The sequence below is a fragment of the Pempheris klunzingeri genome, chromosome 16, assembly GCF_042242105.1.
Source record: "Pempheris klunzingeri isolate RE-2024b chromosome 16, fPemKlu1.hap1, whole genome shotgun sequence".
Taxonomy (NCBI): domain Eukaryota; kingdom Metazoa; phylum Chordata; class Actinopteri; order Acropomatiformes; family Pempheridae; genus Pempheris; species Pempheris klunzingeri.
In genome coordinates, this window is record NC_092027.1 from 19520732 (window position 1) to 19653889 (window position 133158).

General features: G+C 41.0%; 1 protein-coding gene across 4 annotated transcripts; it reads left to right on the plus strand.

Annotated features, from left to right (window-relative positions):
• The first annotated feature begins 25220 nt into the window (after positions 1-25220).
• On the plus strand, positions 25221-114072 carry phf14 (PHD finger protein 14). 4 transcript variants are annotated; one of them, XM_070845936.1, is made up of 18 exons: positions 25221-25296; positions 27392-27502; positions 28525-29294; positions 30953-31085; positions 47682-47841; positions 48669-48780; positions 49417-49554; positions 50250-50396; positions 51143-51413; positions 52605-52711; positions 55279-55374; positions 64136-64242; positions 64590-64721; positions 69335-69497; positions 74272-74334; positions 74756-74877; positions 96057-96174; positions 113248-114072. In XM_070845936.1, coding segments are annotated over exons 1-18 (2826 nt in total). In that variant the 5' UTR covers positions 25221-25295; the 3' UTR covers positions 113323-114072. The 4 variants fall into 4 exon arrangements, with proteins under 4 accessions (XP_070702037.1, XP_070702039.1, XP_070702040.1 ...); XM_070845938.1 differs by having other exon boundaries at positions 69335-69485; XM_070845937.1 differs by lacking the exon at positions 25221-25296 and adding an exon at positions 25476-25544.
• Positions 114073-133158: the final 19086 nt, after the last annotated feature.

Below are 133158 nucleotides of genomic sequence, written 5' to 3' on the forward strand. Positions count from 1 at the left end.
TCAGGCTGTTAATGGGACAACTCCTAATGTATGTATATCCCCCCTCAGATTCATTCTGTATGCTGAAAACATATGCAAATAACGTCTTGGTGTCCGTGAGGCATGAGTCGTCAAAGTCAGCCACAAATTTAAAATTAAGATATTTTAAGCGGGATGGGGTTTTTTTTTTTTGTTTTTTTTTTGCACTGCTCTCACACTCAAACTACCAAGAAGGAGAGGAAAAATATGTACTGTCTGACTTTTCTGTAAATGCTAAAATTAATGACAGTGCTATCACCTTTTGAAAAAACACATTTATTTTAAACCTTTTACACATTTTCATTTGATTAACTTTATATTTCTCTCGACCAATGTCAGGTGGGATTGCCTTCAGCTCCCCTGCAACCCTTAAGGAGACAATGGATATATTTTGGATATACACTTTATATGGATATATACTTTATATCTCACAAGAGAGGGAAGGCCTCCGTAACAGTATTAAGTGTATTTTCACTATACTATGAAATTTAAGCACCATTATTATCCTAAATAATCAAATGCAATCAAGTATGAAATAATAACTTAATCACAAATAATAGCTAGTGGCCAGCACAAACGAATAAAGGCAAAGGCCAGACAAAAATATTGTGGAAGGTTACCATAATGAAATTCATCCAGGATAACTTAATGATATTCAAAAGCCTACCAAGAGGGAATAAGATCTTTGAGTGGCTGGAGGGCTTTTAACCAAAATGCTGTGCAGAATGTGTTTTACTACAGTAACTCAGGGTGATAACAAAAAACATATTATAAAGTTATATGTTACGTCAAAACCAGATACGCCCATGCCCTGATTATTTTCTTATTCTTCAATAAATGAAAATATTTATTCAAGTTTGTGTGATGCACCTGCTTTTATTGCCAATAAAACCAGTGATTATTGCCAATTGCTAATAAAATTGCCAATGTTTTTTGTCAATTAAACTTCAAAAACAGAAAGCAAAATGTTTTTCCTCCATTTTTTACTTATTAATGCTGCTTTTTGTGTCTAATCTTTCTTTTTGTCTCTAAGTCAGCAGACCAATCGCCATTTTCATGGATGTAGCCTGGTAGCTTCCTAGTTTATATAGAAACATGTCGCCCCCATTCATCAGCCAGCAAACAGAGCTCTCTGACTGGACGACTGGGATAAACAGCCGTCAATGTTCAGAAGACTTATTTGAAGGTTGCTCAGGTCTGGGCTCAGGACATTATAATTCAACTCAATTCAATTACAAAAAACTACAGATTCCATCAATACATTATCTTAACTGTTGGTTGTCTATTCTCTTCCAAGGCCATCTTTCCATTTTTTTTTCTTTCACAAGTGGCATCTTCTGTCTAAATAAAGCATCCGACCTCCTTCCTGCTCCTTCAGACTTTGTCTTCTTTTATACTACGTGAGCAGACTGCCATTGCCTATTGCATGATGTTGTTTGAACCAGTGACTTGGTGAATCCTAATTGACCCTTCGCTGACCCCTTACTAAAAACATCCACTGTCTAATCCTGTGTTAGAAACTCCAACTAGACGGTTTTAACATACTATCGTTTTAACCATTTACTCTAGTGCTGTCTTTACCGGAGTCTGTAAAAGGATCAGCGGTGATTTCATGTTGTTCTCTGTCGGCTGGATATGTACTCAAAGTGATAATCACACTGCTCAGAACATCACTATCCTTTACGTATACATATGGATGGATATGAATACGAATGACCTGCATGATAATGCTGATGGTTTTCATCCTCTGTAACAGAAACAGGAAGCTCCAGCCTCACTTCGGCTGTCTGTATTGACCCAATACATTAAAAAGAAAGGTGCGGTTTAGCTGGTATGCGCACGTCTCATTTTGTTATTTAGAAATTTCCTCACCAATAAATCCATGCCGAACATTCACTGCTGTGATCTCACAGGTCACTCACTCACCGTTAAGTGCTTTGACATTTCAATTTGCCTCTTACCTGAAATGGGGGTCTTCGACCAAATGTACTACTTTTGATCTTCTCAGATGTCTCTACAGTTAAGTGTGATGTACGAGCATTGTGGCTCCCACACTGCTCATTTAGACACGGGGTAGTTACTAGTCGCCACATGAGCCGAGCTTCTTTCAGTCAGACTTCACCGCTAACCATGATGAGAAAATGTAAGAAATCAAAAGCGGATTGTTAAGGACATAATGTTCATATTCAGAGATGATGGAACATCTTTGCTGAGCATGACTTCATGACAAAATGAAAGCTTGTCAGAAGAAAGATCCACCCATTAAAGTTATTTTCTATGGAGGTACATTACGTGCATAGCAATGAAAGTAAGAAGACAGTTCCTTGCTATTTTTTTCTCTAATTGGACTGAAATTAAGTGGAAGAAATTGCAAGACAATTAACTGTGCTTTTTTTATCAGGGTTGCACAGTCTGAAGGAGGTTCAGTGGTGGCCCGCCTGCGCTGCCAGCCACAATCTTTCCCTCTGCTTTTCACAGCCTTTGTTTATCTCATTTTTCAATTAACCTCCACGATTTAACTCCCTTCATAGAGCTGGGGCGCATGTTTGCTCCAAAGAACAAATAAAATGGGCTCTTTCTCTCTCCCTCCCTCTCTCACACACGCTATCTTTTCTTTTTCTGTTTCCCTCTGACTCCCCTCTCTCTTGGCTGTGGTGTTCTTTCAGCCCAGGATGCTGAGCTTCACAGCGCCTTGCAGGGTTTTAGCAGGCATGAGGCTGTATGTGTCAGATTAAAGAGGGGAAATCTGTGGCGTGCAGGGAGAGCTTTGTAGATATGGCAATTTAGTGATAACTTCCTCTTCTCTGCACTCTCCCTCCTGCCTCCTCCTCTCCACCACCCTCCTACCCCATGTCTTCCATTTGGAAGAGACCACTGGTGGGCGGGAGGGGAGGAGGGAGGGCTGCTGTCGTTGCTGTTGGAAAGCCTGGACAATCTTTTTCCCAGATCAGGTCCGCCTTGCCAGTTATCAGAGGGACTGGAATACATGTTTATTTTATTCCGACTGTTTCTGAATTGGCTTTCTAACTCAGCTGATCTTGTAGTTTGAATTTTAATTAAAACTTGCCTCAGCCAGTCTGTCGGCAGAAAATGATTCTGAGCTAAATTAGAATCATGTTTCACCTTCACACCTGAAAAAATCCGTCAATGTCTTTAATCTAGCCTATTGATTTTAAACACTGCAAAAATGTGACACCTAACCCGGGAGAGGAGAGATCGCTCTGTGCTGTGTCACATTGCTCTAGCGCTGGTTAGAAGTGAGACCAAATCCCAGGACACAAGTAGGCCACTCCGTGATTAATCATTACTAATGAGAAAGGAGGCCAGGAAATACACAGCAAATCAAAATGAATTAATTGCCTGAAGAACATAGAGTTGTAGAGTAATTGCATTACTTGTTTTCAGTGTCACAGGGGTGCCATTCCCTTACGCAATCAAAGGCCAGTTTGAAAATCAAATACAATACCATCTGGGGCTGCGCCGCTTCTGACAAGGCTGATTGAATGAATGTATTACCCAGTGCCCAGAAACGCACATTGTTTGCCAAAGCCCCCCCCCCCCCCCCCTTTTTTTTTTTTCCTCCACTGTAAGAGGAATGTTTATCAGTGCCGCAGTTCCATGGTTATGGATGATCCCGGCACGTTGCAGCGAAGGTTGTCCCACCCCGAGGAGCCAGAGCGCTGCTTATTTCAGCAGAAAGCTTCAGTGGAGAGCGGGCGTTTAGCAAGCATAAGCACAGGACATGGTGGATGTGATGTCAACAGAGGGCGTCTAATAGATCAATCTGACCCTCCCAGATAAATCTGGGGTTTTATGATCTTGAACAGTGTACTGGTCCTGCTCCCACTCAGCAAGTCAGAGATTCCACAGGAAACTGCATCCCGAATTAAATGCGAAGTGACTGGCAAACCTCAGCGTGCCATGATTTGAACCATCAATTACTCTCAGCGTGTTCATCATCTTGCTTATTCAAATGAATATTTTAACTAATTCAAGCTATAGCGAGCTATAAAACCTTTCAGATTTATTGGTTGTCTTCTACCTTTTACTTGTATTTACTTCATGTTTTCACAAGAAAAACACCAGATTTTTAGTTTCAAGCCAAAATATTGGCTTCATAGGTCATTTCTGTCTATCATGCGACAGTGATGCATGGAAACATTATACTGACATACTGACATACTGACATGTCAGCAGTGCTAACATATTTAATGTGTATTCTACGTTAATAGCTCATGTTTAATAGTTTACCATTTTAGTTTAGCAGACTTAATATGTTCTAATCAGCACTAAACAGAAAGTACAAGTGAGGATGATGGGAATATCATTAGTTTTGCCATTATTTGCTATTTGACAAATAAAAATTGTGATGTTGATACTGCATGAAAAGTTAGAGAATCACAAAAGGTGTATTATGGGAACAACGTTAGTGAAGGGATCACCAAAGTCATTAGGATTCATCCTCTTAGGACCATGAATCTGTACAAAATGTCAATCTATTCAATAGTTGTTGAGGTGTTACAGCCTGGACCGAAGTGGTGGACAGACCGACGCAGAGCAACATAAGTCATGTTTCTAGTGTAGCAAAAAACACAAACCTTGTTTTGGTCTTTATGGAGAGGGCTTTAAAATAGCTTCATGGTGTACAATAAAATGCGAACATTTATTTTACAGGTATGTCATTTCCTAATAAGTTCCTAGCAAGCTTTTTGGAAATGTCTATGCAATCCGGTAGTAATTATAACGCAAAGAGAGACTAAGTTCTGAGATTTTAGTTGTAGTTCATTTAGTTTAGCTAATTTCAGTTACTTGTGCTGAATTCATGAGCAGTTTGATTTTCACAGACAAAAATGCACCACATAATTGCAACTTGCAGAAAATATGAGCTAATCTAACAAAAAGAAATCCAGAATAATTCCCATAAAACATCTTGAGTGGATGCATAGACTGACTTCATGTGTTTTAGGCCTGGCTGCTAGCAGGCTGTGTGTCAATAACTATCATTACTGGAGTCAAATAGGCTATCATCAAGACAACTGGCTCTCTGGTCTTGGTCCATGTTCATTTTAGCTTTCCTGTTTTTGACATTGTTTTCTGTCCTCATAAGCTTTTGGGTAACTACAAATTACGCAGTATTATCAGTATCACCTCAAAGCTGAAGTTGCTGGGTAAAGGTGTGTGGTTCCATGTCCCAGTGACTGTAGTGTTTAAAGCCATCACCGTCCCTCCCCTGTGTTCACAGGGATTCTGTTCACGCACAACCAGTGAAGAAGAAAAAAACAGCAGCTACAGACAAATTACCACTCCGGCATAATCCCTTTTCTCTGATCTCCCCCGATTTTGGTTTAATATATATATAACAGGAAGGAATTATTCAAATAAACCTGCTCAGTGAAAGTCTGTTCTGTACCTGCGGGCATTTGGAGGGAGGCAGGGGAGGAGAGACGAGGGAGATAAATTGGAGGAAAGTATTGAAATGGCCTCCAAGGTTTCTCTCCCTGATATTTTCCCTCTCGCTCTCTTCTCTTACTTTCTCTCCTGCCTTCTCTCTCTCTCTCAGTCTTTCTTTGTCCCATGTGTTGGTGGAATTCTTAGCTACTTTAGCTCATATCCTAGCTAAGCCTGGTAATTGACTCTGGGCTGTTTGGGTTGATCTCCTAAATCAGACACTAGAGCAGAGGCCTTCAGCCTGCTTGAGCTCCCATCCCAGCTTTGAAGTAATAACTGATAGGCTGCTGATAGTCGGTCAGTGCAGTTAGTATTCATTTGGAAGAGCATCAGAGCAACATCAACATGGTTCAGGACCCAGGCACGTCAACAGAGATAAAGAGCTGCTGCCAAATGTGGAGGTGTGCAGGGAATCTGCTCAGAATGGGAAAGGTATTACGTTGTTGTGTTAACCTCTAATATATAGGCCTACACCATGTAAGATGAATATAATCCAACCAAATCCTCATACATCTTAGCCTATAGATCTATAGAGTGGCCACGTCCTGCCCCCTTTCATTGGGCCCCATGGGACCGTATTTTGGAAAAGGTATGTACAGCAGTCAATGGCGATGTTACCTGATGTGTTTTATCCAGTGACTCCTACTCCTGTCATCAGCTGGGAAGCAAAGGACCGAGCAGATCCCTCTACCTGCTCCAGCTATAGCAGCGCTGGGTAGCTCGGTGCCACTTAAATAATTTTTTTCCAGCCATGTTAACTCTGAAGAGGGCTCCAGGGCAAAAATATTACACATGCCCCTCGTTTCCTCCACTCTCTGTGCATTTTGCATTCCGTAGAAGTATTCCTCAATAATAAATAGTTCGTTTTTGGTAACTTGAATCAAATTATAAAAGTCTCAAGATTGTACACTTGTACACAAAATGATTCAACTTCCCAATTTCAAATGAGGTCAAATGAGGTCAAACTTTGAGCTGTGTTCAATGAACAACTGAAATAGCTCTACACAACTATTACAAGTTTGTCCTATTTCAACACAAAATGCCACTTTGAATGACTACTGCAGTCTCTAAAGTATTCAACCCCTTCTTGATTTTGCTGTTATGACCTGCTGCAAACATGATGCATGGACAGACACTGGGTTCCTGAGGACTCTTAGCCCATTCCTCATGGGCAACAGCCTCCAGCTCTCTAATATTCTTGGGTTTGTGGGCTGCAACTGGCTTCTTCAAATCCAATCAGACATTTTCTATGGTATTCAAGTCAGGCAACTGTGACGGCCACTAGAGTATGTTCTAGGACTTTTTTCTGAAGCCAAGCCTTGGTGGACTTTGAGGATCATTGTCCTGTTGGAAGGTCCAATGACGCCCAAGCTTCAGCTTCCTCACAGACGTTTTCTCCTAGGATTTCCTGATACTTGATTGAATCCATCTTGCCCTCCAAACGCTGCAGGTGCAGCATTGTGCAGCTTGATTTCCTTTTCTAACATGTAACCACTGTGAACAAACGCCTCGCTAGTCCACATATTTCATGTGTTCTATCTCAAGCACACCTCATGCAACTAATGAGGCCCTTGATTAGTTGCATCAGCTGTGCTTGAGACAACACCTGATTTGCAAATGAGTGCTCTTATGAGGAGTTCTATACTGGGGGTTGAATCATTTTTAGACTGCAGTAATAATAATAATAATAATACATTTTATTTTTAGGGCACTTTTCAAGGCTCACAAGGTCGCCGTACAGAATACAAATAAAACATACAATATAATAGATAAAACAGGTGTAAAACAGGTATAAAAACAAGCAATAAAATACAGTAGTAGTCATTAAACTTGGCATATTGTGTTGAATTTGGAGAAGCCACCTGTGCTATTAGTTGTGTTGAGCTATTTCAGTTGTCTTAGCATGTCTGAGTTGTTGTTTGTACATTTTGCCTAAACACCTCATTTGCAATGGGGTCTGAATAATTTTAGGTGCAACTGTATAACATTGCAGGTCTTACCATATAAAGGGGGGTCTCACTAATCTTTCTCATAAAGTTCAGTTAATTTGTTGTATTGAGCACTGCTCAGTCTGTAAAATAGCTCTGAATGTCTTCTGTGACTCTGGAGGAGCTTTAAAGTTTGACAAATTCACCTTGAGCTTTTTAACAGAGAGCCGTGTTTTACAAAAGGGAGGTGAGAGGATCCAGCATTTTTGGAACTTGACCTAGCCTGATACTAAACGTCAAATATCTTAGCCTATAAAGCACATTTGTTTTCTTTTTGAGTGTTTTGTGAGACTTTATAGTCAATTCAGCTGCAGTCTGTTAATGCAGCTGTGTGAACTCGGTGGAATGCTGCTGCTGGGTGCGTGGCGTATGCTGGCAGTCAGGTACAGCAATGGTACAACTGGATAGTCCTGCATAATCCCTCAGTGTGAAAAGCCCTGCCACTGGCAGCTCATTTTGTTTCTGTGGTATCAGTTTGTGCTACAGACTCTCTCCTCAAATCACAAACTGTCCCTCCAAAGCTGTTTATACAGTTAAAGCAAGTGACAATAAATCCCAACCTGGCCAGGAATAATGCAGTCGAGCTAACGGCATGTATGTGCTGTGATCGTTTGATTCTGTTTTTATTCCTTTTTTTTTTTCATGGTGTTTAACCAAAAAGTGACAAGAAGTATCCAAGAGGTGAGCAGGCGATGTGCTGTATCAGCATGTAATCCATGAAGAGAGTGTGAATTTTATTTATGATTGTATGTATGGTTAATTATGGGATTGTATTTGGAATAACACACCATACCATAAAGCCCCCGGGTTGAGAACTTTAACATTTCTGACTTTGATGTCCCCCAAGTGGTCACAAATGTCTCTTCTGATCCACATATACCCTGTGCTGTTTTTATTAGTTGCTATGGTGATAGAAATGGGGTAGAGGAGCGGTGGTCGTGTCTGGACTCAATCGGGAGACATTTCATGCAAGAAATGTGAGCGCAAGCAAAGACAACACTCAGATGAACTCCTAGTGAGCACATCTGTCTAATAATCCCACATTGTGCAGGAAAGCTTTAACGATGCTCTCCACATGGGACTTTTCACGGACGTGCTGTAACAAGGAAAACAGTGTTTCATCATAGAGAATAGGTTTGATTTAGGGAGGGGTATTATCAATAGTCAGTATTGTTTTAGCAGCCGATGTTAAAATGGCACGGCTTAATCAAAATCTTTCCATTATTGATTTGATTAGCTGTAGCTTTGATTATGGTCACAATTTTTAACTCCACACCACCATGTCAACCTAATCTCAACTCCAGATAACTGTTCATTCAGGGTGCTAATTACACTGGTTATTAATAACACTGCCAGGCACTATCTAGAGGCAAGTGGCAACAATGACAATAATCCCCATCACTGCCTTTTATCGCAAAAGGGGAGTTCTTCCTGCCACTGTTGCCTAATTTAATATCTGGTGCTGCTCATGTGGGGATTCTTGAATCCTTAATGTTGAATTCCTGAATCGTTGGGTCTCTCTCTTAATTAAAGAGTTTGGTCAAGACCTGCTCTTTATGGAAAGAGTCTTGAGATAACGCTGTTATGAATTGGCGCTCTATAAATAAAGATCGATCGATTGATTGAAAAGACATGAATGGAGCATGCTGTTGTCTGTACTCATTCTATCTCACCGGGGAAAAGATCTCTACCTTCGTTTAAAATGTATTTTTCATCAGTTTTTGTCTTGTCAAAGTGAATCAGGAAGGATCACAGTGGGCTCCCAGGCATTTGCCTCCATGAGTAGAGTGCTGAGAAAGGGAATCAACTTCCTTGGGAAGAGCTGTCTTGCAGTCAACAGATAGAGAGAAAAAACTAGGTGTGTGTGAACGCGCTGCCAGCAATCCGCTTTACTCCTGCCAATTAACTCAGAACGGACAAGTGATTGGCAGCAGCTGGCAACGCAACCCCTTCCACCTTTTCCATGTTATATATGCAAATACATGAAAGTAATCAAATTCAACTCCATTTTATACACATTTGCCTTTTGTATTTTGGGGCATGCACTGAAGCTGCTATTCTTATCCAGGTCAACTGAAATGTCCAACAATAGAGGCCATTAATCATCAAGATACAAGCACCTGATGAGTGTGCATACCAAAGGACAGTGTTTGTCTCTACACTATGCTGTGACACACAGCAAACATCATCAGTGACTCCTCACACCCCCACCATGGACTGTTTTCCCTGCTGGAAAGAGGTTCCAAGTTCTGCACTTGAGTTTCTCGTGAAGTATGAAATGTCCTGGCTAGAACGAACTTTGTTCTTGGTCTTGCCACCACGAGAAAATGAACAAATGTCTCTGTTCTTGCGGAGTATGTACAGACCTTTAAACGGACATTATAGTCACTCTTACTAACTCAGTTTTGCACTACTGTTGTATATTTATAATTACTGCTGTACATTGCTGTATATTTTAACTATTGTTGTATATTTCATTTCTTGCTGTATACATATATATATATATATATATATACACTGTTGCCCATAAAGTTGGAATCAAATGTTTTTTTTACCTCTTCTCATGAAATGATTGTGACAATGTGATTTATTCTTGATAAATAAAGTGTATATCTTCTCAACTTTATTGATCAAACTCCTCCAAACAGATCACAGTTAACCTTTGTAAACTGTGTATTCAGGCTTTAACAAAATTGGGGGTATTGAACAATTATTCCAACTTTATGAGCAACAGTGTGTATATATATATATATATATATATATATATATATATATCACTTGCGTTTTTAATTATATTTGCTGAGCCAACACAACGAAATTTCGTTCCATATACACTTATTGCATACCTGAATGACAATAAAGTCTATCTAAGTCTAAGCTTAAGTCTAACAAGTGTTTCCAGATGTAGACAGAAAGGCAATGTAAATGTAAATGTTGTTTAGTTTGTATCAAGACCACACGCACGAGGGCCCACATGAACGTTCAGTAATATGGTTGATACAACAGACACTCATGACACACACACACACACACACACACACACACACCAGAGAACTGGTGGTAGTAACATGTCAAGAAACACAGCAAAATAGCAGACACATTCTGGCTGGTGAACATGAATGTAAAAAATTCAGGTTTCAAATGTTTCTAAAGGTTGGCTCCACCAATGATGTGTTAGGATGGAAACACATTAGTTAAGCTCTGAGGGTGTTTTGGTGAAAATCACTGAATGGAGTCACGACTGTGTTTGATCACAGGAAAGCTCCACAGGGTGCCTTCAGGAATTTATTTCAACGTGCAGTTACTGGTATTATTGACCATTCAGGGGCAGCAGACCAAGGTTAACACACGTCATCTGTTACATTCTCACCTCATTATTTATATCTTGTTATTGTTAGCACATTGAGTTATACATTCAGCACACAGCGGGTAGCATCAGCATTCATTTGTCATGTTTGTGTCGCCTGATGACGATAAGTCTAATATTCACTCTCCTTTTTATCTTTCCTTTGGTCTCTATCAACTTCTGAGATAAATATCTGGTTATTTAGCTGCTTAACGCACCACTGTGTTTAACTGCAATGTGTTGCTGACTGGTGTTGCAGTTTGCCACTACGAGCAACTGTGTGTGTGTGTGTGTGTGTGTGTGTTAATTGTGTCCTGACATTCAACATTCAAGCAGTGTTTATCTTTCAGTATCACTTCAGATTTCATTAAACATCACTAAACAGCAATTATAAAGGTCCTCATATTCTGCTTTTTCTCCTCGACACTAAGTATTCATGACTAAATAAGTAGCTGTGTGTTTAAAAAAACCATCTTGACTGGTACATTGAAGTATACCTGATATTTCTGTTGTTTAACTGAGCCCCACCTTCTTAAAACCAGTGAAAGGAGCAAATAGAAAAAAAAGAAATCTCCAATTTGAAAGAACCAAATCAAGTTTTTACTTTGGCAAAATATACAGGATCTCATTACTTATACAAAGAAGCAGATCGAGAACGTGTTGTATGTTCTCAGGACCTTTAAGGAGTGTGGGCATCAAATAAGTCCTGTTTATGGAACTGAAAAGATTTGATAGCAGACAAATGAAAATGACAAAAGTGCGTGAGAAGGTAATTGGGGCCACAGATGACAGGGAGAGAGACACAATGAGGATATCACATGATATAACAAGCACATGTGTACTGTACATGTACATCCTCTGTGGGGATTTGTAGCTGGATGACAGATTAAATACTTTGCATTAGCATTTGATGAGACACTGCCGATCCTCTCAGTGGCATAGATTAACAAGCCAATCAATAGTAGTACTGTAGACTCATACATAACCACCCAGTACACTGTTCCCTCTCTTAGTTAGTCATATTCAAAGTTCCGCACAGAGCCACGACAATTAATCACACAATGCAACATAAAACACCCTGCGTGGTGCACCTTGGGCCTCTAAATGGGGTAAATAACCCCAGCACTCGCCATGCAGGGAGACATTTTGTCAAACAAATATGATCAAAACAAAACTAATGACGTGTAAATTGTTTATGATGTATTCTGAAATGAGCGGGCCCAGCGCACTCTCTGGGAGTAATCACAGACACGGGAAAGACATAATCAGGAGGAAATGAATATGAACATAGCCGGAGCGCACTTTGACACTCGGCGCTGCTGGAGTGGTCTGAAGGTGTGTGATACAAATGTGGCATGTCTGGCAGCAGAGAAACATGCGGTCTCTGCCATTTGTGCTCGGTGAGAAAAATGCTGTCTGAAGAGTGAATGACTGGCACAGATATGGAAAGTGTTCCTCCATTTCATAAAAGAGCAATCACAATACTGAATGAAGTGTTATTTGTAAGAGAGGGGAGCTCCATTGAATTTCCTGAACAGGCGGCTATTGAACAGTGATTCAATAAATGAACTCCAAGGGCACCATTACACTATATTTGAATTAGCCAGCACACTCTGGTAACAGAGAAAGACAAAGGCTGTTATAATTGCACAAATTTACATATTATAGTTATGGGCATGTGCTGCAGTCATGTATGGCCGGAAACAATAACTGTATATTAAAAATGATGTGTTTATTAAACAATATGATAATAAGAATTGTTAAATGGTAAATGGTCTGTATTTGTATAGCTCCTTATTAGTTATTTCAACTACTCAAAGCGCTTTACATCACATCCTCATTCACCCATTCACACATCATTCATACAGGAGGGATCTAATTTGGAGGAGACTATTCTTTCATACTCATTCACACAGGTTGGGGTTCAGTGTCTTGCCCAAGGACACTTTGACATGTTGACCCATAGGAGCTGGGGATCAAGCCCCTGATCTTCTGATTGAGGGACGACCCACTCTACCACTGAGCCACAGCCGCCCCTCAGCAACAGCAGTAACAGTAGTAACAGTAACAAAGATACTATAGATCACCATAATCTAATAATGTACATGCCGGTTTACATATTCTTAAATGTGAAACTAAAGCATGAACACAGTTTTAGCTTTTTGCATTTGCTTTGATAAAACAGCTCTGAATCGCAGTTTGAATAGAATCAAAAGTCAAAAGCAACTAGAATGGCAGTCTTGGTCCGTTTCAGTGGAAGTACTCATTAATGAGTCTAAAAGCCCACAGTCCCCAACCAATCCTTACAAAACAAAAATGTGTGCCTAGTCGCCCCAAAAAGAAACATTCTAAACATTGTTTGGATTATTTTAACCATTAGAATATATTTTCTGTACATTCCAAACTATCCCCACAATGTCAGAATATAATTTGGGAGGAGAATGCTGTAAAAAAATCAAATTGATTGTTTGTTTTTTTTAGATTCTGAAATTTTTAGATTCTGAAATTTGAAATTAAAATTTGAAAATGCATTTTATTCTATTTCTGGACCCTCATCCCGAGTACAGTTTATAGAATGTAGACGCATCTCATTAAAAGTCCTTGAAACATGTCTCCTCAGTGTCCTGATAGTAGTAATCATAGTTTTAGTGTTATTTGCCTTGAACTGTGACCAGCTTCTACCTCCACTGTGGGCCCCCTCCCACAACTAAAGCAGTGTGGCACTGCAGCCGCTGTGCGACATGTGCAAACCAAAGCCAACCCCTGCCAAGGCAGTGAATTACCAGTGCTAATCCCACAGGCTGAAGCTGAGGATCTTACATTGGAGAACAAAAGCTCTATTTCCACAGTCTAACAGAGGCGTAGACAGCAGAGGTTTAGCGGAGTCCTCGGGGTGCTGCCCACGAGGGTTTAGGGACTGGATGGAGGTACAGGCACACAATGTTTTTGAGAGAGATGATAAGAAAACAATGTGGACAAAGAAAGCAAAACAAAATGGTAGTAGAGTATTAAGTGAAGTGAGGTTTATATATTACAGCCCTTTCAAGGAGCCACATTATGAAGCAATAAATGACAACAAGCCTCCCCACATGCCCTTGGGGGTAATATAAACTCCTATGACAGGTGAAAAAAAATGGGAAGACTGGAAGAAACAATCTAATGTAAAGAAGATGTGCTTTACCTAGTTTAATCTAAAAGCAGGGGGAACTGCCAGCGTTTATCAAAACTACAATAATACACATATAGTAAATCACTCAAACAGTTTCTACAACAATGTCAACAGATGCTATAACTAAGCAAGATAAAATATGTAAATATGACAACTTTCCAGTCACTGGAAAATATATTTTCCCTCTTTAATTGAGCCATTCTTACATTTTTCCTCGACTTCCTGTGTTTTGCTAGGCTGGGCTGCTGTTGCTGTAGAGGATGCTGAGTAATGGAAATAGTATAAATCTTTTCATATGACTCTGGGTATGAATATATTTCTCAATATTTGCATTCATTGCAAGGGTGAGATAAGAAGATCAATGTCAACGTTTAAAATACCCCTACTAATATCGATTAACACGTATCTTTTTCTGTTCTGCCCCCGCCGAAAGAGAAATGTTCTAACAACCATAGCTTTGTTTCCATCGAACGCTGAGCAAAGTTTAAGCAAATGTCAAAGCAAAGAAGAAGAAATAGAAAATGTAAATTGGGCCTGTGTACGTCGACTGTCGCTTGGATCGGTGAGGCACACGGTGCCCTCTAGTCTACTGCACCCTGAAACACACAGGGGGCTGCTACAGAGGCTGACAGGGCCAGGTGAATGGCAAAAAAGTGCGAGCTATATGTTATATGCCAGTTTTATAATACGAGTTACATGTTCGCTACATCGGAGCCCATTTGACAAAGTATGAAAGTGTGTATCCATCTTCCATTTCACGGGTGAAGAAGCACATCAAGTGTGAAAAGAAATTAGGTTCTTTTTTCATTATTATTTATTATTTGTTGTTTCTATCAACCTTTTCCAAAACAGTACTTAAAAATGCTCATACGAACATGTCTGGTGTTTGGTTTAAGGGAGCGTCACATGCTGGAAGTGTGAGAGTCTGTGAGAGTAGCCAGCAAATACGAATGGAAAGTAGCTACGGCCTGCTCGTGTTTCAAACTGCATGATAACGTATATAAGTATGGTGTCAAAGTGAGTACACACTGTGGTCCGACTGCAGAGTATGTGGATTTTGTTTACGTGAGAAATGTAGATGTATGTTAGCGAGCATTACTCAGGACCCTGGATTTTAAGGTAGAGGTAAGAGGAAAAACTTATATATATACACTGTTGCCCATAAAGTAGGAATAATTGTTCAATACCCCCAATTTAGTTAAAGCCTGAATACACAGTTTGCAAAGGTTCACTGTGCTTTAAGTTTCACTGTGATATGTTTGGAAGAGTTTGATCAATAAAGTTGAGACGATATAAACTTTATTTATCAAGAATAAATCACATTGTCACAATCATTTCATGAGAAGAGGTAAAAAACATTTCATTCCAACTTTATGGGCAATAGTGTATGTATAATGTACAGAAGGGAATTACTTCACACGAAAATATTTAATAGTTTTAATTTGCCTAAAAATAATTCTTGGAAATATTACCTTGAGTGGAAAAGGTGATTTACATTTGCGATAAACAGTTTTCATTGAACGGCGGCTTGATCAGGGTGATGCTGGTGATGGCATACTGAATGGTTCCCTGAGTGAGCAGTATGAAGTACATACAGGTCGAGTACATGCGTCAGTGACTGGTTTTTAGGTACACACATTTGCAGCTGATTCACGTTTCTGCCTGACTGAACCGATTGGTCGACTGAATGTGCCGCTGCCACAGTGAACACATTCAGTCAAGAAAGCAGCCACAGTCACATGAGGGTACGCCCACCGTGGAATATTGCCGACTCAATTCAAGGGAACTGAGTTAAGGGCTGCCAAAAAAGTTGTTGGGCGCTTTAGTAAAAGATGTCTTAAAAAAAAAAAAGCTCCAAACGAGCGTGACTGGACTGTGTGCAGCCTCACGAGCGCTTGTATTTGCAGTGAGGTTGCCAGGTTTGGTACCTGCGCCAAAGATTGTGTGTCTGGGTGTCCTTTCCCTGAAATGTCAATGCCCCCAAAATCCTCCACATGTTATCTCTTCATTCTCGTCTGTGCTGATTCGCAGCATATCCTCACAAAGGTGTGAGAGGCCCGTGGCAGAGCAGCACCGTGCTGCTGAGCAGTTCTCAGAAAACAAGTGCTGTAACCAAACACAACAGCTCTCTATTAAATCATATTTGTTGGTGGAACCCAATGTTTCCTTTCGTTTTTTTTTTCAAAGGAAACGTATCACGTGCAGCATTGCCAGAAGTTAATTTCACCATGGTGCAGATATCCTGGCGCGGCTCTACCTGTTTTGATGTCGATGTAAATGGCTGTGTTGGAGGGCTTGAGGAAACATGATTTCTCCATACAATCTCTGGGCGCAACAGATGGATTTTCCCCTCCAGGAGCTGAATGAAGGAAAAGAACATTCAATATGTAATTACCTTCCGTAGACATTGTCACGGTGTTGTCAGGAATTCAATATGCACCCATGACACTGGCAGTGTAATGCGAAGGAAATAAATGCTTGTTTGGCTTTGTGGAGGAGGGTGAGAACCACCTCGGCAGTTCATCATGGGAGGCAGGTCGAACCCCCATCTGATAGTGAGAGATGTCTCACCATGCCAGCCAGTTCCTGTCGAAGCACACACACACACACACACACACACACACTCCAGCCACCAGCCACGTCTCTATGTGGTATTTGTAATGGTTGTGTGAGACTCTGTCGCAATATATTTTTTATTCTTATTAACTGCATGGGTGCAATTTATTTTCCTCTCAGGCGATGGAGGTGGTTGGGAGTGAGGGCAACTCTGGTCGGAGCTGATAAGCCGCTGCTCACACGCAGGCCTGCTGGAGGGACCAGATTTACCAGGAAGACAATGTTCACGAGGTCAGGTGCTCACATGCAAAACCCACGCGCACAGACACATACACACTCATTTGTATAACTATTCTTGTTAGGACAGCGGCCGCGTTTCTACAACCTCTAACCTTTCGGTTAGATAAAGTATTCCTGTGTCTTTCAAACTGGGTCTCCGATAAGAAACAAACATTTGAGTCAGCAGCTGCAGTGCAGAGAGCCTAGAGATAAAGTCTTGATTATTTATGTTTGTAGATTGTGAAATGGGACAAATGAGGAAAATGACTGAGAGAAACATGAAGTGTGTGTAAAGGCCATACGTTTGGCCACACAGAGTTTTCTTTTATGAAGAATTCTTTTTATTTCTATTACTTATGTCCCCCAGTCAGACATGATTGGGGTGACGGACTAAAAGAACACTATAAGCCATTTAGCTGTGCAGGAACTTCACAGCCTTTGGCTTCCCTTAACCTGGACTTTTAAGCTCCTTATAAGGCTGTGGTACAAGCCTCTTCCTTGTGTTTCAGCTGTTTCGAACCCTGGGTATTTTGGATAATTGCCATTAAAACACTGACAGAAGGACCAACTGTATTATGTCACGTAACTGTGTTATTGTTATGTCCTAAGACGAATGGCAGCATCAGGCTGTTCAGCAAAAATGCCTTTAGAGTGTGTTTAAAGGCGTTAATTAAAGTAACCATGACAACAAAGATGTCTGAACCTTAACCAAGTACTTTTTTTTTTTTTACCAAAACCATGATCTGATCTTTCCTGAAGCCTAACCTGAACCTAATCCAAACCTAACCATCGTGCTGTCACATAAAAGTACTTTAGTGACAGTTTTGGAAGGCACAGAACAATGAGGTCATCCAGCGAATCGATCAGATCAGCCTCCGATTAGAAAGTTTGGTTCTCGAGGGCATAGTCAGAGGACATACACTTTAGTTTCATGTGGAGGACTTGCTTTTATATAAACTGCCAGCATTGTTGAAATTCTCACATTCTATAGTACGCCGATGGTCACTGTGGGGAAAGATCATGTTACCAGGAAATACAAAGGTGCACATTAAACGCAGGTCTGTGATGGGACAAGGACGTTGGCTGGACTGGCTACATGCCCATTCTCCACCCCTGACGTCCAACAGTCTGCTTCTTACATTAGCATAGCACACTGCTTCCTGCATTGGCAGTAAGGTGGGGAGTCCAAAATGGAATCCTGAGGTCAAATTAAAAAAAGTATAAGATACATTTTCCCAACAACTGTTTCTGTCATTTTTGGTCGTTCTTATCAAGAGTTCAATTTTGAAAGTTTAGGTTAGTTAGTAATTTGATGCTATAAACGGGTGTGATGTCATGATTGGCAGCTGTGATTGAAAAACAGTTGTGGAGGCATCAGGCTCCTCTTTGGTAAAGGTATACGCTGAGTAGGAACATCAAGAGGAGGTGTAACTTTAACGTTCCACAACCACGACAACACTGACATAAAGGGGTTGTCCTGTAGTGCTCCTGACTGAATCAGGCGGATGCACGGGCACAACCTTGATGTTGCAGCTCCACTGCCTGATCTCTACTACATCGAATCTGGCAGCAAATACCATCACCGGTGCAAGACGATGGGAAGAAGTGGAGATGCGTGGTCCATCTTTATATACAGTCTATACGGCCAGGACATTGGGGGTGGGCCAATGTGGTGCAATCTGCTGTATTTGGTTTGTTTTCCCAGTATTTCACAGTATTGGTCCCTGATTCAGATATAAACACAACTCTAACTTTAACCCTTTCATGCATAGAGGTCACTGCAGTTTTGATGGCATAGTTGCACATCTGCCACTACAGTGGATGCTACTGCATCATCTCATACACTGCTACCCAGTGGGAAGCCATTACAAGTGAAAATAAAGAGTGAAACCAAGATTGCCGACAGACAGCCAGAAACACCAAGTTGCTCATTTTTGTCTGTTCAAACCTGCAAGGGTGCAGGAAATAAAAATATGGTGACATCAAGTAACATCTAAGGAGTCAGGCAATTGATACATTTTCCAAGTATTGATTTTATATTGGGAGGAAATTATGATCAATCACATGTCCACTGAATTGTACATCATGCATCACTAGCTAGATTTCAACTACTGGACATGTAAATATATCTTCATAAAATATGGGTTGAAAAAAAAAAGTTCAAACCTTGAACTTGAATGCCTAAAGATGAATAAAAACACTTGGTTACACTGAGGTTATCATAATTCATGCATGAAAGGGTTAACCTTACACCCAGATCCTCTTCCCAAGCTTATCCTTTAAAGACATCTACACCATATAGTTTCCAGTTTACTGCTCATAACTGTGGAAATAAAGATGGCATACTTCTTAATTAATTAACATTTCTGATGAGGTAGCAAGCGATGATGATTACCTTACATGGCATATGAGCTTCATTGTCGGAGTTAAACCCTCACAAAATCATGATCATTCAGTTGTGCGGCTTGTTTGTTTACACGAGGAGACAGGAAATAGCAGTGTAACGATAAGGGAGAAAAACTACAGCTTGCTATGCACAGTCAGGAGCACAGAGATGTCTATGAAGTGAAAGAAGCACTGCACTGTTGGAATTTGACAGCCAATCCATCAGAGAAATGAAGGCTGTGTCTAAAGCGCCAAGGAGAGAGTGCCTGGAAGTTTTATAAATAGTTGTGCCTTTTAAAGGAAATTGGAAGTTGGCTGACACATGCCATCTGCATTTTTTGAGACTATCTCCAATAGAGGCACCCTTTAAACATGACTGAAACATCATAACACACAAAGTGGCACAGCTGAAAGCCTATCTGGAAACGATTGGATCTCCTGCTGCAGTGAGAGGAGTCTATTCGCGGCCCAGTAACACAGTGTCAAGGTGCCAGGGCTAATGAATTGAGTTTCCATGACATCTATTAACCTTGCTTATTCTTGTGCTGTGTATGTGTTTATGTGGCAGTGTGTGTGTGTGTGTGTGTGTGTGTTTGGTGAACATCTATTCTTATGAGGACAGCTGACAACAATCCTCTGAAAGCTCTGATTCTGGTTCTGCAAAGGGGGCCAGTTTAAGGTTGGGATCTCAAGACGTAGTGTGTAGGGTCAAAGAATTGCAAGCTTTCGGTAAATTGGCATTAGAATCACTGAAAAGTTATAAATCTCAAGAAAATGTGGACACAAAATTAAAAAATAAATTGGGAAGGGTGAGGGGGGTGGCCATCCCCCCTCACAGAAATCCTTTTTTTCACACTTTCAGGTTGATATTCCTACTTAAGTCTCTCTTAAAAAAAAGATGGCGGCACACATGAGTGCAGCGGCTCTTTGCTCTCCAGCTTGGTGCCTTCATTTTCTAGTGTTTTTAGTGTTTCTGCCTACGATTTTTGCTATATGTCAGAGTAGCTTTGTTTACAGTCGCCAGGACCTAATTGACCTTCAATATTTATTCTCCTTATTTCATTGTACTGCAATGACAATAAAGGCTATTCTGTTCTATTCTATTCTAAAAGTGCCTTCAGACTATCCAGCTGCCACAGTCTGGACCCTTGTGTCCTCAGCACACCCTGTCCCATCTTTTGTGGCTGGATAAAACGTACTAGCAAAGTATTTTGGATTTTAAAAATATATTTAAATGAAGGAATATTTTCATTTACAGTTAATATTAAATAAATGATAAATACAAAAAAATAGCAGGTAACAGTTCCAGTTACAAAAATACAGGGCACTGCAGACAATAACAGACAGTAACACAGGGAACGGCCTATGACCCAGTCAGTGTTATACATTCATCGGACTGGGTGACATGGACTCATCAAGGTATATGAATGTTGTTGCTATATTACATGAGGCATTTTTACTGTGAAAAGCAACAACAACGTTTGTGATAAAACACGTGAAGAAGATACATCGTGTGAATACGTAGCACATAATTAGGTCCCCTCAGTGCAACATTGCCTCATCACCACCACCAGTCTCAGATAGCAATCACAACTGCTGTGAAATTAATTCCGAAGACACTCAAAGTCTTTTTCATCTCCTTGAAAGTGATACTGGTGCATAAAGGCCATCGGTAGGCTCTCCAACTGCTACTTTTCTCAAACTGCTACAATTATCACTTCTATGTCCTTCACAAGATTTGATACCTGACATAATTAGTTCATTAATTTCACTTTAGTGTTACATTTTTTACTGTTGTTTGGCAAAGCGCGCATGTGTGTGTGTGTGTGTGTGTGGGTGTGGGTGTATGCATGTTTATGCCATTTAAAGTGAGACTTTTGATGTTTGAAAGGAAAATAAGACATTCCTCCCATAAAAATGCAAAGACAAACACATAAGCAACAAAACAGTTGGCTGAGTTTATTGACTCTACTCAACTTGTGTTATCGTTACGCTACATCATCCCATTTACCATCATTACATAATGGCCACATTAACCACTGGTTAGCAAATAGGCTCGCTTTAGTGCCCTTTTTTATATCTGCGAGAGTAGACAAATGCCGGTTTCAGTCAGGTGTAGATTAATGATTGGATTATGCATTGGTCTGACTTAGTCACTATATTGTGTCTCTGCACAGAGATGAATGCTGTGCATCTTCATGGTCTGATTGTGCATACGCTGAATGTGGACTCATCTGAAGTGAGTTTCAGAGCCAATTAAACTACAGTTAATTGATATGATGCTAATTGATAACCACTGTATTAAATAGTAAAGCATTTTATTCTTTGTTCATCAAATTGCATTATCAGGTTTATTTTTAGTGAGAGCTGAAAATGACACGTCTGTAAATATAATTTGTTCTGCGTGCCTCAGGCGTAATTGGCTACCAGGGAACACTTTATTGCGAGACACCATGGGGCACCGCAAGTGGTGTGATACAATTCACTTTCTCCAGAGGTAGAATGAAATGTAAAAGCAGCCTCATGAAAGATAAATGCTGAACATGGTATCACATGATTTACACCACATGAATGGACAAATATTCCAATTTAAATGCAAAATCTTGAGGTGGAGTGAGGCTGTAGATCAGCGCAGACATTCTGGTACATTTTTTTTCTCAGGATTCATAAATTACACCCAATGCAATTACTTCTCTTCAAATGAGGTTTTAAACCTTACTTGGTCATGGTCCGTTCTTATAGTAATGTTTTTATTTCCTAAACCCTGTGTTATTCTTGCTCTCAATGTAATTGCTTCTGTCCTCTGGCTCATCAGGCTGACTGATATCTGTGGTGGGACACTTTCTCAAGATCTCAGCTCTCTGCACCGCTCCTGCACTGCTGTTCCTATTGCCCCTCTTAAATCAAACTTCACTTAAGTTGCCACCATCTAATTTTATCATCTGCTGCATTTCATTCTACCCCTAAGAGTAATGTGTTGAGGCTAATTTGCATGTCCATGTACCCCATTTGTTCCTTTTAAACGACTCAAGCCTTATATGTGCTTTTGAATCACAAATACACTAAATAAACAGTTAAACCATGTGAGATCATTCAGATTTAAAAACTTGAACATATTAGATTACCTGATAAAAACATTATCACCGTTTACTGTCTGCACAGGCACACCTTCAACTCCCGAGACAACTGCACAACTCTGTTACTTCTATACCAGCAAGTCTGCAGCTTCATGGACGCTGCTTCATTTTCATCTTGTGCCCTTGGTTTTAATATCTTATTGCCACCACTTAAAGACCACATGTATGCCAAATTACCCTCAACCCTTCCAAAATTATAGTTTGGGTTGTGCATTACCACTACAAAGTCACTCAGGGTGAGGATAGCATGCATGGCTTTTGTCCCAGAAAAGATGTTTAGACATTACCAAGTTGTAAAATAAATGCCGTCTGGATTATGTTAACAAAAGATTTTGTCAGTCCAGCTGGTTCGTAGTAGTACTGCCCAGGGGTCAGACTGCAGGGAGGTGCAGGACTTATCGGAGACTGGGGTTCACTTTGGTCAGATTCTGGGAAAATAATAGTGGTTAGCTTAAGGTCAAGAAACGTTTTGGTTTTGATTTGATTATGAAAATGTGTCCCCTGTTGCGGAGCACTTTCATCACATTTGTCCATTTATCACAGTCACATTAAGGACTTACAGCATGTTGCCATGCACATTCAAGTGGCCAAAACATGTGAACTTCTACTGTGTGTCTGCACAGAGTGTGTGGTTAACATAGCCCGTTAATAGGGCAGCTGAATGTGGGTTACCCTCTGTTAATAGTGCTGCTACTGCTTTATGATAATAACAATAATTATAGTTTGGATTTATATAGCGCCTTTCAAGAAACCCAAGGACGCTTTACATAGACTTCAGTCTTTATCAAGCCTTGCTTTACTTTTGTTACTTCCACTATCTGCATTATTCCTCTCTGCACCCGCCGCAACATGCTCATACAGTATTATCCACCCTTCACTCCCTGTGATGTTTACACCAAAGGGATACAAAAGAAGAATGGACCAAACCTGTTATGTCAGTGAGTCCTCTTGACAGAGTGCGCCCTTTGTGTTGCTGAAGAGCTTGCTTCATTCTTCTATGTGCCTTCTTATTATTATTATCATGGGGAAAAAGAAAAACACATATGTTGCAGATATCCTTTCTTTCTCTTTGAGCTGTTATTCTGTCACTGAGTCTGATATTTTTTTGGATTTTGATCTTTTTTTTTTTTTAAACTAAACAGCTTTAGGACACAATTGTTGATATCCACAGGCTCGCTCAGCATGACGCTTGTTCACAAATATTATCCTCAGGATGCCCGGTGGAGCTCAAAAACACATTTGTGTGGAATTGAATCATCTCATCTAATGTTGAGAAGTGTAGCCTTTACTTTATAACCGTATTTCCATTTGTACTGCTCGGGAATCATATAAACTAGGATCCGCTAGGGGGAAAAAAATTGTAATTCCATGAATGTAATTCTGTTACATTTACACTTGGCCTCATTAACATTATCACACTGATCAATGCAATTTCAGACTCACTACTTGTCATATTCCCTCCAACACTATCTGGCTGCATCACAAGCTCTGTGTTGATCAAAGCAGAGCAGGAGTGAAAACGATGAAAATGTTGATAGTGATGATGACAATGATGGCTACTGTGATATCCCCAAAGTGTTTTGATGCAAGCTGATAAAAAACTACCTCTTTCCAGCACAATACAGGGCCATTTGTCATCAAGCAAGGACAGTTGTAATCATCCCTTTTGCTTGCCTGCGCCATCAGTCTTTTCCTTACCATGTATCAGGATCAATCTAGGCTCATTTATTTTAATCACCTCTTATTTGCTAAACTGGCAAAGTCAAAGGAGGACAATAGAAACAGGGCTCATTTTGAGCCAAAGTAGATTTTCATGTAACTGCACCTTTTTAAAGGCAATTTTTTGAATAAATCCAAAACTATGAATACAGTAAATGCATGATTTTTTTTAGGACAAATGCTTTCTAGAAGAACATTTGCAAACAATTACAAACAAAACAGGATGCAAGAGCAGGGTTAGGGTTACTCAAGCTGAACACATTTAGCCATTTTTGGTGGCAAACATTCTAAGATTCTGGATGTTTAAATGCAACCTAGACCTTTTTATGTAGGTTTGTGCGCGTTGCCATTATTTCACATTCATTTCTCAGCTATGACAATAAGTAAATGGTCTGTATCTGTGTAGCACCTTTCTAGTCATTTCGGCCACTCAAAGCGCTTTTCCATCACATCCTCATTCATCCATTCACACATCATTCATCCAGGAGGAATCTAAGGTGGAGGAGACTGTTCTTTCACACACATTCACACACTGAAGCTGCTTCAGGAGCAAGTTGGGGTTCTGTGTCTTACCCAGGGACACTTGGACATGCTGACTCATAAGAGCCGGGGATCGACCACTGACCTTCCGCTTGAGGGACGACCCACGCCCGCACTGAAGCTGTTGCTGCTCAAGGTGGACTAACACCTTACTGACACATTCAAGGTGGCTTCTCTCCTTTCATCTGTGATTTCACTTTTCACGTTTCATTGTCCAGGATACCAGCACCAAACTGAAGTAACACAAGCAGAGAGATGTCTTAACAATTTATTTACTGTTATTTTAGGAAACCAAAATGTTTTCTGTCTTTTTTTCTTCATTGTTTGCAATGGGTTTCTTTTAAATGGTTTCTAATTTGTCTTCATTTGACTTGGTGATGGTCTCTGGGTTCAGCTCTAAGTCTCATACAGTGAGGGCTGTCTGTTTCAATGCCTGTGCTGTACATATTCCCAAAATAAAATGGAAATGATATATGATTACACCATACAAATGCTAATAATATCTACTGTTTAAAATAAAGTGCTTAAACTCAATTGTTCGGTAATACATAGAGTTTCTCTCTCTAATGTAACCATCCCGTACCTCCAAGCTTATCCGTCCCCATGGCAACAACATCCAGTCGTCTGTACGTCACTGCTGTGTTCCATTGTCCATAACATGCTGCTAAACGGAGAGCTGCCTTATTCCTTGTAGTAAATACGAACCACAGAGTGAGTGCCGCCTTCCACCTCCTTATTTTCCTCTCAGATTTAGCACAAAGTCGTTCAGTTGCATTTCCCGGCGCACCGGTTTAATAACGTTATCTGTAGGCTTGCACAGCTGCTAATTAGCAGCTAGCCGGCTAAGCTAGCCCAGCTACGCTTTGTGACCACCACTTGGTGTTGCTAATAATGCTAATGCGCATCTGTTTTAAGTGCGGCTCGGTAGTTTGCTTGGTCTGTTTTCGTCGGCCTAACCAGTATGTTACCCCTCAATGTCTTTCTCATACATGTATCTGTGTGAAGCGGGCCGAAATATTTTCATGACAGTGGCGTAATTTGACGTGAAATGCTACGGCTAATGCTAGCCACACTGAGCTACTTACCTTGATTGGCAGACAAGAATGCGTCGTGCGGACACAATGGCAATAAATGTGAGGTTATTTATCTGGATTGCAGTGTGCACCGACACTCGTTAGGTAACTGGGAGTCTGTGGTTATCTATTGGCCGAAAGAGCAAGATTTCCCGTCAGCGTTGAGGCGCAGCGGTGCTCTTTGTTTGCTAACAGTTAGCTAATAGCAAACGCCATGTGCACGTGAGGAGCGTTCATAAGTGTCACATTTGTCCCAGTGTCAGCATCAGAGTTCACTTTGTGTGATTCAAACCGTCGGGCTAAGTCCGATGAAACTTGTGTCTCGCCTCTCTGCTGTCACTGCTGAATGTAGTCAGACTGCTATGTAGATAGGCACGGTGTAAACAAACATCAGTGGTGGGGTCTGCTTTGTGTTTTCAACATGGACGGAAGTGATTCAAATCCAAGTCCGAAACAAGGACTGATGCAAACGGAGCTGTTCTGGGTTTTACTCAGCACAGCAGTCAGTAACGGATAACCTAACTTACAACAGCTCATGCTACCTATACTGGTGTGTACGATTTAGGTTTACCAGCAGCACACTGAGTTTAGTGTCATTGTAACCTTAAGACTCGGAAAATAGGCGATGTATACATTATATATCACCTAATATATGCATATATGTGTGTGTGTGTATATGTATATATATGATATGATATGTGATATGCCACTCATGTTCATGTGGTATATCTGATCATGTTCATGTGGTATATTTGAATACTTAGTGGTATTTCACTGTTGTCAGCTGTTATTTTATCGGCATACGGCTCTTCCTACTGGCATATACTGATCCTTACCGACGTGTGCCACCACTGATTATAGGATTTTGCTGGTGTGCGACACCTATAAACAGCGTGTCACTTGTGTTCAACTATACTGCTTCCCCTGACACTTACTGATGGCGTGTCACACTTGTTTTAGTGTCATATTCTGACTGTCAGCGGTATAACACTTTGACAAGCGTTCGGCTGCAGTTCTCCTCGCATTGTACAAAATCAGGTTCCAAATACGGTGTTAAATTGGTATCTATTGCCATAATGTTATACTGGAACATGACCACTCCTTGTAAGGAGCTGCAGATAGTTCTATGACTCAGTAATCGTCTTCTTTTCAGTAGAAGATATCTAGCAAAGACCATTTAAGACTATCTACTGCAAAGCATCCGCTCATCATGATCACTGCTTATTGTCATTCTGAGTTAAAACACGAGGATGGCATGGCAACAGTTTTCTTTTTAGTGATGAGCTAAGGCCAAATGGAAGTGTAACTCTAGTTCCATGAGTTTCAGCACAGTCCACAGTCACCTTGTACTCAACAAAGTGAAACAATATCTCTGGGGAATATGATTAAAGTACACTTTTGGTAGGAACTATATGTATGCATAGAAGATGTCAGAATTGATAGTCTTTTGATAAATCTCCTTTTGACAGTGTGTATTTTATGTTGTCAGCAATCTGATATGTTGAGGCTAGATGTTCTTATAATGCCAGTGAGTTGGAGTAATCATTTTTAGGCAACACTGTAATTGCAGGTTTTACATGGTCTCTCTGATTAATTGCTTTGTTTAGGTTTAGATTTGTACTGCTTGCCACTGCTCTCATAAATCCAAATGTGTTATCCTCCTGCATTGACATCACAGATTACACAAACGTAATTTTCTCGTGTTTTTGTTCTCTGCAACTCTCTTTTTTTAGTGGACCGTAGTTTGAAGCGCAGGCAGGTGAAGCCACTTGCTGCCTCTCTTTTAGATGCCTTGGACTATGACAGTTCAGATGACAGTGACTTCGAAGTGGGAGATGCCTCAGGTAAACACAGTCTTTGTAATGTCTTTGAAAATATATGTGCACATCCCAATTAAACACCACCCCCCCCCCCTCCCAACACACACACACACACACATTTTTTGACGTGTGACCACATAAAACAAATCAATGTGTAGTTATAGCCCCTTTTCTTAAGTTATTGCCTCACAGTGGGCATGGATTGTTTGCAGTTGGACTAAAAAGACTTGCATTGTTTCCTTTGAATAATGTGTTTTAGGGCTAAAGCAAAACTAACAAAGAAGCAAAATTTAAAGAAATTATAAATAATATATTTATATGAATTATAATAAAGAAAAGAAACCAAGTTTTGTGTAACAAAATATATATCTTCTTTCTTAAACTTTTAATTAACTTGAGAGCACCTCAGATTTATCTTGGGACTGGATCCTGGATCCTCCATCTAGGTTAGGGAACCACTGCTGTAGCCTCAGAATTCAGATTCAGAATACTTTATTTGTTCCCGAAGGACAATTTAAAAGGGCATGAAAGTAGCTTAAAAACACACATCCAACAATAGACACAAACCAACACTCACAGTGCAGCAGACATTCTCAGATAGGAGCACATGAATCATTTATATTATATAACACAAGGGTTGCAACAAAGAATTATTTCCATTATCGATTAGTTTTCCTATTATTTTTACGATCAATTGATGAAAATTAATCACTGACATGTCTGTAAATAGTTAGAAATGCCCATCACAATTTCCCAAAGTCCAACGTGACATCTTTAAATGTTTGACCATCGGTCCAAAACCTAAAGATATTCATTTATTTATAATGTGAGCAAAATAAATAGCAGCAAGTTCCCACAAATGAGGAGCTTCCCAGTCTTCCCAGTTTTTACTCGAAAAATCTCAAAAATGATGAATCACTTATTAAAAAAAGTCTGTACCCAGGTACAATGTTGCCAAACCTACCAGTCAAAGTTGACCAGGCCTGTCAGTATGAGCTCATTGTTCACACTTTTGATTCTGTTGTCATTGTTTTGTGATCTGATAGGATCAGACGCCACAGGCAACGGCAGTGAGGAGGAAGGGTCTAAAGCGAGCGCTGCAGGTTCAGAAAGTGACTCTGACAATGCTGGTTCTGCAGATGATGGTATAGATGAAGAGGAGGCCAAAAACCTGGCTGCTGAGGACAACTTAACTGAAGATGAAGAGAAGACCAAACAGCAGCCTTTCTCAGACAGCTCCACCAAAGACACCCCGGCTGTCACCTTACTCAAAAGCCGACGCAAGAGCAAGAAGGCGCCCGAGCCTGAGCCTGCTGCAGCTGCTGGTGCTGACTCTACCTCAACATCAGGGTCTGGCAGCGTAAACACAGAAGAGTCTCAGGCTGAGCCCAAGAAGTGGAATTTCCGTAGGAACCGCCCCCTGCTGGACTTCACCACTATGGAAGACCTGAACGAGATGGACGACTACGACAGTGAGGATGATAATGACTGGAGACCCACAGCAGGGAAGAAGAAAGGCAAAGCAGCAGCTCAAAAAGGAGGGACAGAGGAAGAGGAGGGTGGCAGCGCTAGTGACGACGATAACGACGACGATGATGACGACGACGATGACGACGACGACGACGATGATGATGAGGATGATGATGATGGTGAGGATGATGACAAGGAAGATGGTGATGACAACAGCAACAACAACAACAACAGCAGCAGTGATAGTGACAAAGAGCTGAAGAAGCCTAAGAAGAAGGCTAAGAGCTCCAGTGCTTTTGATGAAGAGCTGACGAATGACAGCATGTCACAGGGGAAGAGCAATGAGGTGAGTGCAGCTCCAGTCCGACTGAAATTACATAATAACGCCACATCTGTGCATCAACCAGTCAGACTGCATAGACTCTCAGTCTACATGAACAAAGTCGTTTGAATTTAAATCACTTCTTTTAAACTTAAGACGTATTTATGTAAAGAGTTAGAGTCACAAGTCTACCATTAGCTGCTTTATCATGAGTCAGTCATTTTAGCTACTGTCTCCCTGCCCTTCTGCAGTGATTAGTCACTTAATCAGTAGGGCTGGATATTAGGATACGGGTACCAATACCCGTGTCATTAAAGTGATACCGGTACCAATAGATTACTTCATTTGATATCTTGTTTTCTACTTCCCTCGATACCCTTTATGCAAATGGTGCGTTCAGTAGTCATGCCACCACTCATGTTACTCATATTCCCATCTTTAGCTCAAATGTTCTGTCCTCGTGTTGCCTTCACTTTTATCAGACGTCACTGGTGTGTAGTATTGGCATATTTCCAAATGGTTTGGTGGCATGTTCACCAGACACCACAGACTGTGTGTAAGGTGTACCTCAAGGGCCCATCATCCATCACATGAATTTGAAGAACACTAATGTTGGTTATAATTGGGCAAAAGCATGCAGTTGTTTCTGTCTAAATCTGGGTACAAGAGGGGTCGAGAGCTGGTCTGGCTTGACTGGGGAAGTTTTGATATCACTTGATATTTGGTAATTTAGTATATACCTTGAAGGTATTGACTACCAACACCCAGCCCTAATAACTTGTGTAATGTCAGGAAGCATTGAGGTTTTTTTGCCATCTTTGTAAAATACAACTGCCTTACAGTAATATTAGCTTGTGAGGCAGTGGAGACACAACGGTAATTCTACAGTGAAATATAGAATCCAACTTTGTCCATGGCCTTCAAATTCAATGGAATAAATTGTGTGTTAGTTCACATTTACTAAATGTGGTGGTCGTTATTCTGCACAACTGTCTGTGTTTCTAAACTGTAGATACTAGTACAAGGTTGTATACATTTCATGTGGCTAAAGGAGAATTTCAGATTCACATTTTTTTCTGCCTTTTTAATAATAAAAACATTAACAATACATTTGAAAATCTGAAAATTGAATTTTGATCAACAGTCTCTGTCTGGCTGCTATTTAAGGCCTGGCCCATGCTGCCTGTGAAGTCATTCAGAGCCTGAGAAATTAAGTTCTTCAACAAAATCAGAGCAGCGAACAAACAGACCTTTTGAAGTTGTAAAGGGGTTTAGGAAAGTAGCACTTTGTCTTAATAGTCAAAGGCTCGGTGAGATAACTGTACTACATTATTTAGCTGCTGAGCATTGAAGCAAATGTCATCTTCCACCTTGTCCTAGTTATGTAAACCATTGCAAATGAATTAGGCATTTTGCCTGCACATTGGCTACTTTGTATGGCACTCCATAATACCAAACAACAATATGAGTCACAAAGTCACCATATAATCCAGTGAGAGGTTTAGATGGTATCACAGTGATTCCAGCAGAATTACTGCCTTTTCTGTAATCGACTTAGCACAATGTCCACGAGCATTGTATATGGGATTTACTAACTGCCAGTTACTGGATCTGTGGTCAGATCAGAGGGAGGGGACACTGGATAAGTGGCTTTACTGTGGCTCTGTTTCCTGATTCCCCAGGATGCCTTGCTGGACCGGTCCCAGACCTGGAGCACTCAGCACATCCTCATCTGCTGCGTGTGTCTGGGAGACAACAGCGAGGATGCAGATGAGATCATCCAGTGTGACAACTGTGGGGTGACTGTGCATGAAGGTAAGAGGCACACTTAGTCGAATATATAAGGGTATATAAAGGTAGAATATTTACAAAAACAAACTCCACCACCATTCTCTGTAAGTACATTCATGCTTGAGTCACTTACTTTCCCCCTAAGTTGGCAGTACGCACTCCAAAGCTGTGGCAACAAACTCTACCACATAAAGTTAATTTTGTACTTTATATATATTTGCTGTGATGTCACTACCACTACAAGTTAAAGGTTAAGTTTCAAGGTCTTACATTGTAGTAGTGGTAATAAGACTGTGGGACATTGGACTATTTCAACAATAAACCAACCAAATACTACAGAAAGCAGACATTCTCTCTGTATTGCACACAGAAATAACTCATTGTCCCAGTTCATGCTTGGTTGCCATGGTTCCTCCAGCGCAGGAAACTATGTGAGAGAGACAGACTGCTTCATGGAAGATGTGTTGTTGTAGTACAGTGCAGAAAGTGTCCATTCAACCCACTTTACCCCCATCCCTTCAAGAACACTTTCTGTTTGGCTGTGGACCATTGCCTTAGTTTTAACTAGTCAGTTAGCTCTCAGCATGAATCACAACTATAGGGGATTTTCAGACATTTGTTCTCAGGTACTTACATCTCACTTACTGATACAAGTCTATTTATCTTACTGTTGTTTTTGAGCAAATTGTAGTTATTCTCTTGGAGTGTGGTTTACTCTCTGAGTCCAAGCAGCATGTGAGCTTTTGTAAGTTTGTTTCTTGTTTAATTGTCCAGAAGGAAAACTCTTGATTTTCTTTTAGACAATTTAATGTGATCATTACTCAATACTGATGCTCTGTTGAGGTTTACAGATCTACCTTCAGAAACATTTAGTGAAGACACATCTCCTACCTTCTATTGGCTTGTATAATTGAAACAGACTGATGTATCAAAATTTCTCCAACAATTTACAGTAAGAACCTGACTAAGTTTTGGGACGGTTGTTTCAGCAGCTTCTGATGAGATGTTGAAAATAGGATTTTTGAGAAAATTGAGAGAGAAAAATCACAAAATGTGAGACTTGTAGAAAAGACGACCAGTGAAGCAAAGCTGCAGCTAACTTGAGAGATTAAAATGATGAAAACAATCCACATGCATGAATTGCCACATTCTAGGCAAATAGGGATTGGCCACCCGAGGGGTCAAAACCTGGACCTTTGTCTCTTCAGAGAAGGTGACTCACTGACTGCGTCACTGGGTTGACATGGCTTTCACATACCTTCTCCAAGTTCCTAAGTTAAGGCTACACCACTACACCACATGTGCGAAACTGTCTTTGTGGAGTCATCAATTGACCAATCTGAATACCACTGGAAACGTAATATTTAGTAGGGATGGGTCAAGATTTTTGAAAATTCGAATATTTGTTAAATTAAAAAAAACAAACATTTTCTACGACTATCGTCTTGCTTTAGAAGTATATTTTTCTTTGTTTGTAATGGTGCCCGATAGTTCGCCTGTCGGGGCAGTAGATTGATCCAGGGCGCTGAGATGGAGCCAGGTCTCTGTAAAGATGTGGGAACTATCAGTCTCTTTTTCATTGCTCAGGCAGTCTGAGTCCCTTTTCATCCAGCTGATCTCCCAGCGACTGGACATTTAGCTTGAAGCAGCCTTAGGTGTTAGCCTGGTTAGCTTAGCTCTGATCCCGGCTCGCTCTCCTCTCCTCCTGGGGTGATTCCCCCTCCTGCTGGGGCGTTTGGTCCGGGTGGACGGAAGATGTTGTAATTCTGCCACAAGTAATACGTGTTTGAGCAATAAAAGCGAAAAATTGGCAGATGATAAAAACAACAGCAAAGTGAAGTTTGAAGGAGTTACATCTGTTGCATGTAGCGGCAGCAGTGGCGAGTGTGTGTGTGTGTGTGTGCACGCGTCTGCCGAGGGGTGAAGGGGAGGTGGGGGTGAACTATTTGAATAATTTTTGAATAGTATTTTGGCTTAAAATGCACATCCCTAATATTTAGCACCCAAAGAATATCTGTGTTAATTTTGGTCGCATATGAATGAAGACTTGAGGAGATATATGTTTTAATTGATTTTCCATATTTTGCCAGTTATAAAGTGACAGACTTCTGAATTGATCATAGGTTGCTGTGAGGCAAGCGTTTGTCACACAGAGGTGGGTCTGTTGAAAAATTTCAGCTCGATTCTAAGTTTGGAATGTGAAATGTCCAGAAATTTAGACTTGTTGCACTAAGCTCCACCGGCTTTAATCATTCACAACCAAATTAATGCATCGATTGAGTCATGACCCTAGATCATGCAGACCGAATTTTTTTTCAAAATAATTGTGAAAATGTAGACTTGATTATTGCCGCCAGTGGAATCTGCAATCCACCTGCCAATATTGGTGCTTGTAGGTCTTAAAGTTTTTGCTGCACAAACACTTTTAGTGGATAAAAAATATTAATAATAATTAGAAAAACTCTAGCAGCTAGCTACTTGGACCCCTAAAAGAAAATGCAACCAATGTAAAAAGTGACAGAAAGGTGTTGTATGTTTCACATGAGATCCCACATGCTGGTCATGTGATGCATCCTGTGTAGATACAGTGTTAGCTGAATAACAGCAGAGAGGAACTTGTGTAAATATGAACATTATCTGGTAACATGTAAAGTTAAATTGATTTCCTTCCCAGGCTTATCTTGAAGCATCCTGCAGGATCTTGTGCTTTGGCATTAGAACATCAGGAGCTGTATAACAGAGGTCGAGGAGGGACTGAACTTCCTGTGTCAGCTATATTGACTTTCTATAGTATTATTATTACAGTACAGTGTACCTGCAAGGCAGACATTTCAGACTCATCTCTTAAAACAGCTTACTATACACACCTCATGTTTTACCTGTAACACAAATGTTATAGCACCAAGACCAAGACACCTTTAACAGACCAAGAGAAACTGTGTATTCTAATCACAGTTCAGTAATAAAACACATTGCTTCTCTTGCATGGGCACTAATTCAATCATTCAATCTTTATTTATATAGCGCCAATTCATAACAGTGTTATCTCAAGACGCTTTCCATAAAGAGCAGGTCCAGACCAAACTCTTGTCTAATTAACTAATTCTGAATCTAACTAATTAAGAGAGAGAGACCCAACCATTCAGGAATTAAAAATTAAGGATTTAAGAATCCCCACATGAGCAGCAACAGATATTATATTAGGAAACAGTAGCAGGAAAAACTCCCCTTTAACGAGGGAGGGAGGGAGAGGGGGAGAGAGAGAGAGAGAAAAAGAGAGAGAGAGAGAGAGAGAGAGAGAAAAAACAAACAGCAACCAAAATACTAACAGCAACTATAGTGCTGACAATATGAATATGACTAATAATTAGCAAATAGAAATATGGTATCTTCTCTTGGTTCTCGTCAGAACACGAGCAGCAGCGTTCTGGACCAGCTGGAGAGTCTTTAATAACGAGTTGCAATAGTCCAACCTGGAAGTGACAAATGTATGGACTAATTTTTCCTCGTCATTCATAGAGGATGGGCCTGATTTTAGTAATATTACGTAGATGGAAAAAGGCAGTCCTGGAAATCTGTTTAATGTGGGAGTTAAAGGATAAATCCTGATCAAAGATAGCTGGAGGCCAGAGTAATGTCATCCAGAGCAGCTATATTGTTAGGAAAGCTGTCTCTAAGGTGTTTAGGGCCAAGCACAATAACTTCAGTTTTGTTTAGCAGCAGAAAATTGCTGCTCATCCAGGACTTTATGTTCTTAAGGCAGACTTGGAGTTTAGTCAACTGATTGGATTCATCTGGCTTTATTGATAAATATAATTGGATGTCATCTGTATAACAGTGGAAATTAATGGAGTGTTTCCTGATAATATTACCCAGAGGAAGCATATATAAGGTTAATAATATCGGTCCAAGCACTGAACCTTGTGGAACTCCATGTCTAACTTTAGTGTGGACAGAGGACTCATTGTTAACGTGTACAAACTGAAATCTATCTGATAAATAGGACTTAAACCAGCTTAATGTGGTTCCCTTTATGCCAATGAAGTGCTTCAGTCTCTAATAGGATGTGATGGTCAATGGTATCAAATGCGGCACTCAGATCTAACAAGACGCGTACAGAGAGAAGTCCTCTGCCTGTCTGTCTGATACTTTCTCGAGGATCTTGGAGAGAAAGGGAAGGTTCGATATAGCTCTATAGTTGGCTAATACACCTGAATCAACAGTGAACTCTTTCGGAAGAGTTGCGACACTATGCCCTCCTTTTCCTTCACTCCTCAGTGTTTCCAAGAAAGAAGTAGTCGATAAAACTTTGCTGTCTGTCTCCCTACTGTGGAAAAAAATATGATGCTTCATTAAATCATTAAACATAAATGTATAGGAGCTAGCCCTCTTTGACTGTTGTGTATGTAAAAACACTTCTGGAATATGTCCAGATAGCATCATACACTGTATGTGTGTGTGTGACAACAGTTGCACTTTCATAGAGTTACCATTAATTGTATGTCCCCCTTGACGTAGTTAAAACTACAAGGGTTCTCAGAGAGCTCAGATATCTGTAAGGCTAATAGTTCAGGCTCCCATGATAAAGAAAAAAATGAATAGGTTATTTCTTGGTACATGCTATACCCTTCCACCGAGTTTCATGAAAATCCTGACTAGTTTTTCCGTTTACAAATTTAATAATGAAAAAATAATAATATTGAGCAGTGAAAATAATGACAGTCAACAGACATTCATTGGGTTAGATAATGAGTACAATGGATCTGGCCTGTAATTCCGTATAACATCACACAAACTCAGACTGCACTGACACAGCCCAACATCACTCTGATTGGCTGACCATATCAGAGTTTAGCCTTGAAGCAGCGCACACCTTTGAGGTACAAGCAGGACTTGTTAGATTATGTCACAGTCTAACTCACACTGTCGTATGACACACACACACACACACACACACACACACACACACACTCTGTATTAAAGGATGGGAACCGTTCTAATCACCAATTCTCCATAGGCAGACATGAGATATTAGGAGCAGGTCTTAAATTTATCTTGTTCGTTTGGTTGGTTGATATTTTCTTCCTCTGAGACATGTTTAATCTCCCTGAAAAGACACAGAAGGGAGACTAAGTGGTTTGCAGTCGAGGTTTGAGAGAGAGGAGGCAGTGGCAGCACTTGTGGCCAGTTTCTATCTTTCTCTCCTTCCTCTCAAAGGACATGAATGGTCTTCTTTTTTGGAGGGGCAGTAAAATACTGAACATAATTCTAGCAATATGTTTGGAGTTCCTGTACACTGGCGCTGGAAATGGATAGATCTATTGTGTTATTGGAGTTTTAATTCAACAGCTCAGCTATTCTTTGTCAAGATATATGATGTCATCCTTGAGATTTACAGCACAGCACTATATTTCCCAGGGTTTCTGTTCATATGCCTTAGTGAGGACAGGTCTAATGGTTCATTTGGAAAATAATGTATTCAATTCTCAGTGGTCCTGCAAATTAAATTGCAAGGTTTTTGCCAAATGCCAGAATCATTTCATGTAGTTGGTTTTTAAGAAAAAAAAAGATAAAAATCGTAAATCAGTTGTGGTGTGAATTTTTTTTACCACTTACCTGGTCGGTAAGGTAAATTGCTAGATTTAATTGCCCAACATAGCATTTTACACCAGCTAAACAGATGGGCCTTATTGTTGAACCATCTTAAGTCATGTCAACATGTAGGAATAGATCCAGGAAACGCTACCTTCATTTGGTGAAAGGGGTTTGTGTATCCCCCACAAGCTGGGAGCTGTGTTGTCTGGGCTCCTGGTAGAGTCACCCAAAGGAAATTCCACTTGGTGCTAAGGCTAAGAGCAATTCAGGAGGAACAGGTTCACACCCTGCTGGACCTCAGGTCCATCTCCTTTATGATATTCAGGATTGGCATGTACGACTTTCTTAAACCGCCTGAATTCAATCTAATCCAATAAAATTTAAACCTGTTCTGAATGGCCACAACTGTGAAATGAAAAGCCTTCTCTCATATTGCCTTGGTTGCATCCCACTGCTTCCTAGATCTGTTTCCAAGAACTCAGTTTTTTGTAAGCCTTTTTGTTGACTTGACATAATGAATTGCACAAATCGAGATAATGGTGCACACTTTTGCAATTACATGTCATTTAGCAGCTGTGATGAGCAGTCACAATGGCATATCTGCTAAAAAGTATTCTATGGATAAAATATTACTGATTGAAAAGGGATCTTGTTCCATCCATATTCCTGCCTGTTTCGTAGAGTGTGTTAGTGTCCTGGATGAGGAGCCAAATTCCTGCCAGAGCCCATCCCTTCTAGAATTGTGTAGTTGCTATCCAGTGATTTTTAAGTTTATTTATATAGCCTTTCAAGAGCAAATGCCACAAAGTGAAGTGCAACAGACATCAGACATCAGTTTGAAGTACTGCACTGCCATCTATGATGTTGGTAGCAGTAATAAATTGAGGCCATTCCATGCATTCATTTTGAAGAGAGCTGAACTGGAATCTTGGACCTTGAGATCTAGCATTAGATTATGAAGAACCACTGTGCTGAGGCAGGCTAGTTTGAACTGACACTGAAAGTATGTCCTTTTCTCCCGTAAGCACAATTGTAAAAATCTAAACTCTAAAAAATAATTTTTAGAGCGTGCATCTTATTCAGTGGAATGTTAGGAAAATGCTTGGGTAGGCAGTAATAAACAGTATGTGTGCTGACATACTGGGAGACTGTAGCATCTCCAATAAAAGTACATTCTCTGTTTTAACTAATAATGTTGCAGCATTTCTAGAACACGTTGCTAAGTAGCATTTTTTCTGAATGGTTATCAATCATTCTTAAGCTTCTGTTGTCTGTTGCACCAGGTGAATGTAGGTTTGTTTGTAAATTTTAGTGTTAGACTTAGACTTCTTCTTTTATTGATCCCCCATAGGGGGAAATTTACAAAGAGATAATGAGATAATACTAACTGCCAAGTTAGTTGGACCATCTGAACATACATTCCAGTTACACGGGAGAGCAAGCCGCTACTAAGGAGTTACAGAAAGTAACAAATGAACAAAGAGAAATGTATTTGCAAGCTCCCATACATCATTTAGACACATATCTCATTTCAGTAGTGTTTTACTCCTTTTTATTGAGGTGAAAATAACTTAACCACACAAATATGAGGTAAACAGTCTCTAGACATCCTGCATGTTAAGTTGTCACAAACATGGAATTTTATTTGATGATTAATTGTCATGTAGAGATTTGCTATTAACAATTTGATTATCTCTTTGGGCTCATCTTATGCTGTTGGGTTTGGCTGTGCAACTAGACTTAAATCCATACTCGTGCTGCAAATATGGATTTCTCATAGCTTATAGTAAAACTGTTGTGTCGGCTGACCACAAGTCATTAGGAAGTGGTTCACGACCGTGGACTAATGTAGAAGGATGCTTGATTTTATTTTCAAAAGTTAATATGCAGAGGGAAACACACAGCTATTGTTAAGCGTTTCTACGTAGCACAGAGGGTTGACGTTGATGCTCACTTCAGCGCTACAACGCTTGCCTTTACCCAGAAGTTGGGAACTAAGACGTGTCCTGAGGAGCTGAAGTCTTTAATCAGACAAACAGAAACCTGTCCCAGTGTCTTATTCATTACGCTCAACATCAACGCAATGCAAGAGTTCTTCCACTCCTGCAAATATATGTGTAAAAGCTAATCCACTAACAACAATTTACGTTATGTGATAAACACAAGCAGCTAAACTCTATACAGCCTAAGTATTAATACATTTCTTTTCATAAGTTTACCAGGATTTTCTTTGCTAGTTTACCAGAGGTGCTGTGGCATGCATATGATTTACTGAGCCTTGCTCCAAACACAGCAAGTAAACGAGATTTAGTATGCACTATCATCAAAGGAACAAAAGGAATAGCTAAACATAAGACACATCAAGCAAGAGAGACCCGGAGCGGGCGAGAGACAAGCCATCGCTAAATGCTAAGCTAAAGTAACTAGTAGTATATGTGAGTGTAGCATATAATAGTGTGTAAATTAGTGAGAACTCAAAGAAGGAGGAAGCAGTGAGTACTTGAGTAGAACTAGTGTACGTTTGATTGTACAGCAGGTAATTATCCGCTGTAATGATGAATATAGCTAAATTAACTGGTCTGAGAGCAGCTTGCAACTGGAAATCAAACAAAATACTTACCGCAGCACAGGAGGTAAGTGGTCTATTTATATAGCGTCATTCTAGTCATTTCAACTACTCTAAGCGCTTTTCATTCATCCATTCACACATCATTCATGCAGGAGGAGACTGTTCTTTCTCACACATTCACACACTGAAGCTGCTTCAGGAGCAAGTTGGGGCTCAGTGTCTTACCCAAGGACACTTAAACATGTGGAGTTGGAGGAGCCGGGGATCAAACCACCGATCTGTCGATTGATGGCATCCCACTCTACCTCTGAGTAGAGAAGGTCACAACTTCTCCATGTCAGACTGCTATATTTTAGAGAATTATTTTATGCCGCCTCTGATTGAGATATATTGAATGGTATTGATGTTATTACCTCAGCTAGGCGTAAGTCTGGCAGGGATCATGTATGTAGTTGCGGGTGTGTATGTGTCCGGCTAGTCTTGAAAAACACAGAACGGATTAGTCTAATGTTTTTTACGCACCTTTATGCCTGTATGTTGTATAGCCTCTTGTGGTGATTAAAAAGTGTTGCAAAACCTATTTTACTGGCTGTTTTTTACTATGATTGACTGCTGACACCTGACTTGTGTCAGGTGGCAGGTAGAGACCACAAGTGATCAATGGCTGCTTAAATGTACCTAGTCAGTTGCAGGCTACATTTTGGCTTTTGTTGTGGCTCAAAAACAGACACGTTGAAGGGCTTAGTCTCCTTTTGGACTTGAGCATCGGCAGATTAATTCCATATCTGATAGCTTTCCCTTGAAATTACTCAATTACTTAAAATTACTCAAAGCTACACTACTCTTACACTGTTTCCACCCAGGCGTTGTATGCAAATGATCTAAATAGAAAAGTTTGATGGAAAGTTGCAAAATTCATCAAACCTCTACAATATCACTGAAAAGAGCTCACACCCACTTCAAGAGTTTTTTTTCCCCTTCCTTTCTGATAAATAGGTAATGGAAACGTGTTTGTTGAATGAATGAAGTGACTGATCAGCTGTTGATTCCGACTACATTGCAAAACAATTCTAAACTGGGTTTAAACATACTGAAATGAAGCAATAAAGAATGGTCTGTAAATGATTTCCAGCATAACTTTTTCCAGAGCTGTCAAATGCACTGCTGAACATGTAGGAGAGACTTGATGCTATAAATGATGCTGATATTGGCATCTCTCTGTCATCATCTTGCTTCAGAAAGCAAGAAATGTGCTCTCATGAGCTGAGACAAAAGAATCCTCCCAACAGCAGTAAGGTCTGTTTTTGCCTGCCTTTGGTTCTATGCAGACAGTTTATTTGTCTCAACCCAGCTGATGGCATTCTATTCTAGTTGTAACATTTCTAAAATTGGAGTAGAAACCTCTTGATTGTGCAATGTAACGATTGTGCGGAATGATTGCAGTCACTTCAAACAATCGAGATCAGGGAATCATGTAATTGTGACCGGCATACACAGCTAAGCACTTACAAGTTTCTGTTTTAGGCAACCAAGTGGTGCTGAGGGCAGTTCTCATGTCTGCTGCCACTCATGCTCTTGTTTGTTGTAAATGACAGTGACTGTAAATTTAAATTAGTCTGTCATGAACAATATCGAAGAAACAATCCACCTGACGCATCTGTCATTATTCACTCCCATATCTTAAATATTCTGTGCTGATAAAAGTTAATAAGGAACGATGACACCAGCTTGGGGGAGGTGCACATTTTAAGTAAACCCTTTTTCCTGTTACATTATCTTGTTACAGCGTTATGTATGAAAGTAAATGTAGCTGGTGCAACAGCGTGCTGAACTTTACAAATTTCAAAAGGGTGGAAATGGGAGAAGTTTTACAGACGTACATACTCTTACTGAAAGCTTGTAGCTTAAGTACTTAGTCCATCAACAGAAAACTCTTTCAGTCATTTATCAAGAAAGACATTTGCGAGCTTGAGCTTGTCAAATTTGTTGCTTTTCTGTGCTTCATATTACTGTATACTAAACATTGCTTTGTCCTGATACTGTGCAGTTAAGGGTTACTAATGACTTACTCATGAATGCAGATGTGACATGGGCTCTGTGTTACTAGAATTATGTGCAGCATTTGATATAACTGACCATTAACTTCTTATAGAAAGAGTAAGACCTCAAAGAAAAACATCTTTTTATTAGGTTTGGGTGCCCCTGACATCAATTTTGGGTGCTATTTTATTTTTTATATACTATGTAGAAAATACATATGCAGTACTGTGTATGCTCCCACTGGGCAATATTTTTGTAATGAGTGCAATGGCTTCTCATTTTATTTTTACGCTGACGACATGCAGCTATACCTTCTAATGAAGTCCACTGTTTTGCGCTTACCATGGGAATGTCCATCTGATGTCAGGAAAACAATATATTTGGGTTTTGCACTGTTGTTTAGACAAAACAAGCAATTTAGAGATATAACCTTGGGAGTCGGAAAAATGTAATGGCCATTATTTACTATTTTCTGAAAGTCTGCAAGCTTAATGATTAATGGCTCAACAGAAGAATAATCCTGTCCTACATTAAAGAATTAGTTTAGTGACAGTTGCATTTGCTTATTTGGGTGCTTGTGAGCTGGATAAGTGACAGTCTGGACGCTGGAGAATATTGTGCACATTTGCGAAAAGATTTCCTCATAACATGTTAGCTTGTTTTAGAGATCATAAAGTACCTTGTTCAAGGTTAAGACAAGGTACGACAAGAAAGGACACTGTGGCAGAGAGGAGAGATGATATGTCAGAATGTGGAGCTCATACGAGTCAGTCGCGCTGCTTGACTTGACTTACTCTCTTTGTTCTTGTGTTAACACCACTGTCCAGACACCATCACTGCCTCTCAGACGAGAGAGAGGCTGACATGAAAGGTAGACATACAAGACCCAGGTGAAAGATCAAAAGCTGAAATGGACAGAAGTCCACAAAGCAAGCCTCTGCACAGAACTTATGCAGGAGTCCTCTTTTTACCATCCTGCCTTTTACTGCCAGACTTTCGCCAGTCTTACGGGCTAACATAATTACCATACCACAAGTTCTCCCTTTTATTTGTCTTTGTCTTTGTAAATGCCAAAGACGGAGTCTGTGAGTCTACATCTATTACCATCATTTTATTTTGTTATTGAACGGCAACAGATTTTTTTTCCTTCTCAATGGTAAGGTTATGTTGGTAGGATAATGGTTACTGTAGAAAAGGTAAATGTTAATGATGTATCATTAACATCCCCATCAAGTGCTTAATGCTTCTTCTGGTCAAGTGGTGAAAGTGATGCTGAATGTGAGTGAAATTCTTCCAGATAGTGTAAATGTAATAATTTCCTTTATATGAGCTCATCTCGTTAATTTGTATAGTTCAATATGAAGACAACAATGTGTCTTCCTGACTTCACTAGCCCTTTACTAACACTCACCCTGAAGCCCTGAACATTGTTAAAAAACCTCTTTATTTAGAGTTTCTTTTCTTTCGTAGATTACAGTTACTCAAGTAGGAGGAAACAGTTCATTTGTTGGTGACTATTTTCAGCAATGAATCAACACACTTTGTGCTTTAGTGAGTATATCTAGCAGTAGGTGTTGATGTATGTGAGATTGAGTCAAAATAAACTACCCTGTAAGTTTGTGGTAATGAAGGGACATGTCACCCAGTGCAACAATGTGGCTCACTGATGTTTTTTCAGTTGTTTTTGGACCATGGAGCTAATATTTTTCAAGAGGAGTTTTGACTGTTTGGAGAAAAAAATGAAAAAAAGAACTTTTGGATTGTGCTGCTTTACCTAACCCTGCTGTGATTAGGTTGCAACTAATGATTCTTTTTACTGTTGAATAGTTTGCTGATCTTTTCAATAATTAATGTTTTAATCATATGAAATGTGAGAAAATACTAAAAATGCCCATTTTCAACAAAGCATGCATACATACATGCCAATGCATACAGTATTCAGATTTAAATCATTTTACCATCATGAAAGACTTAAAACAACAGGAAATGTTTACAAGCTCGTACGAGTGAATTTTCAGCATTGTTGCTTAGTTATTACACAGCTTTGTAGAATACTTACTATGGCACTAACATATTGCTGCTGTGGATGCACTTCTGATAGTCATAGCAATAAAATCATTTTGAAATCAATGTTTTATGTTAATTATTGATTGCGGAATTATGTTAAGCAAGCGGATGTCATTTTTTGCAAAAAGAACCCCTTCAGGATGATTCAAGGCCTGCAACACCCTGTTGGAGTTTGCTTTGCAATAATAAACGTCTTGCTGTACATTATCCCTTACTGAAACAGTCAATCAATTAACACAGTTGTTGCTGATCAATGGTCTGTCAATCGACTAATCAGTTCAACTCTGGTGTAAATATGGAGTTACGGATGGGTGCCTAATGAATGATAAACCTAACATGGAGAGTCTTATTAAGGTGTCATTCCACCACAAGCCTCCAGAACAGCTTCAGTGTTGCTTGCTTGTCTTTCCCTCATTTAATATTTTGGTGATGAAGGTAGAATCTCCCATAGGTGTTCAGCAGGGTTTAGATCTGGTGACTATGGAGGCCATACCATACAGTTCACGTCATATTATACTCATTAAAGACCATTCAGTGACCATTGTGTCGTGTGGAAACATCTGTACTCGTCATGATTCCTCATTCGTTTATTCATATTTTACGTGTAGTTTTTCACCCATTTATATTATTGAGCATGTGGATAGCTGTTGGTAGATGATTAGTAGAAGAATGCTGCCAACAAATGTGAGCCATTAATGTTCTGTCAGAAAAACAGATGGCTGGTTCAGTTGTATGAGTGTAATGTATGTCTTCTTATTCAGATTTTATATACAGATTTTATGCTCTCACTGCTGTATTCACCCACAACTAGTTGGTTTGCCTTTGTTAAAGGCAAGCAAACAGCCCTTTCTATTAAATGTCAATACAGTTAAAACACTTCTCTTGGTTGAGTCAACTCTACCTTGCTGCTTCTTTTTTTCCCTCCCAAGCTTGTCATTTCTGACAAGGATAATCTTTCCTTCAGGGATTATAAAGCTATCCTGTAGTCATCACTTTTTGTCAGCTTAGCTCATATTAGCCAGCAACCCGTGGCTTAACGTTCTGAGCTTTGTATCTCGGTTCAAAAGGAACACCGAAGATTTGTGCCATGGTTCAGCCATAAGTCGGTTAAACCAGTATGGTGGTCGTTCACAGCCCCCAGTTCCACGGTTCAAAGCCCAATCAGTGAAGATGAGCCCAACTGTTGCCAGAGGTATTCCAGTAATACCTTCCTTAAGAATCAACATTGAGTGGAGCTATATTGGAGCTAGCAGGATTTAGCACCCTGCCCTTGCCGCATTCAGTGGATGAAAATAGAGGCAGAGATGGGCAGTTTTTATGTTCACATATCTTGGGTAGTTAAATTCTAAGTAGTTCTTCCGTTTTGAAGGTCATGATGGAGTCCAGCTGTGACTCGATTGCCCCAGTGGACTAATAATCAGCTTGATTGGTGCATTCTGCCTTTGAGTTGATCTCAAGAAGAAGCCAGTGGCCTGTAAAAACGGAAGATATACTCCAGCAGCCTCCAAGTTCAAAGTTAGTGATTCACCATGACACACAGCAAATGGTCTCTCAATCAGAAAAGGACATGCACCTACCAAACAAAGTGTAGAGCTGAATAAACAACTCCGTCTGCCCCAGTGTTTGCTTTTGATGGGCTCCCCTACTCCCCAGCATAGCACACAGTGACGGGAATGCAGAACATTGAGCTTTTGATTTGTGAGTCTTTCCCATTGCTCAAAAAGCCTGAAGGCAGGTTGACTGAATTAGGAGTTGGAGTGTTATCTCCCCTACGGAGGCAGAGTACTGATTGCTGCCCTCATTGGTAGTGAAGAGCACGTCTGTCTGGTGTAATAGCTGCCATAGAAACCACATCATCCAAGTAATTGTTTAGGCAACCTCAGAAAATTAAGAGGACAACATTAAAATTCTATCGCTTGGCTTGTTCTTGCTTCATTATTTTCTAAATGTTAAATTTGTGGTACTACAATGTCACAGTGGATTGACAGCCGTGGACGAGAGCAGACCAGGCCTGTTTACTGGTTCCCAGAGTGAAAACCACATGGTTACATGTACAGTACTGAACAATCAATATTAATGACACATGCACAGTGTCTTCTGATTCGAGGCACTTGAATACAGGACATAGAGTAAAGCAATGCTAGTGTGTCTCCGGATCCTGGCTGATTTGACTTTTGCTTGTATATATTATAGTAGGTGGCCAAAAAATGACAACTGATTGAAGTCCAGCCACAAATCAGGGAGTGTCCGATGGAAACTATTTTGACCCTCTCATTGCTTTGTGTTTCTACTTCTGTTAACAGTGAAGGGCAAAGCAAACCCATGGCAGAACAAGTCCACCCAGTCTTTCCATTCGGGTTTGATGATTGATGGATTTTGTCATCCAGTTGAGGAATAGATCACTCAAGGCAGATACATTCAGTTTCTTGAATGTATGACTTCCACAAAGAGGAAAGCCTGCAGCTGAATGGTTACCTAACTGTGGCAAAAAATATTTGCCACATTATTTGCCACATTCTCATAGGGTTTTTAGCCAATTTATATCAATTACGTCATATTACATCATTGGGCTGACCAGGTTAATTGCTGAGATCATGGCACAAGTGTCATGCTTTGCAGATACAGTGTAATGTTTTCACTCAGCTAAAAATTTGCATTGCTCATAGAGAATATCACCAGGAAGAAGATGGTGGCGTTTTTACTGTCAATTCAAGCTGAAACTCTGAACATAACCTGATGCAGACCAGATTAAATTTGCTGCATAATTCACCATGGTGATCTAGCCAGGTCAAAAGAGAGTCACCTTTGTGACACTCTGGCTTTAGGTTCTACACACCATGCATACACATAATCTCACTTCGCCATCGCCAGGTCATAATCCATGACCTACTATACTTGTTATTGTTCTGTTCTCTTTATTGTACAAAAGGGTTCATTACTAACACTTTAGGTTTGCTTACTGTCTGTTTTACCTCTAAATTAAGTGTTTTTCATATTCTAGATAAATGGTTGGCTTGTTACAACTTTCTTTATTGTCAAACTTCATTGTAGTCATATCATTGTATTCAATGATCTTAGCAATTAACTTGGTGAGCACAATGATGTCGTAAGTGATAGAAATTGGCTAAATACCCTATGACAAACTTGGGGTCCGGTGCTATACATGGTACCCTCAAAAATACTAGGCCTATATCATGACTGCCCATCCTTAAAACTATATGCGTTATCCAAGGACAGATGCATTAAATTAGTAATTACTGTAGTTCCTCAAATAAAAACAGTTGTTAAATGAAGGCCAGTTCTCAATTAATTGCTGGGGGCATGGTAGACATGAACAAATAAAGGTCTGCCCCAAATACCAACCAGGGGATGGTGGATATACTGCTAGTGCCTATTATATGATGTTCATGCCACCTATACGTAATAATAATATAATTATAATAATATGATAATGCTACAATGCATCAAATACACCTTAAGCATCTCATACCGATGCACGAGGCATCCCTTCATTTCTCATTCCCAGGTCATTAAATACTGACCCCCCCTGGCATGCTCTACCTTCGTTGTTATGGTAGCAATAATACCATTCTGATACACTCACGGTTTGGTTAGGCACCAGATCTAGCTGGTTAGGTTTAGGAAAAGATAATAGCTAGTAAATCTTTCACTTTTGCTTTCACACTGGACATGACCCCCAGTCTCCTGGGAGAAACTCTGGTGTTTGAGAAATAAAGGTCTGACTTTAAGACCACCCTGTTTCAAATAAATGCTTGGTACTCTCTGCAGTTGAAATAAAATAAAAGCTCCAGTCAATATTTAAGGAAATGCGATAATGTGTTTAGTAGTTAAAAGACTCTTTTATTCTTACAATGGGACAAACAAGGCTTCTCTTTTTGCATGTGGCTTGTTTTACATTCATTTGACTAGACTAGCCTGATGTGCGACCCTCTGGCCATTCTTTTTCAAATCCAATCCCTTGTAAGTCTGCAACTTTACAAAAGTCCAGTACTGAATCATTGGTGTAGCCCTTTAAATACTTTTAATATTGCTTATAGCTGCTGCGGTTTAAATGGAATAATTACAATGTCATTTTCACGACACTACAATTTTGAGGTTTTTGTATTTTAGGCTGTAGCCACTAGATATGAACAGTTAGTACATTGGCCTATATTCCCAGCACTCTTGGAGGGCACTGACAAACTGGAACAGTCACGCCACTGCACCTTATGAGAGGCAGAGACATGAACAATAGGATGACTGATGTCATGTTTAATTACTGAGCAATGCAGTTATTATTTTATCCTTAATATAGTTAATCCTTTTCTGTTTCCTTTTCCGGTTTCCAGGATGTTATGGTGTGGACGGTGAGAGTGACTCGATCATGAGCTCTGCTTCAGAGAATTCGACTGAGCCTTGGTTCTGTGACGCCTGTAAGAACGGAGTGAGTCCTAGCTGCGAGCTGTGCCCCAACCAGGATGGCATCTTCAAAGAGACGGACGCCGGGAGGTGAGATACAGTAGCACTTGACCCAGTGGTCAGTTGCCATTTACGAGAAGCAGAGTGTGGAACGTGCTCAGAAACAAGTAACGCCTTAGTTAATGACCTTAGCTGGATGAAATGCTGAAGGCAATATATATACAATCTAAATTGTTCACATATTCTAGTGGAGAGAAGAGGAAGTTGGATTAAGGAGGAGGGAGAGAGAAAGGGAGAGAACTGGCAGAGGAATGAGAGAAGAGGATGGGGGGAAGAAGAGATAGAGGAAGAAAAGGAGTGAGAGAAAAGAGTGTGTTATGTGAAGCGTGGAGACTTCAGCCACGTTATCGCTGATAGTGCTCCTCAGCCAGGCTGCACCCGAATTTACTACTTCACTAGAGCATGAAAAACACAGCAAATTAAACTGTGAAGCTGTTGCTTGCTAGAGATGGATATCTTTATATTGGACTTCGGATTCTCTTCCCTAAAGTCTGCATTTGAAATTGTGTCACACCAAACTGTAGCTAGAGTCTGGGGCTACATAAATCTATGAATCCATTTTATTTTGAAGTGTCTGAGCAACTCAATGCAGCCAATTTCATGATATTAAGTTTCATATTGTCTGCAGTAATTCACTACACCAAATGGAAAAATTACCACAGCCATAGATTTTAATCAATTTGATGGCGTTCCTTGACATCGGAAATCAGTACATTTTAAATGTCACCTATTTAAACCCTTTTTTTTATTTTGAAACTTTTTCAGGTCATGATTTTCATACTGATGTGTTGTGGTGTGTTCTGTATCTCTTCAACCGCTTAATCGGCCAATTTGATTTTCCTCCTCTTCGTTTTCAGATGGGTTCATGTGGTTTGTGCACTTTATGTTCCTGGAGTAGCATTTGGAGACATTGATAAACTCCGACCAGTGACGCTCACAGAGATGAATTATTCAAAATACGGGGCCAAGGCGAGTACTCTTTTTACATATTGATGCAGGTTGGATTGTTGGTTCATATTGATTTAGGTTTTACTGACATGTTTAACATTCAGGCGACCCATTTGAGATGTTCTTTTTGACTGGTGTACCTGAGTCTATATTGAAATATACTGGTTATGTTTCATCTTCATCACTGCTTGGATATTGTCTACTAGTGCTAGAAAATGCTACTTTTTCTGAATTTAATTGAAGATTCTCACTTCGACTGAAAACTCTCATTTGGCACTTTTTTTTTTAAATGTTAGGTCTTGCTTGTAAAGTGTTTTATGAGAATTCATATTGAAGGATAACTTCTGAATTTATAAACCTGGGCTTTATTTTTACATATTTTTACATATTAGCAGCATAATTTACCATGGTGATCTAGCCAGGTCAAAAGAGAGTCACCTTTGTGAGTCATAATCCATGGCATCATCTACTTTACTTGTTATAGTTGTGTTGTCTTTATTGTACAATAAGGGTTCATTACTAACACTTTAGAATTGACTGGTAAATATATTGGAGGTTGCAATGGCTGTAATATAATCAGCAAAGTTACTCAAAAGGAGTGAAAACACTGCAAAGGTTTGAAGTGAGTTGAATGGTGTTGAATTCTGTTGTATTTAGGAGTGCAGTTTCTGTGAGGACGCCCGCTTTGCTAGGACTGGTGTCTGCATCAGCTGTGATGCAGGAATGTGTCGTTCCTATTTCCATGTCACCTGCGCACAGAGGGAGGGACTCCTGTCTGAGGCTGCAGCGGAGGAGGTAAAGAAAAAAAAAAAAACTGGACATTCAAACCACAGTGGCATATTATTAACTTTTCTATTCCTTCAGTTTTCTAAATACAAATGTTAGGGGCCATGCTGTTGAGAGTTGAGGTTTAATGATTTAGACTAAACAGCAAATACAAGAAGAAAAACATCTTAGTGAGCTTTCTCCTACAGATTATCTCCTCACAGAGGAAGTTTAAGTAAAGTACTTCAAGCCCCACCTAGACTGGGTTTATAGCAAAACTTCTGTCACACCCAGAAGATCATAAAAGTCTGGACAGAGGTTTGAGTTGACTTCTCACAAGCTAACCAGACTGGACCCTACTAGCACAAGTCAACCACAACAGCTCAACACGCCAGCTGAATTGCTTACTACCAGTCAGCTCCGAAATGGTACTGTTTGAAATGCTAATGATACCTGGCCATCAGATGTATAAAACTAGTTTTAATGCTGTGCTTTAGAATCAATTATTTCTAATTAATATTTCATGGACCAACTACATCATTCAACATGTGCCATCACTGTACCACTGCAACAAGTTCCTGAAGGCCAGCAGCTGGAAAAAACATATTCTATTTTTCTAGAGGACTGGTTTGTAAAATGCCAATATGGTAAAAGCTGTAAAAGATAATGTTCCCCTCACTAATGATTACAAGGGCTAATGCATGCATGTGCTTTTGTTTCCTCAGGATATTGCTGATCCATTTTTTGCATACTGCAAACAGCATGCAGACCGCTTTGACAGGAAGTGGAAGAGGAAGAATTATCTGGCCTTACAGTCTTATTGTAAGGTCTCTCTACAGGAGAGAGAGAAACAACTCACTCCTGAAGCTCAGGTAAGGCTCTTACATTCATATCAGCTACAGCAGGCAAGCATCAGAAGAACTACTGCAGAACGTGTGCCTGCATGTGTTTTTACCTCTGTCCAAATACGCACAAATGACTTTGCAAGGGGAAGATGATGATGATGATGATGAGGAGGAGGAGAATATTCCAATGTTTGGACATTTTACTTCTTCAGTGGAGTGGTGAAGATTAGTTCTGGGATTACAATTAGGATTAGGTTTAGGACACGATTCTGGTGAAAATTAGTTTCAAATGGTCGGTAATACAGTACACACAAATACACACACAAACAAAGTGTGTGGACGTACCAGGCTCAGAGGTAGAGCAGGTCGTCCCTCAATCGTAAGGTCAGTGCTTCGATCCCTGGAAGTGTCGAAGTGTCACCGACACCGAACCCCAACTTGCTCCTGAAGCAGCTTCAGTGTGTGAGTCGAAATGACTAGAAAGGAGCAATACAAATACAGACCATTTACCATTTTAGTTCAAATAGAGGAAATTCTTAATGCTATTAAACACAATGATATTCTAGACCACAGTGTGCTTCCAGTGTGTCTCAGTAGTTTTGTGATTCCTATAAAAAGTCTGCAAGTATTTGTTGCCTTCTTCATTCTTGATTTACTTTATAGTAAACAAATTCTGCGTTCAAGTCACTGGCAACTTGCTGATAGATAATTACCATGGTGATGTTTTTTTTAGATTGTGGGAGTATGTAAACGTGTGTGTGTCCCACCTGCAGGCCCGAATCACCACCCGCCTGCAGCAGTACAGGGCAAAAGCAGAGCTGTCCAGGAACACCCGGCCCCAGGCGTGGGTGCCCCGGGAGAAGCTGCCGCGGCCTCTGACCTCTAGTGCCTCAGCCATCAGGAAGCTGATGAGGAAGGCAGAGCTGATGGGCATCAGCACAGACATTTTCCCAGTGGACACATCTGATGCCAATGCCAGCATGGACGGACGCAGGAAACACAAGCAGCCCGCCCTCACAGCAGACTTCGTCAACTACTACCTGGGTGAGGAAACTTGGTGAAACATCCTTTTCTTCTCTCGGATTGCAGAAACGTATACTCCGACATTGTGAAGGCTACATTAGCCGCTACTAGCGTAACACCCTGACAGTTGATGGTGGAGTTACATTGTGGGTACTGTAGGTTCCAGGTTTTGACAAGGAAGAACAGTGCCTGGAATAAAAATAGCTCTGGCTCTATTGCATAGATTTTCAACCCTTTTTTCATAGTCATCATGAGTGTGCTCTTTTTAACAGACTGGAAACAACTGAGTCCCAACATTTTTACTGTTGTACAATTCTTCTTTCATTGGTAAAGTGCAAGCTGTATTTCATTGTCGTGCGTAAGTTATGCATTAACCGCCAAATATAACGTGTCAGTGTCTGATTTCTGCTCTGTTCTGATTGGCTAACGGTCACACTGTTATGTGCAGTATACAGGGGGGAACGCAATTATTAGTCAGTACTTCCAGCACGTATATGTGGGTGTAGAAAAACCAGTACAGGCTTTTCCACATCACCCCACCCTGACCATAAATAAAGAGCGTTGTCTGCTAACATCAGAGGAAAGTATTTCATTTTCCTGAAATATTCTACCAGGCTTATCAAACTTCGGGAAAAGCGAATGCTTACCACCTCCGCTTACCAATGTCCTCAGGGAACTCCTGAATTACCATAGCGCTATCGAACCCCCTACCCCCTTTCAGTCTTTCAAAACAACTAACTAACTAACCCGTAGGATTAAGTGCTATTCTCCTGCAGAAACAGCACTTAACTGAAAATGTGTTGCTTAAATGTATGCCTGCTACTCTAATAGTTGTCCATGGACTTATATTTGTAAATATGACAATCAAAGCATCTACAAAGTGCTATAGAAAGAAGCCTCTAATCACCAAAACGCAGGAAAGAAGTCCGCTATCATGATTCTAATTTTCACTGAGCATTCACCTCCATACGGTATATCTTCAACTATTGTACAGGGTGGTTAAGTTATTGTTGGAATGCTGTGTAAAGGCACTTAATTCCTAAATAAATGATTGTGATGCCAGATGTGTGAGACACCATGCCAGTAACCTTGAGAGCATACTCCATTAGCCTGCAGCAGGGGGCCTATCTGCCATCAGTACACTCTCTCATGTGCTTTTTCCTGTATATAGATTGTGATCGTGCTATTGATTTTTGTCCCATTGATATTCAGAGCGGAACATGCGAATGATCCAGATCCAGGACAACATCTCTGAACAGAAGAACTTAAAAGACAAGCTGGAGAACGAGCAAGAAAAACTGCACGTGGAGTACAACAAGGTGAGCAGCACAATCCAGACCCACAGAAAGATGGGTCATTTTCTGAGGACAAACGATTCAGGCCGAGTACAAATCGACTGCTTTAAGACATTTGTATGGAAGTAAGATAATTAGGTAGTGGTTCTCAAACTCAATTTGACAAACAATAGACCACATTAACAAAGAATTGTCACGTCTGAGGAAAGAACCCAGGGTAGCTATGCCATTTTTAATTTGTAGAAATGGGCTGCACGTGGGTGCAAAGAGCCAGACAGCCGACCACTATTCAGCTGTTTCCACCTGCTCTGGTCAATACATTCTATGAGTGGAGATGGGTGTGGTCCTGTGTGAGACCAACTGTTAAAACAGAGTTTCTGGTTCATAGACTTAGTTTTAAATTTCACTTTTCTTTTATTGCTATAATTTTTCAGTTGCAGTTTGACCAGGTTTAGGTTTAGGAAGATATGATGGTTTGGGTTAAAACGTTAAGTCAAATTGACGTTGAGTGCAAATAGGATTGTTGGCTACTGACACCTGGCTACTGGCATCGTGGGTATTTTATACCATGTTCACCATTTTTGTTTAGCATGTTAGCATGCAGACATTTGTTCATTAATACTGAACTCAAAGTGCTGCTGATGGGAATGTCAGTAGCTTTGCAAGTATTTGGTCATAAACTGAAATATTAGATAAAAAAAAGAGGCCTGTGGGTGCAGAGATGGCAGACTAATTGAGCTGTCTTTCTGCACTATAACAGTGACTGCATCAGCAGTGGTCAGAAATGTGTTCATTTGACAGTGGAAATAAATTAGTGACAGAATGTGTTTTTCAGACAAAAAAGCAAATTATGAATTTCAAGTGATATGTGGTACTGTTGTATAATTTTTATTAAGTAGGTGGTTATCCTGCCTCAGTTGTTACCTCAGTTTTTTTATGGACAATGCTCAGCTTAGTATGAACAACTATTTGACTGCGTTAGGTACGGCCTTGCTATGCTACATGATGAACACTGAATCGTGAGCGTGCCTTTCCCTCATCTCTCCTCGAATGTGACCTCTGTGAAGAGGCTGCTGCTCCATCTGTCAACATGAGAAAGGGAATACAAGAGCAGAGTACAAGTCACCAGAGTTAATGTTGCGTTCAGTCTTCTGCCATGCGTATTAAGCGTTATTAATGGAGTGTGTGTTGCTAATTGCACTGCTTGATTTGCTCTTACATGGCTTTTGCCATGGACAAAATGCCCGTGGAGTAATGTCATTGCACGTGGTTGTGAGTGATATAAAATAGTGTAACTCAGTACAAGGTTTACTCGTGACACGAGACTCAACTCTCACCAATGATGTGAGGTGTTAACATTAAACAGTTGCTGCTAAGTAAGTGCTAAGTTGGTTCTAAGGTTCGTCTGCAACATGAGTAATGCAGCTGTGTGCAAAATTACATTTATAAGGCTGGTTTATTTCCTTCCCACCACAATTACACCAAAGCAAGGGAGTAACTTTTTATCAAATAGGCTTTTGATTGGCTGTTATAAAACCAGCTATATCTGGCTATAGAGAGCCACCATGTAACCAGCACCTCTGGGTTTTGTTCCAGATATAAGAAAGCTTCATTTATAATCACACTGACATATGTCATGATGCAAATTATTTTGTTTTATTTTGGGGTTGTTTTTTTGATGATGTATTGTACTTTAGCAAGCACAACCTCCCCATTTCTTCAAACCCTTCAACATTTTGGAAATCTGTTAATCTGCCTTTTCTCCAAAATAAGGTAGAAGATTACTACCACTCTCATGTACAGACCCAGAGTCAGGACATGAGAGTGTAGCTTAGCATAAAGACAGGAAGGAATGGGAAAGAGCTAGCCTCTTGGACATCTTGGTCCAATGTTGAAAAATATACCCATCAACACCTTTTAGAAGCTCACTAATTAAAATTTCAAATATGGTTTAATCTGTACAGAAACAGAAAAATAAAAATATAAAATGTTTTGTTGAAATTACAGTATACACTGACCATGGACAGTTAATCTACATGTACAACATCACAACATTGGCTATAGTGGGGTTGCCGGAACCTGGCTGGAACCTCACTGTGATGGCAAGCTGCACACTGTCACTGCACCAGAATGTTGTCTGTCAGTAGTGTCCCTGCTTAAAAACACGGTATTTTAACCTTTATTGGACAGTTTGAGAGTGAGGAGGCTATTCACTTTCAATAGTCAAATAGAATTTTAAACAAATCCAGCTTAGTTGTTTCCCTCTGCTTCCAGTCTTTATGCTAAGCTAGGCTAACCACGTCCAGGCTGCAGCTCCACACTAAATATGAGATTGATATCAATCTTCTTATAAGACAGTTATGTTTCTCCCCTCCTTTCATTTAACAAAAGTCATACAGTGAGATAGGACAATTTCCACCATATTTATAATAATAATGATAATGATAATAATGATAAAGAATTACCTTTTCAGTGTAAGATGAATAGGAATTTATATCATTTGTATGCTTAAGAATATCCGTGCGTGTGTGTGCCAATGGGCAGAAACTATGGTGTCCTAGCCTCATGTTGTCTCCTCTCCCCTCTTGCAGCTCTGTGAGTCTCTGGAGGAGCTGCTGAATGTCAATGGAGAGCTGCGAAGTGAAGGCCAGGCCATGTGGACTCTGCTGGGGGGCATCCTGGGACAGGTACTACCACCACCAACACTGCCTCTTCACACAGTGTTTCCCACTGCTCCTGTCTCTTCCAACCCTCCTGCTGTCCACACACACAGATAAGTTGTTGAGAAAGTTTGTGGAACACTCCTGTTTATGGAATTTCTTTTGTTTAGCATAGATTAAATTTGTGATGGACTCATCCAGATTGCAAATTGAAACCCACTTGGCCAGTGGGGTGATACTGCAGCCTCTAATAACCCTGCTGTTCATAGAAATCCTTTCATTTTGCACTAACTGATTGACCTGTCATTTGCCATGAAGTCAGATCTGACTGTTGGGTAGTAAAAGCTGTCCCCACTTCTTGTTGCTATGGCAACCCATTACCAAGGTATGCCATTATGGCTAATGGGGTATTTAATAAATGTGAACTGCAGTCTACAGAAATAGACTGAGAGATGCTTTTCGTTGGAGCAGAATAAAACTTGAATTTACATAGAAAGCCATTGTGAGACTTTATATGGAATTTGTATTGAGAAAGAAATGCATGTCTGCAGCACTTACACTGTAGGTGTATATGATGGTAGCACAGCACAACACTCCGTTTTTCCACAATCTGTTTATTGATATTTTACAAAGTAGAAACAAAACAGAATAAAGACAGCACTCAGAAGGGGAAAAACACATTTGTCACAAGTTGGGCTAATATCTTTAGGCTAAACGTAAAGAATGTATCTGATTATAGATATGACACACAATTCCTTTCAGAACTAGAGCAGGTTTGAGGAAGGGATCCAATAGTGGTAGATTGGGAAACTGTGGAGATGAGGAGATTGACAAAACTGCAGATTTGTAGATCTGAAGAAGTGCTCATTTTTCAGATAACTGTTGAAAAGATGCACAGTTGTTATCAATATATAGGTCTTCGAAGGATTTAGTGTCCATGTTAGACCAAAAAATTAATACAGAGTATGTTTGTAGACCAAAGCAACTTCTGAATTGATTCCAGATTCTCAAGGAAGTTTTGACAATACATTTTTTTTTCTGTAGTTAATAGAAGCCCTCCTAATAGGACAATGACCTAATGGTGAAAGTGACACAGGGCCACAGGAGGCAGCCTCCATTTTGAGCCAAAGAGGCAGGGGGTGGTATGAGTCAAATTGTAGCCAGGCTTGTATTATTCTAATATCAGCTGACTTTGGTATCTGTAGGATCCTGGGTGTGTTTTTCTTAGTTCAAATTAATAACTATCAATTCTATGCAAAAAAGTTTGAGGGAAGAAAACAGGTACACAGAGAAATAAATATAAAAATGTAGGGAGGGTGTTCATTTTGACATTTTGAGTTAATTCTAGCAGCTACAGAGAGATTCAGCACTGACCAGCAATTTCTGTTTAGCAAAATAGATAAATAGCAGACTATGTAGTGGATCCTTATGTGTCTTATTAAGAAAAAATAATTCATAATTAATACTTTTATTTAGATTCAACTTGTATCCCTACATAACACCAAATGAGTTAAGTATAGCAAGAGCTGCAGGGAGAGAGGTTGAGAATTTTGAAATATAGAAGAGATCATCAGCATAAAAGGAAACTCTTTGTTCAAGTTTGTTTAGTGTTGTGTACTGTCTGGAAATAATTTTAGTTTTGATAATTTCCCTTGTCTTTTATGATATTCCACTGATATTCTTGTAAGCATGCAAGGATGTGTGAAAAACTTGGCTCTTGATGTCATGTTAGCAAACTGCATCTAATTGTGCAACTTGTCAACGTCTGTCGCCAAAAGGTCTTTCTATATTGACTTTGAGCAACCATCAAGAAACCTGGACAGTTTCAAGAGAAAATGTATATTTTCTGTCTTGTCTACAAAAAGGAAGGTGTCACTCTTATAATCTCATATGAGATGCTTAGTGCAGGAAAGTATTAACAGGTAACAGGTTCATTTTTAAAAGTATATAGTTGATATTTTATTTTTAAAAAAACCACTGGAATTCTTCTTTGCTTCACCGCAGAAATGCAGACCAGCCCTATAAATGGGAAAGTCTATCCCTCAGTTACTGACTGACTGATGAAGTAACATTATTGGTTAGCTGAGTATTGGCGTTTTCCACATTGGCCATTGCTCTTTCAAGATGAATAGGTGCGAATATGAATTGGTCCTCTATTGTGTCCTCAGGAGGCCTTTAAGTTCTGTATATGCTCGTGTGATACACCATAGCCTTGGCAGATGGTGTGCGAGCTCCATGCTTTTATCAGTGTTTGTGGCAGTCACGGTCATAGTTGTATCGTAACTGATGATGCCTGTTGGAACTTCTGTATTCAACCAAGTCACAAACAAAATAATCCTTTGACGCTTGAGCGGCCGTGGCTCAGAGGTTGAGAGGGTCGTCCATCAACCGGAAGGTTGCTGGTTTGATTCCCTTGCTGGCCAAGTGTCCTTGGGCAAGACACTGAACCCCAACTTGAATATGTGTGAAAGAATAGTCGAGATAGTCTTATTTCCTCCTGTATGAAGGATGCGTGAATGGGTGAATGAGGATGATCTATCTATCTATCTATCTATCTATCTATCTATCTATCTATCTATCTATCTATCTATCTATCTATCTATCTATCTATCTATCTAAAAGCGCTCTGAGTTGTCGCAATGACGCGCTATACAAATACAGACTCTCAGACTCAATCCAGCTCTCAGTATGGTAATTCTGGCTGCAAAATTGATAGTTTAGTTTTATTAATGAGACTGAATCAGTTAAATTGGCTTTTTTGGCTTTTTCCTTGTTTATCGAGGTGGCGCCCCAATCGAGGTGGACTTTACACTAAGTCCCACTAATCAATAAAATTATTAATTATCTTTGATAATTATTTCTGATAGCCAAATTGCCCTAGAAATGGTACAAACCCTGGCACATCCAGCCTAGGAGAAGCCTGAGCATAACACAAAGAAAGTGACTCTTCTCTTTTCCCACACCGTGACCTGTACCACAGCAGATGCAGTCCAAACAGAATTGATTTATTATCAGGTAGTTTTCAGCTTCAGGGTGAGAAAAGGCCAAAACAATAAACACAACATTTTACAAAAACATCAACTAACTTTCCTCACTTAAGAAAAGAAAATGAAAGAAAATACAGGGCTCTTACCCGTCTCCCTAACAAAACAAGGAATCAAAAGAAAAGACTTCTCACCCCTACATCTACCAGGGATGGCTTTTAGTCTACATTTGCAATATTCACAATAGAGATTAGTTCAGTCTAAGTAATCCCAAAACACAAGGTGACACAGCCAGGAAAGAGAAGGAGTGGAGTTGGTCTCAGCAGGTGCCATTTTAAAGTAGGTGCTATCAGGACCCCAGCCAATCAGCACAGAACAGGGAAAAAGCACCACCCTCAGCCAGGGGGGAAACACAGCAGAAACAGTCGCATTCAAAAGTACATTATGACCTGAGTCATAACACCCCCCCCACCTAAGATCAAACATTTCTTCCCCTTAAGAAATGTTTGAAACTCAGGACCCGGCATGAGATAGAGCATCTGCTAACGGATTATCAGTTCCTTTTATGTGATTAATCTCTATGTTCAAATCCTGTAGCAATAATGACCAGTGCATAGTCGCTGATTGCGATAACGCATACGGGCAGAAAACACAAGTGAATTGTGGTCTGAATAGACAAGGACTGGCACTGAGCTCAAACCAACGTAGACTTCAAAATGCTGTAATGGCAAAAGCAAAGACAGGGCTTCCTTCTCATTGACACTAATTCAACGGATGTTTACTGAATTTCTTTGAGAAGAAGCACACAATATTTATTGGTGCTCCAGAGTACTGAGCACAACACTAGGTTTCGACCAAGCCTTGTTTTTTTCTGCTAAAAGTTCTGTGTGAGAGAACGGTCTGTCCAGTGGCTGCTCACTGACTGAAAAAGAAGAGTTTGAGATCCCTGTTCTAGATTATACATTTATTTGCTACAGACATTACTATAAATTAATTCAAACCAATTTAGAGAGTGAAAACTAGCTTCAAACTAAAAAGAGTTACATAAAGAGTTCTCCTCTGTAATTACTGCTGATGTTATGCCCATCTTTAATATTACAAATATTTATACATTTAGTGCTGGTCATAATATGCCGCTTTTGTGCTCACACTTATGAATAATTTCCAATGATCCTAGCATTCTTTGTAAAGTCTGCATTCTGTGACCTTATCACACCCCCTCTAGTGCAATGATGATACTTCTTCTCCCAACCAGTAATAGAGCTACTAATTACAGATGTCCACTTCAAGCAAATACTTTTTGATAGTCACTATGAAGTATTTAATGACTATTCAACTATTAGAAAATCATGGTCCATTCATACTGGTGTGTCTGGTGCATACAGAAAAACAAAACAGTTTACCAGTGTGATAGTGTAAATAATAAAATGGACGAGAATAAATTAAGCTCCCTCCTCCTGCGTTTCATTTCCGCCTCCAAAGCCCCTGTCTGCAGAGGTGGCTGTCATGCACACTCGGGTTAATCGTGGCAACTGAAGAGGCCAGGTATACAGTGGCATCAACAACAGTAACTCAGCAAATGACAAGCGGAAACAGATAACTCTGTTCCTTTACCTAAAAATATTCCAAAAAAATTATACTATATCCGCTGTGGTCGGACAGTGTAGTCACTGTAGTTTTAAGTGTACAAGTACCAGCTAAAGCCATAATAAGACTTATTCAAAGTGGAGTCAATGAGAGTATTAGCTGTGTAGATAAATGGTCAAATGGCAATAATGCAGTGGCGAGGCAGCAGAATGGACTGGGACTAGAAAGAAAACTGGCAGTGAATCTGCAATGACCACCATAAATCACCTAATTATGAACATGCTCGGTTTAACTAGCAACATCAGTCACAGCACCGCATGCTTTTGTGTCATCTATCTGCCACATTTTCATCTCCAATTTATCATCCTGCCTGTGCATTTACAGAAATTATTGATGTCCCTGACTGGGAGTTTCATTCCTCTTCGGTACACAGGCTGTGCTTTTGTTCCTGATGCTCCTGGAAGTTTAGGACTCCTGGTAACTTCACAAGAAAACACTCAGAAGACATTTTCCACCAGCCTCTATAAAACACCATCAGGTTTAAACAGCTGTTAGGCAGCAGATATTATAACAGAGCTAAGTTTTACAGGGTGGTCCAGTTTAGAGTCGACCAGACCTTCAAGCAAATATGATGGGGTCCTTCTCCCCGTCCCTAGTCCTTAACTTCAACCTATAGTCTAACCCTCTGGTCGCTCTTTTTGGCACTACTGGGGAGGATGACACATATGTGACTCCAGCTAAGTCTCGCACATTGTCCTTTGCCTCTGTGTTGGCCATGCAAGGAATATTTCTATGATGGAGGGATGCTGCCCTGCCCACCCACGCTCGCCCCATCTCTAAGGCTGAGCCTAGACACCCTACGGGGGAAACTCTTTTCGGCCGCTTGTATCAATGATGTCGTTCTTTCACCCAGATCTCATGACCATAGGTGAGGGTTTGAACGTAGATCGACAAGTAAACCGAGAGCTTCGTCTCTCGGCTCAGCTCCCTCTTCACCACAACAGACTAGTACAGCGCCTGCATTACTGCTGACACCGCATCAATCCAGCTGTCCATCTCGCACTCCATTTTACCCTTATTTGTGACCCTGAGATACTTAATCCCCCCCCCCCACTCACTTGGAGCAGCAACTCGCTCCCAACCCGGAGGGGGCAATCCACCATTTTCCGGCAGAGAACCACGGCCTCAGACTTAAAGGTGCTGACTCTCATCCCGACCGCTTCACACTCAGCTGCTAACTGTCCCAGCGCATGCTGAAGGTCACGGTCACATCATCTGCTAAAAGCAGAGATGCAATTCTGAGGTCTCCTTACCTTGGTTGCGTCTTGAGATCCTGTCCATGAATATCACAAACAGGATTAGTGACAAGGGGTAGGCTTGATGGAGACCAACACCCACTGAGAACGTGCTTGACTTTGTGCTGAGAATGCGGAGACAGCTCTCACTTTGGTTATTCAGGGACCGGATGGCTCGTATTATTAATGTTATTATTCTTATTCTTATTGTTGGTGTCTGTTTACTTATTCTGTCATGTCTCTTAGTTGACCTCTGTTAATAATGAACTTAATATTTCCCTCTCAATTTATCAATCTTCCTTTCCGGATATTAAACCAGACCATTGGCATCTGTTCACATCACTCCAGGAATGACACTCTCTGAAGCATGATACTTTGATCTGTAGTTGGGGCAGTGGGATGGAGGGATTGACTGTTTTTAACTGTTTAAACCTATAAAAAAGATACACTGGGGTCCAGTGATAGACAGTGGCCTCTGTAAATGGTGTGTGAGCTGCTTATATCCATGTCTGTGGCAGTTATGTTCTCACTCCTTATGGGTAATACTTTTCGCCAGTTGGACAATGCTTTGCATCAACACAAACAAACTTGGAGGAGAGCGTTGGCATGGAAAAGCATAATTCTGAACAGGAGAAGGACTCAGACCAGCCAAGACAAAACAAGGAGCTTATACCTGAAAGATGGGCTACCTCTGTCTTATGGATGTGATTTAGGTATGAAGTCTGACCTGGACCAGAGGATGGTACCTTTTTAGCAAATTATGGTGCAGACCACTGACGTCTTTTACCACCTACACAAGAATCATGGGTGCGCTTTGTAACAGAACAGAAATACTGCAGATGGACTGCCTTTAGTGGTTATAAAACTGCCCCTAAGCAAAGGTGGAGACTGTGCAAATGTGGCTCTCTAAACATAAACATTAGGATTGAGAAAATAAATTGAAAACAGCTGGCTTCTTTGCTGTCTGGTGGGAGCAGCCAGCAGCCAGCAGAGTCGGAGAGGCAAAAAACTCCATCTGGACTTAGACATGCCAGGACAAGTCAGAATCAAAGCACCCTTCAGACTGAAATAGTTTAAGGTAAAGGAAGAAAAACGGACTTGAGTGCGACAACCCGGGTTCTTTGCGTACAGACTTTACTGAGAGTGGCTGCCATTCTTGCATAATTCTCAGAGATTTTAGCATCCCTGATGAATCTCAATCCAGTGGAATATCAGATTCTCATAGCTTTAGGGCCCAAAGATTCCAGCGTGGCTGGGTTAGTCTTGCAGCTAATTGGCACTTCTAGGCATAGTTATGAAGGAGCCTACTGGCTTATGCAGAGCTGTTTTTAAGTGACGTTTTGTGCCACAGTTTGATATTTGTTGTTTTACAGTAGTGAATACAATGAAAATGCTCTTGGCGACAGAAAATACCAAGTTTGCTCCTGTGCTGTAATATTTTGATGAGTTTTCCCTGAGGACAGAACAGAGTGGTAGGAAGCCAGACAGCTTAAATCTTGACTGTGTAGCTGACTGTTTCCACTCACTATTTATAATCTGTTCCTTTAAACTTCTTCATCTGTCTGATAAAGCATGTTAACAATGTTGAAACTGCTCCATATCAGCAGTAGAGCCGCTTTCTCGTGGTCGGATGCAGGCAGACTGCAGTCCAGGTTGAGGAGATAGCCCCGGCAGCCCCTTGTGCTTTGGTCACCCAGTCCCTCCATCTATCAGACCTCCCTGTGGGCACGCTCTCTCGGTGCTGCAGGCAGAGTGAACGCGCCCAGATTAGAACCTCCTTAGGGAAAACCTTGTCTGTTTAGTGACAGACTCGGCCCCTACGAGATAAGTTTTCTAATTAACCCACATGGCAGCAATGCACCTGAGATGCAGGGGAGAATAAACTGGCTGTCTGCGGCTGCTTTTCACCTGCCACATACAACAGGTTCCCTTCGCATCATCTCACAATGCTGCTGTAAGGGAACTTTTACAGCTCTGTTTTGGCTAACATTTTATTTGGACAGTCTAAACTCTCAGCCAACACAAAGCAGGTGTTCAATAAACGGTCACTCATCCCCTGACATTAGCAGCACTCTTCTGTCTGGTGTGTAGTTTGTGTGGTAAAACTGTCGTTTAATATGTTCAGAGACAGAATATTCAGCTAGGCCTCACAACAGATGATTGATAATTTGCTCTTTTTAACAACGTTTTAAAAACTAAACTACCTGCCAAAATGACTTTCTCGGTTTAATGCCAATATTAGGCTGTGTGATAACAGAATCACACTTCATTATGTCATTGACAACAAATTGTGGAGGTTAACTAACCCAAATTCTGAACAAAACATTCCACAGACCTCATGGTGGATAGTGTCAGTGTTTTAGTCAGCACCAGCTAAAAAGGAGAATCTGCAAACTGAATGTTATGTACTCTGCTCTTTGCTAATAAGAGAAGAGGGATAACAGCTTTGTAACTTACCAATTCAGTTGGTTTCCTGGGATTCAAAACAGAGTCAGTCCCTGATGCAACACACCCAAATACCATTTTATCTTCACATGGCCTCATTTTTTACTTGCATATGGAATGAAATGCCCACACTGTAGAGCCTAGCTATCAATAAGGAGACCAGTGTGCTGCAACACTAGCAGGCTGAGGTGGACATAACACAGTTAAGTTCTGCAAAAAATGAATGGTACTTTGATCTGTATTCATTTCCCAATACTGATCTAATAAAGTATGGTCAGATTTGCCTTGAACATTCCCAATGTTAATATGTATTGTTATCATTTCTTTGAGTGCTCAAGTATCAATATCAAAACCAGCATGGTATTTGACATTGTGTTTATGAGCAGAACGGATGGGAAGACGGGGCAGTGTCACTGGGACGAAATGTTGCTGCTCATAACCATAACGTGAACATATTTGTGCACCTTTTTTTGGCAGAAACTGAACACTCCAGCTGTTCTGAAAGCCCCCAAAGAGAGGAAGCCCAGCAAGAAGGAGGGAGCAGCCCCAGGGAAGGCATCCAGCCTACCAGCAATCCTCTACAGGTGAACACATACTGTCTTGTAAGATGCTAGGGAGAGAATAAGAGGGATTACATGAAGGGTAATGGGGGTACCAGGGTGCATTTGTTTTAAATATCATCAAATGCCAGGGGCAGAAATGGAGTCTCTTACTGCATATGCCCATCATTGTTTTAGACTACTGGGGATTGAGTGTGTCAGTTTTCTTCTGATAAAATCCCTGTGTAGATGGCGAGCCTTAGAAAACACAGAAATTTCATCAGTCACAGTTTTTCAGACAACACTGTGTGTCAGCACTTATACATTTCAACATTGACACCAAACACCAACAGACAGCCTTTCTTCACATATAATGTCACGTTTTCCTACAGCTGTGGCATCTGCAAGAAGAACCAGGACCAACACCTGCTGGTGCTGTGTGACACTTGCAAGCTCTACTACCACCTGGGCTGCCTGGAGCCACCACTAACACGCATGCCCAAGAAGACCAAAAACAGCTACTGGTGAGAGACGTTAAAGACTGTACAGAGAACATGAGAGGAACACAACAGGTTGAGGCAGAAACCACTGTATGTGGGGTATTTCTCCTGGGGGATAACATATACTGTAAATTGTATCTGGGAACACATAGCATACAGTGAAACAGCCACACTCTTACATATATGGTGGAGTTATGTTTCTTGGAAGAGAAAACAGCATGAACTATACAATAGAATAAGATGCATATATTACCTGAAGATATCAAACGTTCACACTTTGGCCATGTCATACAAAAACATAGAGGTCTATGCTCCTATCATGAACCTCTCTCAAGTGAGTGTCTGCCTTCCCTCGCCTACATCATGTTGGCTGTAACTTTCTGTGTGTTTTGGTCTCTATGTACAGTAGATTCCTGTGTGCATGATTTTATGTTTGCTTTTAGAATTGAAGGTGACATGAAGGATAGTTGAGGACAGAGTCCAGCTATACCTGACCCAGCATTTACACAGTCATCAGAGCAGAATGTCCTACACAGGATGACATTTGACCATTACCGCCATCCAAGAATTGGACTTAGCTTATGTAATTCTAAGAGACCAAGTTTACCATCGAACAGAATTTCACAGATGTACTTGGACATAAGTTTGCCCAAACTGTGAAAAACTTCTGTCCTACATCTAGCTTCTTGGCTAGCTCTTTGATCTTTTTCTTCGTTTTGCTCACAAGCCTAGACCAAGTTGCTTTACTATGTTTTACCAATAGAGCATTTGCTGCTAGAAACGCTGTAAAATGTCTAAATATTTTGTTATGACTGACTTTAATGAAAAATGAGGCAAGCATTCATTAGCTAACTTTAGTTTCCTATTTATTTGTGGCAGTTTAGCACTAAAAGCGTTCCACTGCCTTCACATTAAAACACATTTATTAAGACGCATGTAGGAAGCGTTAGTATGAAGGTTAACTTTATTCATTGTGCACGTGAAAAAACAATTGGGCTTCTGCTGTAACAATGTGCAAGCAAGAAGTGATAGATCAATGATTGAGCAAAACATTCATTGTCACCTGTAAAAAAATTCATTGATGTAATAATTATTACATTTTAACACTTGTATTTTGTTGATAGAGTCAAAGGTAGAGTATCTCTAAGCATTTGTACTGTAGTACTGAACATGAGTGCACATACTCTAATTTTTTAAAATGTCAAATCAATGTCATGTAATTATTTGAACTTAATTTCAGAGAGAGCAGCGTTTCTCTGTAAGTCATACCATGATGGATGGGTCTAAATACTAAGATACGCATGACCCTTGGCTACCATTGCTATGGTAATGAAGCTAGTCAGAAGCACGAATCAGACGCAGCAGTTGAGAACAAAACATAGTGCTGTATTTTTTTAATTAACGCAAAATTGCAGATTGTGTTAACACTGTAATCCTTAGCTTCTGCCTGCCATTAGCAGCACCTGTGTCAACATTTTAAGCTCTGCCACTGGATGTTTCTTCCTTTGGAGTTGTGGTTAACTTCTTCCCGAAGTTTTTATGCACAGAGGCTTGTACCTGGACCAGATATTTGCCGACATAGTTCTTCATGTTTTGTACTGTTAACGTAAGTGGGAGTGTTTCATGCTGATCCAAGATGTAGAAGTGCTTCAACTGAGAGCCACACAACATTGCTTGTAGGGAAGAATTTATGAAACTTCAGGAACGAGGGACTCCAAAATACTTAACAAGCTCCACCAATCAAGTGCTCTGCTTTAAGTTACAGTGACAGATGGATAATGTTTAGGATGCTGCAGGGCCATTGTGCTATGAAATGTGTGACATACTTATGTAATATTCATTAGATTAAATTGAATTGATACTGGAAGATCAATGCCACTGACAATCAAAGTGGATACTAACATCATAAGATATCATAATTATGTGAGTATGGACAGCTTCTCATAATCACTCTTTGTCTGAAAGAAGCACAAACACATAATGATCCATAGTTTGTTTATTCATATTAGTCCTGACATTTCAGGCCAGTTGGTGGCAGCAGGATTATCAGATGACGGATGCTGAGATGGTGGAAATGTCACAGTCGCTTCTCTCAACTGCTCCAGTTCCTTATCTAGAGAGGATATTTAGTGCATCTGTATATCTTTAGAACACCTATGATAGTTCTAAGATATCCAGTTGTTTAGTGAGTTGCTTTTTCCACTTATGAAAGTGTTACAACACAGGACACGAGTCTGTCTGTGACTGAAGCATTCAGTTATTTATCTTTTGGTTTATTTGGTTCAAGTTGGAAATCATTTGATTGGTAAAGAGTGTGGATGCAGAGTTGTGCATGTACAAAAAACCACAGAGACTAAAGGGTACTATGCTGGGTGTGTACTGATTGTAATGTAGTATCCATTTCCATTGACTTGAAGCAGTAAATATCAGTATTACCTAATAGGGTTGTGGATTGGCAAGAAGGTCTGATACATTTTCGATGTAGACTTTTTCAAATGCTTAAACAGTTCCAGGAACTGAAGATATGCACCATCGTTTGTGGTAGAAATTCTGAGTAGGGCAGTCCCCTTTTTAGGGATTCAAGGCTTTATTATTGTCATTATACAATACCAGGATTACTTAATGAAATGCAATTGTTGCCACCTCCATGCTACACACAGGAAATGTATAAACAGTTCTTGAAATATCTAAATTACAGTAGAATATAAACAATGCATTATACAACTTATAAATGGGGAATATATGATCATCTGCACCAAATCCCAGTATGGTGTGTACACTACTGTTTCCTAAAAAGTTTCAGGGTTTGAACTTTGAATGATACCAAGTTTATTAGGTGCCCCTAGAATGCACACCAGCATGCTAACATGCTCATCGTGTTAATGCTAACATGCTGATGTTTAGAAGGTATGATGTTTACCGTGTTCACGATCTTTGTTTAATGTGTCGTCATGCTAACATTAGTTAAAGTACAGCTTGAGAAATGTAATTAGTTCTGCTAGTATTGGGCAAATAAAAATTCTGATGTCATGACAGCTCTGGATGAGACGTTAGTGGATGCCACATATCCACACAGATCCATTTAATCTAGCTAACATTATTATGGCTATGGTTTCCAACACGTTGCTTTACTGCGAAATACTGTATGATAAATGTTGATACAGTTCATCTTGTGTATGTCATAAATGTAGGTCATAAATCAGATTTCATGGTAATTCATCCTAAGTCCATTAGGTTTCAGCCTCTGGGGACCATTAATTTCTGTACAACCATTTCACGACAATCAATCTAATATTTGTCAAGATATTTCAGTCTGGACTAAAGAGATGGACCAATGGTAATTGCCATCCCAAGAGCAACACTGTTAGCATGGTGTATAACTTTTAACATCTCCCTGGTGTCAACAAACAGTGACAGTGATCATTAGAAGGAAGAAGGCATTCTCTATAAAGATGGCAGTTACTACAAGTGTTCTGTTGTGTTAAATAGACTTTTACTATGTGCACCTGCTGTAGATTATACATCAGTTTACACATAGTCTTTGATAAGGATTGATTAAAGAATTTGTTGGATTTTGGATTTCTGTACATCTTTTTATGAGTAATTTATCCAATTAAATGATTTAAATCAAAGAGTTAAAAGAGTAGTTCAACATTTTTGGAAATTGGCCTATCCGTTTCTGCCTGAGAATGAGATGAGAAGATTCATATGTTCCTGTCTGGCATTAACATGTATCTTGGGTGATCCAATCACAAGTGCAGAGCTCTCAGTACGCCATGAGGACGCATTAAGATCTGCTCAAACCACATTCAGGTGGTCTGAGACACACATTTTAGCAGTACATATATGTGTCCAGGTTGCCGACTCAACTATTTTACTTGCTATCAGAATTAAGATATTATATGATAAGTACAAACATCTAGAGATGCACTTGTACACATCATCAGCGATAATACCAGGTTTCAGTGGGGGTTTCTGGTCTTTCAACTTCAGACCCCCTCTCCCTGGTGATCTGAGCCAGCCTGTGTTCAAGTAGCATTAGTCCACGTGTTGTCCCTTCTGATCCACAGCCATTGTAAAGCTTTTTTTCTGAAGCCTCTGAGGCTCTACTCATGGCTTGTCCCTGCAAAGCCTCTCGCTCCCACTTCGGTAGGTATACATCACGCCCACCACCCCCATTCTACGATGTCTTCAGAGAATCTCATTTGTTTCCCAAGGTCCACCTTCGTGTGCCAGTCGTGCTGTTTTTCGATTTGGGGTTCAGGTGTTCTCCCGCTCTCACGAATGCGATGACGTGTCTTGCTGGTCGGAAATGTTGGACGTCATTGATGGTGCTGCAGATGGACTCAGCAACTACCTTCAGCACCTGATCGTGGTGCCAGTGATAGCGACCCTCCCCAAGTGCTTTAGGGAAGCTGCTGAGGATGTATTCCAGTGTTCCTCTTCCTGGACATAAGGGACATGTTGGTGTTATGGTCTTGTCCCCTCAGAAGAGCTTTGCAGCTGCTGCTCTATTGTGTCACTTGTTTTTTTACATTTTGATCTTCATGCTTCTTTTTTTTCAAGACTAAAGATTCCAGCTGGTGATAATAAAATCAATACAGTTCATTGAGACGAGTTCTCTTCCTTCTCCGCAGGCAATGCTCCGAGTGTGACCAGGCGAGCAGTGATGAGGCCGATATCGCCATGGAGACGCTACCTGATGGCACCAAGAGGTCCAGGCGGCAGATCAAGGGACCAATCAAATTCATCCCACAGGAGATGTCGCCAGAGCCCAAGAAACATCAAGTGAGAGGCACGGTGTGTATTAACACACTGGAATTATGAAATATGATCAGTAGAAATTATATTCCGTTCTTAAAACAAACACTGTTCAGACTTAAAGTAATGAAAAGTTTGTCTGCTCAATTCATCCTCCACTTTAATGTGTTTAAGAGTGGATCTGATGTGAGTGTCGGCTAGTTGATTGACTGTTTTGATAACAAATAATTAACTAGAGGTCTCATTAGACTAATAGTGTCCTTCAGGTTTCAAAAAGTGGATGTGTTCCTATGAGCACAAATAAATATGTGTAACCAAAGGGACTTTTGTTAAAGAAGGCCGTATGATTGAATACAAAAGCCTGTGGAAAAACACAAACAGGTGTGGATTCACTCTTGGTGGAACTGAGGCAGGATGCATCCACTCAAACTCTAAACAAATATTTTGAATATGGAGGAAATATTTGTTGTTATCCTTCGTTGGATACTTTATTTGATTAGAGATGAGACACAAGAGCTGAGAGGAGATAGCCTGGTGGGAAACAGTTGAAACAAAATGCTTTCTAGAGGTTTATCGGGTGCTTTTGTCAAAAGGGACTTAGAATAAGTGCGTTCAAACACGTGGCTACGTCCCAAAAATGACAAAAATCGTGCAAGTAAGTCAAATTCATCAAATAAGCTGAACTGCTTCAAACGTTACATTTTAGAAGAATAAAAGGGAGAGAGAGAAAGGCTTTTTTATGGGTCAAGGTGCAAACTGAGCAGGTGAGTTTTCAGCGTGCGACAGAAGATATGTAGGGTGTGTGATGTCAGTGGGGAGCTCACTCCACTACTGTGCAGCCAGGTAATGTGCACCCGACATTAATGTTCAAATGTTAAGCACCAGTGACAGAAGTAGATATCCATCCAGTTTTGAAAACCAGAGAGGCTTCAAGTATCAATTTTCTGTCAATGTTGCAATAAATCTTCTGGCTGTTTCTGTCTGACTTTTTTGTTCAACCATAAAAGAGTGACAGTATGTGGACTGTGTCAGCTTGTATTGTAACACTTTGTGTCAGCTTTGAGAGGGAACAGGAACCTCTCTCCATCCGTCACTGGATCCGACTTATCTGCACCAACCATGCTCAGATCCTGTGATACAGAGCAGCCTCCCCGCTCCCTCAAGAAACACTCCAGATTGATATCTAAATGCTTGGTGGTGAGGGGGGCTGGGGGTTGTCTTTCACTTCCCTTTTCTTTTTCCACTGTCAATATGTGACCTTCTGGGACTTCGGGGAACTTTCCTCTTGTGATCGTGGATGCTCACAGCAGAGTCAATTCCACCGAAGCTGCCCCTGACTACAGTGTCTGTTACAAATAGAGAAATGAACAAAGAAAAGGACTGTCTTAGCCACTTCTCCGCTCTCTGCACTCTATCTTTCTTATAGGAGACATAGTGGAGTGTTGGAGCACAGTGGTAGTCTGGGTTAATGTGTTTTTCTGTTCATGTTTGGAAACCTTGGGCCCAGACGTATGCCGAGGACCCTGCTGGAGCACTCAGGGATTAAGCAGCTTTCTGATTTTTCTCGCAGCCACAGCCACTCGGGCGAGGCACTTCAGTGCAGCATTTATCTTCAAATGCAAGGCGTGCAATGGCAGACGCTAAAAGGGCCCTGCTTTGCATTTTTAATGCTTTTACCAGGGCACCCAAGCACTGGCACTTCTCTAAAGCCATGTTTCAATTTATCAGGACTGGCTAATCGACCTCCTGCTGGCCACCTAGGCTGCAGTGTGTGTGTGTGTGTGTCTGTTGGGAAGCTCGTATGTCAAGAAGGAGCATGTGTGCACACACACATTTACATTTGGCCAAAAGGGCTAACATGGCCCAGTGCCACCTTGATGAAGCTGAGAGCCTTGCGGCTGTTATTCATGACCTGGAGTGGGTAGTGCCGACTGGAGGAAAACCTTTTAAAGTCAACCTGTGTGCTGAATTTTATTTAGCATGTATGTAATGTCGCAGCTGTAAAATTAATGCTCCATAGCACACTCTGCCTGATTTTACACATCCCTGCTAAAGATAGAGACCGGCTCAAACACTCTGCTCTCCAGAATGAGCTTCATGCAAGGACAACTCATTAACACACACTTGTTCTTCAATATGTGTAACGCAGCCAAGGCTTTATATCTCTCGAACTTTGAACATGGATCAGTTTTAAAACCATTTCTCCCTGTCAAGTTTTATTCCCCCTTCCCTTTAATCAATCAGTGCACAATTCAGTCAAGTATTTTGTGAAATACCTATTTAAAGCACAAGTAGAGCATCGATCAGTCCATGTCCATTGTTGATAAACACCCTCTTGGAATTCATTTACAAAAGACACTTTGGATTGTGCCTCATAATCTTCAAATCTACGTGGTTCATATTGACACAATCAATCAATCAGCCAGTTTGTATTTAAAGTGCAGAACGAACATGCAGCATGGTCGCAGTGCACTTAACCACTGAAAATAATTCATGACAAAACATCTAGTAGGCCATTAGAATAGTCACAATGAAACAGTCATGTTAAACCAACACTGTTAAAGGTATGTTTAATAAGGTCGGAGATGTTTTCAGTCTTGATTTCAATTGACATTTTCTCCTCTCTATACCTATACACACACATGTTCATCTTTGCTGTTTGTTAAGGACCAAACCCTCAGTTTTTAGTTCAAATAGTTTCTGTCTTTGTAATTAAAAAGGAAAAAGTCAAGTTTATTGATTATACAGCTCAGGCTCAGCTCTGTCTTTGCTAGGCAGAGCTATAGGATTCTAGCTTAGGATTCTGAAAACCAGCATGGTGGCACCCCGCTAACAGCAGCAGTGGGTCGTATATGTGGGGCCAATATGGGGCGAGGGCGAGATAATTATGTGTTCACAACATGGTATTCCTAGAGTACCAGTGGAACAACCAGCCCCCACAGAGAGTGTTCCATCATGGGTGGTTTGCGACCTTAATGTTGCTAAGATGTTTAAATGTCTGCTATTATTTAAATTGATGTCAGTAGTTGTTTTCACTTTGCTGTTTTTTAATTCTGTCAAAAAATAGGACTTCCAGTGTAGTAAAATGTTGTGAACAAATATTCTGTGAAATAATATAAGAGAGAATATTTTTATGCGCTCCGTGTTCGTGTGATGCAATGATATAGCCATTTTCAAACCTTAAAGCAAATTAGGATCAGGATTAGGATTAGGATTCAGGGTCAGAAAGGCTAACCAAAGGTGGTGACAGAATGCTCACCCTAATGGGGCGTGATTTACTGCTGCTTACTATCACCACAGCATTAACATTAAAACCTCCCATATAAACATATGCCATTAATCAGTTGGAAATTATGAGAATTAAGTTAATATATCTAGTTAGTACCACTTCCTATGCTCTGTTAATTTCTCTAATCCTGTGTGAAATGATTCATGCTTGTTAAAGATGCACTGATGTACTTAATTAAAAGATTGATTTTGCCTGGGACACATAAACTGCCTGCAGTTTTAATTTCCTCACCTGAGCAGAGCCTGAGATTAGTTGTGCTGTGTGACTGAGCGCTTTTAGCTGAACCAGCTATCGATCTGCATACTGCTCTCCCTGGCCTTATAGATTACTTAGCAGACTACTTTAATGCAGAAATAACTAAACAATGCCAGGCCTTTTGTTTGGTGGTGCAGTTGTAGGAGAAAAAGTGAAGGTCTATAGGAGCCAATTGGCAGCGTTCTTGCAGTTAGCATTCTTAATGATAAGTGCTCCATCTGGCGAGTGATAGCAAGCCAAAGGCGACAGATGGAATTGTTTTCACAATCTGTTTAAATATGTTGTCGATTTTTCATCCCCTTTTAAACCCTCCCCACCAGCTCCAATGCTTGCCTGCTAGCAAAAAGAATGAGATGTTTGATTTTTATTTCCTTTCATGCTCTGTTCAATCTCCCACGAGGGGGGAAAGCACACTTCAGACCTGTTTAGTAGATGGGAGTGTTGCTGGACATCCATCCAGCATTGTTCAGCTTTCATAGAAGGAGAAAGTGATTGGTGTCCTGGCATATTCAGCGGTTATATTTAGTGCCACAGCACGCCTAGCTGCGGAAGTGTTTAGTCAGTTGTGCTGTGAGTCAGGCTGCCTTCATGGTGATTAGATAAATAAAGTCAGGCATCCTTGCATATCGCACCTTTTTTAGCAGAATATTAACATCCCTGAAACCCTGGCTTCAAATCACTAAAACAGCAATCTAATTTAAAGTTTTGCGACTTAACCAATCAAAAACTCTACAAACAACACACAAACAGATTCTGATTCAAATGTTGCTACATTCTAATTAGTGCGGGGAAATTCATGACACCCTGATTTTCCGAGTCTTGTCCCACTTCAAATCAAAAGCAAGGACAAAAACAATAAAGCAGTCTGTCATGTAAAATAACTAAAACAGTTCAAACTTTGGTAGAGAATGATGTGTTCATGTAGGATCATTACATATATTAAGTTGATATAGAAGATCAGGTGTGTTTAGAGGTGCCCTTTGCTCTCTCATAAGCAAACATTGTAAAAGGATGTGAAGCCTTGAGGAGTGTCTGCAGACCCTCTCTCAGATTACGGCTCCAATGAGCTCCATCAGTCAGAGGGTAGGGCACCATGTTTGTTGCCTGAGAAGCGAAATGCAGGGTAAAAAAAAAAAGCAATCCAAGATTAAAGTAGTAATATTTTTTTATCAACTTTCTGTACAAAATAAAGTTGAATGAAAGTTTCCCTTAAGAGTTGTAGTGCATTGTGTTTCTGATCACGGCTTAAAAGTTGCTTGTGTTTCACAGAGAACCAGAGGGCAGAAGAGGAAGAGAGTTCCCATCTGTGAAGACAGAGAAGATAAAATTGAGGTTTGTCACTTAATTCTAGTATTGTTCTTGTTAGCTTACACGCTACTGACAAAGGACAGTGGGATCATGTTTAAATAGTTCACAGGCTATCGACACGTTAACCACTTACTTGAAGGATCTGAAAATTCAGTCTCAGACTCAGAGAAACTTAAGATGAATTCACCAAAGGTAGAATGCATTGACTCTTATTGGGATTGTGTCTTTGGAAGGTGTAGACGACCAAAGTTGTCGGAGAGATGTTATAACCACATAAAACATGTTACACATCGTTGCTTCAAGTCCGCTGTTGAATTGTATTCGGGACATCTTAGTCGTTACTCTCCGTCTCTTCCCAGTTAAATGTTTCATTCCTTTATACATCCAGACCACCAACAAAAGTGCCCATACATCTCTAAAATTCTAATCAGCCGTGTTTCCATAGGAACCACTGCCACGGGAACGCCGGCAGCGCCAGTCTGCAGTGCAGAAAAAACCCAAAGCTGATGACACGAGGACTGAGTGTACAACCTGCAAAGGACCGGGCGACAATGAAAACCTTGTGAGGTGAGGAATGTGTGTGTGTGTGTGTGTGTGTGTGTGTGTGTGTGTGTGTGTGCGTGCGCGTGCGTGCGCACAAGTGTGTGTGGGTCTCGTGAGGCAGCCATATCCTCCTGATGATTAAAGTTCAGTCTTCATTAGGCTCTGGCCGCCTGGGCTGTGCAGAATGAGGGGGCTGAGGGTATCTTCTCCATAGGCCACCTATATTGACCTGCCACATACATTTGCACAGTTCATTAAGGCGTAATGAATGGCACAATTTATTCTGCTTCTTTCTTGGGATTTCAGGTGTCAGGCATCTAATAACCCGGGAATCTTCTTTGACATTGGAATTCTGTGAGAAAATAAAAAACAAGGTTACAGGTGCCTGCTGAATTATCTCTTGCATTCATATTTTTTTCATTCTCATCAAACCAGAATTCCCTTCTCAAATTTTCTATTGTCCCATCAAAACTGTCCTTCGCTTATTGTAACTTGAACCAGTTTACGACTTTTGGAACTGGAATGTTAAAACATAACTAATCATTTTGAGTGTGATACTTTTCCCATTATTCTTACATTACCAGTTGTATATTCTCAAATAGTAGTAGCTGGGAAGCCTTTATTTTAAACAGGAAGGAAAAGGAGAGGCATTTATTCTGTTAAAGCCCCTCATTTCTTTCTCTCCTTCACATCGTCATTTGCTGTTGATACAGCTGCACACTTGCTCCGTCTTTACCTGTTGTCTTGATGAATTCTGAGTAATGTATATTCTGCAGCACTAATTTCATAACTGCACCAACAGAATATGGTAAGAAATACAATGGTGACTTATTACTTAATTCCAACTGCTTCTGCGTTGCTGTTTTTTCAATAGCTGTTAAACTACTGTCAATTAAAACGCGGAGCTTCCAGCACAGATGTTGAACACTGCAGGAATTTAAATGTCATAATCTTAGAGCTTTAACAGTAGCTCAGGCACCTTTCTTATGGCTTTTAATGTAATGCATGTGCAGGAAGCTAACACTGATGGCTGATGCGTTCAAACCGCACAATATGCTGAATATGAGATGTACCGTAGGTCATTACAACACCCATCGTACCCCCAATATTTTTACCCGCTCAACTCACCTTTATTTGTCAATGCAGGTTTATTATTTGAGACTTTTTATTCAAGCACTACCTTACAGAGCAACTTTATACCTCTTCATTTACATCAATGCAGTGGCATCTTTTTAGAAATGATGCTGTAGGTCCGTAGCACAAGCAGTGTCGTGGAAACACATGAAAGAAAAAGCTCAACACTTGAACAAGTGTTGTATGAATAAGTGTTTGTATTTCATTTGTGGTGCTCTTGAAGCAGTGTTAAAGTTGTAAGGGTTGCTGGTCGGGGGTGTGAGGTGTGCTGCCCTGACTCTTTCTATCTTTGCATTGCACAGGTTGTGAGAGCCGGGGCAGCCACCTCACCTCCCATAAAAACTTGGGACAGATGACCGTTGGCTTAGAGACAGAGAGAGGCAAATTGAGGCTTTTGAAGAATGGCGCTCGGGTCAGGCTGAAGAACGAGACCGTCACGCTACCCTGCAACCACCTCTGATCCAAACTGGACCAACAACCGTCCAACGAAAATTGAGCGGAACTGCCTAAATCTAAAACATGGAGCCTAGATGCTGAAGTGTTGTTGAACCCAATACTTTTGGTTAATATTGGACTCTTAACTGCTTTTACACACTACGAGTTACTGTGTTGATTCTTTTTTTGACCAGCTGTGGCTCTAGTTGCGTCTATGCAATTGCCTGCATCTACAAAGTTTTGATCAGTTAAGAACATGTATACACGCAATTCATGTATTAAACTGTTCTGGCAAATAACCACAGCACCTGTCTTGCACTACTTAGGAAGCATTAAACAGAACTAAGTAGGGAACGATAAGAGCATACTATTTGTAATATGTAAGACACTGAGTCCTGGTATCTTTAAGGATCCCATATAATGGTGCCACTACTTTCTTAATGTGATGTATTTCCTTCAGAAGCAGGATGTCAGACAGTGAGGGATCTATCAGCTGTGGAGTGGAGATCAGTTTGATCTGATGCACAGGCATAGGCAGTTTATTGATGATAACAGTATACCCTCTATTGAAACATGAAGACTACTAACAATGTACTGTTTTTCCAAGAAGAAGCCTCTTTCTAGATAGCTCAAGTGCCCACTTCATGGGACCTTTTAAGATTATGTTCAAATCTGGCTGTTGAGTGTGATACGTTTGTCCCAAAGCTGACAAACTTCTTGACTGCTCACATGTTCAAGTGAGCTTCCCTTGTAGGAAATTAGAGGAAGACTTGTGGCTCAGGTTGTTCACAGTGTGAAAGCGCAGCAAAAAACCTGTATGTGGTAGAAAAAGCAGAACAATTGTGCACATCGTCTGACTTCTGACTATCCCATATAATTCCTCTCTATGCCTCTAGGTGCTCACATGTAACATGTTTAAGAATTCTTGTACATCAGCGTATTAATTGGTTCTAGGCTGGGGTTCTGCACTCAACATCTCTCCACATGACTTTTCATCGGGACCAATCGGTGTTGTTAAATGAAGTCATCTGCCGCCCAATCACTCTGAGCGCTCCAGTGTGAATTCGGTTTATTGCGGACTCACTTGAACGTAGGCTTCCCCAGACTTGAGTGTCGTGTTGTGTTTTCTAAGTAAAAGGAGGACCAGAAAAGTCAGTGTTGTGTAAAAAAAACAAAAAAAAACCCAACTGTTCGTGGTGTATCAAGTGTAGCAGTAAAGTAATGCCATAAAGCAAATGTAGTAGAAGCAAACTAGTGTAGTTAGTGGTAATAACACTTAATAGTAGTCCAAATGTCTTTAGTGTCTTCAGGCATTTAGAAGTCTTCCTCTGTCTCTGTATCTTGAAGTGACAGTTAAACTGACACGTCCTCAGAAAGAAGCCCAGCTTTGTCTCCGTGTCCCTGGTGGCCCATAGTCAGTGCTGTCAAAACAACAGCTGCTTGCTTTTCTGTCAGGACTCAAGACAAGTGTCACATTTTGCCCTCGTATGTCACTCTGTTGCCTATCCAGGGCCCCGTATGAATGCTTTCGGGAGCAGTCAAACCCATGCCATTTACTGCTTTTTGTGTCTCGGGAGTGTGTCCAGAAACACCACCACACTGGGTTTGTCTTTAGAGACGAGAACTTGGCGCAGAATAGCTTGCTGACTCTTGACCAGTCCTTTCCCATCACCCATATTCAGTCAATCTCAAAAGACTGCGTGTCAGTTCTACAATGCATGGCTATATCTATTTACTCAGATCTGTACAGTAATTTAAAACTGAACATAAGTGATGTGGTGATCTTGTGGAATTTAAATGCCACGTAGCTATGTAGTGTGACAATGTGTACAGTATTTATTAAAGAGGCCAAACATGTTTTTTTTTTCCTTTTTGTGCCTACATACTAGATTATATACTGTATCATACGCTTGTGTTGTGAACAGAGTTGAACTCTGGTTTGTGATGCAGTCCTTAAGCGACTACCATATTTTCTTTTAGTTGCCAAGCATTTGTTTACATTTGTTCTCAGACGTGCTCGAAGGGCACATCTCTGATTATTTGTGTTCTGTATTACTGTGCTACTGTATGAAGTAAGAATGTGAATGTCGGTGCTGTTGTGTATGTGAAGTGTCTCAGCCTCTGGCCTATAGCTCTTGGAAAATTAAGCGGAGCTTTAATAAACTCTTGACTTTTTCACCTTATTGCTGCAGTGATAAATGAGTGTCAGCCAGCTAATTAATTGTTCTAAAGGTGCGGCAGCGGCGGTCCGTTTGTGCGTGTAATGCCCTCTGTCATCTTTGATTTATCACCTGGGAAGTGGGCGACTTGTTGAGGGGGGGGGTGGCTCAGATGAAACGTTGCTTCTCAGCCCACATACAGTACAGCCTGGAACTGATCTGCTGGATTCACTGACAACAAGGTCTGATCAGCGTAGACCTTTTTAAAAACACCACCACACTGTAGGTGCCAATATAGTGACCTTTAGTTTTTGCAACGAAGCATTTCTCAATTGTGTGATAATTATTTTATCGTGTAAACTGTTGGAATCACACTGATTTTTAATAAAAGAATAAAAGTCACTAACAAGGGCCATGGAAGAGAACGCAAAAGGGTTCAGCATGTGTCTAAAGCTGACATCCTGGCTTCAGCTTGGTGGCTCAACATAAGTGTCAGTAGTTCATCCTCTGGAGACAACAGACAACCGTGCTCCGTTTCCTGCAAGCTTGGAACTTAGATGTTGATTAGGGTCCAACTGGTAGTGGAGTTTTGAAGCGAATACCTAAATGTATATTTGATTGTTTAAAATGACAACGACACTAGAGTCCTACTCATCTTACAGTGTAAAAATAAACGTGTCAGTGCTCTCTGGTGGGTGAACTATGTAGTGGAGACACTCAAACATGTCTTTCCATTTTTGGTTACTTATTGCATACGTATTTGCCAGTACATCTAATATTAGTTCATATTTCTTGGTCTGGCTCTAGTTTTGACAGAGCTTGTTGTTGGCACAAGTGGACAGTTAAGTGGGATCAATGGAAATCATCCACGTAACATTTTAGTAGTTGAGCTTTTAGGTTCACTTCTGACCTTTTGTCAGTAAAGAGTTGACTTATTGAAAATTTCACTTTCCATTAGAGGATAAAGTTGTTTGTTCAGCTGCAGTGTAGGTTGTTCACTTTGTCGGGTCTTCATGACAGCTGAGAAAACTATCCGCTGATGGAGGCTACAAGATGTGTCTAAAAACACCGGGACAGTTCCCGTTAGTTCGTCACGCAAAATGTTTTGTCAAATTGCCATCAGTAGAGATATTTTGTTGTGGGTCCGTTTTCTACAGAGGAATACGATGCTGCAGCCCCCAGTCAGGTAAAGCAACATAAAATCTAGTAACGTAATACAAGCAAATGCATTTGGTCCGTTGACAGGACAGCCTTTTTTTTTAAAACAAATGGTGGGAGGAGACCGAAAGAGAGAGATTTTTTGTTTTCTACATGGTGACATCATTGCAAGATGGAACCAGGTCACCGTGGTGAACTGTAGCTGCCCCAATCCCTCTCCCTCAACCCCGGGGGCCTTGGGGGACTGAACAGCAGCCGGCAAACCAAAGATCAGCTCGGCTACAGCTGGTTTCTGGTTAGGGGATGAGACTGAGGCCGGGAGAAGAAGGAAGGGGGAGGGGCTGAGGGATGAAGAGAGAGAAAAGCTAGCAGGGAGGTTCTGGAAAGCAGTAACCTTTCTGATGATGAGTGCGTTTCCCATTACTTCTCTGACACCGGATCCGGGGAGATGATTTAATGGCGGCATTTTGTTTTTGCTGACTTCACCCTTTTTCCCCCCTATTAAAACAGAAAACACAAGAGCTGGGACTGGGGCTGTGTGGGAAGTGTGGCCAAGCAGCTAAAATCTATTACTCCTCAACTTCTTCCCCTGTCTCTTTATCTGACTGATTCTGTCACAGTGTGGGTGCGCTCAAATGCCTCCTCTTCCCTCTCCTCCTCCTCCTCAACTGGTTTCTGTTTTATCATCTTGTAAAAGCACTGTGTTGCCTCCAAACCCATTTTTAATCATTCCACGCTGAATATGACTCACAGCCCCATGGGTGTCTTATACCTTAATTGATTACCTCATCATAGACTTTTTAATGAAGTTGTTGTGTGCCACGAGCTGTTTGTATCTAGTGGAATTTCAGCAGCAAGGTACCACTAGAGTAGACTTAGTTTCTGGCTTGGTCAAATGCTAGAAGGCTCCAGCTTGTCCTGCAGGGGTGAGGGCACAGAAACAGATTCTTCTCCAAGGTTGTACCCAGTTCACTGGGGCCCCCTGCTGGAAATGACGATAAACTTCAGATGCATTCGAAGCGCTGTGTGAGAGCTGTGGAGATCACTCACTTCCCCTCCAGCCTAGCTGTGAATGAATTGTGTCCAGATGAGCTAATAAAGGCAGCCGCTCCGACTTAGCTTTCTCCATAGGTGTGACTTCAGCAGTCCATTCATTACTTACCTGTCTTGTAAAACAATGGCTCTTTTATAATGTTACAGTGACCCAACAGTAAATCAAAAGAAGTAGGAGGCCAAGAATCCTCTCCTTTCTATGGAAAGACACCGGCGTACTTTGTCATGGATGAGAGTCAATGGCTGAGTGCTTTGTGTCATATTGATTTCTGTCACATGGTCACTCCCAGGATAATTGCATTGCCCACTTGTGATAAATTCACTGCCTTGTTTCAGTCACTTGGGCTCAGACTCTAGGGCCGCTGCAGAGAAAAGAAGTTTTTTAGGCTGCAGCCCTACCGTCAATACATGGACCCATGACCGTGGTTACAAAGCAACAAGCGTCAATAACCGTACAGGCCCTATGTCTCATCGTTAAGGTTATTTAGCACAGTGCTTCATTTCTGTGTTTTTGTCATCTGGTTTGGTTTTGATAAGGGCAGAAGATAATGGAAGCTGATGCCTTTTGAAGTAACTGCATCTCAAGGGGTTCAGCCACGGAGAAACTACTCAAACAGTAGTAGTTACTCACATTTAACTTATATAATAACGCTTTAAGCAACTATATTACATTTAAAAGAAGGAATTATTTCTCTTACAAATGGAAAGAACACAATACACACTTGTTCACTTCAGTGTACTCAGGGGTTTTGTTGCCACACCACTACTTAGTCAACTATTTCACACGGCATTGTTGAATACTCAATTCTGATTGGTCAATCACAACAGTCTATTATTTCTGTATAGCAGATACCATTCTGATAACAGAAGCCATACAATCATTTTTAAATCAATGAAATTGAGGGATAATAAGCGGGATAATGTGCAGCAAGGGGCGGTCAAATCCCTTCAACATAGTTCAAGACCCCTCTGCTCTGCGTCACTCTGTCGGGGTTCGTTCTGCAATAATGACCGGCTTGCTGTACATTATCCTGCACTTATGTCCATATTGCCGTACAACAAACACAGAATCAGTTTGCTGACTTTTAATAACTTGTTTTAGCATTTCCCATTATATCAGAACTGTCACACACCCCCCCCAGTGACAGGGGTGGGTCAAGGTGAGGGTGAGGCTTAGCAGAAGTTACATAGCCTTGCTTCAGTTGCTTTTGTGCTAATTTCTCCAATGATATTTGCAAAACACAGCATAATTTGTGCCGATCAGCCACTGAAGAAATGAACAAAGATAAGACGAACTTACAAACAGACTTACTGTGCTAAGTTCTGTTATGTAACATCATATCTTGGTCTAGATATGAACTAAATACAGACTGCTTTTAATAGATAAAGTTATTCCGTCAGACAATATGACTCCAAAACCCCAAGCATCTGTACAGAGTTCTAAATCATCTTTTTGAAATCCACTCATTGAAGTAATCAAATACTTCTGTGAGATACATTTGTTGCTTGTGGCTCAGGAGCTCACATTTAGACACATAATTGACTCAATCTAATATTGTATTATCTATGTCCTCATCAGTGCAGTTGCAGTTAATTTAGTTTTGTTGATGCACTGCTGAATATTTCTGGAGGCTATGTGGTTGAATCGAGACTCTTTGCGGCTCCTTGAGTAATGGCACTTCCCCTTTATTAGACCTGGACAGAAATGTGACAGCCATGTTGAAAAAGGTGGATGAGATCAAAAGAAACCAGCTTAGATATGTGGGCCATCAGCCCTGCTTGGCAAGGCTGGGTCCCGGGATGATACTGGAGGGGAGGAGGGGATCTGAGTAACTTCTCACTGAGAATAAATGCCAGATGAAAGTGGACACGAATCGCCAGCCGAGAGCAACATGTGTAGCAGACAAAAGCAATCAATCATGTCCCCTCTACCACCTCACCTCCAATAAGATTACATCAATCAATAACCTCTCTTATGAGTGATTGGATTTTGTCTGCTTCCAAAGTACAAGGGAATGGGAGGGGGCTGCTCAATTTTCCCAATGATTAAAGCGGGGCCAAATTGCTTTGATAACATCAAGGACCTTGCTGTGGCAGGGTGTGTAAGGGCAGTATTTGGAGCAGATAGGCTGGAGGTAGCAGGTGGCTCAGACAGTAAAGAGACTTAGAGCAACACTAGCTACATTACGTAGATGGCCACTGAGAGTCCAAATTCACCATTCAGCATGCTCTAAGGGCCCAATGCTGCTTAACACCAGCCAGAAACATCTGTTTCCTCACTACATTGGTTAACCCGCCTGGCTAAAACAACAGCCTGTAGGAAAACATGGACGATGTGTCTGTAATGTCATCCATAAGTTTCTAAATCGTTGTTTAGATGACTGACATTATGGCTGCCTTGGCAGTTCCAAGTATATCCAAGTGTAACAGATGGAGGTAAGGTGGGAGAAGCCAGCAGTAACCCTCACAGCTGCGTGCGTTAGGTTTAGACACATTTCAACCTAAGAAACACATCCCAAGAAGTACTTCTGTTGAGATGTTTAGGCCCTTATCATTCATGTTTTTTTAAAATGTGAAAATGTGAGAGGCATCAATGAACCTATCGAGATTCATCACCTGAATTTGTAGTTCCCTCAGCTTTACGGAGTGTTATATTGAGTTTCAGGTTTCAGTTTGAGTCTGCCACTTTGGTCCAAGCAGAAGTAACTCAGTATCTACTGGATGGATTCCCATGACATTTTGACCAGATGCTTATAGATGCCAAGGGAGTCTCTTTCGCACCACCAGCATCTCAACGTTTTTCTTTTCCAGTGAAATATCTTAACATCTCCTGTATAGATTGGAGAGAAATGTATGGTTCCAGCCAATGTATCATACTTTTGGTGATCTTTTGACATTCCTGTAGCATCGCCATGAGGTTGACCACAGAAAGTCTGAACATCTGTCGAAAGGATTACCATACGTTTCAGTACACACATTCATGTTCTCCTCCAGATAAATGGGAATAACTATGGTCAACTTTTCAATTTGGCCAGCACTAATGATCAAATACCTGCAAAACAAGTGATATTACCACTAGCATTGTGATTACTGTGGTTTATGCAAATTACCAATGTTTGCAATCGAACGCACTAAACTAACGTGGTTAACACTGTCAGTGTGAGCATGTTGCCATGCTGCTATGACAGCAGCGTTGATCTCAAAGCATTGCTGTGGCTAAGAGTACAGCCTTACAGAGCACAACACAACATAAGCCATAGAGGTGATTTGAAGGGTACAGAATTACAGCGTGGTTCTAACCCTTTTTCCTGAACAAACATACAGATGCAGCCACCTAGAATTGCTGGTTAGTCTCCGACAGGCCCGAGCCAGGATCACAGTGAGACTATTTTTAATTTTTATGTGTGAATTTGCTTTTGTATGGGATCTCATCAAGAGGCAGTCAGAGCCTTTAACTGGCCACTGTAGATCTGTGACTAAATGTTTATTGCAAATTACAGTATTGTTCCCAGGTTGTTTCAGCTGACAGAACAAATTTGCTTGACAGAGTAGCCAAGTTTAATATTTGATTGCTGACTTGAATTCTTCGGAATCAAGAAGAGAATCAAGAAGACTTTATTGTCACATGTTCAGCAGTTACATGAAGCAATCACTGGCAGTGAAATTCTTGTGTCTCTGCTAACAGTATCATTTAAGAAAAACACACCAGCAAGTAAGTAATATAAATTAGGTAGCCTATACAACAACAAAAATAAATAAATAAAGAAAAGAAAATACCCATTTTTGAATCCCATTTTTGGCTTTGTCTGATTTTTTTTTGTCTCGGCTAGCAGTCTTTGAGTTAAGCAAGTCTAAACATGTCCAGTATCTGCTAAACTAGTATAAATCAAATGACTAAAGGAATGAGGCAATGGCATGTTGGTGATACAGTAAAAATTCTACAATACTTGCACTGCTAGTTGGCAATAGCCCACCAAGCTAGCCAACTGCCAGTTAGTAAGTTCCACCATCACGTCAACTCTCTGTGACAATAGCTAGCATGCCACAGCTAATACTATGTCATTCTTCGTTATTTGAGGTTCACCCAATCCCTTTCTTCAAAAGGCCTGTCAAGATGTTTGACTCCATGAGCAATTCCTCTGACAGCAGTGAATATCTTTTATTTCTGTCATAAACTGTGATCTAAGGCCCTTAAAGCAGTGGACCGTGTCTGTGTTGGTCAGCTCTCAGTGTGTATGTGAAGAACTGTCCAAATCAAATTTTAAGCTCAGTTTTGCTGAAAAAGAGGATGGACTTTAGCCCACGCTCCATAGATAAATGGAGATTAAGAACCACATTATTACACACATACACAGAAAACCGTGCATCAGCACCAGTGAGCACTGCTTTAATTCAAAGATCTCCCCCACGATACACAACAAACATTACAATGGGTTAATTAAGGTAAAGTAATTAGAGAAGCATATGTGCAGTCGTCACAGTCTTGCTAAATAAAAGGAGCCCTCCTGTGAGTTTGGAAGGTCTTCAAGAGTCTCCAGCCGCGAAACTAAAGAGTTTGCTCCTTCCTTTTCGCCTTAGTTGGAGATTCATGTGAAATCAATTGCCAGTTTGTGTGCAACAATAGGAGTGTCCTCATTAGTGGAGCACACACACTTTGGTCATTTGTCTTCTATTCACTAGGTGGCCGGAGGGCACTTTAAATTCCCATCGTTTCCTAAGCAGATATGCCTGCTCAGCCCATCCAAGACTCTTTGCTGTGTGTGTGTTTTAGTGTGAAAGAGATCCACCTGCCTCTGCACATTTGTGCTAATGTGCAGCAGCTGTTAGCTTATGCCCCTACAACTCATAAGGTGCCAATTATTTATGCCAATTAAATTTCTACTCAGATTTTAGTAAATCCACCGTGCTTAATGTGAAAGCACTACAGGTATATTATGTGCCATGTTTCACAGCCTTTCTTAGTCCAGTGCCAGAGGGCTACCTTCCATAACTTTATGCTTATTAGAGTTTGGCCCTTCTCAGTCCCAACTGTGTTCTGTTGGTTTCCTGAAGAATAATTCTGGTTTATTGCAACTTGGGTCTTGTTTTGTTTTTTGGCCATCATTCCCAGAGATAACAAGTCACCAAATTAATTGCTGACATCTGGGATCGCAGTGACATAGTCTGACAGGGCAGTCTCTGCTGAGTTGTGTTGGGTGGGTATTGCTTCCACTGTCATTTTTCCTTATCACTGTAATGCCGTTGTGGCTCAAAGAAATATATTTTGTTTACTTTGTTCAGTAACTTCAGAGTGATAATAATAGTAGTAGTTGTTAAAATGTCTAGTGGTCCACTGTGAGGAATACAAAGGGACAGATGGCCAAATGCTCAGAATGCTCCAATCAAAGGGTTATAATTAAGCTAGAGGTAGGGGGATTTGTTACCAGCTGACATTGACATGTTTAACGTTATCGCTCTTGGTGACCTGTTAAAGGTGCCCTGCAGAGTTTTTCTCCTTTTGTAAAGAAACATAAGTTACTACATAGGCTGCAGGCCATCTGTTACCACTGGTGAACGGGATAGTAAAAGCTAATATCTGCCATGAACACAAAACCTCAGAAATCATTATAATGATGGATGAAATTTTCCTTTATTGCTCTGCAAGGTCCTGCGAGGTCACTGTCCGTGCATGCAAAGAGTAGAGTGGTGGCTACAGTCAGTCTACGACATAAACATACATAATACAACTTCAGTAACATGATGAGTCACAAACCTTGGCAACACCAGACGGTATCTGTCCTGTGAGGACCACAAAACTCAATAAAAAGGCAACTTCTCAGCTAAGGAAAACAGCTTGTTTTTAGCTTTGTGACGATACATTTCCTACATTACAAGTATAGAGTCATGCTGCAAATATATGTAGATGACAATGATGGAATATGTCATTCTTCAGAGACACATCAGAAACATTAGCATTCAGAATCACAAAATTTGAAGATACATGGTATTCCTCAACGCAGCATGGTGGTTAGCACTGTTGCCTCACAGCAAGAAGGTTCCAGGTTTGAACCTTTCTGTGTGGAGTTTGCATGTTCTCCCTGTGCTTGCGTGGGTTTTCTCTGAGTACTTTGGCTTCCTCCCACAGTCCAAAGACATGCAGGTGTGTGAGTGTGAATAGTTGTTTGTCTCTGTGTGTTGGCCCTGTGATTGGCTGGTGACCAGTCCAGGGTGTACCCCGGCTCTCGCGCAGGTCAGCTGGGATTGGCTCCAACCCCCCCGCAACCCTGACGGATAAGCGGTATAGATAATAGATGCATGGTTTTCCTCAGACAGGAAAGGTAAAAAAATAGAATGGAATAGAAATAAAAATTAGCATAAAACGGAAACACTCAAGTAAAGTACAAGTCCCTTAAATTTGTTCTTAATTAAAGTACTTAAGTAAATGTACTTCTGAAATTCTTCAACTGTTCGTTTAATTCATCCATCTTTTGGGAAATCAGTTTTCACCCCCATTCTGTGGAGCTGTGGAGCAACCCAGTTTTTCCAGAACAGTGATACTCTGGATAATCCACAGAAATACACTGTGAACTGTTTTTATAGCAGCTAGTTCTCCAGTGGAAAGTAGTTACAACAAAACCTGTTAATTTCCACAGTTATCATTCCTGAAATTTGTAGCAATTTTTAAATAATGAAAATGTTGCAATTGCCACAAATAATAGTATTTTTTTGTGAATTCTCTGATATTGTGCTTTCAATTGTGTTATTGATTTGAGTTACATAGTTAGGAAGTATGCATTTCCTAATGTATGCACTTTATGTATTATATTGTATTTTGGAAGCATAAGTATTCCCACCAGATTTGTTCCCTTTTGTTCAGCTGGAGATAAACACTCTTGCAGTTTGTGAGTTCAAAGTGGAGAGAAGGACTCTGACCAGTGAAGACAAAACGAAGAGGTTGTACCTAAAAGAGGGCTACCTCTGCTGCATGCACATGGTTTGGGTATGAAAGTCATGTAAGTCTGACAGGGACCAGAAAACCTTACCTCTTTTACCACCTACACAAAAACCATGTAGAATTCATAAATGAACATGGCTCCTACATGTTCAGGCTGAAGTTGTTCTCAGTCTTTGCAGTGGAACATCACATTTGCCTCAGTCAAAGCCTGAGGCACATTTTGCATTTGTCTTTAGAGCCATCCAATCTGATGCCTTCAAACTGCCTAATTCCTTTCAAAACAACATCCAACATAACGCTGGCTTCATTGTTGAGGACTAGTAACTGATATCTAAAAACTGGCTGCCACAAATCATGCGCAGACAGCTTCTTGGACATAGTGCATATTGCGATTTCATGATATCCCTCCTGAAACCTCGCCATGTGAAGCCAGAACAACCCCAACAAAATGAAACAGAATGAGCGTGGAGGAGCAGTCTCACCCTCTGATTTATCAGTGTATCCTATTCATTTTATTGACTGAGGTGAGAAAGGTGGATCAGCAACTTCCTGAATGCCTCACCTCTCCAGGAGTGATACATATGATTCTGCTCGGTACTCTGGGGCACCAATAGTTGTTGGGGTTTGCACCATTTCTGGGTCAATTTGGCTATCGGAAATAATAATAAAATAATTATTAAAGATAATTAATAATTATATTGATTAGTGGGACTTGTAAAGTCCACCTCGATAAACGAGGAAAAAGATTGGCAGTTTAGATTATTCAGTCTCATAAAATACTAAACTATCAATTTGGTATTATGACTACTACCTACTACAAAAGTTACCATGTTGATAGTGAGTTGAAGGAGTTCTTGACAGAGTAGAGGTTGGCAGTATTCACTCTTGTACAATATTAAAGGAGACAGCATGTGGATTAAAACATTTATTAAAACATAACAAAATCAAACATACAATCTAACTTGTATGTTAGATCCAGTGTGACTAGCTAACAAACAATAGGGAGAGAGAGAGTGTATTCTTGGGCTTGCGTGCTGCAACCACCTTCTACAAATCCCACCAAAAAATGTTCTATTAGATTCAAATCAGGCTACTGTGACCGCCATTCTAGTATCTTCCAGGACTTTTTCTGAAGCCAAGCCTTGGTGGACATTGAGGTATGCTTGAGATCATTGTCCCGTTGGAAGGTCCAATGATGGCGCAAAAAACTGCTCTTCAAATGTATAATAGAGTTTATTTAACTCAGCACACTGATAAGCAATCAATGATACTTCATCTGGTAAACATCTACTCTTCATGTAATCGAAAAGCAACTATTGGTATAAATTACTAATAAATTTAAAAGATACAGGCAATCATACAGTGTGTGTGTGTGTGTGTATGTGTGTGTGTGAGGGAGAGGTGGAGAGGGAGGGGCAAGAAGGAGAAGGCAAAATGCTGACGTAGTCACATAAGTAGATACGCCACGTAAGAGTTCAAAATGACTGATTAGCCCTTGAGAGTTGAACAGTGAGAACGAGAGTACAATGAAGAATTTACCAGTCTGTAGCAACAAGTGGTGCAGAACACCACAGAGTATGCTATGGCGCTAACCGCACCTTTAATGTTATGTGGAAGTGTGTGTGCGTGTAGGTGTACACTTGTAGGTTAGTGAGGAAAAGAAGAAAGGAAAGCACTCAGATCAAAGCAAAGACCGCCACAGAGACTGTTAGCAAGGTTTTAAGGTTACGAACATCTGATCAGCAAACACCTCCTGTAGCAACTTGCGTCGCAGTGGAAAGGCAGTGTGGCTCCATCGCGTGCGCTGGTTATGTATTCTTAGTGACGCCATGGCCACATTGCTGGGTTTTTCCTGGACTGTGGTGGGCATCTTCCAATGAGACTCCTGGATTTGAATCCCAAACAAATTCCCACATAGTTTAGATGTGTAACGTCCGGTTACGTTTTGGAGCCTGTTTCTTTGTTTCAGGTGCCTGTTTCTGTGTTTCAGGCTTTGGAATTTACATGTAGGCCTTTCTTTGTTCTCCTACATGGTGAGGTCCCAACATCCACCTTTTGGCCTGGAGAATAGGGTGCTGACTTCTCCATCTTTAATGGACATGCTACATTTGACACTTTTGTTCAGGAGATTTGGCTCTCAAGCCACAGAGGTAATTGGATGTTCTTTGTCCTAGCGCATATGCTAAAAGTAGGGATATGGTAAAGCGGGGGTCATCATCATGGTAGGCAATGGTTGGGGGTGTTTTGAGACATGCTCGTTATCTTTCCAAAAACCAAAATTCAGTACAGCCTAAAGTCTGTATATGTTTTGCCTCTCTATGATGGGTAGATTGAGGATGAATCCTATTTCTAAATTCTTTGGATCTATGGAAATAGGAATTGCACTGCCAAGACTGTATCCTAGGTGTACCTGTGAAGGCTGCATATACTGTAGTATTTGAGAATTTGCTCTACGAGGTCAAGGGAAACCAGATATACCAGACTATTGACCGAGGAAGAGGGAGAAGTTGAATTTCTGGCATTTCCTTGTCGAGTTCACCTATGTGTCTTTAGAATGTACTGAGGCTAACTGAGTTGGCTGCCAAGAGGTCAATGGAGAATAAGACCCAATGTCCAATGCTGCAGCAAGCAGATCACCAAGGAATCGCTTAGAGCGTTTCTTCCCACCGAGGTCCTCCTCTGTGATCAGAAACTTTTGCAGCTGCCAAAGGATATGGACAGGCGTCTGTTTAGCACGTTTGACTCTGATCTTCCCTCAGTTAATTGTGGGGGTAGGCAGATATGTTTGCGGTACAAATCCCAGGGGTCTAGGCATACGTAGATTTTCTGGGTGTAGAGGCCGCAACGGGTGATCAAGAGTCTGGGTATCCCTTGTAGGCCAGTACCGATTGGTGGGCCAGGTTTGATCACTTCAACACATAGGGTGACTCGTAGGCTGAGGACAATGCCAAGGATCCATTGGAGTTTCATCCTAAAACAAACCAGAGTTTAATTATTGTATGTAAGGGTAATGGATGTTAAGAGTTAGTGAATGCTGACACTTGAGTTGGAGCTTGCAGCTTTCTTTATGGTTTTATTGGTGTACGCGTGGAGACACTTTCCTGTCATAGTAGGCTTTGGATCTGGATGAAGTTTTCCTGGGCCCACACAAATGTGGCCTTGAGATGATCACACAAGTCCACCACGTATTGGTTAGCCGTATAGGCAGCAATACTGACGTCCTCCGAATGATACAAGAGGTGCAGCAGAAGAGTCATCTTCTTCCCAGTCATCATTTCAAAGGGCATGACTCCCGTGGAGTGGTACTGTGTGGACCTGATGGCCATCAGCATCAAAGGAAGCTTCACATCTCAATCCTTGCCATTGCTGTTAACATACTTTTTGAGCATGTTAACAATGGTACGGTTGGTGCTTTCAACTGTCAACTGGATGACTGGGGATGGTGTGGGATATGGAATTTTACTTCCACTCCCAGGATGTCAAAAATGGTGGTTATAACGATTGATGTGAAGTGGGTACCTCTGTCTGTACCAATGAGAGCTGTCAATGGAGAGGGGTAGCCCCCAGCACCTGAACACTTAGTTCAGCAGGAGAACTGTTGTTGTGACTGCTGTGTCATTGGGTGCTGGGAGACATTCAACCCACTTGGTGAAAGCGCATGTGACTGTGAGGTGGTACTTGTTACCGCATAAGGATTTAATGACTGGACCGATCCAGTCAATCTGGAGGTTTGACCATGGGAATGTGACCCCTCTTACCTGGAGTGCGGCTCAGCCCAATGATCGGGTCAGCTGAAATTAGCAACGCACTGGCGGTTGTCAAAGGAGAAGACCCTCATGGTCCAGAAACCATTGGCCACATCCACAGTTGAAAGGAAGCAGGCCCCTTTTACATTTGCCAGTTCTTGATCCAGGTGGATCATGGGCCAGCGGGAAAGCGGGAGTTCATCATTCAATAGGCGGTAATCACTGGTGAACTGCTATTTTCCATTTGGTTTTAACACCGGCCAGCTTCGTGAATTATAGGTTGAGTTGCATTCTCTGATAATTTGCTTCTGCGGCAAGTTGTTGAGGATTTCATGAATGGACTCATAGGAAGCCAACAGGTTTTTTCTTACTGCCGTACAAACATTGGTGGATCGGTGGGAACGTAGACGGTTTGGAGGTTGGTGAACCCACAATAGAGTCCTTAGTGAAATAGTTCCTTAAGTGCATCTCTTTGGTCCTCTGTCGTCAGAGCATCTGCTTTTGCAAGCTGTTGCTCAATCTCTGACTCAAAAGATAAGGTTCCATCACTTCATTGTGAAGCGTCTCGTGGCGAGCAGTGGTGATCATTTTGGTCGGAAAAATGAAAAGGACATTATCCAGGTTGTTGTCTCTGGCCAGGGATGGGGGCAGCTCTCCTATACAGGCACTGTCAGTTCAAAATAATGAAAAGAGCTGTCAACCAGCAGTCCTAACAGACTGCGCTGTCAACTGAATTGGGACGTGTGTACAATTTTGGACCAGTAAATGATTGAGCAGTTATTCAACTTAAGCAGGGACATGACGCACACTGTCAAGTTCCTACAAACGGGGTATGGGCTGGAAGAACACCTGTGAGCCTAGGATATCCTGTCTTTTAAGGATAACGAGGTGAATAGGAATACCTGCTGTTCGTGTGGTCTGCCCCGATTGTGGTTCAATGTTGGATGAACAGTTTGCTGCACTAGCCTGAGATCCTGACAAGACGCTCTCTATCTGCTAAGGAGAGATTAAGGAGACCAACAACCACATCCAGCAGGGCTGGGTCGTCTGACTCACGGGGGAGCCTCAACTCGTGGCTCACAAGGGTTGCTCATTTTTCTCCTAAAGTAAGGGAATGCACAGTGGCTCTAACTATTTGGATGCGATTAGAGTTAGATTGCTGCTGTGAATGCACAGGTAAGAGGTGGCTTACCAGTCAAAAATGCAAATTTCTCTCCTACACCCCACTCTGTTATGATGTGCGCCTCCGATGAGTAATAATTGTGTTAGTGAGTTAACAGGCCTTAAACCAACAACGTGCTAATATTGTAATCCAAATAATAATACTACTAACCATTAGTACATTGTACATTAGTACATACAAAATCAAAAAAACACAGCTGAAGGTATGCTTGACAACACATTTTTTTTCTGAAAATGTATTTTTTTAATTAATAATTTGAAATTGGTACATTTTATTACTATACATAAATATTGCAATAAAGCTGGCATTAAATAGCCTCAGACAGGGCACCAATTCTGTTGGGCAATGGCAGGAGCAGGTTTGATTATTAGCAACAGAATGAAGTGATTATTAACAAGATCAAGGCACTTATTAATATCAGTATAATAATGAATAGAAATGAATTATATCTGAGCACCACCCTGGAATCAGGGGCTAATAACCAAACCATGAATTCAGTCATAGCAACTGTGCGTGCGTGCGTGTCAGAGAGAGGTGGAAAGCTGGGAGGGAGGGGTGAAGAGGAGAAGGCAGGATGGTGACGTATTCATGTAAGTGGATACATCACGCGAGAGTTCAAAATAGCGGATGAGCCCGCGAAAGTTGAACAATGAAAATGAGAGCACATTGGAGAATGGAATTTACCAGTCTGGTACACCAGGTGGTGCAGAACACCACTGAGTATACTGTGCCGCTAGCCGTGTGTAGGTGTACATGAGTAGGCCAGCAAGTGTTGGGGAGGCCGTTACCTAGGTTTTAAGGGGACTGACATCTAATCAGCGAACACCTCCTGTAGCAACTTGTGTCGAAATGGAGAGGCAGTGTGGTTTCGTCCTGCGCTGGTTATGTGTTCTTAGTGACGTCATGGCCACACTGCTGGGTTCTTCCAATGAGATCCCAGGATTTGAATCCCCACCAAATCTGTGAAAAGTGCTATACTAAATCAACTTTATTTACTTACTTACAATACTGCAATGACACAGTAAAATACATTAAAAGTATGAGTGTATCTGAGCCAGAAGAGATTGACCTGTGGCTGTAGCACAAAGACTTTTCTTTTAATCATTTATGTGGCTGACTGCCCTTCAGCAAGCTCCCCCTGCCTGGTAAACACATACACACACACACACACACACACACACACACACACACACACTCACTCCACAATTAGAGCCAATTATGCCCTAATCAATGAAGGAGATTCACGTTCTCCAATGAAAATCTGATAACAGATAACAGCCAGGGAGGTCAACCTTAACCCTCTTTATTCATCTCCATTACTGGGGAAAGAAGGACAGCACAGGGGGGTTGAAGGCAGGGAGAGAAACACAACAAGACAATAATGACACGTGTATCGGCAGGGATCAGAGAGATGTAAGGCCTGTGACACTGCAAATGAGCAGTGTACCACAAAGACACTACAGGTGAAGGGCCTGTATGAATGAAATATCAATCTAAAGCCACATTCACAAGGGATCATCACTAAATGTTTTTGTCTGTCAGATGAGCAAAAATATTTTTGACTCACTCAAAGTACAAAAGTCAAATTTCACACTGAGCTGGTTAAAAAATAAAAAAAAAAGAAGTAGAAGGAAGTAGAAGGACATGCAGCCTTTCCCACATTCAAAAAAAACCTCAGATCTACTTTAAAATACAAGGACATCACTCTGATTGCAAGAGGACCTGCAGGTTCACAGGAAAACAGCAGGTAATTGTGGCTGTAATTACTACTCGGGTGGGGGTGAAAAATGACCCAAATGCACACTCAAGACAAGATTAATGTAACTGACTGGCACAGTTGATGTTAAAATCACCTCACAAAAAAGTCCAGATGGGATTTAAAAGTGGGTATGGAGTGCAAAGAAACCCTCCATGACACAGTGAAAAGAATAGCACTTCCCAAAAGTAGATTTACTTGATGCTACTGTTTAGTGGTTTGAAATTCTTATTAATCTGGTTATCTGAAGCCTCCTTCCATCGTAATAAATACCCAGTTTTCAGTAATACAGTTTTTGAACAAACTATTGTTGAAATCTTTTTATGAATGGCAGTGTTTGTTGATCCACCACTTCAACAATTTTTGGATGGATTGCCATGAAATTTGATTTTACATTCCCTTTCTTCTCAGAATTGAACAGTAATCGCTTTGGTGATCCTCTGATATTTCAACTAGCGCATGAAGTAAAATTTTCATTTTGTCCATTATGTTGGTCTATAATGAAATTATTTTGGGTGCAGTGGCTGTGTTCAGCTTGCTAGACTCAGTCTGATTGTCACAGTGAATTTTCCAAACTTTCACTGAAAGTTTGAAACCATGCCTGTACAGAGACCAAAACTAAAACTGAACTATGATCAGAACTGTTGTTTATCAAGAAATAGTTCCACCGCACAACTCCCGCTAAAACCACAAATAGTTCTTTTCACATTGATAACTTGTTGATCAGTGAGTGGTGTTGGTAGGTATGGATAGGATAGGATTGGCGTTTCCAGTCTTTATGCTAAGCTAGGCCAACCTCATTCTTGTCCTCGTACACGTCCTCGTCCACGTCCTTGATTCTTGACTGATATTGATCTTCTCCCATTCTATGAGTACAATATAAGCATGTTTCCAAAAATATTAAACTGTTCCTTCAATATTTGCTTTTGGGGTCATAACTCTATAATAATAATAATTTTACAACAGACGTGAGACTGAAGAGAACGGAATGTCTGGCTGCTGATTGGTTGCGCTGTGAATAAACAGAAACCTACATAAAGATCACTTGTATGACTGGCAGCAGGCACGGTTGATCCAGCCTGTGATTGGTAACTCAGTGCCATGCTCATATCTGCTTTAAACTAGACTTTCAACAGTTGCTAAACCTGCTTATTGATTGTTTCAGTATGCCCATTTTTACCCATGAGAAAAGATTAGGCATCTGGACTTGCCTGTCAGGACTTGCGTCAGTACAAATAACACAACTTGAAACAGTGCAACTTTTGGGTATAAGCAGGGTCGTCATCTTATGAGGGCATATTTTATAAGTTTTTCAGTGCATGTCGTCTTAGTTGTCTGACCATGGTTACCTCACTAGAGGACACGGTCTGTCCAGCTTTAGGAGGCCCACAGGCATTTATCTGACACTAACAAGGCCTGTATTTATCTAGCTGCTGATATGAACCATTGGACAGTCAATGGCTGTATAAGGTCAAGGCAGTGGAGTGATTAGAGGGACTTTTGAATGCATTAGCAAAGTCTCATGACTGACAACTAGGTGCCTAGTCATCATCCATCATAGCTCCTGAGCTGACCTCATATTAGAGAAAGACGGCGGCTTTATTTATGTGAGGAGTAACACATGCCCTTCCCGTCTGTGCTTCAGATGTGACGAGTGTCGGCTCTGCTATCACTTCGGGTGTCTGGACCCCCCACTGAAGAAATCCCCTAAGCAGACAGGATATGGCTGGATCTGCCAGGAGTGTGACACATCCTCCTCTAAGGTGAGTGTGTGCTGGATGTGTGTGCTGAAAGCGATGGAGAGGGGAAGGGGTTCAGTTGGGGTAGGGCTGGTCTGTTTTGACATCTCTCATAATGAGAGCATTTTGTTATGTAGTCAGAATGTATATACTGGGATGTTTGCTTTGACTTATGTACTTACTTGGTCAACCTTGTGCTTACCAAAAAGGCAATAATAATATTCTGTTAATTTTCTGCAGTGGTAGAGCTCCCTACATCGGTAGAGATTTTTGTACCAACTGACAATGTCGGCTTTTGATTGGTGCACTACTAGTTATTTTCCCCCAAAAGGAAATACTGTAGCAGGCGCAATACCTTGACCCTAAATTACAACTTAGAGACTGGCATGAAGAAAGGGTTTTCCCTCTCAGTTGCTCATAAACACAGTCTGAATGACAGAACCTGATTAAGACATTACAGATTGCAGGAGAATGAATGTTTATTGACAGCCTGGTTTTTTGCCATTACCAAAACTAGACTCATGAAAGAGAGACAGCTAATGCTAGTTAGATACTTTGCTTTTTGTCATGTAGGAGCAGCTGAGCTGAGCAGCTTGGCAACAACTCAACATGTTTTGAAAAAGCATGCACAAAAGTAATGTCCAGTCGGAATCATTGCTAAGACAATCATTGCTAGCAAGTAAGGTTAGCTGGGTTCCACTTTATGAGTGGAATACAAAGTTAACTTCATGGTAGATTCTCTAAATTTTGAATATGGGCAAGGGACAAACAGATTGACTCACTAATGGTCACCAAATACACTACATTAGTCAATCAGTACTGATTGAGCAAATTTGAGGGTTTCAATTTCAAGGAATTTCATGCTCAATTTCAACACAAACAAAATTCCCAAACTTTCACAGAGAGGCCAAATTTATGTTGAAACAGCTTAGAATAAATAAATAAATAAATATGATTTTACCATGTAGTACCATGTACTTGTTGAAAGTACCCTGCGGACCACTAATGGTGCAGTGGAGCAGTGTGTTGATGAGCAGGCCCTTGTTTTGTTTGTATCATGTCCTTAACTAGCTTGGGCACAAGCATGCACATTTCACACAACAGTAAACAGACGATGTGATACATGTTTCTACAGATGGTTTCATGCCTTTCCACTCATTAACAGCTTGTGTTGCTTTGCTAAAATAAAAAAAACAGCAATCTGCCAGCAAAAGGCAGGAAAAAAATTCCACAAAATGACTTAGTAAATGTTTTGTGAGGACGGAACTGCACGTAAAATATTTGTTAGGCTTCAGGTATACACATAATTTGTTTGGGTGAAAAACACTGAATGTAAACATAACTGTCTGTTTGAGTGACTTGAAATTCTATTAAAGTTGATCAAGAAGTCAAACATAGTGCAGTAGCTGTCCATCTTAAAAAACAGATCCTTAAGGATAGGATTTCATTTTCGTGAAAGCTAAAATCGTTTGTTTTTATGAAATTACGTTGCAATAAACGGTAATATTTGGCTGCCTCTTGACCTAATTGATAAATGTATCCCCATTTCCATTTCTCTAGAAACTAGTAGTCTGCCCTGCTAGGCTCTATCTATGTGAAAGGGGACTGATTGATGCTGACACAGAGGAAGTCAATTATAAAAGCCATAGTGAAAATGCTGAATCACAGGAACGAACATCCAATTATGAAGACAGCCAAGAGGTTAAAGCTGTCTTTTTATGTTAAGTGGTCCCCATATAAAAATCTATAAGAATCAAATTTGTTTTGAAATGCACCATAAGTATGTTTTTACTTTGATCAGTGCATATACACACAAAGCCAAACATTTAGTGAAATATAAAATTTGAGTAAATTAATGTGGCCACATTAATTTACTCTAATTTTAGGTAACTTGGCATAATTGACCTTTAGTTTTCATACAAATGAAGACCATGTGAATGTTGAAAATCCAGGCAGGATGCTTCCGTATCAGAGGTGAACATCTGTCTTTTTCATGAAGGGATTCAGGGTTAGTTCCAGTCCATTAGGATTCCACTCTACCTTCGAATGAACCTGAGCATAGTTCTCTTAAGGAAAAACAAACCCTGAATTTTTAAGCGTCGTGATGGATTTATATCCTTAGTCTTAGTTTTTGATGATTGGAATTTACTTTATTCGGTTGCCAAATTATATTCACTTTATTATAATGTTCCCTAGAACAGCATTTTTTCTGAGGTCAAGTTATTCTGTTGGCAAGACAGAAACCAATAACATTGACCAGACATTGTTCTTTATGCCCCCAGTGTACACGGTAACATCATCTTCCCTCCAGTCTAAGAAATACCCAAACATTAAAAAATAAAATAAAAAAAAACATAAAAAAGTCAACCCCCTGGTGGTCTTCCAGAATCCATTGAACCTCAGCTACATACATAACTCTTGTTCTGAGTTGCTATTTGAAAATTGTTTAGAGATCGTGCAACAACAGGATTTGGGTTTCATTTCCCCTTGAATGAAATGCAGGCTTATCGCTGGCGCTGGCTCCCTCTATAAAGAAATACATCTGTTCTATTCTACATCAATAAAAAATAGCAACAGACAGTCTGCATATGTCTTCAATCAACATGAAAAGTGTTAACTGCTGCTATAGCTACTGTACTGTATGTTACTGTAGTCACTTTGTTGAATTACAGACATGTTACACACTATGGCACCACTATTTAACCAGGATTGTCCCATTCTTTCCATAAAATTTACAATAATCACAATCAAAGTCTACACTGTAATGTCATGCCAACTTCCATATTATTGATTTTTATACTGGTCATGTGTAAGGAGGGTCACACTTGACATTAGGGTCATCATCTGTTCATGGTGACCAACAATGGAAACAAGAAGTTTCATGGAAATCTGACCAAATGCCTTCAATCCTTTCTACAAGATGTGACCTGAGATGTTGTGAGAATAAACCTAGAAAAGGTGCATCGTCTCGGAAATAGTATATTCAGTCTGGAAGCTTTAGATACTTTATAATGGACCAAAATGTGGGCCATGGTGCATTTTTTGACCTGATAGATGAAAGTATTGGATGAAAGTATTGTTGTGATCTTAGTTGTGCTCACAGTAGCACGAGTCTCTGAGTGTTTCCCAATCACTTCAGTAAAAGCCCATACAATTGATTAGTTCAACAATGTGTTTCTGTTTTTTAGAGTAAGTTAACGACAGCATCGTTAGCGTAGACTGATTGCAGTCTGTGTTCAATATTATTGTTACTCATCTTGCAACTGTGACATCGACAGTTTTCAGTGTTGAGAAATGTTGGTCATGCTCAGTAGGGTTCACTCACTGACTTAGTGACTTCAGTACCACAGCAATTTCTAGCTTCATTATACCGTACAGAAAAATTATCCCTCAAAGTTCCATGCGCAGATTTTTAAATTAGAGGAAAAGAGAGCAGTAGTTTTAGAGTAGTGCTCAACAGGAGTGCTGCGTCTCTAAACTTAAGGCTATCATGACTAACTGAAGGGGTAGCAAGCTAAAAACTAGGTCTGATTGCAGGACCTAATTCTCACAATCACAAGAGGTTGCAGGGGAAAATGTAACCTGAGGTTGTTTGATGCAGCACCCAATACTGTACCAAAGTACAATATTCACTGTAGATTTCAATTCTCTGTCAAATCTCCGTTCTAGACTGTATTTCCCCCCTTTATGCGCTGTAGGGATGCTTTTCTGTGGTTTGTAGCAATGAAGAGAGGATTCCGAGATTCATTCAAGACGTTTATGTAGGTGTACGAGCTCGGAGTCCAACATCACAGGCATAGATGAGACTAAAGAATACAGAGTAAAGCGACCACATATATAGGATTCTACAAGTTATATCTGGTTTCAGATACATGAGAGCATGCCCCAAGATGGACTTGATCTTTCCTTAGAACAACCAGTTGTCCAGACAAAGCGGAGTCGGGAGAGTAGAATGCTGACTTGAGAGTAACATATATACCATGTATGACACAAGTTCCTACAGCATCATGTTACATTAGAAAAACCTTCTAACAGTCGCTGACTCAAAGTATAGACTTTAGCCACACATACTTTTAATCTGCAGACCTTTAGCCGTAGACAAATAGTGAGTGTTCACCCCCTCCACTCCGTGTCATCTCCCTCGTTCTGCCATCACTGATACTTGTGTATCTCATTCCCTATGAAGTTGCTCCCATCATTCTCTCTCCTTCCTGCTTGTTAACATCAAATGAAAAAACCTGTGGGCTTTTGTTCTCACTGCCCCAGAGCAGGGTGACATTTCACTGGTGACAGGAGAATAATGTTCGCTGCATGGACGTGTTGAATTAATATGAACGTTTTTCTCCACTCCAATACAAAGCAAAGATCACTTGGGTTCAATAACTGTACACGTGTTCAAACTGTTGGTTATACCAATCTGTTTATCTTCTACTTTGGAAATGAGCTCATGGAGCTCGTAAATGACGCAAGGTTTCCAATTCTGAAGCATTTTTACAATTTGATTTGAGTTCATTTGGCACATTTAGGAGGCATGTTTAAGCAACAAATGGATGAAAGAAACTAACACGTGTATGCCATTTCTAATATTGCGGGGTCTACACTTTGAGAGGCAGTTGTGAATGTGACATTTTTGAGAAAGCATGGAGTATAAACCTTTTAAAGGCGCAAGGTGCTCAGAGTGTCTCAGTAATAGCAAGTGTGGGGAGATAATTGACTCCACTAAGGGCATCGAAAAAGCACTCTGAGATGAGAGCTGTATTTAAGGAAAGTTTTATTATCTGCTTTTAAATGCCAAGCCATGCAACGTTTTGCCTTTGGGGGTAGAATATTTCTTAAATGCCAACATTAAGTGCAGAATATTACCTGATGGTCGCGATCAGCTGCTGGCAGAGATAGGTTGCGGTCAGCTTCTCTGCCAGGCAGTACAAAGAATGGTACAGGAAGTGATTTGTCAAAGCTCCCTGCAGCCACGGGTCTTATCTAAGAGAAAGATGTACGACATCTGAATGAAGACGCATGCTGGAAGCAGCGGGGAGTATCTTACTGTATGAAATGCTGACCACAGTTTTGGCTAAATGTCCTGTTTGAAAGTCAGCCTGTGTATCGCTCTCAGGATTCCAAAGGTTTATTCGGGATAAGTAGAACCTTGTTTCATCCCCGAACAGATCCAGGGGATGAGGGTAAAAAAAATCATGTGAAACCGAAGTATCTGGTCAAATCAGGAATTAGCAACTCAAAAATCAGTTGCTTAAGTCAAAAGACCGCAAAACAGAAATCTAGTTTTCTGTGAAAAAGAGAGTCAAGTCACCGACCCCACTGCACAACCACTTGAGTGTGTTCTAATGAGGCAGCACACATGCTGCCAAATGATCCACTGGCTGGGTCTGTAGTCCTCCCCAGGTCTTTACACTCCAGGCCCTGATTACTGAGAGAACACAGGTGCGATTCACTCCACCCCTCACTGCAGGTGTATAGAAAGGGGGGGGGGGGCACACACAGACAGCACTACAGCCATTTCAAATACGAACAGCATACTTTCCCCATGGCGGTCCAACTCATCAATATTGCTATCGCTAGAGCCACGACCATGGCTAAAAAAAAAAAAGAGGCTGACACATTACAGACACATGATAATATTTGAATGTGAGTGTAAAATTTGTTTTGTATTTTTTCTTAAATCATTTTAAATTAATTGAAAGATCTATGGTGGTGTCAGTTTTTACACTTGGTCATTTTTAGTCACATTAAGATACTCTGTTCTATTCGCCTTAAAAGGTAATACGCATTTCATTACTCCCCAAAAAACAACACGGCCGTATGTAATAAGGGTGTTGAACTGCAATACTCTTTGACAACTGACTAAAAGTCATTTCTATTGTAGTGTTGAGTATCAAAAACTGTCAAGTGTCTAAAGGTAGCACCAAAGGCGCTTTTGTTTGATTATTCTTTGACCAGATATTTAGTTTGTGTTTGTCTGCTTGTGCTAAGACAACACTAGACACTGCATGCATTGAGAGGTCTGATCAATCATAATTTAATAAATAGGTTTAATATCAATCAATCAATCTTTATTTATATAGCGCCAATTCACAACAGCATTATCTCAAGGCGCTTTCCATAAAGAGCAGGTCTAGACCAAACTCTTTAATTAGAGAGAGACCCAACGATTCAGGAATTCAACATTAAGGGTTCAAGAATTCCCACATGAGCAGCATCAGATATTATATTGAGCAACAGTGGCAGGAAGGACTCCCCTTTAACGGGAAGAAACCTCGAACAGACCCAGGCTCAGTGTGGGCGGCTTCTGTCCTGGTCTGTAAAAAACAGTGTTCATAAAACAGAGGCACTGACAATAGTAGGCCTATTGTTTTAGAATCAATACTGAAATGTTAGTATAGTATTGAAAATCTTCAACCACTGTCATATTTACAGACAAAATCAATCATTATCCTGTAACCCAGTATCTTTACTTGGTAAAGGGTTGGAGGAACATAGTTATAGTCTGTCATGTTTTAACATTTACGTTTCTCTGGACTGTTTCCTCATTTAGTTTGTTATATTTATAACAAACTAAATAGAAACATCGGATTCTTCTTTCGTCTTTCGAACAGAAAGTCTCCATTTATATTAAGTTTTATTTTGTTGTGCCTTTGCCATGAAGATGAAGTTTTTGGTTCTGCATTTCTGCCTGTTTGGTAGTTAGCAGAATATTTGAAACATACTTTAAAAAGTTATGCAAGAATTATGGTTGTTGGTGCAGACTGTGTGGCCATTTATTTATCACATTTTTGGAATATGACGTAATGATCACCAGATGTTGGTGTCAGAAAAACAGTTTGAGAGCTGTTTGAAATTTGTCAGCCTCTCAGTTGTAATCTTTGTCTTGGTGGCAATGTTAAAAAAAAGTATCTGGCATTCAGGAGATGATCAAACTGACTTGACGTTTTATTTCATTAATTCATACTAATTTTGGCGAGCATGGAAGTTAATATCTTTAGTTTTTTCCTCAGCAATCAAGCAAGAACTGTTGTATCTGCCTTAACATCATTTTCAGGCGACACAGACGCTGTGGTAAATGTAGTGATTTCTGCCCTGATCAAATAATATGCAGATTGACTGAACAGCTCATCCAAGCTTGTCCACATTTTTGTAGCAGTTTCCTCTGTCACTATTTTTGCCGGATGTTACTCAGTGGCTAGAAAGATGACATTCCCATTGCAGCTACACAAAGCCATCATTTGTTGATTGTTTGTCCAACCAGGGGAAACACCCATCAATGAGCCCGACACCAGGTCTGTTTGATTCCCTGGAAAAATCAGAGGTTGGGCACTGATTCAGAGGTCTAGAACCAGGCTATTAGCACATGACATACTGCAGACGTATGTACAGATGTATGTACATTGCAAGAAATGTTTCTGTCACATTTCAAGCTTTTGGTCTACTTTGGAAGGATTGGAGGATAGCAAATAAGCAAACCGCATTTACAATACCGTAAAATAATATAATACAAATACATAATGTTCTTGCCAAAGAAACAACAAATACACGTCTGTGTTTCTCCTATTGGCCTGGATTGTCTTTGAGGTCCTCATTAATAACATTTATTTGCTTGTATTGTTGAGGTGTCTGTAGAGCAGAGGTTATTACGGAGGAGCTGCTGGTATGCAGTGGTTTACAGTTTTGCAGGAAGATGCAGGAGCTGAGTGTTGGTGCCATTTCAGACATGTTTCTGTTGTGCAAAGGGGCAATAAAAGGCTTTATTAGACAGGCTTGAGTTCATTATAGATGCTGTGTTTCTTTCGGCCTGCTCAGCTTAGATAAACCTCGCTCTGACCAAGGCCACATCCCTCCCGCTGTCACCCCAGGCCCTCACTGAATCGATTTCAGTAATAAAGTGACAGTCTTGCCGTAATATACGGATGGCCTTTAATTCAAGTCTGTTACCGTGCCAAGGGGCGCTTGTTTAAGGCTTTATTTACACCCTTGCAGCGCTGCTTGGCATGCTGGGCTCCACAGTGAATCAGACCAGAAGATTTGGATAAAAGGTTTGAAATGCCAAAGCTCTTAAAGTTGCTCAGGCAGTGTTTAAAGTACTCAACTGTGAACTTGTGTGGGATGCACTACTTAAGCTGCACTTAGACTTGTTGTCATCAAAAGGATTGCAACTGTTGAAATTAGGGTGCGTAAAAGTTTCATTTTCTTCACTTCCTCCAGAGCCATAGGCCTACTCCTACTCAGCGAAGTTTCGATTTGAAGTTCCATGATAACCGCACAGTGTTCGGCTCTGTTTATGTATATAAGACAGTTATGTGTATTAAGGATAGTGTTTGCCTTTTTTCACGACACAAGGCAAATGTATGTTAAGTAGATGTAATTTTTGATAGTTTGTAGCGGCAGTGTTTGTTTTGATGTCATTCCCCATTCAAAGGAAGATTACCTTTACTGGCTGTGCCATCAATCAGAAGCTTCATCGCTTGACCTGTGAAAGACTGTAATTAAGTTAGCTTAATTAACTTAATGAAGTGTCACACTTGGCTGACTTTACTATATTGAGTAAATTGAAAGAAAAATAGGTGTCATTACTCATCAGATGTTCTGGTATTCAGAGTGAGGCAGAGGGAATGCATTTTTTACCAACTCCTCATCCAGTGGGTGTCTATCTTAGTGGAAAAATCTAACCTTTAGCCTGTTTTTATTTTCTCAATGAGGCATTTTTCATTAGCAGTCTGATTGGTCTAATCAGTATCATTGGTGCATTTGTGGAATGAAGATAAATCCATGAGTGTGATTTGAATGCATTGCTCTCTACGCTCTCTTATCTGTATTCACGTTTAATCTTTTAGGAACTGCACAATCAATAAGCCCAACAGTCGAGGCTTTTACTCAAGCGTAGGTGCTTAAAGCATGATAACCTCATCAATGATGGTTGTCTTTTAGTCATGGCAAAAGTTTAACCACAGTTTAATGTGATTTAAAGGCAGGCAGTGGCAGCTAAGCACGGGCAGCTAGCTACACTATAGTCTGCAGGGAGCACAGGACATGGTCAAGGGTGGCCAGGCGGGACACCGAAGACGAAGAGAAAATCAATGGCTGGGAGTCACCTCAATCACTTTAACTAGGCGCTACAGACGCCCATGCCCCTCTCAGGGGCCAATTTGTGGAGTAAACAAGAGTGTGTGATTGCTGTGGGGGTCCCCAGTGGCCCCAATAGTCCATTTCTCTGGACTTGGCTCCTTCTAATAACGATCTTAGCGAAGAGTGTACATGAGACCACTTTTCGGACCCCCCACCCCCCTCCATGCTGTATTTCATGGCCATAAACAGTGTAGCAGACACTGAGCAGCAGCACTCCTAGGCTTCGTTAAGATAACATTCCCACCAGTTCCTGTCTCTTGCTTTGTGGGCAGGAATCATGCTCTATTCTAATGGCACAGATAGAGACAACCGGTTTCTACAATGAATGTACATAATAAACACGTCAACCCCCTACAGTTGAACATACAGGTGGGGCACTTGGATATATTCTTGGCCCCCCCTACATAGATTACTACACATAATCACTTATTGGCCTCTTTTGACTCAGTTTAACTTTGTGTCTATGTTTGAACTTCAGCTGAAGTACTGCATCTATAAGTTCATAGACGCAGTTCATTACACAAGTCTTGTGTTGGTAAAGCCTTTAAACGCATTCATTTCAGGGAAACCAATTTATTTTCTCTCACAAATAATCTTTGGTCAAGGACAGACACTGGCTTGCTGAGGGCACATGAAACAGACAACAGCCAAACAAGACGGTCAGCAGCTAAACTGGCAAAAATGATTGTTGTTGTGATTTATAACTTTATAGTAGGTGTGGCAAAACTGTGATGGTGCACCACTTCTGGCCCCAGGTAGGGGAAACAGTGGGGGAAACAGTGATTTAAGTAGGCTGTTCATGACTTTGTCGTTAGCCTTTGTGTCCTTGTAAACTGAACGTTTTTAGGGAACCTGCATGAAATATTCTTTGTAGAATTCAAGGAGTCGTGTAAAACACATTCACCATTTAGACAGACGTTTCCTCCTCTTTGTTTTCAGACATTTTAAGACGTTTTTTGCATTTTGTCTTTGATATGTTGTGTGTTTCCAGCCTTGTTCAGAAATAAAGCAGAGATACACAACCAGTTTTCTTCCAGTGCCCAAGCACTCAGACCTATTATGATTCTCTGTTTTATTCTAAATGCTTCAAATTGGAAACATAGAGAAAGCAGCTCTCCTTTCACAACTGTATATCCTCCTCCCGGAGGCGTCTTTAGTTGTCTGACAAGGCGATAGAAAGAAAAAACCTGCTTGTGAATTTTACCTCTGATTGAATTAGATGTTGCCTGGTAACTTCACCTCAGCATCAGTCATGCCTCACTAAAATGGAAATATGTTTCCTAGGGAAAAAAATTGGACATTAAAGAATGCCCTTTGCAATAAATGAAATGGGAATTGCAAATATGCGCAGTCATGAAATTTAATTGTGCTCTCTGGTGACTGGTTTGTGGGTGCTGAGGAGCAGCGGTGCAGGAGAGGCACTGGGGGCAGAGGTGGTTAAATGTAGCGCGTAACGCACTGCCTGAACAGCCTAATGAAGCCGCTGTTTATGACCCACTGCAATTCTGTCATCTCTTGAATGGCAACAAGGTGGCATGTACACATAGAGCCACTCACACACACACACACACACCAAATGTGGTATTGTCTTTAGTAAATGTTATTAACGTCTTAATGCTTCTTTGAAGAAAGAGAGAGGATGCACTCGATTAGTATTCTTACAGAGTGCCAAGCGTCTTTATCTCAGTCAATGAGCAAATTAAAGTGTATTGTAGTTGTCAAAGATGCAATGAAATAACTGAAAAATAAAATAATGAACTACAACTCTTTTACTATAAAAATACGCTTTCATAATAAGAGTTGTGTTATAATGAATTATTACATTAATTTATGTATTTTATTTTATTTTTTGTTTCATGTATTTGCTTTTAGTATTCTTATTTTTTTTTATTTATTTGTGTCATTTTGGAATTCCAGATTTTGACATGGAGTTGTCTCCATGGCAACTGAGTCCATAAGTCCATAAGAGTCCAAGAAATGGACCTTGAGTTAAGAATAGTTTTGTTAAACTTCTGTTCTCCAGACCATGAATGAACCATCCTCTATGTAACTGCTCGAGTGTGGGGGTCGACAAGCTTATGATCTAGCAATGATTTAAGCTTCAAACTTTATTATATAATTAATATGTAATTAATTACACACATTTTCTTATAAACCAGGATTTAATTTAAAGTGTGCAACATGATGGTTTCAATGTACATCTCATCTGATTATTTTAAACGGAGTTGAAGTTATAACCCTATTGTTTACATGAATGTTACCATACCTGAAAGCTTGATGGTGGTGCCCCCCCTAATGTTTGTAGCATTGCAACGCATAACTGTGCTGTTATCTGTGCAGCTGAACATTTATCTGACTGCGAGGGGTAGTGAATCCATCAAAGGTGAGAGGACACTACGGAGCGTAGCCTCTTCTGCAGACACACAATGTGCTGTGTAAGACACACTCATAAATAAATACAGTGAAAGCAGAAAACACGATAAGGAAATCAGTCACACTAATTAACTGCTAATTCTTTTGAGGACTGTGTAGGCTTGATAACAGAAGGCAAAGCTTATTGAAGTACATTCTGTGTTGTACATTATGATTCCTTTACAGTGTGAATTGAATTCAAGTTTACTGTGGTTGGGGCCCTCTAGCTGTTTGTGTGTGCATGCGTGCGTGCGTGCATGTGTGTGTGTGTGTGTGTGCGTGCTTTCAAGGGGGGTGCAATTAATGATGCAAGCAGCAGAGATGTGAGGCTGAGCAGTGCTGGAGCTCGCCCGGTCTTTGTTGCCACCTAGGGCTCAGTGTGAGCGCTCCTGCTCTCTCCTTCTATCACATGACAGAGACACTCAGCTCCTGCCCTTTAAAATGCCAGCCTCGACTCAAATGAAAAATGTGGCATTTCATTATCATATATGTATATGTTAGTGCCAGAGGGCCTGCCAGCCTATGGAAAGGGAGCGGGGGAAAACAAACCCGCCCTTTTTTTTTTTTTTTTCCCTGTCCTCGTCTCCCCAGAGGGAATTGATGGAAATATCCCACAATGCCAAAGCCCATCAGCTCCTGCAGGCTCGTCGAGGGGGGAGCGTCTGCCTATCTGCTCTCCACAAAGCAAACGTCTCTAGCAGGGGCCACTGATGCAAAACACAGCTCCATACTGCAACCTCTGCAGTCCTCAGTAGGAGAACAGGGGGGGGGGGGGCAGAACAGCGCCGCTTCCCCTCTTTCCTCTCTCTCTGGATCAGTGGCTCTAGCCGTGCTTTAAAATGTGCTACAAATTTTAATACAGCATGAATAACACGCATCTATAAAAACAGATAATATTAGGTTCGAGTAATAGTTATGGCTGTATGTTATTATCTGAAAACAGGATCTTGAATTTGTCATCCTCCATTGATTGATTCTGATTATTATTATTATTATTATTATTATTATTATTATTATTATTATTATTATTATTAGCGTTATTACCATTATTATTATTATTCACGTTATTATTATTTAATGTAAGACAATATGGAAAATAAAAAAGTAACAATAAAACACAAAATGCATCATTTAAATTTGCATGGAATATAGACTATTACCAAAAGTCACTTATCGAGCAGAGTTCTACTGAGATGAAGCATTCATTTCTCAGTATGAGGCTTGAGCCATGTCCTAGCAGTGAAGGCCATTTGAGTAAAAAGCTCTTTGTGTATAATTGTTATGTCTGAGATTTAATATATAATATTAATTAATTTGTTTATTCAATAGTATAACTATAGTATAGCTGTGTGTAATACTTGACATTCACATAATATTCTTAGTTGTATCTCTGACACACTATTAGTGGTCTTGTTTTACATGTACGTACGTTGTTGCTGCAGTGAAAACGATCATTTTGGGAGCAAATTTAAGAGGCTCCTCGAGGCTGACATTTCAGCGACCCGTTCAGCTTCGAAAAGCCAGTAGGAAGAGTGGGAAGGAGGAAAAAATTAGGAGAGCAAAATGTACACAAACATAGACACTAAGAGTCACAATATCACAATGGCGTGTCGACAGCTCGTTGTGATGCCCTCAAGAAGTCAGAGAAGGTGGCTTTAGATGTTGGCCCCATTCTCAAAAAGGTTTACATCATCTTTTAATTGCGGCACAGATCTTCCAGCAGAGCTCAGTAACGCTATGAAACACGAAGGAGCTGCTTTGCAAAATTATAATGACTGACTTCTCTGCACTGTTTGATGCATTATGTGTTCTATATTACACCCCTCCACAAACAACTCATCCGATGCTCCCCAGGTGATATGTGCATTTCATATATGAATAACAGCTCGTCTTCTCCATCTCTCTGACACTTTCAATTGCACGTTGCACAGGCAATTTCTGTAGACTCACTCCATAAGCCTGACTATAAGGCAGATAAATGAGGAGTGGCCCTAACGGAAAGCAATTTTCATTTGTAGTGTCACTTCTAGCGCGGCTTTTCACTGCAATTCAAAGAAACATGAAAACAGATGAAGATTGGGCCTTGTCTCTCCCCGCTGCTGCCCTCCGACCGAGCGGACTGAGCGGAGGATGCTCTGCAGGCAGACAGACAGCAGGATAATACCAGCAACAGCGAAGCTGTGGAGTGCAGACACCCGTCTGCTTTCCCCCCAGGTAGAGACAGGAGTGATGGGTGGCTGAGGGGTTAGAGTGGGGAGGATAAAGAGCACATGAGAAATCCTGTGAAGGCCCTGCGAGGCCAGGAGGACTGGTGTCACCCCTTTCCCCAGGGACACCCACTAAATCAATGGAGGAGGAGGCATGGGAGGCACATCTCCGGCTTTATGAGATAGTTAGCATGCGCTGGCCCCTCCTCCCCTCTTGTTTCCCATTTAAGAGCTGACTGGCCCTCCGATAACGGATGGCGCCACAGGTAATTGGAAAATTGGCAGGCTTGTCAGGGAGATTTGGTGGATGGTACGAATGTATACGACGGTGGAGTTCATGAGGTGTCACCCCACAGCTAGATTTATATCAGCCCCATGGACCAGCACCAGAAAGTATCCAGTTCAGGAAAAAGTAGCACATTTTTCTCCAGGGGAGACTGCATATCAAGACTGCTGCAGAGGCACCGACAAGGTTCCTGTTGGTGAAGAGATATATGGGCTGTCCCTTGCATTAACCCTAACCTTAATTTACTGTTTCTACACATGCCTTAACAACTGCTGCAAATAGCCCGCACATCCTCCACTCTGATTTATTTACATTAATATCCAGTCCAGCTAATCTTCATCCCAGGTCATCTGACACTTTAGATTTCAGTCTGCATGATTAAATCGTGGTTTACATGATGGATTTTGACTGAAGGCTTTTCACAGTGACTTATTGTCAGGAATCTTTCTTTCACCATTAAAGACTGTCCAGTGTTGAAAGACTGGTGAAGTTCCAAAGAGTGTCCTCCACAGTCAGTTCATCACAGCTCATTAGCACGGGAAACGGATGGCTGTGGGGGCTGCAGCCCCCCCTGCAGTCAACTTTAAACACTTCTCACAGTTACTCAAACCTCACGCTGCTTTCTGTGAGCATCATGGGTGGGTAGTGTTCCTATGACTTGTCATAATGACCACCAGCGTGGTCAGGAATCTCACCGACACCAAAGGTCAAATTCGTGTGCCATGTGACTAACTAAGCATGTTGGTAAATCCTTGGACTTCTGTTGCTCCTTTAAACACTCTTCAGTTGTATCTTTAAAAGTTTCATTGTCTGAATTTTTTCAGACTTTCAAAGTCCCCAGAGGATGAATCCTGCTAATTTTGGTGATCGCAAGTTGTTGAGAGTGAAATGTCTCAACAACTATTGGATGTATTGCGATTTCATTTGGTACACATATTTATGTCCCCCTCAGGATGAATTCTATTGTCATAAAATTGGCACGAGTTTGTCAGATACTATTTAGACCAAATGCCAGTTGGGGGCGGCTGTGGCTCCGTCCCTCAATCAGAAGGTCGGGGGTTCGATCCCCAGCTCCTATGGGTCAACATGTCGAAGTGTCCTTGGGCAAGACACTGAACCCCAACTTGCTCCTGAAGCAGTTTCAGTGTGTGAATGTGTGAAAGAACAGTCTCCTCCACCTTACATTCCTCCTGTATGAATGATGAGTGAATGTGTGAATGAGGATGTGATGTAAAGCGCTTTGAGTAGTTGAAATAACTAGAAAGGAGCTTTACAAATACAGACTATCTACCATTTAACACAAAGAGAGGACAAAGGGGCTAGAGCACAACCCATAATGGTGCAAGCAGACACACGGCACTATTGGCACGCTAAGATGCAATATTCTACCTGCTAAAATCAGCCTGTTGGCCTGTTAGTATGCTGATGTTAGCATTTAGCTCAGAGTGCCACAGCTTCGTAGAGCCACTAGCACGGCTGTAAGTGAACAGCCTGAATAACAATTTCCAGATATAATTATCATGTAAAGAATCTTTAGTTCCGATGTTTAGTCTGAGAAAGTTAAAAAAGAAGTCCAATGCCTAGAAGTCCAATGTTAAAAGAGTCTGCCAGTGAAATTCCCCATCACAATCTGTTGCTAAAATCTGAAGCTTGTCTTTTCAAAGACTCATTTTGTATTTACCAAGCACATTGGGGACACGCTGCAGTGTTATAACTGCTTCCCTGGGGAGTGGCAACAATCAACAAAATGGGTTTTTATGTAGGCATGGACCAGATTGTGCCAGGATAAGTTGAAGTGATGATTTATATTTAATAAATAATATCTGTATGTGTGTACACATGTGAGTACACAAAGGATCCATATGGGAATGAAGGCATGTGTGATTGACAGAGAATTAGAACTAACCTAATGTCTTGTCTCAGCTAGCTGCAGGAATTCATGGGGTGTTGTGGGCTTCAAATTCTAACCTGGTGATCACACATTCTAGTGTGTAGATATGTTCATTAACCTCTGGAGGGGGGATAATTGTATCTGTCAGAGTCGTTTAATCACCACTGCAACTCTCACCACTGTCACTTTCATTCTGTCTGCTTTGCTAAATCAGCTGGCCCCTTGGCTGGCCCACAGCGAGTCCTGCTGACTCTGTGAGTCCATTTCTTTCCGTGACACATGGGAGCTTTTTTGTCAAGAAAAAGAAATGAATTCATTAAAAAAAAACAACCTGTTTTGTTCTTTGTGTAACTGAAGTGAAGACTCAAGACTCACAGGACTTGTTTTGTGGAATGCCAGATCATTTTCTTGTGGCTAAAAAAGGTTGTTCTAATTATATTCCATTCTATTGAAGACACCTTGGCCTGTTTAAGGCGCGTCTTGTTCTTCTTTTTAACGCTCAAAGGTTCCGTTGGTCTGATTGACGGGTACATGAGCCTGTCAGAGTTTGACATGGATTCAAACTGTCCAGCTGCTGTTTCTGACACAGATGGCACTGAGCAGTGAACCCGGGCTTCAAATGTTATCCTGACCCTACTCCAAGACAAGAGCGTTGAAATTGGACAATTCAGCAAAACTGTTCGACGTTAATTGAATAATGTTTTTCCACATTATTTGCCAAAATGTCAGAATGCTCACTTTCTACAGTATTTGTGTCACATGTGGTAAGTGCTAACAGAGATCCATGCTGTCAGTTTGAACCGTTTGTCTTCATTTGAAGAGCAAATTTGTTTCCTTTTCTTTGGATCTGCAGTATTTGAAGTTTCATCATCTGTAGTCACTGATCTTTTCTTTGCCTGCTTGGCCATAGTAACCATTTTCTCTGCCGACTCTCTCTGGCAGCTCAACCACTGCTGGGTGCTTGTGATTTTTCACAGGAAATGGCACAAAGCTCATCATACCAAAGAATACTGGGGCTTTTATCAGCGGCTCAGTCACTATAGTGTTAAGTCATTCAGCAATAGATAGACAGGGAGTTAACAGACCTTTATTTAACCGAAAATCTTCAGGCAGATTGTGGTTAAGGTCAAAAAATGTGACGTGTACACTGTGTTGTGTGTTTGCAGGAGGAAGAGGAGGAGCAGCTGGAGGAAGATGACCCTGTTAAAGAGGAAACAGCCGAGCAGGAGATTCCGAACTGAACCCGAACGAGAGGACACGAACACACCACTGCTCTGTGGCTTCACCTCCGGTCTTAGCGTTTCTGTTCAGACTATAGCACAACACTTAACTTTGTACGAGCCTCCCAAAGCAGCCAGCAGTTAGCTGTCACTCCACGTAGTTTAGCAACCACAGGTGTGCTTTAGCTCATTACACTGAAGGGGAGAGTTTGTACTTTTTATGGACAGGGCTAGACAGACGGACAGACATCCTCATAACACAGAGCACATCAAAGCATCCAGCCACACACACACACACACACACACACACACACACCGCTGGGCTTCTTACACAGCAGAGGTGTGTCTGATTGTTAACGCCCAGCCACCTGATGTATTGAGGACACTTTCCGTGTAATCTATTTTCATACACTAATGATCATCCGAGAGCGCGTCCACACAGAGTATATCCTCACTGTCCTGTTTACAATACAGAGCTGGCAGAGTGGGTGTGAGCTTCTCTCTCCGGCCCACAGAGCACTTGTTCCTCCCTGCCGAGCGCACTCACACTCACTCCAGCGTCAGTAGTGAAGTGCTTTTCACCATCTTCGAATGCATTTCACTTTGACGTTTGACCGCAGGATTTTATTTTTATATCTCACGCATATCCTCTTACTTCCCCCATTTTATATATCTACTTATTTTCTCACTTCCTTATCTACACGTACGTGAAGTATTGAGTTTTGTTTTTGTGTTGGAAAAAATACTTTTTTATTTTTGCTTTACGGTATCTTTAAGTGCTACTCGCCAATCTATATTGTCATTGGATTTGTAATAAAATTCTTCCATGTTTAGGAAATGTGTGATTGTATTGACATGCTTTGTAAAGTAGAATTAGTTCTGGGTTCTTTTTCTTGGTCAGATGGTTCTATGACCTGCCAGAAGTCTGTGGTCCAAACTGGGTCTCTGAGCTCCCTGGGAAGCATCGCTCACTTGTCACAAAGTTGAGCCACTGAAAATTAATTGAAGCCACAGAGGCAGCAAGAGTTCATAGTCTAATTATCACAAATCAGAAACCTTAAAAAAAAACCAATTACAATAATTTTGCCTTTATTGGACAATAGAGCGAAGAAGCAGACAGGAATTGGGGAAAGAGAAAGAGCAGCACCACCTGCAACACAGGTCACCACTGGTGACAGTAGTGACCATGCAGCACATATTGTAACCATGTTGCCACCAAAGCGCTTCGCATCAAATGTAATTTGATACTAAGTTGATGTGATGATAACATTTGGCACTGATCCGAGAGCGAAGAGATCGTTAGCTTTGATGAGAGACTACTGTCAGGCCAAAGCACTGTCAGACTCAGTCAATCTGGAATTATCCCTTAAAGTGCCAATAAATCACAACTGCAAAAACCATTTGCATCTCTGATATGAAATGTTTGAAATCTCTCCGTCAGAATGATTCTGTTCCCTGTTTGGTGTCTGATCGACTGTAGTGACACAACAGCATCAGTGGATAGTTCATGAAATTCATCAGTATTCTTATTATTTGATCTAATTAAACTGAAGTCCATAAAGACTCTGTGTTACAGCAGTAAATAAGCTCTGCTCACAGTGTGGAGCTGAGCTGAAGAAGTAGAAAAGGGTTTTGCTGAAGTGATTACTTGTGAACCTCAGTCACATCAAGCTCTGAAGACAGAAGTAAAGGTGCATTTCACAAGACCAAGACCCCACCAGCTCAAACAACTAGTACCTTTAATCACTGTATGTTCTATTAATCCTGCTCACTAGTGACTACTTGCTAGTCAGCTACAACAGGCTGCCCCCTGTCAGTGAGACAGCTTGCTACTGTGCCAAACACATTTTATTCAAGAGATCAGAATGTGCAACACAGCCAGTATGATGTCTCATTCTGTGATGAAACTCTCCGGCTCTCCATTGCTTCAAAGGTCAGCGCAGCCAAGATAAGTGCAGTTTCATCAAAACTGAATATAAACTGAAACCTCTACATGGAGGTGAATTGATTATGGGTCAGATGTTCATTGGTCTGACAAATTAAGGTGCACTCCGCTGTTTTGACTTGAAGATCTGGTTATTTACTACAGCTCTGCCTTTGAAAGCAGCATATTTATGTAATGGAAATGCAGAACTAAATGACTGGAGTTCCCCTTTAGAGTTGTATGTATATTCTGGGTATCTTAGATTTTCTTTTCAACCCAAAACGTGGCTAATGCAACACTCTCTTTCAGTCATTTCATTCATGTAACCTCTGCATGAAATATGTGCCTTTTTAAAGAATTGAATGCAGCGATATTTCATACATTTAGAGTGGCACATTTATTTAACAAAAAAAAAAAACTGAAACAAAATGCTGAATAATATTAACTAAACTCAGCTAAGCAGGAGCGTCATATATGCCCAATATAAGTACAGTATAAAAACATGGTACAGGATGCAGAGGAAGAGTCAGGTGTCATTTGAAAGAGTTGGTGTTTGTAAAAGATGACATGAAGTCAGACAGTGCTGGATAATACGTCATGAGATTATTCAGTCTCACAGAGCTTCACAGGGCCGAAGGGCTTCCCTCTTAATGTTGAGGATTAAATACTTCCAACCTTCCATTCACACAGACCACACAGTACTGTACAGGTCCATGCTGAGCAGGGAGGGAGGAATATGTGTGTGTGTGTGTGTGTGTGTGGGGGGGGGGGGGGGGGGGGGGGCTGCATATCTTTACACCCCCTCACACTGCCCTTCCCTCCAGTGTGTTTCTTTCAGATCTTTGCATTCCATCAGCAGTCAGACCCGGGACGTCAGCGCGCTCACATTCTGACATTAAGGCATCGAGGGGTGTAATTCCAATTTGTTTCAAAGGAACTATTAATTTGCCCATTTCAAGGCCAGGCAGGAGGGAAGCCCTGTAAGACTGCTGAACCGTGAAAGACATTATCTGAAGGCTTCAGATTTTGGTGGAGAGACATGTAGAATTGATGATGGGAGGCGTCATCGCCTGCAGAAGTTTGAGCCGGGCTCCCTGTGGTCGAGCTCCCAGCATGCCATCTGAGAGCGATGTCATTAGGCGTATGATAACAGCGATGGGCACATTAATGACAGAGTGGCCCACTCTGCCACCCAGTGCCCCGCCAATCTCCCATTTACACCCGCAGCATACTAAACAGCTCCTGATGAAGAGAATAATATGCAGAGCAGGAGCGGTGCTTAACAGCCAGCACTCACAATAACAGAGGAAACATCGCTTGCTTTGTTGTGTCTTCATATCCATGTTACATCCTCACCGTTACAGAACACACACTTCTCATGATGCTGCAGCCACGATCTAGTGCAAACACGTCTGTCTGCTACAATCACTGCAGTTTTACTGATTCTGTGCCTAACTTGCACATATACAAGTCTTTAATAAATAGAAATTGTGTCTTGGGTTTCTTATAATACTTCCCTGCCTGATCCATTTGTATTTCTAATCTCCACTGTGCACCATCACTGTCATCTTTACATATATTTACATATATATAATCCTTAGCTTGTAAGACTCCTCTGCATCCTCCACATTCCAATATTTTTATCTTACGTAGCAGTTGGCATTACAGTTTACCTTTCATTGACAAATCAATTAATCTTGTAATTGTATAAATATTTGCCAAATGTAACCAAAACTGACCAAGAGGGAGAGAAGGTCCCTCAATCGGATGATTGGTGGTTTGATCCCCTGCTCCCATGAGTCAGCATGTCGAAGTGTCCTTGGGCAAGACACTGAACCCCAACTTGTTCCTGTGTCCGCTTTGAAAAATAGTCTCCTCCAACTTAGAGTCCTCCTGAATGAATGATGTGTGAATGGGTGAATGAAGATGTGATGTAAAAGCAGTCGAAATGACTAGAGAGGCGCTATACAAATATAGATCATTTACCATTTACCCTCAGAGGGTCCAGACACAAAGTTCGGGAATGCAAAACAGTGGTTTTGAAATTTCTGGTGGGCCCAACACAGGGTACACCCTGAACTGGTTGCCAGCCAGTCACAGTGCTAGCACATAAAGACAGACAACCATTCACACTCGCAATTTGGAGTTACTAATTAACCTAACCTGATTGTTTTTGGACTGTGGGAGGAAGCCAGAGTACCCGGAGAAAACCCATGCAAGCACAGGGAGAACATGCAAACTCCACACAGAAAGGTTGAAGGTTGAAGGTTCAAACTACAAACCACGGTGCTGCCCTAAACAAGGCCTCAGTGTTGTCATATCTACAGGCCTGTACTTTTGACTTCTTAACAAAGAACCACATATTTTCTGATGCACTTACTAATCTTGTATCCAAGCTGCAGGGGTGCTCTAACATGAACAAGATGAACAAGGTTTGTACATCCCAAATAATTCATGCCCATCAAACAGGTTTCTGAATTCAATATTTTTGTTTCAATTTCTATGCAGCAATTTAACAAAAATGAATAGTATGAAGGTTTTATAGAAGAGCTTGTGTTCGTTACACCCCACAGCACAGAAGTATCTACTGGAACAAACAGCATACTGCCAACGTTGTTGTTCTGTAAGTGTAATTATGTAAAGGTATTCCTGATGGCAGCGCTAGACGAAAGTCATTGGGTTATCAATCAATCAACCAATCAACCGATCGATCAATCAATCAATCAACCATTTATACAGCGCTACTTCATAACATGTATTATCTCAAGTCGATCTCCATGAAGAGCAGGTCTAGACCAAACTTTTTTTAAGATCAAGGTTGATCCTCTGAGGAACACACATGTATAGCTACCTGTAGATGGGATCGAGATATTTTTGGGGGGATCAGGAATCCTCTGGAAACCATGAATATCCACCACAAATCCCACTGCAATCTGGCCAGTACTTATTAATGTCTCGCTTTAGACCAACACATGGACAAAGAGACCCCCTGATATCACTGTCCAAAAAAGCAAGCACAGAACCACAGTCATCCATTTTGGTGCAGCTCAAACCGTAGAGAGTGAGCCCCTTTGATTAAACACCACAGCAACCAGTGCTTAGCAACAACGATTGAGACCAACATGTTGAACTAGTACTTTGTGTCATGTATTTTTAGCTGGGAATCCAGGAGCCCTGAGAAAGTGGCAGCTCGATCACGCTGCTATCTCTGGGTGTGCTCGCTCCGACATCCACAGGTCACCCCGGCTGTATCTCTGTGCCAGGGGAGCATGGAGCCTGCAAGTTACATCAGCGGCAAAGTAAGTTTTGCTTTCACTGTGACATTTACCAGAAAATTTGAGTGTGCTCTTTCTCTGTGTCTCTCCATTTTAATTGCTGGATATAATTCCTAAGATAACATCTCCTCCATGTGGTAAAGATGCTTGGATGACCTTTACCAGCTTTACTTTAATGACAAACTGTGCTGCTTCATTGCTCCAACTGCTCTGTGTATACTAGTGTGCATGTACATCCGTTTGTTCTGTAACTCCACAGAGCCCAGTCCGAGATCTCTGTCTGCTGTATATAATAATGTATATTGTCTTTCCAGACAGTATGCGTTATTTAAAGGAGCTTCTGATAGAAGCCGCCTCTCTCTGTACATACTCATTAATGATCTGATCAAGAGTGGGCTTCAGTTGTTTGATGTACAGGCTGGAGGCTCACTCAAAGTGATAAGAAAATGATGCTGTTCAAACCAACCAAAATTGCAAGTGTCCAAGTACTCAGTGAGGCATTGCTATGGATTAGTTATCAATACCAACCCACAGAGACACCGTTAATGATGCCAATTTGTGCACATGGACGCCATAAAAACATAGTAGATGTACTTTTAATAACATTGATAGTACGGACTGTGTCATTTATCATTTTTCTTTTTACATGAAGTTTGTACTCAGTAAGTGCTTGTAGTCTATATACATCTGGGACGTTCTACTTTATCATAACATTGTGCCTTGAACTTCGACCCACTTGCTGCAGTCTTGTCAGGTCCAGTTATCCGACTGTGCTCTCTCAGCCTCTCAGTCAGTGTGAGGTATTTTCTGCTGAGCAGAGGATTGTGGATCAAAAAAACTTGCTGGCCTGCAAAATACGACTGGATGTGATAGGACACGCTGGTGTTTTGGCATACTGCGTTTGACAAACTACATATTGGGACATGGTAAATCTTCCTCTGGCTAAATAGTATGGTGCTATGGGCAGTCATACACAACTTCACTAGGATTGTCTCGGCTCAGGAGGCGCAGGAGGATATTCACAATGTAACCTGAAAACAGCCCGCAGTAGATTCTTTGTATAAATCTCTTGTCACATGAGAAAGTGGCGTAGTGAAGTTCGAAATGATGGACGCTTCGTTACATTCAGTTCCTTCTATTTTACCAGAAGTCCCACTGAGATCAAAAATCTCTCCCCAAATCTTCACTTATTAGGAACGTCCTACTTCCTAACTAGATAAGCAATATGAAGATTAAATAAAAGCAGATAGTTGCACAAGGGCCCCACAGTAATGCTGTCCACTTTAAGAGAGAAGGATCCAGATTGTCTGACCTGCAGAGTTTTTGTGGTCAGTGTCTCTCAGAGCTTTACAAACCTGAGAGACTGAAACAGGTTTTTTTTAATCAAACAAATCCAGATTTCCATCGACTGCCGCAGTCTGTCAGACCAACCGACCGACCATGGCAGCCTTGTCCTTTATTTCATCTGGGCCAACCACAATGTCCTCAGGGAGGTTTGAAACAATATGTGCACCTGATGAGGATCTAATTAATTCCCAGAATTTTTGAGGGCTTATTCAGGCTCTCTGTGTCTGATTCAAGATAAAGTTCTGATTTGGAATTTCTGATAATCGAGGTCCGTCTGTTCCTCAGGGTTCTGAACATGGGACTGCTCATGTGCTTCCGCCGAATGATTGATTGGCAGGTCATCTCTGGGAAGTTGAGCCCAAACGGCCTGGAAGTGAGCTCATAGCGCTAAAATTACATGCAGATATTTCACAAGTTTAATCCAAGTTTCAAAAGCTCCTTGTCTACATGTATGTATCAACTATGTAGAACCAATCAATGTTCACCCACCTCTGGTCTTTGTCTCATCAGACCAACAACCCATAATTCAGTCTTTTCCTGTACCTGCCGCTGTTATGACAGATCCAACAAGCAGCAATCAGAGCTCTTTATACAGCTTTATACTTATGATACATTTATTCCCTTGATTTGCCCCTACATACTGTGCAGCTGGCAGTTCATTTTAATGGCTCAAAAAGAAGCACATTAGTTTAATTATAGAACCATTGGATGTGTATAATATCCTTTTCTTTGCATGTTTAATGACTATGATTCCCTTTGTAGGTACATTTTGTGTTGGACATGATGCCCAACTTTAATTTTGCCCTCCGTATTTAGAGTTTGCCTATGAAATACCATTTAGAGCGTCGTGACTCATCCTGAGATTTTTGTGTTTTGTCTGGAGTGGCTATGTGGATGTACTATATGTGGCCCTTATCAGCTAATACAAAAAGGAAAGACATCTGTAAAGGGGCTTGTCCTTGGCACATGTCAAATTTACACCCACATAAAAAGGTAAATACCCTACTAGGCTGCACAGATACAAGCTGCTGATTGTCCTTCCTATTACAGCTTTATGGAAGGTGTAATTCATACAGACATCACCCACCAGTGAGCCTTAGCCGAGAATTGTCTCCCTTCTGAAAATTATCAGCCCATATACAGTACCTCCAAAATACCTCAACCAGTAAAATACCCCATAAAGGAGTGGATAAGATGATGGAGAATTATACGCTGCTCGTGTTATCTGTTGCTGCAAATGGAGATTTCTTCCATTTCTAGTTCAATCTCATGAGAAAAACACTGTGGTTCGTCTCGTGTGTTCAACCCCGTTCTTATTTTCAGTGAAACATGTTTAATCATGCCTTTAAATCCACCATCTGAAGAGTTCGTATCAGCAGTAAACTGCATCGCACACACACACACACACACACACACACACGTCCGCAGTGTATCTGATGAATGTGTGGTGGGGTGTGTATGGGAGGGCAGAGGCTCGTGTTTGGGGGTCAGCCACTCAGTTTCACGCTGCCTCATAAAACATCCGCCTCAGAGGACGCTGCTGCTGAACACTGCAGACAGCCCCCTGCCATTCTTCTCAGTCCTCCGACACACACACACTCATGACTTGAGTCGCCTTTCGCTCCTGGATGTTGTCCGAACACTTTGCAGTTCATTAACAAACAACCAGACACAGTGCAGCAGGGTTACGCTGATATATTGGCTGGGAGGGGGCTGGCCATAGGGTTAGGCTGAGGGTTTATAACAGAATAGATATCAGTCCATCAGTGTGACCCACTGCTGGTATGATGGTGGCTGTGGAGCGATGAAAGCTGCTTTACACAGCTAACCTTCCTGAAATAACTCCATGTGGATGGACAGGCCGTGCAGAGTGAGCCTGCTGTCAGCAGACCGATCTGAACATGTGAATCAGTCTGGAACCTTGTCAAGAGGCTCAGGCCAACAAGAACACGAACACAAGTAAACAGATCTAAAACCAGTCAAAGCAACATGACGTGTGATGTGATGTGATGTAGCACTGAGGTCCCCGAATCTAGCAGCAAATGTTCGCCTTTGAAAAACCGGAACCTGAGACAGTTTTTGCTTTATAACTGACTTCAGCAAATGAAATTTCTGTTGAACGACTAAACAATTTAGTCTCACCTCATATGCGTTTTTTTCCAAAAAAGAAAGAAAGAAAGAGAAAATCACGTAGGCTTGAAACTTGACCTGAATTGTCTTGAATTACTTCAGACTTGACTTGGATATGCTTAAAACACCTCTCGTGCTATAATCAACCAAGCTGTACTACTGTCGTCAGTGTAAAGTCAGTGGCTCACACTTTGTAGCCACGGCCGCCATTTCAGAATAATAGTTTATACCTTGGCCGTTGACTGCGGTGCGTTCAGTGCTGTCGCGGCATCACGGGACTCATATTATATATCATCCTAAAGCCCCTCTGTGCCTTTTGTTTTATTTTTTATATCATAGATGTGAATTTATGATTCGGATTTAACTGAGTCCGGTGATTTTGCTTTACAAACACGAGGTCAAGGTGTTCTTAAATGCGGCCTGATTAATGTTTCTGTGCCGAGGCTGCAACACACGTCCTTGTGGTACTCTAAAACTGCGATGAAGGTTTAGGGTGAGTTATTTCATGCCTCACCTCTCTCCATGTAAAGATTTCTAATATGGACATGCATTTTTCTATTCCAAATGAATAAATGGCTGGCCATTATACTTCCTCTCTGTATTTCCAGAACATTAGTTGTTCATTAACAGAGTCTGTTTGAAGATTGCATCCCCTGCATCTTTTGCGACGTGAAAGTGGAAGAGGATTTAGAGTTTTCCGTCCTTGTGCATCCAAATAGACACAATTTACCAGAGTAAACAAGTCTGTGGCTTCAGGGTTTGCTTCGCAGTGGCGCTGAGGTTAGTCTCTCTCACTTAAGCCTTGTCCTGCCAGGCTTTGTTTGAGTGCTCTTATTAGATCGCCATACTGTTGTAGCTCTCTCCATGACCTGCCAAGGATAAAAAATCTGTTTACTGTAAATTGTACCCCACTCCCTCTCAAATACCATCTGCTGCCTGAACTGTGCTGCGCTCAGAGCCACTAAAAATAGACCTCCTGATTGGCTCCTGAGGAGACGGGGGGTCCACATCAGCCTGAGACCCCTCAACGCTTGTTTATGAGTGTTTTTGACTTATGGTTGTTTTCATCTCCTCTGGTCCAACGCTAGAAGGTAGTTCACCAGTCTGCCTAACGTCTGTCAACCTGCCGTGCTCGCATTCTTGTTTGCTGATGTTTTGTACAAATCTAAAGGTAAAAGTTTACTTCAAATCAAATATATTCTGTGTTTTTTTTTGTTTCATATTACATGAAGGGCTTCTCTTACACGACCAGAATAAAACTGATGCCGTTATAGTGTTTCAGTTAACATACTCTAAAGAGGCTTATTTCATCGTAGCTGTCATATGACACAGCCTCTCTTTATTCACCAATTAGTGCATGAATATAAAGAAAGTATGGACATACTAACAAATACAAAGGCAACAGCAGATGATACTGATTTACAAAACACAACACAAGCACATCAAGTATGAATAACGAGGCCCAGCATGAGAACAAGCTGAGGGTGTGATCTGTTTGGGTTTGGGTGCATTTCAGATGAGTTTTGCAGAATGGGTTTGGTTTAGTGTTATTAATTCTTTATGTTTGTACACACACACACACACACACACACACACACACACACACACACACACAATTACACTACCACATTCATGTTACCTCAGTTACATGCTCACATTTACATGAATACTTGGCATTAACACACCGGCGAAATGAGCCAAGCTTATGGATCACATGAAATAATTAAGGGCCTCTGAAATATTCACAAAGAAAAGAAAAGAAAAAGAGAGAAGTAAAGGTGAAATATGAAAACAAGAAATTCAGAAAATATGAATTTCAGGGAAAATCCCAATGAAAACAAATGTGTGTTAAGATGCCACGTGTGTGTGTGCGTATTACAAGAGATCATTCAAATCAAAAGGCTTCATACTTAATGGTACATGGATGTCCTCAGCAGATTTTATGGCATCCTGCCCGTCAGAGGATGAGCTAATGTGTCTGTCTGTGTGTCCTGAGGTGGCAGTAGAGGGAAAGTAGACGGTGGTCATTGTCTCTGAGTTCCCAGTAAAGTTTAGCGCACTCTGCTCATCCCATTATGAGCAAGTCCTTCAGACATACACAAGCTTCAGACATAGAATTGGTTCATCCTGTAGGGAACGTGAATGTGCCAAAATGGTTCAGTGCTCCTTTAGTTTAGAAAATGTGCACAAACGTACTAAGGAGAGTTTTTTGTTAGCAGAGATATTGGAGAATGAGTACCACAACATTTACCATCTAAACTGAACGATGTTGACAGTTGCAGGTAGATTTTTAAGTTTTTAAATGTGCTACAACTGACTAGTTGCCCAGATCTCTCTTGCCCCGGGTTCATTTTAGCCGTCTTTCGATGAGACTAAAAGGGTTTAATGTGGTTGATATACTGAATAACTGCTGGAATATTTGAATGTCCTCCCGAAGTCTAACATTGTCTTTACCCCTCTCTCTGATCAGAGGGGCACACACTAGAAAATGCCCTCTGAAGTGCAGAACTTTTCCACGGCTGCAGATAAAGCAGCACGTAGAAAAAAATAAAGTTGAGGAATGTCTAATCTTCCAGAGGCAGAGCCCGTATCTCCAACTCTGCACATATTTAAAGGTCACCGGTGGTTTTACAAGTGGAGGTAATGACGTTCCTATATTTCCATGAATTGGCTGATCTGTCACTGAAGGCTTGTTTACGAGCGGTTTGTTCCTCTCTGCGCTCCTCTCCAACCACAGTGCTCGTTTCAGCCGCCATAAAATACACAATTGCTGCGATTCGTCACTGAATTAGTGGGTCGCTGACAGTTCCCACCATGCTGCTGTTTGATCACTGACCCAGGTGCAGCTACGAGCTATTATTGTATTAACTGATTAGCGGAGGGTGTCATCTTAGGCAGATTGGAGCGTTGAAGGTCCCACTGTGTGTACCGTACAGGGCTACAGACGATGTGGTGCTGTGTCACCTCGGGCCCACAGGCTCCATCCTGAGCTGCTGCTCAGCATCTGTTTTGAAGTTTTCGTCCATGTCTCATGTTTGATTGATTTATCTGGAAGCAGTAAATGTCGCTACACATTTAAATTATTGTGGGCTTTCTTTCACTGAACTGAGCTGCTTCTGAAACCATCTGAAGAAAACACTGCAGTGATCAAAGGGAGAGCAAAGGAGTGGAAGGGACGGGGAAAGGTTATCTTGTCTTGATGTGGAATCTGCCGTCGCATCAGGCATTTAATTTCAATTTCAAAAGTAAAATTCACTGCTCCGCTATTACTGATTGATTCTGGTCTCAGTCCAAGCTCATTACAGCGGCCACTCTGACTTTTTCCAAGGAAAAATCAAGTAACTCTGTCCTCCAGACCAGAAATCAGTGATGTCGTGTTTGTACTCCACGCCCCCAAAAGCAGCACTCATTTTTCCAGCCAGGCAATGCTCCCTACATATAAAACAGAAATCAAGTCTTTGTGCTGTGGAGAGCTCTGCTTTACTCTTCCTGATAGTGGCAGAGTTGCATGGCTTACTGTCCCTTTGGGTCATCCACAGTTCATCCATAAGGGTCATGTGGAGCACAGCTCTCCGTGCCCGCTGACACTGACACTGACACTGACACTGACACTGACACTGGGTTGCAAGCGTGAATGGGAAACACAAGCTGTCACGCCTCTGTGTTGGTTAAAACAGCTGTATTGGTGAAAACAGAGGCGAGTGAAACGCGTCAGGCTGGAGAGCTTTACTTACACCGGCCCTGTAGTGACAGCAGAGTGTCTCCGCTGGGCACAATGAGCCAGAGCTACGCAACAGTAGCATCCTGACAGCGCTGGAGTTATGTGTGTAAGTAAGAGGATAGTGGCAAGTCTTTTAGCAGAAACAGACAGATGTTGAATTGCTCTTTTTCAAGTGGGTCTGAATTCAGCACTCTCATACCTCAGGTAGCTGAGAGAGCTGGTTGCTGTTAACGTTCCTCCTGTCCATCCTGACTGTGAAGTCACTGATTCCCATGCATTCTAAAGTTCAGCCACTTTATAGCTTTGACAAGATGTTAACATTCAGAAATGTCTCACTATAACATTAATAATACTGAAAAAGCTTTTAGAGAAATACACCCTGACATGTTATTCATTTAAGCTAATCTGCTTTCGTGATGGACGGTGGTCTGCCGACAACCCCACAACTGTCTTTACATTTTGAGCGTGACCTCGTACTGTACTGCTGCACAGCTGAGCCCCACCCAAGACAGAAACCTCATGTGACGAAAGCAAAAAGGTTCTAACTTTGCTGAGAGAAATATTTGTGTCTTTATCTGCCAAATGTTCCAATTTCTTCACAAGATGTCTACTAACTCTGTCAGCCGCTGTGCAGGTTAGGCACACTACAGCTTCCTGCTGAGGTCGCTGCCACTGAAGCAAGTCAGTGGATGTGCTGTAAAAACCAAAACGCTCTACGAGTCAGCAGATGTGTCACGTACAGCGTCCTTTTCACACTTTTACAAGGTGGTGGGCGGCTGTGGATCAGAGGTAGAGTGGGTCGGAAGGTTGCTGGTTCGATCCCAGCTACGAGTCAGTATGCAGAAGTGTCCTTGGGCAAGACACTGAACCCCAACTCGCTCCTGAAGCAGCGTCAGTGAAAGAACAGTCTCCTCCAGCTTAGATTCCTCCTGTGTGAATGAGGATGTGATGGAAAAGCGCTTTGAGTGGTCGAAATGACTAGAAAGGTGCTACAAATACAGATCATTACCAAAAATACAGACCATAGACTCACTGTTTGTTTTTAAAATGCTGGGTGATGCAGCTCTAAAGGGGCTAGAATCATGTTTTGTAGTAACAATGAGTCAAATGCCAACGTGACAACCAAAATGTAATGTGTGAGGCGTCTCTATATCTGCAGCTCCTCTCTGCTGTACAGAGCTTCATGCCAGGTTTCAGCTCATGTGTTAGCCGTCCGGTCCACACTCACAGTGTCGTTTCAGCAGCTGCACTAGGCAGCTGTTTTCAGTGAAAAGCTCTAAAATCCCATCGTCCACTTTCTCCACAGACACGCTCGTAGTGGTGCTGTCTCTACTTTTTCACTTGATTGGGATGTGCAGCGTGAATGAATGTGGCCACTCCAATGAAACGTGCAAGCGCTTCCGCCTGAAACAAGACAAATGTGTTAACGCGCCCTTTCAAGGCTTTTGGCGGAAAAGGAACTGTCCACCTCTTCAACCCGATGGCTTAAATAATATTCAAGGTAGCCGAGCTGATGCTGATTTTTGTTTCCGCGGCGTCTTCACAGCAGAACTCACTCGGCTGACATTGAGGAAAAACAGCCATTTAAGCAGAGTGCAGCTCCGGCGACAGATACTGATGCTCAGCTTGCTGCCTGTGTATAATATTGTGAAAGGTCGTTCTTCTTTTTCCCCGCATTTTTAGTACAGTTCTATCTCTCACCTCCAGCTTTGCCGGGGGGGTGATAGCACCAAGGTGCGCTGTAATTTTCCTGCATTTTCTCATCTTTATCTTCTCGGCTGGTTTGGCTCTGTATGAGCGGAGCGTGTCCTACACACACCCCGGAGTGTAATCTCACATTGTGAAGCTGCTTCATTTAAATGAGGCCCTTCTCAGGGTCGACCCCACTCTCTCACTCAAACACACTCCCCTCTTAAGAGTGACTCAGGGCTGCAACCTACACTGGCCCTAACACACACGCAGCCAGCGGAGCAAACGCACCGCCTGTATCCAAGAATTGGATTTAGTCTCCAAAACATCATCGTCCTGCATGTTTGTTACGCCTGTTTAACAGTTTAGATGGCTGATTGGGGGATTATCATAGACTCCAAGCGGCAAAATGTATTCACATCGACTTAAACTTTGATCCAAGTTTGATCTTCGTTCAGTCAAAAACGAATACTGACTTTAAAAATATGGTTTTTAATATTCTTAATTCTTAATTATTCTTAATTATTACTTACTGAGTTACTTCTTATTTATTATCTTCTGATATGATCTGGTTTTAAATATGTTTTAATTGTGAAGAAATTCTTTATATTGTGAACTTCACAGCAGTTATTGCTGATCAGGCCTGTGACTGACTCCATCATCCCAGACAAAAGTTTGAACCATTTACTTCACATCTACAGTGCATTCAGAAATACCCTGTTAGAAGTCATTTTCCATTCAATTGTTATGCGAGTCTGAAACAAAATGTGCAGAAATTGGAATAAAATACAATAAAAATGTGTTTCCTTCCGCTGCTGTCATGTGAAACAGATTTATATTATTATATTATATTTTTGATTTATATTTGACCTCTATATTTATCCGGACCGTACTGAACTGAGTTTAATGTGCCACAAGATGAAGATGCTACCTTCAAGCAAAGAGGTTCAGATCAACCCGTCACTGCATCAGTGGAGCCATTTATTGTCTGGACCGGCTGAAATGGAGGGAAAACACGTGCTTCTAAGTTAGCTTAGTCCTCTTATGTCAACAGATCTGTGGCACTCCGCTCCAGGTTGCTCCTGAAAACTTAAATGATTAAACAGCTCACAAATATATGATTTTGTTCCCAGCTGGAGTTTAAAAGATTACTCAGACAGGGGGAAATGGTTTGGGACTTTTTTCAACAGCGGATTCATCTACATTTGATTTTCTGGTGTATTTCTGATAGCAGGACGCTGTATGTGGGGTATAGTCCAAAGTAGTGAAAGAAAATGTCACCCAGTGCACCAGTGTGTTTTACTGCTGTGTTTTTGGACAAGGAAGAGGGTATATCAGGCTTTGATGCTCACACAATACATGTTAGATACATTGTTGGTTTGACTGCACATTGGATTTAGAAAACCACAGTAACATTTGAACAATGCAGATTCTGTCCATGTTTTTGTTGGTTTATTAAAAATCTATCTTGTGTATTTTCATTGTATTCTTGTTATTGTGTTGGTGGTTTTGTTCTTTGTGAACGTTAGTGTCTTCTTTTACTTAACTTTAGAACATCGAATCAATCAAAGTTTTGACTCTGAAAATTTCACCCTCGGGACAAATTTCAGAAAAACGTCAGGACTTAATATATAATTCCAACACCTGTCTGCTGTCACAGTATGATATTTATTGCTAGTATGTATTTTCTTTTCAGTTATATGCCAAAAAAATATTCTATTAGTTTACTTTCACTAAATTCTGTTGATGCCCTGAATTCCATGAGGGGGGGAAGAGCATATAAACTACTATACTATACTTTGACACCCTGACCCTGTTCCCTACTGTAAATAAGGCAGGGTGGCCCACTACATCTGTTCGACGGAGCAGAAGTGAATAAAACATTATTACCACGACAATGTTCAGACCCATGGAATGAAACTAACGACTGTAATGCTGTTTGTTCTCTCCTCGTCCACACCATTCGGCAGGAGCTGTGTGAGGTTTAAAAACAGTGGAAGAATCAGCACTTGAGCATTAGAATGTGTTGGAGCTCCATCAGCTGGCTGCAGGCCTCAGCTCGCAGCGGGTAGCCTCAGCTGGACGGCTCCACACCACTGGAAGGCAAATCACATCACACCCACCGTCTGAACCGCACACGATAAGGCTTCATTACCATAAGTTTATTTTCTCCTGTTGAAATGGCTGCTAAAACAAAAGGGCAGTTGATTATTTTTCCTTGATCAGTGTAGCATTCAAGGCGTCTGATTTGAAAAGGGGGTGGGGGGTGGGGGTGAGGACAATGAAATCGCTCCGAGGGAAAAGGGGAAGGCTGACATGCGTGCGAGGCAGGGAGGACAGCTGGATTCTCGAGGTGGGATCAGCCTGTCCAGCCTCCACAATGGACCCACAAGACAAGATGGACACACAAAAGAGCTGAATCTGACAGTCCGTCCACTCCGCCGGCCACCGTCTCCAGAGATGATGAGCTGGCCGCCAGCTCCTCCACCTTCACAAAAGCCTCCTTCAGCATTGTACTGAATATTTGACACATTTGACACATTAGACTCAGTTCACAGAGCTACGGCCACACAGGGAATAAACTCATTTAAATAAGTGGGGGGGTGAAACTTTATAGTATTCTCATCTGTCTGGCTGGTTTTCCATATGGTGCCATCCTGAAACATGCCTGAGCCAATGTGCTTTGTGTTTAATGGCAGGTGGACAAATTTAGTTGGACAAACATCTCCCGTGCGCTGAACTGCTCTCGAAGCAGATTTACCTGTGCAGGTGTTCCAAGATGGGCTACAAGCACAACTTCCTGGAAGCGGCCTTTATCCCCGTTATATATAGACTATACAGCCAAGAATCCAGCAGGAAGTGGATCAGCTGTAGGGACACACTGCAGGTGCATTCATTTCCTAAATGACTGATGTACATGAGATTAGTGCCCACATGCCAGGGTGCAATAGGGGAGATGAGCCAATTTTAGTGAGGAGGCTTAATAGACAGAACACTGTGTTTTACAGTATTATGTGGAGGTCAACACTAGAAATGCCCTTCTTATGTTAAAAGTAATCCTTGTGCTTGAATATACTGAATTTCATTGGTCACAGTGACAACAAATTCCCCCCTTGTGCTGGCATACCTGCTATGTCAGTGGGCTGGCCTCATTCAGATGAAAGTAAAAGAAAAAACATTCCTTTTTGTTGCTTTTTTTTTAATCCTGTTTAATGAGATTTCCCAGATTTGTCTTGGGACCTTTGAAGGTCCCGACCCGCAGGCTGGGAACCACCGTTCTAAAGTTCTCTCTGCCAGGTGTAAGCCTGGAGGGAATCCTGCCTTTGGTCGTGTGTCTGCATGTATGTGAGCGTGTCTCTGTCTGCAGCTGATCTATTGGAAACTACTGGACTGATCAGACTAATATTTTTGTCCACATTTATGTCTGTATGACATTGGCTGTTTTATACCACCACAACCGCCGGCCCCTCACTCCTCTTACAACATTCATTAAAACGTTACTTGTTTCAGTCTGAAATCACAGAGCCAAAAGGCATTCGGCTTCGCTAAAAGCAAGCCGTACCTAGTCCGCTGCAGGCTGCGTATCATCGTTTGGTCTCGTTTTGAACTGGAGCATGTGCACATCTGCTGATATCTCATGATCTACTGAAGTGATGCACAATATAATATCAGTAAATCCCTGTTTCTGTTATGTTCACTGTCTTCTTGAGTGTAAGAGTTACAGTATACAGCGTATAAAAGTCTACAATTACAAACAGGCCAGGATACCAAAGGTTGTGATTAAACAGATTAAAATGAGCTGAATAAATATATTGTCAGGCTTACAGTGGTTGTAGGTTTAGGTTAGATGTGTCTTAGGTTTGGGTGAGACGTTGAGAGCTGCACTCTCCTCGGTGCACTTTTCTGCTTGTTGAAGCAACAATCGTACAAAACATACGAAACACAACAGATACTGAAATCAGACTCTTCAATCGTGTATGTGAATAAACCTCAAATGTCAAAACTGGACAGGAGTGAAGAGCAGCAGGGGTGTGGAGTGGGCTCTGGAGAGGTATTTTACAGAGCAATAATTTGGTTATAATTTCAGGCTTTCCTGGATGCAGCTATTAAACAGAGGAAATTAGAGAAGTTCAGTCAAACAGAGTTTTGTTACTTGAGCTGTATTTATGAGCAGTTGTTGATTTTCGGGGGAATTTCCATGACAAAATTACTCACATTAGATAAAACATCCAGAAAATATTGTATAATATAAAAGCTTTCTTTTCAGTGTCTGGGGTTGGAGGTGTCTGGGAGATTAGTTTTCTTCTGGCAAATTCTAATGCAGTGATTCCAAACCAGGGCTGGTTGTAACCGAAGGGGGGGCTTCTAGTGAGCATTTCTATTGAATAATGATTTAATAAACATACCCGTCATAAAATATATGTTATATATATTTTATTTATCACAATAACCAGTGACCTTCAAGCTACAATAGGCTGATTTCACAGGATGCCACTAATGTTGAGGAGATAAGGGGGTTTAATGCTGCAGTCACTTGCTCCTCACATGATCTCATGTCTTGAAGTCGTTCCTCAAGCTTCGGTGTGTTCATGAGCTTTAAGTCACGTGGGTAAAACAACATGGACGCTGTAAAAAGATGTCCTGTATTTTATTGCTTAGACTCAGAGCCTTACAAATACAAAGTATTACTTCACCAGACTTGCTAATATCTGACTCTTCTAAGTGATCTAGATTACTCGGCGACAGCAACTACTGGTTATAACCTGATACCATATTACAAATTACACATGGGGGAAAAAAATTCTATGCAATATACCTGAATTAATTCAAAGTTTCTTACCATCAACCAAAGATTTACTTTCGTCAGCCATGTTTCTGCACATATGATGTCAAAGTCAGCAAGTGGAGCACCAACATTTTTGCAGATATTCGGAGTTGGTGCCGTTCACATGAGTTTTTCCACTCTGAAATTCATTTTTCCCGATTATTCTGACACCAGATGAATGCACCATGTATGAAAACTTCCAGGGCAATCTTCCAGGAAAATTAGATATCTTGGAAAAATGATTGAAGCGTCCATCCTGTTCACCCCACCTGTGACAGGACTATGGGAGTAAGTCAGTCAAAGGTTGCCTACCGCTGTTGTGGTGCCTCCCCAGCTGTGACATGTACATACTAAATGGGCTCCGTTCTGCCTTCTGCCTGTTGACTTCAGCTAGAGAAATAGTTTCTGCTCTGCCGTTCGTTCTCATCTCAGCTTTTAGTCTGTGTTTTCATTGGTGCGTTAATAAAACCAGCAGGTAACAACAACAGCAGCAATCTTTATGCTATTCAGATCCAGATGGAGGAGCGCTGTGGAGGTGTGTGTTGAACTTCACATCTCTGCCTTGATGTCAGCAGGACTGATTGGCTGGATGAGAGGGCTCTGATTGGGGACACCTCTCACTAACAGCCAGTAAATCTACAGGCTTGATTGGCCGGAGTGTGAATTCAGAATGAAGGGCAAACTAACCTGTGTAGGCAGCATGGTGAACTTTCATTCCACTCAGTGACATGTCACACACACGTGTGTGTGTGTAAGCAGTCACATGCAGACTCGATGCGTTCCATTATCTTTTTCTCTCTGATAAATGGGGATTAACATTTTGCAGGAAGATGTGCCTGAATGGAGGAACAACAGCATCGCTAAGACAGCCAGAAAACAGAGGATTACAAGAGGCTTTTTGCTCCATAATTTGATTTTAAAAGAGTCTTACCTTTGTTCTGTGTGC

What these genes read in the sequence shown, in the direction of transcription:
- phf14 (XM_070845936.1), top strand. An exon ending in CTGAGGCTGCAGCGGAGGAG is followed by an intron (nt 49,555 to 50,249) that starts GTAAAGAAAAAA and finishes TTGTTTCCTCAG; the next exon opens with GATATTGCTGATCCATTTTT. An exon ending in ACAGAGAAGATAAAATTGAG is followed by an intron (nt 74,335 to 74,755) that starts GTTTGTCACTTA and finishes GTGTTTCCATAG; the next exon opens with GAACCACTGCCACGGGAACG.